Here is a 121,896-nt window from a genome sequence, read left to right on the forward strand (position 1 = left end):
TCACCTCTAATGTTCCTTCATATGTCAACTGAAAAAAAACGGATTTCACTGCGAACATTTTATAAGCACGTTCCCGTGTCGACGCTTCCAGGTGACGTGGGCGGTGATGTGGCCCAGGTGGTGGCGCTGCGTCCGCCTCTCGTTGCAAGAGGTTCACGGTTCGATTTCCAGCGGCCGCCCTGGTTAATACTGCGGGCGTACTGCGTTAACTTTACAAAAACACGCATGCGTCCTCACAGTGGACGTTAAAGATCCCATGTTTACCAAACTTAAACAATTACCAGAAAATAACTAAATTTGGAAAGCAATCATTACGCCTTACTTGTAAAACCCTGGAAGGACCCTCTTTTCTGTATTGTTTGTTGATGCAACTTGCTGACCCGCCCGTACTGGGCATCTGTGAAAAAGAGCTTCATAGCTCATCGGATTCTTCCAGAATAAGTAAAGATTCTGATCTGATTCTGAAAAAGTGTCGTGAGACTCTGTGTGACGTACCTGGGTGAACAAGCGGAATAATAATAAAATAATCATCATAAAGGACGTAATAAGCATAACCAAACTAATACCAGCCAGCCGTAGTGACATGGCGAGAGCTCTGTTCTTATCCACTGTTGAATCCCCCATCCCTTGCGGATCGTGGGCGTTGTATGGACATCCTTCACCACGCCACGTACCCATCACTGGTAATTGGGGCCAGCCATGCCAATAAATGATTTTGCCTGTTGCTTCAAAGCTGTGAATGAATGAACCTCCTGATGAATGAATACACGAATAGACTGCTGAAACGAAGACACGACTCGAGTAATGAATGAACAACACGACAGAAAAGGGAGGAGTGGGATATCATTGAGTGGGATGCAACAATGGCAGTGGAGGAGGACTCGACTTCAAAGTTTGTGATGCAAACGGTTAAGAGAGGGACGACCACGGGGGGATCGTGAATTCCTCGTGCAAGATACGCGGCGCTGTGCCCAGTGTGAATTGGTCACATGCAATGCGGCCGCGCATTTTTGCTCACGCACTTGACTCAATAATTGGTGTGGTGTCACGCTGCGTCGAATCACAAATTGTCACCCCCTTTTATATCATCTTTAATTACCTGAAACTAGCAGGCGATCGCGTGACATGTCACGGACGGCGAGTGCCAGGTTAGTGGTAAGCGACGGAGTGCTTCCGGTGAGCGGAGCAAGGTGAGTGGTGAGTGCCGGTGAGTTGTGCGAGCTGAGCGTGACGTGATTGGTGAGAATTCGATGCGACGCATCATTATCCCCGTTACAAAATACCGAGGCACGCTTTTAATTATCATGCAACTACACACACACATCTTGATCTAAGGGGTTTATAACTCAACATTGCAACGTAGTCATTAAAACAAATAGCAGCGTCGTGTTTTAGATGTGGTGCCATTTGATGTTTGATTGTAATTTATATTGGAGTCTCTTTTGGTCTTTCCGTTTGTTTTCACGTTCGCCTTTGAATCGTTGAAACATCGACACGTGGTGGGTCGCGGTTCCGTGCGTGTCTCCCTGCACTTCGTTACTGCCGAGCGACGACAGCCTCCTCGCGGCAACGAGACGCCTCGGTTCGATTCCAGAGTCGGGCGCCTTTCGGTGCAGATGGCATGCGCTCGCCCGGTACTGCTGAGTGTGAGTGCACAGGTCCTGGGTCTGGGGATAAGGCGCTTTGTACACCTAAGATACGAGATGAAGAAGGGCACCCCCTCCCCCCCCCAACTTCCACAGTGGCTGTGGCTCCTTTGATTCCCGTCCCTCCGCTTGACAACACAGAGCGATCTCTGTGAGGCTCAGAGCTAATGATCAACACGTTCGTCCCTGTCCTTGCTGCTGCTGCTGCTTGAAACGGTTTTACATTTTTATTTTTTCACATTCCCGTGCTGCGCTTTGAATAAATGAGTCTTAGTTGGTTCTCTCTGGCCCTGAAGAAACGCGTGTCATGTGAAACCGAGATAAATACTAGTGGTTCCACCCATGTCATGTGAACCCTAGATAATTACTGGTGCGTGGTTCCACCCATGTCATGTGAAACATATATCATTACAGGTGTGTAGTTCCATCTTCGCCAGAGTAATACTTCAACCAATTTCACCATGATTACAGAATTAAGTAATCACATCCCCGTCGTTCATCAACGGCTGAATGTGGATCGTTTGACCATACTTCACAAGGCTGGCCAGTTTGGTGGGGTGCAGTGGTTCACACAATACTACGTGATGTTAGCCTTGAACGGGAATCCAACTCAAGTTGCGAAATGTCTAAAGCAGTATTGATATCTACGATGTTAATATCAGATGGTTAAAGTGCACATCGATATTAGATCGCTCGTAGCATTACGACTGTAAGCTCCCATCTTCTTACAGCGACTCTATAGTTAAATTCGCAAGCATAATCAGCATATCATTAGAACAGTGCATGCAGAGAAAAATGAATTGCTGATTAAATATACGCCTTAAACAGATGCGTCGATATCAGAAATACATTTGCAATTACATCATGCGATCTACGAAATAAATTGGACCAACACCTTTGCCTCTGAGTGGCCTGGCAGCCACTCACGGCAAAATTAAATCTACCGCCGCGTGCGCAGTCACGCACGGGTGTGCGTCGCCCGACGGCGGCATGTTTTGCAAATCACTGTGCCTAATTGGGGTTAATTACATGGCTAATCACAAATGTCCCAACATTTGATTCGTGTCAATGAGCGTGTAGCCATGCAAGGAAGAGCAGCCCTACCGCGGCTTCAAGTGCGGATGCACGTTTAAGTAAAAGCGACGGCGTTCCTCGGCCCCTAAGAACCATCCCAATTTAAATGTATGCACCGAGCTTTAGCTGCGGAATGAGAATCGAGCCAACTTTGACAGCAACATCTCTCACCAGATCCCCGTAGAAGCCAAACACCACGAGGCACGCGTGAGATCTCCACTAGAACCACAACCCAAACACCACGAGGCACGCGTGAGATCTCCACTAGAACCACAACCCAAACACCACGAGCCACGGGTGAGATCTCCACTAGAACCACAACCCAAACACCACGAGGCACGCGTGAGATCTCCACTAGAACCACAACCCAAACACCACGAGGCACGCGTGAGATCTCCACTAGGAGCTCAACCCAAACACCACGAGGCACGCGTGAGATGTCCACTAGAAGCTCAAACCAAACACCACGAGGCACGCGTTAGATCTCCACTAGGAGCTCAAACCAAACACCACGAGCCACGCGTTAGATGTCCACGAGAAGAGAGACGGTGTCCAAACGGCGCCCTTTGGATTGCAAGTCCAGCGCAGTGACCCTTCCACCGCCGCAGCATGCACTGCATGCCATAATGTTGGCATTTATGAACATCAGATTGGTATGAATAACAGAGTTATGGAACTCTATCAGAATATATGAGTAGAGCAGCATCCAAAAAAACGATCACATGGGGAATCAAAATATTGCTAACAAAATCAATGTTAAATAAAAGCTAACGATTCAATTCCCTGCAGTGCAAATTGGCGCAGACAGATGCACCCAGTGGGGTGGTGGTGGTGATCACGTGATGCTGTGAACTCAGGGAGCCGAGTTCACTTTCTGGGCCACATGGTTAACATCAACGGTGAATCTCATCTCAATCAATGTCTGGGTCCTCACTTCACCAAAGCCTTACTGATCGTTGTCGAGATGTACAGTCAAACAACCCCTATGGCCAACACATGTGGAGAGGCATCCATCCAACAGTAGGTTGGCAAAGGGCTGTAAATTATATATTTATGATTCGATTTGTAATATAAGAGAGGAGATAGAGTTGGTTTGGCTAAACGATGTTGAATAGTATTAATTTTAGAACTTTCGTGACTGCAGGAATTATTATTTGTTTCTTTCGGTTAAGTCACGTCTAAAGATAAAATAATAAATTAAATTAAATAATAGAATACGACGTTTCGATTGCAACACAAGCAATCATCATCAGGTATAATGAAATAGCGACATATTGAATAGCTCTGAGGCCATCCTCATGATGGCACAGGGATCCACACCCAACCCTTACATCATTGAAAACTAATTCCTTTAGAACTGCTCTTTGTGTGTTAGTTTGTTATCCTTCCCCCTCACCTCTGATTAGCACGGTTGGCTATGTACGGTGAGAAAGAAGTTCAACATACATATGCAATGACATGATGACACCTACTGGCTGGGAAAGGGTAGCACGGGTACGGGCACGGTTAAGACAACATCCAATCGGAGAGGCAGAGGTATCTGGGGCAAAGGGAACAGGTGGGGTTGGCCGAAATGCTCCGGGAACCTGCTCGAAGGTTCCACGAGAGGGCGTTGCCGGAGGCGGGGCCTGCCACGCCTGGGGAGATATCAGGGTGGGCGGACCGGGGCTCGGGGCTCGCGTGTGGAGTCTTGGGTCCGGACTGCGTCGCCGCTCGCCATCATCTCTCTCCGTCGTCCGGCCACGTGCAAGATCTCCTGCGGGGTTTTCATCGCCGCCCTCGTCACGCCGCCAGCCAGCAGCGTGGCCGAGTGAGGGCGGTGGGACCACGCCGAGTGATCGGCTGTGTGTAGCCAGTAGAGACGTTGATGTCTAAGTGTTGTACTCAGAGTGAGAAGAATAAGGTTGGCCTGTGTTGTGCCCAGTGTGAGAAATAAAAGAAGAAGTAGCCTCTACACGACGTGTCGCGGAAGTCGCTCTTTACACGTACACACTGGGGTCATTAACCCGGTAAATGATGTCGTCGCGTTCGTGTTGGTTTATAAACGAAAGCACGAATTCAGAATGCCTCGGTGTTGTACAGAACCCATCACGAGACACCAATTTGACGCGTGCGCGAGATCTTTGATGTTTACGTTGACGTGGTTTTTTGTCGCAGACGACGACTCCTCCTCTTAGCGTGGGGGAAAAGCCGTTGGATCTCGGCTGGTTTTGAAGTGTCTCATGTGTGGATCGAGCCCCTTCGCTACCCCACAGCGGACACGTCGGGACCTTGCGTTGAAAGCAGACACTCGGTCCAAAGCCGAGTGACAAATGAAGCCACTTTTTCTAGCTGGATGAGATGCAGACCCATGAACTCACGTTTAATTGGATGGTAATTGAATTCAAGAGACAGTCAAAAAGTGATATATTGCTCAAAGCATCAGAGGCAAGAACTCATCTCGTTTTTGTAGCCACAATAAAGAGATGCCAGACTCGATTTAGTAGTTTACAGATTAACAAGAAAATTTGCCTAATGGCCAAATCACCCGCAATTCGTCGATCCCATTAGAGCTGATAAGCTAAGCAGGTCTGAGCCTGGACGGCGCTTGGGATGGGTGACGGCCACTGTGCGCACAGTAGACCGGTGCAGTAGACGTTGAGGGCAGCAGAGGGGAGCGCAGCGAGACCCATTGCTCTGTACCCCCCTCCCCACCGATGTACAACGGGGTAGAGATACAAATTAGTAATGTGTGCACCACCGCAACGGACGGCGCGATCGATCCGCGTTACCCTGCGGAGCGCAGAGCGGTCTCTGCTGGGCGATGGTTGCCCTTTGCCTGTTAATCAGTTCGCCTTCTCAGTATCGATGATGCAGTCACAAGACCTCAGCTCTGGGACAGATTTGTTCTCTTGGACTAACGATGCCTGCATAGGGCTGGCCTGAAACTGTCAGGATCACCGTGCAGCTGATTTCTCAGCAGCTGGTGCAGCGCACGTGGGTTCCGGGTTATCCTCCCAAGGCCAGCAAACAATATTTGTAGGAACTTTTTGATCTGGTGCTTCAGGGCTATTTCTCCGAGCATAGAAAATTAGACATTTTAAAGTGGCAGGTATTGTAAAACTCGCTTTCGCAAATCTCATCATATTGATATAAAAAAAAATACCACGGCAATTATTTATTTTTCCACAAAACCTTTACGTCTCAATATCTGTTTTCCTGGAGGGTCATGCAAGAGGAGGATATTTGGCTACATCCCAAATATTAGTGTTCAACATCTGGAAGGAAACCAGAATAACCCACCACAGCCCCGTGCCTACAGCACCTGGCCAGCACTGGGGGTCACCCACATACAAGCACAGCACAGCCCTTGCCAGGCTCAAACCTGCCGAGTTTCTGAGATCCATCGAGGTCGGGCGCTTGCTGGGAGATTTGACTGTGAGCGCGGTAATTTAAAGTGAATGTTAAGCCTAGCTACCGCAAGCAATCACGTGGATATTGCAAGGGCTAGCGACCCGCACAGAATTGTAATCATTGGCATACATTCTAAATCCCTAATTAGCATTATTTGCTTCATTGCATTGCAATGATAATCCCTAATTTACCCAAAAACAGCTCATTGTAAAACACATGATGATATTTATATCTGCATCATCTTCACTTGGTCGTGAAACCTTGATTCAAAGCTGCAAAGCTCAACGCTTGAATCAAACCTCAATGCAGACAAATGCAGATACTGACTGTGGGTGCATATCCTGCCATCTATTTACGCGGAATGTGCCAGATCACGTGGGACATCGGAGGCTAAGCAGGTGGGGGCCTGGCTCGTACTTGAATAGGTGGTCGCCAGTCCATGTCAGGTGTTATAGGCATGGGGTGACAGCAGATGGCAGCACAGCTCGATGGATTGCAGGGACCATATTCATATACTGTGGAATTATGTACGTATGTATACATGATTGCCATTCATCGACCAATGGCAGGGTCGATGAATGGCACTGGTGGGAGTGGAGGTGGTGACGAATGGCCTGTGTGTTTGTGCGTGTGCGAGGGCCCACCAACTGGGCCGGCGTCTCCTCGGGGCCGCTGCCTCCGCCTCCTCCAGCCGCTCGCCACGGCGCGCAGCGGTCGGCCCGCCACGCATCGATCGGGCAGGCGTCGTGTGCTTGCACTTTGCGTCTGCGAAGGGGTCAAGGGTTCCTCGGCGGTCGAGTGAGACCGTGTCCAGGATCCATCATGGGGAGGAGACACAGGGAGGGCAGCAGGTGAAAGCCATTTGTGTTGGTACCACGGGGCTGGGCGCAGATGCGGCTCGGGGAACTCGTAGATGCTCGCGAGTTCGAGCAATATTTGCATGCGCAACCGTGTGTGTGTGTTCCCCCCCCCCACTTGTATATTTGTCATTGGCATTCTTGTCACGAAGGGCACTGACGTCCTCCATGGGTCTCTAGAGCGTTGATCTCAACACCGGGTAGCACCTCGCCGCTGGGGCTACACGCTACGTCCAATGCGAGCACCGGAGCAAGGCAGAGGGAAAACAATCACGGCTCCCCCCCCACCACCTCCCCTGGCAGAATACCTGTAGCTTTGTGTTTTTATATATACCGATAACGCTCGTCACGTAGACACAGCGTGGTGTTGCCAACACAGTGACATGCAGCACGCTGCTTCGTCCCCTCCAAGACTCGCCAGGTCCCTTGTTTCTATCTCAGTCCTCCTTGGATCGATTGTCTGTTCACTAAAAAAACCTCTACATTGTGTTACCATGCAACGTAACCAAAATGTCCTTTAATGTCCTTTTTTCAACTTTAAATATCTCAACGTTTACAAATTGTAACGTTCACCCTATGCTTCTCTGCACATGTAAAACAGTCACACGGGAATTTCATCGAGTTATACTGTTCTTTCCAGAAAATTGGATGGTTAATAAGAAATGTCAACATTCCAAATGTTTGATGTCACATACATTTCACTCTTAAGCATTGGTTGCCCTCGAGGTTAGACATTCCTTTCAATCTGTTTGGGTCAAGAGTCAAAAATTACCATCAACATTCCTCCCACACTTTACATCATTGGGTTCCACTCTGTCTCTTCCCTTGGAACTTTGACGTAAAAAGTTGGACCATTAATTTTATCGTGACCCGCTTACTTCAATAAAATAAAAAAAAATAGGTTGTCTTTTGTAAGTACGGTGTTGTACATCTTTCAACGTTGGGTGCCGCAAAACTGTTCTGCATGTTGAAGTTTACTCACTCTTGAAACTCTGCCACCACAGCAGCAGCAGCTGCTATCACCGTCATCTGCTGGCACAACCTCTAAAAGCCCCGGGCTTGGGTCTCTCTACCCATCGAACTCCAGTGCCTGCAGGTTATTATATTGGCCTTGCCATGCCAATCCACCAATAGTTACTTTTCTTTTGCAAATATTCCCTTGCAACTGTTGGGTTTTTTTAGTGTGGTTTTATTCGTCAAGTCGCCTGTCACAAAGGCTTTGGCTGACCAACAGTTGTGGAGGCCTACAATCTCCCGGTACAACGGTGGAATGAAAGGCAGCAACCTTTAGATGGAAGTTGCCGCTGCATAAATTTGTCAGTCACCTGGAGGGAAAGAAGCATGCAGCGGCAAATGTGTTGAAATGTACATTTGTTGACAATGACAGCTAATGCTGGTTTTCTTTAACCAAACATTAGCGCACTCAAATTGAACCGTGCTACTCTGCAGGGGCAAAGTAACCATATTGCCTTTCTTGTTCTTGTAACGTTCACAACAATGAAACGGGAGAAGTATTTCTCTGGGGTGGGTGAATGTGATCACTGCGGCCCTGCACACACACACACACACGGGAGATGAGAGCAGTTTTTAAGCGAATTCGCGTGTGAGATTCCATTAGCCTGCACAAGGCACGCGCCAAAACGCAGTCGCAAATTGGTTTAAAATTCACCGCGTGAGGCGGGGGTGAAGTCGAAGATGTGTTGGATTAATTTCGGGCCTCGATGCCGCACTCGGCATTGTCCCGACGTTCTCTTCCTTTCGGATTTATCCGAAAATGTCATCTCACCGTAAGTCTCGTCACTTCGCACGATGTCACGACCTCGCTCTCACAACAAAACAACTATTTGCCGTCACTTAGCATCGGGTGACATCGCTTTCGTTCATGCGAAGACAACTTCAATTACCACGTCATGTAAAATTACCCGAAAATCCAAAACATTGTCGTTAATGTCATTTTTTTTCTTTCTCCAAAGTCTGAAATTTTAAAATTCGAAACTCATCCCTCGCGTGCAATCACAAGGGAGCTGCTGCCCCACAATGATGTCAGCTTGATCGTCGAGAGAGAAAGAGGTGTTCCCACGTAGGTTGGATGGTTCTGAAAATTGTGACATCGCCATCGAGTTGTCATTTGCAGGAAAGAAAACAGTCAAACGTGAAGCTGTTAGTACTCTGTTACCGAGATCGCGGATTTGTTGTTTGTTATTTTTGACAGGGCGTGGGAAGAACACATAAATTACCGCGAGGTGTCAGGATAATAGGGCTTGAAGGCGGAGCGGGGCACGGAGGCCGCGGCGGTTAATTTGGTCACCGTGGCCAGTGGCCGCACATCGTCAACAGACTCGAGATGTCTTAATGACGCACGCGTGTGCATGTGCACACGTCCACAATGCCCCCCCGTACAAATTGGAACTGAAGTGGCAACACACACACACGCACGCATGCACGCGCCTGTACACGCGCGCGTGTGTGTGCGTGATTTGTCTTCGAAACTAGCGAGTAATTCATTTTATTCGTGAGGACCACTTCAAGTGCAGCTTTTGTGTCTCATCATTGTGGGAAGCGGGATACTAGTGATCAGCGCGCTGCGCTTATAATCCAGCGACCCGAGTTCGATTCCAGCTCATGTATTTGAACCGGTCCTGAAGACAAAGGCGGCCGGGCGTTGTGCTGGCCACCCACCCCTACGTGTGCCGTGCCAGCCTGCAGAGGTGCTCGCTAACAGCGCTTGCTAATAAACAGTCTGAAGTAGTAGTGAGTCATTTATTGTTAAATTCCAGAACCACTTCAGCTGCAGATTGTGTCTGTCATGCACCGCAGGATTTCAAAGCTTGCAGTCGACGTTGTCGATGGGTTGGAACGACAAAAGGAAAATGTGGAAATGTCACATCGACGAAAAGAAAAAGCCAACCGAAATCCTGTTACAATACGGCTGCTCTTTATGGACATTTGCAAAATGCGTAGCGCTGTACCAAACAACACGTGAAGCTCGCCAATTGAAGAACCTGCTGTCACATAGCGAAGGTTTGCAGCATCAGCTTTGTTCATCATCAGCCATGGTTTATCCACTTCTGGATGAAGGCCTATCCACGCTGACACCATCTCGTACAGTTTTGTGATGCCAGCAACCATATCTCTCCTGCACATGAGGTTGTCATCCTCTCAGCAGGTGCACACCCTTCTTTGGCTGCTATTCCATCACCAATCTTGCCCAAATGCCAAATCCATTCCAACCCAGCCCACTCACTTTCATAACAGGCAATGTGATGCCTCTAATGTGCATTTGTTTCCTGATTAATGTGTTCCATTTTCTGTCTCTCAGTGCGACTCCCAGCATGCATCTGTCCAGGTGTGCCTTTTCATTCTTTATTCCATTTTCTTTGTCATTGTTGTCAGTTTATGACCCACGTGTCAAGAAGACAGGCACACACTGGTTCAGTTGGACTATTGTGTGCGCACTCCATACAGACATTCTTTACAGGGTCAGAGACCATAATGCATCATGCACCGGCGAGATGCAACGTATAGACAATTGTATTTATTTTCTTATTCACAAGCGAAAGGTAAAGGCACAGCCCAGCAAATGCTCACTTCTGCCACTGCTGGCAGAAGAGCTTCCACTAGACAGAGCTCTGAAGAGCCCTTCTAGTCGAGAGGTTATTTGGCCTACTCTTCCACGCTGGCCAGATGTTTTTGAAGATGCGTGAGAATCCACACGTGTGCCCCACCACACGTGTGCCCCACCACACGTGTGCCCCACCACACGTGTGCCCCACCACACGTGTGCCCCACCACACGTGTGCCCCACCACACGTGTACCCCACCACACGTGTGCCCCACCACACGTGTGCCCCACCACACGTGTGCCCCACCACACGTGTACCCCACCACACGTGTGCCCCACCACACGTGTGCCCCACCACACGTGTGCCCCACCACACGTGTACCCCACCACACGTGTGCCCCACCACACGTGTGCCCCACCACACGTGTACCCCACCACACGTGTGCCCCACCACACGTGTGCCCCACCACACGTGTGCCCCACCACACGTGTGCCCCACCACACGTGTACCCTACCACACGTGTGCCCCACCACACGTGTACCCCACCACACGTGCACCCCACCACAAGTGTGCCCCACCACACGTGTACCCCACCACACGTGCACCCCACCACACGTGTACCCTACCACACGTGTGCCCCACCACACGTGTGCCCCACCACACGTGTGCCCCACCACACGTGTACCCCACCACAAGTGTGCCCCACCACACGTGTGCCCCACCACACGTGTACCCCACCACAAGTGTGCCCCACCACACGTGTGCCCCACCACAAGTGTGCCCCACCACACGTGTGCCCCACCACAAGTGTGCCCCACCACACGTGTGCCCCACCACACGTGTGCCCCACCACACGTGTGCCCCACCACACGTGTACCCCACCACAAGTGTGCCCCACCACACGTGTACCTCACCACAAGTGTGCCCCACCACAAGTGTGCCCCACCACACGTGGCCTGCCGATTCTCCAGCTACGGTGCACTCCTTTACTGTTGGGTGGACAGACGCGGCGGGAGATGGCGGGGGGTGAAAACGTGCCCAATCGCTTCCAATGCAGCTTCGTGAGATGGAATCGAATCTTGGAAATCCACTGAGAAGGAGGTGAGGTCGGAGTTGGGAGCTTCGATTCTGTGGATCTCGGATTAGGAAGCATCGGTGGCGGCGTTGAGTAGATTAGCCCTTTAGAGTGATTGAGCAGCACTAAATTACAGCACTCGCCACTGTCTCTTTTGCTTGTCGAGTCGGGTATCGATGCTACCGCAGGACACAAAGGGCAGTCTCGGTCTCTCCTAACGGCCGCTCGGCTTGCAACACCGCTCCGAATAAGGTTTATGGAGCAATGATCCTTGGATGGGCAGAATTGCTCTCGCCGGCACGGTCCGCATCACGAGCAGAGACGTTTTGTTACCAAGTAGCTCCTCCCGAGTGACCACAATGCCCTCTCTCTCCTCCCAGACACCTGCTTTTCCGAAATCCGAAAACAGGAAAATTCCCGTGGGAAATTTTCCCACCAAGCCATAGCAAGAGGCATCTAGCAAAGCGGCACACTCGCAGACACAAAATCGATGCCCTTTAAATGAGCACGCTCTGCTAAATTCCTCTATCATGTTTTTTCTTTAATGTAACGATGTTGCCGCAGCGATTACAAAGGGCATTGTGGACTATAGCGGTCAAATTATTGGGGCGTTATACTCAATATTATTGTGATTTTTACGCGGCTTAAAAGGCAATCAATTGCATGAGACGCTCTGGGCGGTCGGACTCACCGCCGCGTGTGCTTGGCAACGCAGCTGCGCCTTAATTCTCTTCCCAGGCCAGATTGTGTGTTTTTTTATCATTGTCTGGACATTGTGCTTTGAGCACGGTGTATAGGCAGGGTTGGTTACATTGGGAACAACGTGAATGTTGAATAATTGTTATGAAAATGCATACGCAGTGCCTCACAAAATTAAAGGGGGGGAAATGTCGTGCAATATATATTTTCGTGAGTGTACAATTCATTGAATAGTTTTATTCTTGCAGCAGAAGCTGGATATAAACTAAACCCTGATATAAGCAATACATTCTTACTTTACACTGGTGGGGGAAGGTAAAGGGCAACTTCTGATGCAAGCACACTCCTTTGGCTATCAGCACACGTGGCCTTTCTCCCAAGGGGTTAGCTATATCTAGCTTTGACTGAATGCACGGCGACATACAAACAGTTATATAATTATTTTACTGACAATGCTGCTTATTAAAGACCACAATGCCACAGATGCACACACATGCACATTCAATTTCTGGCTTTTTAACAGTATTGTTAACAAAAATCCAGTTAAATGAGTCTCGAGGTCCAACTTTCATGTCGTAATTGTGTCTCTTTGGAGCATGCGTTTCGTAAATCAATGCTTGAGGGTGAAACAAAAGTGAACCGCACACACACACACACAGAGAGAACGCGAACACATCCCTGCTGATCACCAGGGCACAGCGAGTGGCGCCAGCGATAGGTCCTCACGCTGTTGAACGATGCCCCTCGTTGGTGGTCACGTGGCTCGGCGGTGGAGCGAGCAGCTCACGATGGGAAGGTTGCGAGTTCAACACCTGGTTGTGGGTGGTTGGGTTGTCAGCCCATCATCCCACCAGGCTTGGTAAAATGAGTACCACGTTGTAGGGAGGTCAGCAGTGGTTGTGTTACGTGGACTCGCCCCCACCAATGCGGATTGTCCTCCACTGGTTCAGGGCTGTCAACGGGAGATGAGCACCGCCTCCTCCAATGCTCATTCGAGCAAGAAGTCACATTTGCACCCCACACCTTGAGAATCATTCCCTTAGCATCGTCAACATCTTCACTCCGGGAACGAACCAACATACATGTTTAGACGCTGATGCCCCAACGCACCCCCAGCGTGTCCCATCATCCGACACCGTCAACCACCAAACCTCAACCTGCCAACGCGATTCACACGACTCCTGTAAACCTCAAATATTTCCCAAAAAGAATGCCAATCGGTCGAAACTCCGACATCTTCCTCTCCTCTCAGTTGCAATAAAATGTATTTTTCTTAAATAAGCCGTTATATCGTGCTAATTGTTATTTTTTTTATCACATCGTCGGGAAAAGGGAAGGCTCGGCGTGACGACTGGGATCAAGCGGATGCAATGAAGAGGAGCAAGGTCAGACAGGATGGAAAGAACTTGACGCAAGAAGCTTGAAGCTTCATCGATGAGTTCCTGTCATCCCACAAATCAATCCCACGTCGGAGACTCAATGTAAAATATAAAATTACTGGAATTATTAATTGGACGGTGGCGACTGTGTTCATTACAGTTCAGTGACCTCAATGTTGTCATCGAATTTTCCGTTCACGACTGTCCAAAAGAAAGGTAATCAATGCCTCGTATTCACTCTGACAGTAATTGCAATTATTGTAAAATTATGATTGGCAACAAGCCATTAAAATTGATACATCCGGCAGTCCATTCCGAGTTGACCTCGGCGCTGGACAAATGCTCGTGTCTGCTCGAGGGCGGCGATTTTCGAAGGGTATTTAACCATCGCAAGCAGCTCTCCGAGACAACTCCCAGCTTGGCAATCGACTCAAACCTCACCTTGACACCCCGCTGACCGCGGGGTTGACCTACTTCCGAATTACGCACCCTTGGTGCATTTCTTGATTTACCGAGGCCGTGGCAGTAAATTGATGTATTTCTTGTATGAAACATGTAAATTATTTGTGCCTTGCAGGATGGCAAACGAAGGTACCGGCAATCACGTGACCATCAACAGTTGCACAACTCTGATTGGCTGTAGTTTCATATGAGTGATATTGGTCTCAATTCGACTGCAGTGCTTTATGGAGGGCTGGTGCATCGTACAAAACCAATAACACATCCATTCACCGCCACGAGCATTGTTTACGTGACCCGCACGTGACCAATGTACTCGGCGCAGGTTTTGTAAATAAAGCCATCTCGCACAGCTAACGCGCACGAGCACACTCCCGTGGGGATGTGTCATGAACTGGCCTCAAGACACGGTCAACAAACAATGTTTTGTTACAGAAGCACTCGGGTGTGAGTCGATGCTCTCCATCAGCCGCCAGTGTTCTGACAAAAAGCTCAAGAGGTTGCTAGTCACTCTAGCCGCCTAGAAATACCAAACCCTCTCAGCCTGGCATGCGCACAACCCCATTCGTGTCCGCTCACTGCTACCAATGTCACGGAAAAGTCAACGGATTTTATAATGTACGGTGTATACCTCGATATTCTACAATGGAGTGGTGTACGTTTGAGAGCGACCGAAAATCGGTTTCGGTTTCGGCGCCGAAAGTTGGCAAATGGTCTCTTTCGGCAAACTTTCGGTTTCGGTCGAAAGTAAATTTTTAACTTTCGGTCTGGTTTCGGTTTCGGCCGAAACTGATGTTAACTTTCGGTCGTCATTCGTCAACCGAAGATCTATTTTTAGAATATAACGCCAGTGTTACGTCTATCACTCTGCCTATCGGCCGGTCAGTTGGCGCTAGGCAATCCTGTGCGATAGGCTGCAAACACACACGTCAGCAGCAGCAGCTTGGGAGCGAGGTTACAGCTGCAACCACGGTCTGCTATTGTAGATACGACCGGTCAACAGACGGCAGCCTGTCTGGCTGAATGCAGAAAAACTGCTGTTTCTTAACTAGAACATTCGTTTGTTTGGATATAATTACTAAATAACACCTAAAGATTTGATATTTAGCGACTCTTACTGCAGGCTCTGAATGATTAGTTCTAGATTTCCTTTTAATTAAAGTAGCATTGCATCATGACATATTTCATAAGTCTTGTGTTCGGTAACTTCGGTTATTTACCTTTCTGTTTCGGTCTCGGTCGAAAGTGAAGTTAAACTTTCGGCTTCGGCCGAAAGTAAATTTTCAACTTTCGTTCTGATTTCGGTTTCGGCCGAAACCAGAAATGCAGTTTCGGTCTGCCTCTCGTGTGCGTCCGTGTGTGTGCCAGCGCCGTGCATGATACGTGTACGAGAATTGCAGTTGCTCAGGAGACACCACACTGTGGAATTATCATCCTGAGGAAGAAAGTAAATGACCTGAACGACGTGTGATGCCGCAACTACGGAGATACCTAGAATAGTAAACTATTTTTTCACTTTTTTTTATTATACCTGGTAAGGCCCACTGAGATATCGATACTGCTCTTTTTCCGAAGCGACCGAACCACAAATGATATAGCTCAACGCAGTGGCTTATCACGTGGTTTTTTTGCAGCCAAATACTAGATTCTAAACGTGGAGGGCCCATCAGAAAAATCCACACAACCACGTGGAGAGGAACGTGCACACTCCAATATTCACCAGGCATCAGGGTCGGGATCGAACCCCACGACCTCCTGCATACCAGGCGAGGTAGTTAACATCTCCTAGCCACCGTGGAGCCCCGAGAGAGGCCTCCATACCACACACACACCATGCAAGAGGCGGTTAGCCACTCAAAAATGTCCCCTCACAATCAATGACCCCTTTAGGTTCTCTTCCCAGGCACCCTGGGCGTCAGCACTTCAGCCAAGGGTTAGGGGCCGTCCATAAATGACGTCACGCACCTAGGGGGGGGAGGGGCAGACATTTGTGACGATGTGTGACGAGGGGGGGGGTTTGAGAAATGTGACGTTACATCAAAATGCGCAACTTTAAATAAATATAGACAACACGTTCTACTTAATTAAATAGACTTTTAAATAAATGTTTTCTCCGTCAACATCAGAGTGCAGCGCCACATAAAATACACACTACAATGACAATAATTTAAAGCGATTTGAAGCATGTTTAATTTTTTTTGGAGGGGGAGGCATAGCTTTGTGACGTCATATTTAAGGGGGGGGTCTGACTTTTTATGACGCCGTGTGACGAGGGCGGGGGGGTCAAAAATAATCCAAAATCGCGTGACGTTATTTATGGACGGCCCCTCATGTATATGTTGAACTTCTTCATCAGAGATGCGGAGGGGAAAACATTGGACCAATGCCTGATGATAAAGATGCGATTCAGTTTGGCGGGAGACCACCTCCAGGAGAGTCCAAATGATCGTAAATCGAGCCCCCCCCCTTCTCGCCCCCCCCCTCCTCGGGCCCCCACGCCCGAGAGGGCATCGCACAGCGGGGGGGATGGGGGGTCGTCGTGAGAGCAGGCGCGGTGCATTCTGGGCAAGGGTTCGCTGCATTGTGGGTAGAGGCGCGGTGCATTCTAGGTAAGTGGCAGTGCCCTGCCTGCTCCGTGTCGCGCTCTGGGAGGCCGGCGTCGTGGCGGCACTGCGACATCGGCGACCGATTATGTAATTATTATATAACGATTATATAACGATTCTATAACGATGTAAAGCTTTCGTGACTGCAGGGATTCATATTCGTGGTTCTTTCGGTAAAGTCACGTAGAAGGGAAATAATAAAATAATAAAAATACAACAATACAATTCTCACGACGTTTCGATTGCAACACAAAACCGCCACTTTTTTCAAATGTTCTTGCTGTGGTTTTCACACCTGATGATGATTGCTTGTGTTGCAATCGAAACATCGTGGAAATGTTATTGTTTTATTTTATTATTACCCTGCTACGTGACTTTACCGAAAGAACCAAGAATATGGTTATATATCGATTATATAATGATTATATAACGATTATATAATAATTATGTAACGATTAAAGAATGATCTCGACCCGGACTAGGCTGATCGGACTCCACGCTCCAGTTACCCGCAACTCGCATCGACTGCCAGTCGAGCGACAGACGCACACAGCAGGAATCTTGCACTTTCGTCTGGCTAGGGACCAGAGCATGGACGAATGTGAAAACACTGTAGTCACAAAGATAACTATTAATTGTTTGCAGTATAATCACATAAATAAGTACAATATAAAAAAAATATATGAATAAACACAAATATACGAGATGCTCGCTGAACGACTTCGATTCAAAGTCTGAACGAAAAAGACGTCGCGTGGCGCGAACGCCGTGGAAGGTTTTGGATGAAATCGGACGAAATAAGGGAGAGCCGCGTGGACGACATTTGAAATGTGGTTAGATATTTAATTTATTATTTTATCTTTATACGTGACTTTACCGAAACAACCAAAGAGTAATTCCTGCAGTCACGAAAGCTCTAATATTAAGATTGTGGTTAGATAGTTGAGAACAGCCGAAAGAGCGAAGCGACGAAAGTGAAGTGGGCGTAAGTCGAGGTGTCGCTAAAGTGCCGTGCCCAGCCTGCACGCGGCCCTTGCTGGGACGCCGCCGCTGTGTTGCGGTGAGACTTTAATCGCGGAAGATTGCTTTGTGTAAAAAAACAAACACCTTTCTGCCCGGTTACAGTATTTGTCTCGTCAACGTCTCAAAATTTGACGGTTGGAGCCCCAGGCAATTCAACAACAATGCATAGCAACATGCATGTCAATGTTATCCCTAGTGGTCAACTAAAGTTATTCCACGATTTCTGTACATTATCAATTCTAACAGCATGTCATTATCCTCTCGTCACATTTTTATTGCACGGAGCCCGCCCCCGCCCGCCCCCCCCCAGTGGTCGTCCATCACAGCCGCCGGGCCAGGTAACGTCAGCTAATGAATTATAGAACAAACACTCGTGTCCAGCAGCCCTGTGTCCATCTGTCATGTCCACTGGTGGACGAAGGCCTCCCTCCCCATAACTGTGTCAGTCACGGGGGCTGTTTGCTACTTTGACCCCACGCGGTCAGTGCGGGGTGGTGATGAGGTGTGGTGTAGCACCGATTCAGATTTCACTCCACACTGATGACGATAGCCATGGCCGGGAATCTAACCCTGGCCACCGGATTCGTAGTGCAGATCACAAACCACTCAACCGCAGCTCTTCCACTGCCTTCAAATAAGTTTCAAATATTGACACGATTTTGCGTATTACACTGAATGAACAATTGATAGAATAATGTATCTTAGTGTACATAAGCACACTAAATTCGTTAATAGTCAATGTTACGTTTACTTTGCAACATAAGTTCACATATCTATTCTCTTTGTAAGGAGACCTGACATACAGTTTTTGAGGAAAGTTACGATTGTTATTTTAAAATGTATTCTCTAATATTTCTAAATTTAACAGTGAAAATTGCTTTCACCAGAGGGCTCTAAATGTCTACTCTGGAGCAAATGGCACGCTTTGGTAATCCTCGGCAGAAATTACTGGGCCGCTGTGAGAATTGGACCATGTGCTTTGCACAAACTGACCCAGTGGTGAACATGGACTCAGAATCCATCCAGCCACTTTAAATGACTGCCTTATCTCCGATTTATGCACACACATCACAGCTCACAAGACACGTTCCACTTACGTCAATCATTCTTATCTACATTTTGATGCAGGGTAGAAGGCAACCATTGTGTAAAAAAAAATGTGTTTACTATAATTCGAAGAAAAAATACTGGTACAATTACATATTCTCACGCAGATGTCAATTCATTGTGTTTAATTAAATAGATGCCACAAGTAAAACTTCACCTCTAATTTACATTCCCCAAGCGTGTGTTTTAGCTAGTCATGTGCCGCTTACATCCATTTTAAGCCAGATGCTGTTCATAAACAAAAAACAAAAATGTTGGCGCACCCCACCGAGAAACACCGGTTTCAATAACTCTGTTGTCGGTTCGCAACAAGGGCTGCTCGCCCACCAATATGCTAAGAATTACGGCGATACTTTCTCACAGAATGCCCTCAATGGTTCTGCACGCCAATTTAAGTGGCACATTGCACGCAGAAGCACTCCTCTGCACTTGTGCCTCGATAAAATTACCGCGTTCACTGTAGGAATTACATGCATCCATTCTTCACTGAAGGAATTGCATGCATCCATTCTTCACTGAAGGAATTGCATGCATCCATTATTCTCTGAAGGAATTACATGCATCCGTTGTTCTCTGAAGGAATTACATGCATCCATTGTTCACTGAAGGAATTACATGCATCCATTGTTCACTGAAGGAATTACATGGATCCATTGTTCACTGAAGGAATTACATGCATCCATTGTTCTCTGAAGGAATTACATGCATCCATTGTTCACTGAAGGAATTACATGCATCCATTGTTCACTGAAGGAATTACATGCATCCATTGTTCTCTGAAGGAATTACATGCATCCATTGTTCTCTGAAGGAATTACATGCATCCATTGTTCACTGAAGGAATTACATGCATCCATTGTTCACTGAAGGAATTACATGCATCCATTGTTCACTGAAGGAATTACATGCATCCATTGTTCACTGAAGGAATTACATGCATCCATTGTTCACTGAAGGAATTGCATGCATCCATTGTTCACTGAAGGAATTACATGCATCCATTGTTCACTGAAGGAATTACATGCATCCATTGTTCACTGAAGGAATTACATGCATCCATTGTTCACTGAAGGAATTACATGCATCCATTGTTCACTGAAGGAATTACATGCATCCATTGTTCACTGAAGGAATTACATGCATCCATTGTTCTCTGAAGGAATTACATGCATCCATTGTTCTCTGAAGGAATTACATGCATCCATTGTTCACTGAAGGAATTGCATGCATCCATTGTTCACTGAAGGAATTGCATGCATCCATTGTTCACTGAAGGAATTGCATGTATCCATTGTTCACTGAAGGAATTGCATGCATCCATTGTTCACTGAAGGAATTACATGCATCCATTGTTCACTGAAGGAATTGCATGCATCCATTGTTCACTGAAGGAATTGCATGCATCCATTGTTCACTGAAGGAATTACATGCATCCATTGTTCACTGAAGGAATTGCATGCATCCATTGTTCACTGAAGGAATTACATGCATCCATTGTTCACTGAAGGAATTGCATGCATCCATTGTTCACTGAAGGAATTGCATGCATCCATTGTTCACTGAAGGAATTGCATGCATCCATTGTTCACTGAAGGAATTACATGCATCCATTGTTCACTGAAGGAATTACATGCATCCATTGTTCACTGAAGGAATTGCATGCATCCATTGTTCACTGAAGGAATTGCATGCATCCATTGTTCACTGAAGGAATTACATGCATCCATTGTTCACTGAAGGAATTGCATGCATCCATTGTTCACTGAAGGAATTACATGCATCCATTGTTCACTGAAGGAATTGCATGCATCCATTGTTCACTGAAGGAATTGCATGCATCCATTGTTCACTGAAGGAATTGCATGCATCCATTGTTCACTGAAGGAATTACATGCATCCATTGTTCACTGAAGGAATTACATGCATCCATTGTTCACTGAAGGAATTGCATGCATTCATTGTTCACTGAAGGAATTGCATGCATCCATTGTTCACTGAAGGAATTGCATGCATCCATTGTTCACTGAAGGAATTGCATGCATTCATTGTTCACTGAAGGAATTGCATGCATTCATTGTTCACTGAAGGAATTGCATGCATCCATTGTTCACTGAAGGAATTGCATGCATCCATTGTTCACTGAAGGAATTACATGCATCCATTGTTCACTGAAGGAATTGCATGCATTCATTGTTCACTGAAGGAATTGCATGCATTCATTGTTCACTGAAGGAATTGCATGCATCCATTGTTCACTGAAGGAATTACATGCATCCATTGTTCACTGAAGGAATTACATGCATCCATTGTTCACTGAAGGAATTGCATGCATTCATTGTTCACTGAAGGAATTGCATGCATCCATTGTTCACTGAAGGAATTACATGCATCCATTGTTCACTGAAGGAATTACATGCATCCATTGTTCACTGAAGGAATTGCATGCATCCATTGTTCACTGAAGGAATTGCATGCATCCATTGTTCACTGAAGGAATTACATGCATCCATTGTTCACTGAAGGAATTGCATGCATCCATTGTTCACTGAAGGAATTACATGCATCCATTGTTCACTGAAGGAATTGCATGCATCCATTGTTCACTGAAGGAATTGCATGCATCCATTGTTCACTGAAGGAATTGCATGCATCCATTGTTCACTGAAGGAATTACATGCATCCATTGTTCACTGAAGGAATTACATGCATCCATTGTTCACTGAAGGAATTGCATGCATTCATTGTTCACTGAAGGAATTGCATGCATCCATTGTTCACTGAAGGAATTGCATGCATCCATTGTTCACTGAAGGAATTGCATGCATTCATTGTTCACTGAAGGAATTGCATGCATTCATTGTTCACTGAAGGAATTGCATGCATTCATTGTTCACTGAAGGAATTGCATGCATCCATTGTTCACTGAAGGAATTGCATGCATCCATTGTTCACTGAAGGAATTGCATGCATCCATTGTTCACTGAAGGAATTGCATGCATCCATTGTTCTCTGAAGGAATTGCATGCATCCATTGTTCACTGAAGGAATTGCATGCATCCATTGTTCACTGAAGGAATTACATGCATCCATTGTTCACTGAAGGAATTACATGCATCCATTGTTCACTGAAGGAATTGCATGCATCCATTGTTCACTGAAGGAATTGCATGCATCCATTGTTCACTGAAGGAATTACATGCATCCATTGTTCACTGAAGGAATTGCATGCATCCATTGTTCACTGAAGGAATTACATGCATCCATTGTTCACTGAAGGAATTGCATGCATCCATTGTTCACTGAAGGAATTGCATGCATCCATTGTTCACTGAAGGAATTGCATGCATCCATTGTTCACTGAAGGAATTACATGCATCCATTGTTCACTGAAGGAATTACATGCATCCATTGTTCACTGAAGGAATTGCATGCATTCATTGTTCACTGAAGGAATTGCATGCATCCATTGTTCACTGAAGGAATTGCATGCATCCATTGTTCACTGAAGGAATTGCATGCATTCATTGTTCACTGAAGGAATTGCATGCATTCATTGTTCACTGAAGGAATTGCATGCATTCATTGTTCACTGAAGGAATTGCATGCATCCATTGTTCACTGAAGGAATTGCATGCATCCATTGTTCACTGAAGGAATTGCATGCATCCATTGTTCACTGAAGGAATTGCATGCATCCATTGTTCTCTGAAGGAATTGCATGCATCCATTGTTCTCTGAAGGAATTGCATGCATCCATTGTTCTCTGAAGGAATTGCATGCATCCATTGTTCTCTGAAGGAATTGCATGCATCCATTGTTCTCTGAAGGAATTGCATGCATCCATTGTTCTCTGAAGGAATTGCATGCATCCATTGTTCTCTGAAGGAATTGCATGCATCCATTGTTCTCTGAAGGAATTGCATGCATCCATTGTTCACTGAAGGAATTACATGCATCCATTGTTCTCTGAAGGAATTGCATGCATCCATTGTTCTCTGAAGGAATTGCATGCATCCATTGTTCACTGAAGGAATTACATGCATCCATTGTTCTCTGAAGGAATTGCATGCATCCATTGTTCTCTGAAGGAATTACATGCATCCATTGTTCTCTGAAGGAATTACATGCATCCATTGTTCACTGAAGGAATTACATGCATCCATTGTTCTCTGAAGGAATTACATGCATCCATTGTTCACTGAAGGAATTACATGCATCCATTGTTCTCTGAAGGAATTACATGCATCCATTGTTCTCTGAAGGAATTGCATGCATCCATTGTTCTCTGAAGGAATTACATGCATCCATTGTTCACTGAAGGAATTGCATGCATCCATTGTTCTCTGAAGGAATTGCATGCATCCATTGTTCTCTGAAGGAATTACATGCATTCATTGTTCTCTGAAGGAATTGCATGCATCCATTGTTCACTGAAGGAATTGCATGCATCCATTGTTCACTGAAGGAATTGCATGCATCCATTGTTCACTGAAGGAATTGCATGCATCCATTGTTCACTGAAGGAATTGCATGCATCCATTGTTCTCTGAAGGAATTGCATGCATCCATTGTTCTCTGAAGGAATTACATGCATCCATTGTTCACTGAAGGAATTGCATGCATCCATTGTTCACTGAAGGAATTGCATGCATCCATTGTTCTCTGAAGGAATTGCATGCATCCATTGTTCTCTGAAGGAATTACATGCATCCATTGTTCACTGAAGGAATTGCATGCATCCATTGTTCTCTGAAGGAATTGCATGCATCCATTGTTCTCTGAAGGAATTGCATGCATCCATTGTTCTCTGAAGGAATTGCATGCATCCATTGTTCACTGAAGGAATTGCATGCATCCATTGTTCTCTGAAGGAATTGCATGCATCCATTGTTCTCTGAAGGAATTACATGCATCCATTGTTCTCTGAAGGAATTACATGCATCCATTGTTCTCTGAAGGAATTACATGCATCCATTGTTCACTGAAGGAATTGCATGCATCCATTGTTCACTGAAGGAATTGCATGCATCCATTCTTCACTGAAGGAATTACATGCATCCATTGTTCACTGAAGGAATTGCATGCATCCATTGTTCTCTGAAGGAATTACATGCATCCATTGTTCTCTGAAGGAATTGCATGCATCCATTGTTCTCTGAAGGAATTGCATGCATCCATTGTTCTCTGAAGGAATTGCATGCATCCATTGTTCACTGAAGGAATTACATGCATCCATTGTTCTCTGAAGGAATTGCATGCATCCATTGTTCTCTGAAGGAATTACATGCATCCATTGTTCTCTGAAGGAATTGCATGCATCCATTGTTCTCTGAAGGAATTGCATGCATCCATTGTTCTCTGAAGGAATTGCATGCATCCATTCTTCACTGAAGGAATTACATGCATCCATTGTTCACTGAAGGAATTGCATGCATCCATTGTTCTCTGAAGGAATTACATGCATCCATTGTTCTCTGAAGGAATTACATGCATCCATTGTTCTCTGAAGGAATTGCATGCATCCATTGTTCTCTGAAGGAATTGCATGCATCCATTGTTCTCTGAAGGAATTGCATGCATCCATTGTTCTCTGAAGGAATTACATGCATCCATTGTTCACTGAAGGAATTGCATGCATCCATTGTTCTCTGAAGGAATTGCATGCATCCATTGTTCTCTGAAGGAATTGCATGCATCCATTGTTCACTGAAGGAATTACATGCATCCATTGTTCTCTGAAGGAATTGCATGCATCCATTGTTCTCTGAAGGAATTACATGCATCCATTGTTCTCTGAAGGAATTGCATGCATCCATTGTTCTCTGAAGGAATTGCATGCATCCATTGTTCTCTGAAGGAATTGCATGCATCCATTGTTCTCTGAAGGAATTACATGCATCCATTGTTCTCTGAAGGAATTGCATGCATCCATTGTTCTCTGAAGGAATTGCATGCATCCATTGTTCTCTGAAGGAATTGCATGCATCCATTCTTCACTGAAGGAATTACATGCATCCATTGTTCACTGAAGGAATTGCATGCATCCATTGTTCTCTGAAGGAATTACATGCATCCATTGTTCTCTGAAGGAATTACATGCATCCATTGTTCTCTGAAGGAATTGCATGCATCCATTGTTCTCTGAAGGAATTGCATGCATCCATTGTTCTCTGAAGGAATTGCATGCATCCATTGTTCTCTGAAGGAATTACATGCATCCATTGTTCTCTGAAGGAATTGCATGCATCCATTGTTCTCTGAAGGAATTGCATGCATCCATTGTTCTCTGAAGGAATTGCATGCATCCATTGTTCACTGAAGGAATTACATGCATCCATTGTTCTCTGAAGGAATTGCATGCATCCATTGTTCTCTGAAGGAATTACATGCATCCATTGTTCTCTGAAGGAATTGCATGCATCCATTGTTCTCTGAAGGAATTGCATGCATCCATTGTTCTCTGAAGGAATTGCATGCATCCATTCTTCACTGAAGGAATTACATGCATCCATTGTTCACTGAAGGAATTGCATGCATCCATTGTTCTCTGAAGGAATTACATGCATCCATTGTTCTCTGAAGGAATTACATGCATCCATTGTTCTCTGAAGGAATTGCATGCATCCATTGTTCTCTGAAGGAATTGCATGCATCCATTGTTCTCTGAAGGAATTGCATGCATCCATTGTTCTCTGAAGGAATTGCATGCATCCATTGTTCTCTGAAGGAATTGCATGCATCCATTGTTCACGCGCAGTTGTATTTGCACTGCTTTATCCAAACGCAGGAATTACAATCATCCCGTGTTCATGTGCAACATATCTCACTGTTTACTGATGACATTATTATTTTTTGCGGCAAAAACGATATATGTGTATATATTTGCTTGGATTGCTTATGTGCCAGGCATAAGCAAACCACACCGATGCTGAAACAACCCCAGTGCTGACAAATGTACCTGCAGATGACTACATTTGGGTTTACACACAGGGGCAGCATCCTCTCGAATATTTCACAGGACCCTCCTGAAAACAGTCCTGAGACTCGGTGAGGCTCTCCTGGGTAAACCGTAATATATAAATAAACATATCTCCGTGAGCCATAAACAACTAAAACTGGCTAATTGCACATTCTACAAGGATAAGAGGTATGGAATGGGCTAGACACACCAAATGGCTTGTTGTAGGCCGCAGGCCGAGTGCAAATGAGGGGTCACCAACAGTGGGATGCACTTTTGTGCTTCATTTTTTTGTAACCCTCAAAAGCTGCAACCATTCCCACAGAATGCAGCGCCTTTGTACGTTTGTACTGCATGCATATGCCAGTTAAGGCCACTTCTTTCATGCACTGTATGATGCGTGCGCATTCATATTTCATGAATTTGTATAATTTAGACGCCAGCTCTGGTGCCATGTATAAATTCGAAGACAGCGCAAATCGTCGATGATGCTGCCACGCATGTCGTATGTATGTTGAACTTCTTTTGCACCGTACGTAACCAACCATGCTAGTTGGAGGTGCATCGCCAACCGTGCTACCACGCTGCATTCCTGATGACGGCTGAGCAGGATGGATTTATTCAGGTGGAACACACCTTGGCCACTCGGCCTCCTCAATGGATCAACCCTTGAAATGTGGGGGGGGGGGGCGGTGATGGAGGTGACGGTGCGGCTCAGGAAGTCGGAGCACTGAGCCGGCACCCGCTGTGTAGGTCCTGGGTCGTCATCCAGGCCGCCATCTACAGCTACAGCAGGGTTGTCCAGCGCAGGAAGTTGATGGTCTCAGCCTGGTCACTAAGGGATGCACGATAAAAGCTGCTATGTTAATTGAGTTTTGAACTTCCTTTTGTCCATAATAGAGGTTTTTTGGGTTGGATCGCGTAAATATAAATGTGTTGTTAAACCCGCCAACACCCGACACAGCCAATAGAGTAAGGTTTGTCACGTAAACAGAACGTGCCAATTCGTCGTTAGTACAGCACACCGGTAGTGTGTTGGAGAGCAAATCCACAACATTCACAATTTGAGTACGACGTTTCGCCAGTAATATCAACTAGCATCATCCAGGCGGACGGCGAGATTTGTGGAGAAATCCTCCTGTTTCGTTCCTTAAATAGAGGGGTAGATGTGATGGCGGGCGTCACTTGTGAGTCCTTCACGTGCGATGGGGGGGGGGGGGGGGGGGTTTAATGAACTTCTTTTTGGTTGGATGCCTGCAGACATCGGATGGTGATGATGACGACGGTGCACCGCTGTGCGGCAGTTCTGAGTACCGCTTCATCTCGTGACGACGATAGCCCATAAGCAGGATTGCATGAGAGGGAGAGATACTTTGTAATGTCTTTATAAAAGCAAGGCCAGAAATATGAAATTAGATGAGAAGAACATTATATTTGCATGTATCCCTTGCATGTCAGTTTGACGAACTGCACCGAATTTTATGAACAAAATAGACAAGCAGATAATGTCTCCTTCACACGTCCACCTCGCCACTTAAAAAATACAATACTAGTGAACTGCCAAATGTTACACGCAAGGAACCTCTTTTTTAAGGATATGCACCCTAGTTCACAAAATAGATCAATATCTGGAAAGGCAAAGAGAGAAAAATAAATAATTCATAATGACAAAGAATTTCTCAACCTATCATGAGCATTACGGATATGTAATCTTTGCTCTAGGGAAGCCTAAAGGAATATTCTGTGCCGATTTCGATAAGCGCTGTGCGTACCGTGTAAATTTGTAATGAATTGAGATACCGCAGAGTACGCTTTCTGCATTTTGTAGGCACTGAAATGGTTAGGCATGGTCATTATGATCTGACAGACAATATTACATGAGCATATTGAACACCTGGACATTGTAGAGTGGATAGCCACATATTTGAGAGTCTCACAGGCAGGATTTTGACCTGCACCATTATTACATTGACAGATTTTTATGATGAGTAGTGAAAGTTCACATTTATGTTTTGGGATTTTTTCAATATCACTGTGAGAGTTGTCCTTGTAAGATGTGTCAGCTGTGTAAGGAGGGGAAGACCTAAAGCCAGAGATGGTGGTAGTGGTGGTGATTATGGCACGGTAAGAGGAGTGGCCCTTCAGGGCCGGGTGTCCACTGCGACAACTGCTGGGCCTAGATGAAGAGAGGAAGCAGTGGTGAGATGATGGAGGGGGATTCAGAGCGATTGTCCATGATGAGCTCTTGATGCATGACTGGGTTTTTTTCCCAGTATAAATGTAAACTTGCAATGCAGGTGGCCAATTATATGTTTGTAAGTGTGAAAACATCCCAGTTCAACACAATGAGCAAACGATTCAAAAGAGTCGCATGCAGTTTAATGAAATTAAAATTATATATCGACAAGTGGCTTCTGTAAAGAAATATAGAAAGCTGCACCTAATGAGTAATGCCATTTTAGCGTAAAATGCCGGCACGAAAGAACACACAGACTGTGGGCTCGCGATCGATACATCATCCTCGCCAAAATGATTTGTTTGAAATTTTAATTTGTTTTTCAAAAAAGAAAACTTTCCATGGTACATTTTAGTTGTGAATATCGCACGGTGCGTTTTATTTCTTTTGCGATCAAATCCCTTCTCGGTTTTCTCAATGTGTGCCGTGCAGCTATTACAGCTTGTATCAGATACACACACACACACTTAACCACTTTCAAAATCACATTGCAGTAGGGAATGTTCCCGATATTTTGATTTATCAAACACATCAAAAAATTGAGTCTAGATACAACATTTTTGTGAGTCTGAAATTGTTTCGGATTGATCCGAAAACGTGACATTGAACTAGCGTCACTTCTGTGGGCATTGCTTCTGTGATTTTCCCACCAGAAGTGATGCCACCCTTGCTTCAATTATTAAAATCTAAAAATATTTACATGAAAATTAAAACATAATTTGACTGATGAACCACCTGTGCAATCTACTGTGCCAATTGCTGGTGTTTCAGCCGCCCGGCGTTCCGCTCATTGCGAGCTTCGCTCCTGCATCCTCCACTGTTGTTAGCGTGCGACTGCTTCCGACTGCCCAGTAGCATGCTTCACGAGCCTCATTCTCAGAGGTGTACCAGTCATCGGCAAGTCCTCTCAGCTTCACATCTTTCTGTGCCGCATCATCAGCACCGCACCATCTCTCAAGCCCATCCTTTCCCCGTTTAGCCTCCTCTGTCCGGCCAAACAAAAGCTTCTTGGGTGGTTCTCTTCGGGACATGTACAGGTGATGTAAGCAGGTGATGTAAGCAGGTGATGTAAGCAGGTGATGTAAGCAGGTGGTGTAAGCAGGTGATGTAAGCAGGTGATTGTAGAACAGTCACGCGGTGTGTCGCGGCGTGAAATATAATGCAGGGAGAAATCCAGGACCGTGTACAGCCTCTCATGCCTACAGCCCCTTGAGACTCCTCTGCACCTTGAGCCAAGACCGTGCACATTGAGCCGAAAGTCTGGAGCCGTCTCAAGCGTGAGTCGCCGCCTCCCCCGGGCTGATGTCTTGGATCCACGTTGAGTACCGCTTTGGAGCCGCGATGTGAATGAATGGGAGAGTAAGGGAGGAGAGTTGTGAGGCTCTGAATTGGGTTTCATCTTGATCCAGGCAGATTTAACCCCGTACGAGCATCAATTAATACCCAATTGATGCACTCTCCGTGTTCAGTGGATGCTCCTTGTGACGCTGAATGTCCAAACTGGCTTGGAGTTTGGCTCGTGTTGAATCAATGCTGCTGAAATGTTGCATTCCCGGAAGGCCGGGGGCCGATAGGCTGTGTAAAAAAAATGCGTGGAGGGACAGATATATGAGGGGGACGTATTGGCTGTTAATCAATTTTGTTAATAAGTATATATGACATTAACGTTGCCCGGTAAATCTGACTTCACAATCCATATTCGTATTGTGTCTGGCTTTGTCATTGCCGATGTTCCGGGGTCTTCAACGTCCACTGGACTGCCACGCAGCCCCACCGCCGCGCTTTGGAGACGGATGAGTTGGACTTGTCGCAAGCGACACGTCTCCAAAACCAGGCCAGAGCGGTGAGCGGATGTCGGGTGACTTTGGTGACCAGCCCCAAAGTTTTGCTTTAAAATTCATGAGCAAAAAGTGTTCGTCTTCCAATCCTGAGACTTGGTTGTGTTTACTACGAAGCCGACGGCCAGCCCAAGCACACACACACACGCGGGCCGCCATCAATCTCTCAGCGCTCGCGAGTCCTGTGAAGTCTGCTGCGAGTCGCGCACCGTTTGTGACACACGCACACACGAGCCCCCCATGCCGTGACTCGAGCATGTTTCCAGCAAATGGTGACATCTGCTGTCATGTTCTGGTTCCTGCATTCACTGTTCGTGGTTCACCGTCGCTCTACAGCATATCGTGTGCACCCAGGGCCCTGTTAATGTGTTCAATTAACTGTTTTGTCTAAATGAGGCGCTTATTCCGCTGACAATTTTGATGGATATTAACGTGACAGAAGCATGTATATGAGCTCTTTATATTTTTAGATGCTTTTGGCACCATATCAGAAAAAGCACTGCTCATGACAGCTTTTTTTTGCGGGCTTGATGTCACAAAGTTGTGCCATCTTGTAACCGTGAGGACAAAATCCAGCCACCAGATCGATCTCCCTGTACAGCAGATGCTCTAATCTGCCCTCCTGCTGCCCTCCCAGCTGTGTACATCGGTACGCGACAGGTTCCTCGATCGGCAGGTTGCGTGTGGCGGTGGGGTAAAAAGTACAGGCTGCTTTGAACAAAAAATGTTAACACTTATGTGGGACTATCGTTTTTAATGGAAATAAACGGATAATACACTGTAACATGATAGCAAATGTATGTTAATAGCTTCAAAAAGTCAAAGAGTCTCTACTTGTTCGCCATCGTTGTCAACACGTGCCTGGAATCTTCTCCAGCTGGTCTCCAGAGCCCGGAGTCAGCACATTTCTCGTGGTCTTGTTGCAAATTCTCAGAAGTGTTCACATTGTTTTGAAGAATCCTGTATGGGTAGCCGTACCCCTTCTGAGACGTCTCCGAGCCATCGTTGAATGTTTGGCCAAATCTCCTGCGGAGGGGCCGGCCATCTTGAACCCCCTTTTACTGGAGGCCCTTCCGCCAGCAGTGACGTGAGCCGGTCCACTTGCGGGGCCGCACTTTTCCCTTCACCCTTCGTCGGGTGAAACGTGTCGCCGTGGCGATTGACCAATTCTCACGTCTGCCTTGTTGCCGATAGTTCATCAGCCCCTGGGTGGCAGAGTTCGCTTTAATATCATCGGCCTCCGGTGTCATCTGGCACACAGCAGGCGCAAACTATGACCCTCATTCCAGTTCGTGTTTTTGAGCTCATCTTTATCCAGGCTGAACTCTTAGACCCCTTTCTGCTCGAATATTACAATGACCTACATCAATACAGCACGGATAGCCAACAGCTTACATTTCTTCGATTTCTTATGGGACGTTAACTCCGCGTGCGTGCAGTTTTTGATCGGCAGGTGCCGTTTGGGGGGGTAAGGTGTGGGTATTCCTCTTCCAAGACGTATGGAAGGGTAGGCCCAGACACCATCTAGAGTGGCTCCACAGCTCTCTTGAGTGGAGGCCCTTCCGCCAGCAGTGGCCTGAGCGAGATATTGCAGGGCTCCACCTTTACCGTTACGTATTTTAAACTACTATTCACAATTTTAGTTTTACGAGGTAAGGCTCGCTGAGCTATTTGTCAGAAGCGACCTGGCCACAAATGATAGCTCAACGAAGTGGCTTATCACGTGGAAATTTATAGCAGCGAAATACGCACGTCGATTCAACATTTGGAGGGAAAACGGAGGACCCGGGGAAAAGCTACGTAACCACGAGGAGAGAGACACGAAGACTCCAAATATACAGCAGCAGGCGTCAGGGTCGGGATCTAACCCACGACCTCCTGTAGACCAGGCGAGGTAGTAAACATGTCGCCACTGCGGCACCCTATTTACTACCCGGAAGGGAGCAGTGGCGCAGTGGTCTCGCCACTGCGCTATAAACCCGGTGGCCAGATTTCAAAAACCAACACACAATCGGTGGTATTGGTCCCCCCCCTCCTTCCTTCACCACCCTGCCGCTGCAACGTGCTGATGTGAAAACAGCCCCCCCCCCCCCATGTTCTCCAACGTGCTGTGGGGGGGGGGTCAAGTTTGACAATGGGTTGAGAAAGGGTTCTGCATTGTCGCTACTGTTAAATGTCCGATGTGTGTGTGTGTAAACTGTTAAATAGCTGTTCCTAGACTATTGAGTGAAAAGAAGAGAATACGCTGAGCTTAACAGGCATGATACGTACAAGCATATACACAAATCCACCAATTATACAAAAACGCTTAATCTTGTAAATATTCGCTACCTTGGCGTCTCTCCCTTTCTATTCCATCAAACCATCAAATGTGGCAGCTGCATTTTACCATTTGCGGTCCGTGGAAATAATGTGGACATGATGGCACGCAGCCAAAGTCAAGGGGCAGCCAAAGTCAAGGGGCACCCTTCGTCTCTCTCGCTCAACGAAACCGGTGGAGCCATCCACCGCATCGTCAGAGCACCAACACACCGTTGCCCACATCTCCGTCATGAATGGATCATGAAAGACAAGCCACTCTTGTACGATTGTGGTCATGCAGCCAAAATTATGGACCATATAGTGAACCCACTAATCTGTGCTGCTTCAACCGAGGAGGAGGGAGAATGGACAACACTCTCTCTCTCTCTCTGCTGAAGCCCTCTCGTCGTGGCTAGCGGCAGCACTTGGCTCCTGAATGCGTTGCCACCGTACGCAAGACTGGGATCTCTCGCGCTGTGTTCGGCCGTGGAAGTTGTTGTGCGTCTGTGTGTGCGGCACGATATAATTAGTCCATGAGACGGGGAGTAATTATGCATGCACAAGACACATCTAGCCGATGGGAAGCAATGCCGTACAACACGACACCCCTTTATTTTGGAATATATCTCTCAACATTTGGTCCATGCGACAGAGAAGACTCGATTTGCCGTGGTCTTCACAATGTCGCTCCACGTGTCTCTGTCGTCGCACAGCTCCGCCTCTTGACAAGTCGCCCCCCTTCGGTTGCCAAATTGTCGGGATGCCTTTAATTACGGCAGCATGCCGCTGTGACCAAGGCTCAGGTGCAGCTTGTCACTGACAATTTACCACCACTGCCACCCATGACGTTAGTTAAATTACGCTACAATTTACATTGTGATGTCATTGATATTTGTCAAGCGGCGTTTATTGGGAGTTGCCCCGCTGTTGTTATAAAGAGAGTTCATATATTGAGCTGTGCAGACTCGGGCAAGCAATCTGATTTACAAAGCCCAGTGTTACTTTAGTGCAAGCTAAAAACAAATGATCCTAATGGTACTGGCCAAAACGTGGCAATGCTGAAAACAACCTTCAAATGACTCGATGGGAATCACGCAGAGCTGGAGCATCACCCCCAACTGCGACAGACGTGGCAGGACCCTCCTGACAGAAGCGTCTAGAGCCTGTGAGGCCTTCCTGGGTAAACATGTTTTTGGTGCCTGATAATCACAGATATCAATTAAAGAACTAAAGCTGCCAACATTTGGCCACTCAAAGGAATTCCCAAATAATGACGCTCGTCGCCCTACCAGCCAGTGTCAGCTACGACCACAAGGGAAGCCCCGTGGAGTGTAACTTTAGCGAAGCAGCAGCTTGCGTTCAAAGGCAGGAGGGGAGGCCTTCATCTCCTGGGTAAACAAGTGTAATAACAACAACAACAACAACGTTAAACGTGACTTTGTTATGTAAAGAAACATGTTGCCTCCCTTCAAATTCCCTGGCACTGGCTCAGCCCTGTGTTTGTAATATTATATACTTCTCATCTCAAGGCCTGCATGTTCACCCTCATTTAAATTATTTCCCCAAAGGCAAATACAAATCTTCTTTGAGTTGAGGATGACGGAGTCTGGCTCGGACTCAAAACGGACGCATGAATACAAACCAGCACGAGACCGCTTGCTGCTATCATACCTAAACTTTAATGAAATCGAGTTGTTTCTAAAATTCCAACCTCCGTTTGGGCTTATTGATTCTTAGGGTTCCATGCTGTACCCCAAGGCTTGCAGAGTCAGATTCTTTAGGTGCCTTTAGGATGAATGACTGTGAAAGTGAAAGCCATGGTGGGGAGGGAGGGCAAAGATATTCATAGGAAAACCACTGTTGCCTTCTTCACAAAGTGGTACCTATGTATCGACCCTGCAGAAATGATGAGCCGAGTCAACTGCCAACCAGGATGTGAACTTGCAACCTCCTGATTGCGTTCCGCTCGCTCTACTGCCGAGTTATGAATGGTGTCTGCCACAGTGAAACCCCCGAATATAAATGTGAGTATTAATAACTTACAACTTGCATCCCTTTTGTGTCCGTCTGCTGCTAGATGAAGGCCTCCTGCCTTTGAACACAAGCTGCTTGCCTAAAGTTACACTCCGCGGATGTTTCTTGTGCTTGTAGGTAACGCCAGCAGGGCTACCAGTGCTGGTATTTGGGAATTCCTTTTGTGCGGCCACATGTTGGCAGGCTTATTTATTTATTTAATGTCTGTAAAACAACAGGTCAAATCGCCTTTGGATCCAAACAGATTTCCCTTGGGGTCCCCCTGCATATTGGACACAAAGTCTCATAGGCTGCACAAACATGGACATAGCTCTTTGTCCTTGCATTTATTTTAATACTCTTCAGTGCCGCCTCCCTCGCTCCATCTCCCTCTCTCTCTCTCATTGCCACCGTGTAAGGTGCATCTGGGGTCTCACTCCACTCGCAAATTGCAAATTGCTCCCCACAACAAGAGTGGCAGAGTTTTTTGTTTTTTTTTAAATTGGTCTGAAGATGGCAAAACCACAACCCTCGACCTTTACCCGACATTAAAACCAAACCTGAATATGCCTGCGTGAATCAAAGGCAGTAATTGACCACTTTGAGACGTTTTGCATGCTCTTTCCCTTCTAAGTAATTACGATCAAATTTACATGACTTAATTTTTAGAGTTGTAATAATTATTATAATGCAATTGTTTAGCCAGGAGAGCTTTTCCACATGTGCTTGACTCGGTTCAATGAAATCAAATTCCTGGACACACTTGCAAATGAGATGTTCCATGTCAAGGGTTTATGCAGGTAAAATATTGTTAACAAACTATAAAATACTCTACATATTCATAATGGTTACCCTCCATGTAGTACCAACAATGCCAGTGTTGATGGGGGATTGGTAATACCAAATACATGCGGGTGAGTGATGATTGTTCTTGTGTCGTTTGGTGTAGATTTAATTTCTGGACCATAAAAATAATTGTTGGTATAAGAAAAGTTAAACTATCATTGCACAATCCGCCCTCCCGTGTCTCTCCCTGGGAGGGAGACGGCTCATTAATTAACCATCACCGCAACGGCAGTCATCATTGCAAATGACTGTCACTATCTGATGAACCTGGGCACCTGAGTTCAAATCCCGGTCACGTCACTGACCAGCGCGGTGAAGTATGGTCCAGCAAGCCCGAGAGTGGCAGGCTTTCATTCAGGGAAATAATACGATTTTAAATACTAGAATGTGTTAAACTTATTTTGAATACGGACCAATATGATTTTAAGAAAACAAATAATGTGGTGATGATGCTGCTACGACGTTGGCAGTGGTGCAAAAGCACAGACAAACTCCACACGTTCGCCATTAAAACCGCCTAGTGTATAATAGCCACTTACTTGTATGTGAAGTATAAAATAGCTGATGTTTGGAGCAATTGCACTTCTTTACAGCACACAGATAGTCCAGTGTGATGCTTTTGATTGTACCGAGTTAAGGGCGACCGTTGGCAGAGTGGTCAAGACCACCGTACTGCGCACCCCGGCAACTGGAGTGCCACAGGCCCCCAAACATCCATATTGGGTGGGCTGGAGGATTGTCCTGGGAAGCCCAGGACAGGTGGCAACCCTAGCCATGAACCCAGTTACCACAGCTGCCTCTTTCTCATCGCCATGAGAGCGGCGGCTAAGGTTTGACCGGTCCTGGCTTAGAGGCCAAGATGACCTCAATATGCGGCTTGATATACTCTGTATCAGCAACAGGGAAATGTAAAAGGTGTGCCGTGTAATCGGTCGTGATGTGCAGCTCGTGCACTCGTCTGCGATACGGGTTTCGACATTTTCTGGGGAGCAATGAGGGCCGCCGTACAGGCAAAGTTTGTTCTCGTTCTTGAGGCCCGGGGCAAGGGGATGCTTTTGAACTCCTGCGGAGGGAAGCTCCACGGATCAACGCCGAGGCCTATCACCGGTTCGTGCACCAGCCGTGGGATTGCACGCAACGGCGATCGCCCCCCCCCCCCCCCACTACTTGGAGATGAATGCCCCCACCGGCAGGCCGGGTGCCGAGTCGGCTTGTGCCGCACAGGGACAGCTGCTACTGGGGGTGCCCTTGAGTTAACGTGTAAAGGAAAGCGCCTATGTCAAACACAACAATAATGTGTTGTTTTGAAGTGTATTTTGATTTCAGTAGTTGCCTCGGTGTCAAAAAGGTACTTTTTTTCTCGTGATTTTTGTGGTTATATCCCTCTCATGATCTCATTCCACCATGCCTGGGTTTTGAGGACGATGAAAATACTTTTTATGCATTGGAAACCGATGCAGTAAAATAAGTGTTCACAAACCAAGGCCTTCTAAGACAATTGTAGAAAAATAATGAACCCATTACTAAATCATGGCGACCGCAGGCATCGGAGTGATGAGATCGGCTCATGATCGGGACCAAAACCCCGGAACAACGTGGGGAGAACCTTTCAGACTCATGATGGTGATGACTCAACAAGTGTTTTACTCAATTCAGCGGTCGTGCACGCAACTGTAACTCGGCGAGGACCGTGGTGATGAAGTGTGGCAGAATTGGCTGGGACAGCGTGCACTTCATTAGAAGCTCCCCCCCCCCTCCATGCTTCAATTTTATTGTTGTGTGGGCACCGGCGGTGCGCTGTAAGCGGCTCTGGGAGCTAACGCTGCCGTTTGTTGATCATCAGTTTGGGAACAAACCACGGCTCCTTACGCAAGCAAAAATCGATGGCGTTGCACACCGGTGTGTTGGAGAGCCAAGTCACAACATTACAACCTGAGTGACGTTTTTCCAGTAATTACAACTAGCTTCATCAGGCGACAGTCAGATTTGTGGAGAAGTCTAACTGTTTCGTTCCTTACACACATTCTGTTGTCGTTTGTGAGTGTACGCATGCAGACGTGCACGCACGTACACACATACAAAAATGTCATGAATTAAAGATGCACCAGAGCGCGATTGTAATTTAGGTCTGCTTGGCATTTCAGCCCGGGGTTCGGGAGCCCTGCCCTGGGAACCTATAAAATATACATGAGAAGGAATTGGTAATTTCTCTCTCTCTCTCTTTCTGGATTATTCCAGCATCACAAATTTCAGGAAAGAGAGAACGGTTTTAAAATGCGACATCGTACCCAGAAACTTTGCTACACGTGGTGGGAAATATGATCCATCTGGGAGCACTTGCTTAGTAAGAGCATCCGTGTTGTACATGCACACGTGGGTCAGTGTGTGCGGGGAGCGGTGGCGCAATGGTAAGCGCACTGCGCTACGAACCCGGTGACCCAAGTTTGGTTACCGCTCGTGGCCAATAACAGTGATGATCATCTGAACCGGTCTTGGGCCTCCCCTCGGTCGACGCAGGCTTAAATGAGTACCTGATGTGTGTAGTAAACCTTCGGCACAAGAGAGACAAAGACGGCCGGGCGTGGTGCTGGCCACCCACCTCGTGTGCCGTCCAGAGCCGCTCTCTCTCTGCAGCACAACAACCGAGATGTTGCTTCGTACAAGCCTCTTGGCATCCGACTCAAGTGCCATCCCAACTTCAAAGCTCACATCGAAAATTGTAATACTAAATGAAGAATGACGAGAGGACGTTTTAGAGAAACAAATCCTGTTTCTCATCTCATCTACACGGAAACATCGGGTAGCCGCTCCCTCTGTACCTCTGATAGACTTTGCTGACAGGTACAAATCAACTTTCAACACCACTTGGGATTTGCTAAATCCCGTTATTCATTCCGCCTTACATTTGATTTCACAAACCAACGTCTCCACTCATCACTGTGATCTTTACACCAAGACCGCTTGTCACCTCCGCTTTCAACTTTGAGGGTGATTCATTGGGCCAAGTTCATCTCTAATGCACACTGAAACACGTAACTACGTCCTTCAACCTATCCAGTGTTTTTTCGGTCAAAACCAAAACTCTCAAACTCCTAGACGTGCCACACGGAGACCCACCGACTCGCACGGACACCCACAAACTCGCACAGAGACCCACCGACTCGCACAGAGACCCACCGACTCGCACAGAGACCCACCGACTCGCACAGAGACCCACCGACTCGCGCAGAGACCCACCGACTCGCACAGAGACCCGCAGTGCTGGAGTGCACTGTACCGAGTGCACGCCTCGCGTGGGTCTCACTCCGTCTGTGTGTGGATCCCCAAACCCCATCGCTTCTCGCGTCCTTGTTTCCTCTCACATCTCAATCGCAGTTCGATGCGAAGCTGTGGATATTTTTTTTATAGCTTCACGTGTCGTTGTATTTGACTCTCGTCGTATATCCTTGCCTGTGTACCCATCCTGGGCTACTCCTCACCAACCTGCCCTGGCCAGCTCGGTGAAGTATGATGCAGCAACACCCACGGCGGGCCTGCATCCAGCAGGGAATAGACACTGGGCTGAATATCAATTGCTGTATAAATCTGCACGTGCGAGATCTGCAACAGCATGCCTGTATATTATGACATTGCAGATTGTAGCGCGCATAAAGTCCAACATTCATTGTCTCGCGTAATGTTGCCATCAGTCTCGGCATTTACAAAGAGGCTTCAGTGCGATTAACTGTTATTCGGGAAGCATTTGTCTACACTGCACACATGTTTAAAGCATTGCCACTCTGCGCTGTTTTGCATAATCGTATTTATTTTGGTCATGTCCAGCTTCTTCGTTGACCAGTTTCTTCTGGACGCCGCGTGTAAACGTTTGATCTGCCAAGATAAAGGCCAGTTTGAAATATGTCTCGCTAAGAACTCTTAACAACAACAGAAAGCGCTCGAACTAACTCCACGACGGACGTGCGATGGTGCCTTGGGGCAAAACAAAGGAGGCTTGACGCGGTTCCTCGCGCGAGCCCCTTTTTGAGGAACTCTCAGGCGGCACACGGCACGATGAGCCTCGCCGACGTCCAGCTTGGCTAAGGTGTGGGCCGTGTCCTCGATTCGTAGCTGGATGTGAACGAAATTGCGATGGGTGCACAGTCTGGGTGGGCGTCGTCCGCGTATGAATTCTGCAAAGATGAAGCAAGTTGTACGTACGTGTGTTGAACTTCTTTCGCACCGTACGTAGCCAGCATGCCTCGATTGCCGACCGTGCAATTGAGGCATCTTGTTACTCCGAACCTTCAGCTCGCACCAGGCCTGGCTGCACGTCCTGGAGAGGGGTGGGGGTTACATCCGTTGTGTGGGGGGGGGCACCGTAAACTGTGATTTTGTTTTATTTTACCAGGCGAGGCCCACTGAGCTTCTTCAGCAGTGACCTGGCCACAAATGATAGCTCAGTAGCAGTGCCGGCTTATCACGTGGACATTTATAGCAGCCAAATACTCTAAATGTTTATAAATGTGGAGGGAAAAACCGGAGGACCCGGAGGAAACTCCACACGACCGCAGGATAGAACCCACATCCTCCTGCATACCAGGCAAGGGAGTTAACATCTCGCCGTACAGCGCTAACGAGCGTGAACCTGGGTGGGGGGCTAAAGTGACATGGTGATGGTGCAGATGCGTAAGCTTCATTAAACCCATATGTTCTACGGTGGCTTTAATAAGATGCGGATCACCCTGCATGCAACAGGCCTCATTGCGCTGTATGTGAGCTGATCAGGGTTCATAGGTTTTTGGGCGAGATCGCCAATTAGTAAGGTTTGTCACGTGAACAGAACATGCCAATTAGTTACTAGTTCAGCACACTTGTGTGTTGGAGAGGAAACCCACGACGTTTACAATTCGTGAATGACGTTTTGCAAGTAATTACAACGAGCATCATCAGGCGACAGCCAGAGTTGTGGAGAAATCCTCTTCCTGTGTCGGTCTGAAATAGACGGGGGATACATGTGATGTCATCACTTGTGAACCAATCTGGTGCGAAGGCCAGAGGGGGGTTAATGTCTGCATGTAAGTCACAATGGATATCCATTACCGGTTGGGTTATTCCTGCACAATTATCAGGGTTGGAGTTCGGATTGATGGACCAAAAGGAGTGGTCTGGTGTGAGAGGAGGCGTGAGGCTCCCAGATGTGTCCAGGAGAGGGCGGTGTTGAGTGTCGACCTGGGGATAAACTTTATCGGAGTCCTCCCCGTGTTCCACCTGATTGGGGCACAATGCTACCTTGGTATTGGTCAAACGTCACCTGAACAAGAAAGAGTTGATGCTCCACGAAGCTTTCCTGGGTAAATTATCAGCATTGTTAATAAGTTGACGATAGTAAAACTAAAAGTTAACGCGTACGCCAATGTATATGCATTTATATAGACTCTGTCCTATATAGATAGATAGTTAGGACAGATTTTTGGTTACAATGTCACTTGAAGACATTTCAGGAGCGGTTCTGTGATGTCTGCTTCCGGGTATTGTTCTGTGCTGCGTGATGACGACGCACCACCGGTGAGAGTGGGGCTGCTGGAAGATTGTTGTCCCGTCACGTGACACCAACAGCACCATTGGCATTCTTCTGGGATTGTGCACCGTAGTGTAAATAAGTTGTACTAAAGTTCACACAAGCGAAAATTAATTGGCTTGAAAATTGCCAAAAATGTTTAGTTGTTTCGCACTCGCACTTACTTTATTTTCTTGACGTGTTTTTTGGCTGTGATTCTGGCTGTCATCCAAATGAAATGAAATTCTGTGCAGTCCCTGACGCTGAAGACAGAACCTTGACATTCGTAGCCGGCTGCTCAGTTTGTCGATTTCGTGAACCCAAGGGGTTTCTATATCTTGACAGTTCAGCTATTTTTGTAAATAGCCGGACCGACTGAGTCATATTGGGTTAAAGCTGAGGCCAGAACCGCCTCTCTCCCCTTGCTTTGCCGACATGCACTCGCAATCTCCACCTCCTCGCTCCCAACTCGCACCTTCAATTCGGTTACCATAATTTACAGCCCTCAATTCACTGCTGTGTAAAGGCAACATCATACCACGTTGGTTTCGTGGCTTGTCTGATCACATTTCACAACACAAAATAATAATGAGCGGCCATTGTGGAGAATACATAACAAACAAGCGAGCGATGGTCTCCTTCGCGTCATCTGTCTCTCCACGTACAACATCCGGGCATTTCCTGCACGCACCTCCTCGCGCTGGCCAGGGCAGGTGGGAGAACGGTGGGGGTGCTTCAAAAAAATGTGAACACTTCCGAGAATTTGCAACAATACCACAATGAATGTGCCTCCGGGCTCTGGAGATTCCTGGCACGTGTTAACAATGACGGCGAACAAGTGGAGACTTCGACATTTTGAAGCTATTAGCATTACATTTGTTATCATTCTACAGTGTATTATCCGTTATTTTTCCTTTCAAAACGATAGTCCCATATGAGTGTTAAAATAAATGGTGAAGCACCCTGTTCTCGTTCACCCGCTGAGAACTCGTTTGCAAGAGTCGCCTTGGCTAGAAATCGAACTCTGGTCGCCGGCCGGGTTCAATCCACTGTCGCATGCTGTGGTGTTGATCGTTTGAGCTAAATAAGCCATCGTAAGCTCAATTAAAAGTTTACACATAGCCGACTTTATCCCCGGGTGGATGCTGGCACAAATATATTGAGCATTGTGCAATGACGTTTTTTAGCGAATTAATATTTCATGCGCATGATTTCTGCAAGCGGAGCAGCTGGCCAAATGCAAACGATTCAAACGGAGTGAGACTCCGAGACTCGGCAACACACTCGGGTCGGTTTTCGTGGGGATTTTATTTTTGTTATGTAGATGAAGGAGTCGAAGGTAAATCAGGTGAAGATACCGCAGCAGAGAAAAACAATCTTAATTGTTTAGACCGAATTGGATTCCACGTGGGTCGAATAGTTTGAGGAGATAATAATTGCTCGTTGTGCATATACTGCGCACGCGGAGTCGTCGTGGCAAATTGTTTGCGAAGCGCGTGTTGAACAGCCTCTAACCTCAGTGGCGAGCCATTTCTGATCCGTCCCCACCCCACATCACTAACCTGCACCATCCAGCAGAGGATTGACAAATATCTCTACATTACATTACTTGCATTTATGTGCGTGTACACAGAGCCAATGGACCACATGGCATTGCCCACAAATTTGCCCGGTCTCGTATGAGAAGCCAAGCAGCTTTGAGCCGATCTTGATTTGAAGCTTTCGTGACTGCAGGACTCCACACACTCTTTGGTTCTTTCGGTAAAGTCACGGAGGAAGAAAATCAGAATAAACAAAAAATAATTACGTGACTTTACCGAAAGAACCAGAGTATAGCTTTGAGCCTGATTCATGCTCTAGTTGAACGATCACCAGCAACAACAGGTGTTATAGGCTGCGGGTTTTGCGGTGCTTTAGCACAGAGCAATGCAGCAAACCCATTGCCGAGTTGTTTATCGATTCTCCCGCAGCTATGCCCCCCCCCACCGTCACCGACGACAATGCCATTACTCACGCGATGTAGCCCCCCAACCACAACTAGCAGACACTGCAGAACGACCTGTCCACGTGACGTCCTTATCGGGCTGCGTCATACAGATTATTCTGCTGCTTGCGCTAATATCATTGCACTGCCCCCCCACCCCCTCGTCTTTGTCAGTTTTTGTTGTGAACTTTTTGGCTGAACTGCCAGAGTAGTGGCGGGGGCGGACTTAGCATGCGGTCAGAGAACACTGTTCCAAAATGGATCGATAGTGTTTGTAGTGGTGAGTAGAGTTGCACTTTGGCTCGTGCACGTGCATGTGCAGCCCTTGGTCAATGCGGGCCTCCCCATGCCATGTCCGCTACAGGGGGTTGTTTGACCATACTTCACCATACTGGTCAGTGCGGGTTGAATGGAAGAGGGGGGGATGTCAGTGGTGAAGTGATTTGTGCCCCGCGCTAAGAATCCGGTGAAGCGAGTTGGTGCTCTTGTCACGGTGAACATGGCTGGCGAGGTGAAATCGAAAGTGGGCCGAGCTCCCTCACCATCCCGCACTGACAGCGTGGTGCAGTCTAAGATAACCATTGCGACTTGTGACGCGCACAGCATTCGCTCACTCTGGAAGAGGGAGACCGACTCGAGGACCACAGACAAGCGGGAAAGGCAGCCACAAGCAGTGAGCTGGTGCCAAATTCACCCTCCCAAGTTCTGCGATCCTCTATATGAAGGTGTTCTCGGCCTATTAATGAGTGTTCACTCGTATGAAAGACATGGGGTGGCCTTAATTCTTGATTGGATTGACATTTTTTTTACACAGGAGGCAGAATAGAGATTTAAAAAAGTCATGTACACCACCACATTAGTTATTTGTTTGTATATTTATCAACTTTGCTAATCTAAAGTGGTGCGGAGTTAAACCTCACTTGCGTGTGATCCACAGCATTTCGGCATTCAGTGCTCCCATCCCTCGGCGAGCCAGCAACCCCTCGTGTCGATTGTCTCAATTCCATTTGTACGCGCGCTCTCACCTGGCGGGAGAGGTCACGTTTAATAGCGTTGCTCACGTTGCTCTAATTCTTCCCCGGTGAATTATTTATGCAGTCAACCTATGCTGCCGCTCTTATAAAATAAATATATGGCGCGTCCACATTTCATAGCACATTCATTTTTTAATCCAAAGGTCTTGGGGTACAACTGCAATATTTTTTGTTGCAAAAATTATACACGGATAATACGGGCCCACTATATATGTGTAGCCCGTCATCCTGACACGGTCGTAGCAATTGGGATGCGGAGCAGCGGAGTAGATACGGGGGTGGCTTTGAGAGCCAGAGGTTGCCACGTGTTGTGTGCAGCTCTGCAATTGCCTCACAAAAAATAAGCGGAGGCGAAATTGCAAAGCGTCGTCTCCCGGCTGGCTGTGTGCGCGTTCACATCGTGCACCGGGCACAGGGAACTGGCCTCGAGGCATCATTCCGAGAATGGACAAAATTAACAAAAAGAAAATCGTGCTGTCGGCAAATGTGGTGGTGGAAAACCTCGACGTGTATCCAGGAGAAGCCGAGCTCGGGTCCCAAGACCCCCTTTCAGGAGGGCCCTGCTAGTCTCATGTGCAAGTGGTCTGGATTCACGAAAATGCATTGCTGGTGCGTGATGCTTAACTAAAGTACTCGCCCTGGACACGTAGTGTGACACACTACCAGGTGTGATGGGAAGGATCTGACGTCGCATGTGACGCTTCCTTTCAGAGGAGTGACGGTAACCCATCGCCAGCATGTAGTTCGGTCTCGATATAGTGCATTGATTACCTGCAATAAGTGGATCAGATTTAAATGGCCATAGGGTGGTTACTAATCTTCGGCATAAACAAATCAACATACTGCTGGTGATACATAAAACAAAATCCACGCATCAATCAGGCTTCGTATAAAAGACTCCATCGTAGGTCTCCATGCTTCATCCCCCGCACCTCCGATTAGCACGGTTGGCTCCGTACGGTGCGAAAGAAGGTCAACATACATACAGGCTGATCTTCGGCTTGATTATCAGCACCAATAACCCGCCTTCAAATTAGCCGAGACAAAACATGAGCAGACCTCCTGTTCAAATGCGAATCCCCGTTCAATTGCTCCTCCTTATCGCCCGCTGCTCAATGAAGCCGAATTAACGCGATCGTTCATGTGCACCCAATAGACCTAATTGAAGAAGTGAAGCATGCCTTTGTAATCAGACCACGAGTCAATTCGAGGACATTGACTCATTAATAAACTGCTCGCGGTGGCCACGCTAGCAATGGATAAATTGCTTTATCCCAAATTCTCCAGTGTTCTAAAGAATGCTTTAAAAAAACACATTTGAGATGTCTTCTTGGTTCTTTCGGTAAAGTCACGTAGAAGGGAATAAAATAATAAAAATAAAACATAATAAAATAATTCTCACGACGTTTCGGCCACAACGCAAGCAGCCGTCCTCAGGTGAAGACCAGGTCTGTCGGGGAGACAGCGACAGACCTGGTCTTCACCTGAGGACAGCTGCTTGCGTTGTGGCCGAAACGTCGTGAGAATTATTTTATTATGTTTTATTTTTATTATTGTATTACTTCCCTTCTACGTGACTTTACCGAAAGAACCAAGACGATGAATCCCTGCAGTCACGAAAGCTTTAAATCGAAACATTTGAGATGTGTTATGTTAAAATAACAATAATAAAGTTGGTCTTGGTCAGTGGTGGAGCCGCACGCGATGAGCAACCAAAATCGCCACGAGCTCCGCAGTCGAGCGGGCCGCGACACGCTCCGAGAACCACCCTCAACGCAGCCAAAGCGACACACCAATGGGTTTGTTGCAACCCATGTAATCCAGCTTGAGCCGTCTCGTTATCTGCTTTTCGATTTCATAACAATTCCCTTGCAGAATAATAAATAAGTGAAAAATAAGTGAAAAATAATCCAACTTTTCTTTCTTAAGAATAAAGGCACTGTTTCAGTCTGCTAATTAAATTGGAATGCGTTGCCTGTTTAAAACACACGAGCGTGTTTTTTTGATCTGTACTTTTATTTTAATTGCGAGCATGCTTAAAAAAAGAACTTGCTTAAATGGCACACAGACATTTGGAAAACTCAAACTTAACCTCATATTACAAAATATTCACAGATTCTATTGTTTTTAGTACCTTAGGTATTTCACAACATTAAGACGTGAGATGCAAAAATGTCCAGCACTCGAGGGACATTTCTACTCAATTTCAGACAGCCGAGCAGTTGCAGCAACGAGCGTTTGCGGTCAATGCGATGGAGAGAGTGGTGAATATCCGAGCACGAGAAATGGACGCTGCTGTGGAGCCTTGAGGCCAGGAGAATTATTCCCAACACCAACCACAAACGAAAAACCAAGAGTCAATACGTGAATGTGAATGCAGGCTGCGCTACCATTTTGTCAGGGCCACATTTTACACCCCCTCACCCTACGGAGACACCGTTATGCCGTGAAACTTACGCACGCGATTACCGAGCTATACATGCCGAGAACTCACCTTTATTTCTACCTTACATCGTAAGCTCTTTGAACGACAGCACTAATTACAATGGCATATGAAGACGGCACTTTCGTATCAGGATAACTTATTTTGTGAGCTTGTTCTCAGAAATGTTTGCCGCACGAATGCGCACGAGTTTCTTCACCCGTTGTGATTTGCAATGGTGGATCCTGCAACATGTCGGCAACCTTGACTCGTGTTCCACATTGTTCATAGTCTCAACAAGCAGTAAACTGGCTACACAGCCTCGTAGATTCACGGGACACATCTGGTAGGGCACTGCGGACATTTCCCACCAACCTCGGGGACGCTGTCATATATTTCCCGACATATGCGAGCTCAACAGATGGCATAACTCTAATTATATTTCTCGTTTTACTTCACCCGAAACCATGGAGCCTTTTGTGAAGACCCATTCAGCCAAATGCATGCTTGTGAAACGATCTGCAGTAGAATTTAGGATATGTTTAGTCATGTTGGCACATTCAATCGGTTTAGAAAAGCCACATCAACAGGCATGCTCGCGCACAACTGCAAGTCTTCTGTACAGCCCCGTGATTTGCTCCTAAGTGAAATCAACCACAGATATTGCCGCGTGTGCACAAACACTGCGATGTGCCCAAGCAAATTAATGCGACAATTGTCTCGGGGAATACTGGGGATTAAAATTAGCAGATAAAAGATGCTGAATTACATTTGGCCAAATGCATCTGCTAAGGAATTGGAAAATGGAATCTGCTCAACCAACTAAATGAACAGACCAAATATAATTAAGTATTTTAATCCTGACATCGTCAAACATTTTATTGATTTGATTGGGGATATTTTTTTCTCCCCATTCATACTCCTTTTAAATACCAAGTGAAAGTCAGAGACCCTCCCTGCTCAGACATTGGGGCGGCACTCATTTCCATTGGCATTCACAGGTGGAAAGTCCACATTACCGTGGCCAGTATATCCATAGAATGACCACAGCCGACTTGCCACAAAATGGTACACATTTCCTTGACCCCAGGATGAATAAGGTGATTGACTTCCGATTGGGATGTGAACTAATAACCTTCCGATTGTGAGTCTAGCACTCGTGAAAAAAAAACTAAATATCCGAAAGTGGTGAGTTTTATTAAACGAGCACTTGATTCATGTACAATTTTCATCCGATTGAACACTCGTATTTCCCGCACCTGATTGGCCTCTTGTCACTTAGATACAACGCAATCGAGATTCAAGTGGAACAAACCGGGAGGCGTCTGCCAAGCATAGCCGGCAAGCGGTTCCACAGCCCCCGAACACAAGATGGATCCATTTATAGATATCCCACTAAAATAGCGAGATATAGAACATTGATTTCACAGTATACACATAAGCAGTCCCCCTCTTTAACCTCCCTTATCCATTCCTCTCTTAAAACTTAACCTCTTCCCCATTCTCTTCCCTCCCCTTTCCCAACCCCCACTACTCCACCCCCTATTGTGGTCACCCATTCCTCATCCTTTGCACACCCCTACCGTCTCAATAAGTTTTGTTTATACCATTTTTCATTATAATCGAATCTATAAATGGATCACCTTGAATTACAAGAATTTCCCCACGGCAACTCATTACCTGACAGCACGCCAGGGGGGGGTGGGGGCAGCTTGATTGACCAAGACATTGAGCGTTCACAATGCGCCCTTCCGTGTTTCTGCACCGGTCTTATATTTCTTGTGGCATTTTGGCCTCACAATAACAACAATTTTATTATTACAGAACTTAATAATTTAAATTATTGCCCAGCTATGTATTATGCTGCAAAACGTTGCGATCGAGTCACAATAACATATGCAGAATGTACACGTTTAATACGTCAAGTGACATAGCAAGCGTAAGACACTACTCTAAATATGTGGTTTACCTTGGAGACCGTGCTCTTGTTTTAAAGAAATAAAAATAGAATCCAAAAACACATTCAAACGGGTTCTCTTGGCTTTAAGTAAAGAAGTGATCATCGTAGAGGTGGTCTGGTATTACACGGATACACCAATATGATTTAGACTGGCTGCCCTCTTGCTGTCAAATCCAAGGAAAGTTGCATTCTTTAAGAATTCATTAATGGGAGAGAGAAACAAAAGTTCAACTGAAAAAGGGATTTCACGTTCTCATTTTGGCCTTCTGCGCACAGACACAAAGACTTTAAAACTAAAATGAGAGAAGCACAAACCCGAGCCTCGTGAAGCACGCCCCACTCTGCACCAACTCTCCTGGATTTCTGCAAGGAAGTGCAGTGGCCGCACAGTACTTCCCAACAGAAATCGGCACGAAGTTCTTATGGCTCCTCCCGTCTTTATAAATACCTGCGCACAATACGGTCACTTCTTACTTCGACGTGTGCGCGCAAAATAACCGATGGCCCCTGGCATGGCACACTGGGGGAGGAACACAGTTGGGAATCTGAGCTCAAAGCAAAGCGCGTGTTTGCACAACACCAACATCGTTTCCGCCAACAGCTGCATATCCTCCGTGCATCATTTCAGTGCCGTTTGGTGCCTTGTGTACAAGTGCTGAACAAAAGTGAACACGTATACAATTACTCTCAAACACAAATTGCATCACAATCAAGATAATGTTTGTTGGACCCAGTAGACGTAATAAAAAAAGAACAAATAAGCAAACAGCGCTAATTTTACAAAAAAATAAACAATGGCCCCAGTTTGCAACTTCAAATTGTCAGGTGAACTGCTTTTGTAAATTTTTCCACTCATCGCAGTAGAAAGTCCATACAATTATTTGCTAAACTGAATTATCGAAAAATTAGGCCATTTTCATGTCACACTGCTCACTCACATTTTGTTTTCACATTGTGAAGATTTCCCTCCAAATTATGTTTTTAAACTTTTTTTTTTATCATTTTTCCTCAAGTTATGAAACGGGAGTTTATTTTTTTCATATATCTCCAGCAGCCCAACACTGTCAAACTCATTTACATATGCTATTGCGTGATAGGCACACACGACCTGGAATGGGGTTTTAGTTTTACAAAACAAAGCGAGAATTAATCAAGTTTTGATACAGGTCTTCATAACACTGGTCTCCCACCATGAACATAAGCGATCACAAGTTCTTGATTCAGCAAACCGTTTATAAACGCAGAAAATAAGGAATGATGATAGCAATTCACTGCCGTATTTTTCTGTAGAACTTCTTTTTATAACGTCGGCATTAGAAGGCTGAATTCCAACGGTGGCGGCTCAGTTGGCATACGCGGTTGTCTGCGGCTTGGTACGGCCCGCAGCACACCGTGATGAGAAAGCGACACGTTCTCAGGGGTTTCGCGTGCAACCTCCTCCTCCTCTTCACTTCCGCAGCGGCAACACACGAGGAAAACGACGCCGAAGAGAGCCGGCAGTCGGCAGCCCTCGCCTCTTCCTCTAACACTGCCAGTTCTTCCTCCACGCTTGGCAGTTCAGACTTGGCAACTTTGCTGCTACCGATTATCAAAGACGGGCCCCACTGTCCATCACAAAACGGCACGTTTCCCCATCACGAGAAAAAACATCTGTCGCCCCAAATATTTCTCTGCCGCTTTCCGTTCTCATTGTTCTCACCATGTTTTCTTTTTTATTCAATTTCAAAATACATTGACAAGTGTCTCACCTGCAGCCACATGCAGGGGAGGGGCATTGAAGAGCTGCACCCTCGTGGGTGTTGCTGGATGACGTTCAGTTAGTCGCAGGACTGCTGCTTGTGGCTTATTCTGCGCTTCAATTCAAACACATTGTTTGGACGATACTTCTAAGTTTTCATCCTCCCCCCTCCCCCCATCGGCATTAAAACTTGACGGTTCCAGCAGGCAGGCTACTGTTGCAGAGCCTGTAGTAGCGAAGGTCGTTGACAAACCTGTGTACGCATTGCGTGAATGATGGCAAATCCTGCAAACGTTAAACACAGGAAAGCGTTAACATTGATTTAAAGCACCTTCCGAACTCCTAATTTACAAATTCCTCCGTGATAATTGGCACTTCTCTGAAAGGTCAATAACAAGACAAACACAACTTGGCAAAAATAGCACAAAAGTGTGATGGAAAATAAACTTTAAAGCCACTTGCTTAAAACTCAAACAATATTTGAAAATTATAAATATATTGTTTTTATAAAAGCAACTAGTATAATTAACACTTAACTTAAAATTACAATTCTTCAACTTTATGACCAACAGAATATTCCTTAATATAAAAGGCTTTGAGGACCAATATGAAAAAAAATTGTTAGATGTTGTGTGTGTGTGTGCAATGTTAATCTTCAGCTCCTACCCAAGCCAGCTGACAAAACCAATCAAATGCAGTCGTCATCACGTGGGCAAATATACCAATTGATGTGGTGTTTCAACAAACCCGAATGGTGAAAGGCAAGCTGCATTCTGACGTTTCACTCGAGATTACACCCAGCATCATCAGCAGGTGTGACCACAAGTTCAGCACTAGAGTAAATAAGCTTCCTCATCAGGGACCTTAAGAAGGTGATATCAGCACACTCATGCACGTGATGCAGTTTAATAATCAGTTCATTACTTGTTGATTGGTTGTTTTGCAGGTTATAATAGTTTAGTAAGCGTAATTAATATACTCGTTTGTGAAAAGAGGCTATCAATTATATTAAGGGATATTGTTGGTCCTGAAGCTGAAGAATTGTAATTCTCAGTTAAGTGTTAATTGTAGGTATGTATTTTGAACTTCTTTGGAAAATACACAACCAACCTTGCTAATCAGAGGTGCAGGGGAAGACAAGGAATTAACACAAAAGCAGTGCTAAAGAAAAGAGTTTTCAATTTACATTTTAAAAGTGCATCCTTCCAGTGGCTTCCTACTTTCAGAAGAGCATTCCAGACGGCCACAGAAGCGCAGTTCGATGGAGCTGTGCTCTGCCAGATAACTCACCCTGTCCATCTTGAAGTTCCCAGCGAGCGTGCCCTTCTGTGCCATGTCCACGCCGTCGCACGTCTCCAGGAAGTGTGGCAAGAAAGAGGCGTAGAAGCCGTCAAAGTCGACCGAGGCCATGTTGTAGAGCGCCACGGCGATCTCGTCCTGCAGCAGGTCGTGCGAGCGGTGCAGCAGCACCTGCAGCAGCACGTGCAGGAACTGGAAGAGCATCGACGTGCGGAATATCGTCTGTGCAGGCAGGCGGTGAGGAGGGGGGGGTGAGACAGAGACCAGAATTTGCAGGGATACAGACAGTCATGTGATAAAACTGGTACCTCCATGATAAAATGGGCCTGTGCCAGACTGAGGAATCACACACAAGCAATAAATAAATAAATCATCATTACTGGTAAATAAACGTGGCTTACACCATTGAACACAGGTCAGAGTAAATGGACAGCGTGCGGCTGGTAAGGGTAGAGAGTGTGCACCTTATGGTATAGTTTATGTTTGGCGTTGAGGCTTTCCAAGGCGGCCAGGTTCTGCTTAAAGATGTGGATGTCAGGCTGTAAGAAGGATTGCCCAAAAGCCTGCAAAACACGACGCACGCAAACAAGTAAATCCAACGACTACACATTCACTACCAGTGCATTACAAATTAGTTTACTTCCAGTCTACTTTCAAAAGGAAATCCGTCTGTTAAACATGTCAATGTTTGTAAGAATTGCAAAAAATGTTATGCACTGCTACTTATAACATTTCGTCAATTGCTTTGCAAATGCCAATCGAACGAGGCTTAAAGTTCCGTAAAGATGGACCCAATCACGACACTGGGAATCTGGTTGTGCTCGAGGTAGTCGGTACCTGCATGATGGCCACAAATTGTCCCTGGTTTTCCATGGATTCCTCGTGGCCACCCCTCTGAATGGTGGCGAGCACGGCCGTCTTGAAGAAGTGGCGCCAGTTGTGGTGCAGCAGCTCGAACAGCAGCTCAAACAGCTCAGCCTTGATGTCCGGCGACGAGCGCTGTCGAGGGGGAGGAGGAGGAGGAACCACACGAGGCTGCGAGTTACACATGCACCCTGGATGGCGCACACGACGCGCTCAACCGGTCGACTCTGCTACACCAATTTAACCCTTTCCCATTCCGAGACGTCTGCAAGTTGCAGGGTGGGTTCCGTTCACCGTTGAATCTCGGAACGTGAAAGAGGTTGAGCATAGCGCCATTTTTTTTTAAGACCGCAGAGAACTGGAGCGACACGACCGCACTATTATAACTGGCGCCCAACTGTGCCACATGCCCTCCCGCATAGCATTGTGGGAGCCTCGGTACCGATTAAGTTATTTTAGTTTTCTTCCCAATCGGAAGAAAACGTCATTGGAATAGGAAAAGGTAAAACAAGGCAAAAATAACAAAATACTTGCATTCGTCAATAACACTGTGGCATTAAGTATATAATGCGACGTTTTGGGCAGTGGCCCTTTTTTATAGCGCATAAACAAATTAAAATGTTTAAATGTACATGGTGTGAAGGACCTGAGTTATTGATTTATGTGTTTTGAGTTTTACATTATTGTGCTTCTGCAAACACTGCCAATGCAGTGTCCATCATATGGTGGTGCAGCCGTGCAGAATGACACGGGACGAACTCTGCAGGCAGCGTGTGAAGCCCTGTCGCGAATGGGCCACAATCATTTGGGCTGGAAAACCAATGCAGGAAATGAATCATTTAGCGGCGGCGGAGGGTGACTCACCGCAGCCACAATGGGGTACAGCTGCTCCATGCAGAGTGAGATAATGCTGGGCAGGAAAGCCTTGAAGGCAGCGCCAGGCTCCTGGGCCACCAGCTGGAGGATCTTGAGGAACTTCTCCACCACACGGCAGCCCGCGCTCCCGTCGTGCAGGATGCTGTCGGCCAGCTGATCCCTGCACACGACGGAATGGAAGACAACAATAGTCACCTATCAACTCCTCATTGGCCTCAGATTATTGGAGCAAAGCATGGGGGGGGGGGAGCAGTGATTGCTTAAACTGGCAACCCTCCCGGCTTTTCAGCCATCAACAACTGTTCCCTCTAAACTAAGCAACAATAATCTGGATACTTGCCAACTTGCGTGCTATTGAAAAACAGACTTAATTGTTCATTGAGCACTCTTTTATGTTTAGTTGTCCTTCCCCCGCACCTCCGATTAGCACGGTGCGAAAGAAGTTCAACATGCATACGTACTCATCTGGTTAGCTGGCTGATTCATCGACACATTCAGTGCTTTCCCAGCACAAGCGTGTCACCATCTCGCTATACAGGATAGCAGCCTAATTATCTAATACAGGTGGCACTCGCCAGTTGGCAAAAGCAAGTATCATCCATGAGTAGGAATGAAATCTCCGTCCCCGTTGAATGCGCTAATCAGTGTGGCAGCTATACAGGCCGATACACACAAGCCACTCTGTACCTGCACGGATTGTGCAAGGGTAGGGTGGGGGATGTGGGATGCTGTACCGTGTAAACATGTTGAGAAAGGTCTGGATGGTTTGTTCTGTGAAGGGCACTCCAATTTGCACCTTGAGCCCTTGGAAGAGGCTCAGGAAAAATGTCAATATATCATCCGTCACATCTGGAGACGAGAGGAGGGTAAAAACACGAGTGAGGTTAATCCCATGGGGGTATAACATCTTTGCTGATATTTTCTTAGCACTGCGAAATGAATGCACAGTAAAAAATATATAAAAGTGAATGATGTCTTTGTGTAATGTTTAACACGCTGGATTTGCAATCCAGCGTTCACAGATACATTTCCCGGCATAGAAGTTGAAACAATGGGCATATTTATCTTAACCCCCCCCCCACCTCCCGGGGGCTCTGTCCACCCAACAGCATCAATGGGTTTAGAGCACAACCAATGCTATAACCGCACGCATCCTACCAACTGGCAGGATGCGTGCGGTTATAGCGTGTGTAATCCCATGTCTTCCTAAGACATCTGCCCAGAATGTAAGAGTAGGCCAACTAGCCTCTAGATGAGGTGAACATCTATTGGTGAACCTAGAGCTGTCTCGAGAGATGTGAACAATAAAATGCAGGGCTGCACTTTCACCATTAAATAAATACCAGGACATCAAAATTAATTGTTTTAAATTCCCAAATGTGTGTACCCTACCACTGTTACAAAAAACCGCACCCTCGGCACTCATCACAGCTGTACCTGGCTGGCTGATGAAGAGCGGGAAAAGCACAAGGGTGACCTGCACCGACTCCTGAATGGCTTGGTGACAAATCTGCCGAGACTTGGTCACCTCCTCCGATATGCTCTCCACCACGTCCCGCAGAATCGCTAGTGTCCGCCGCACAACCGGCTTGGCTGCACACCAGGCCACACCGACGAGACATTTCAACGGCCGATCTGCACTTGTAATTACACATTTAGGTTGTCTTACCCACAATTGTGTCCGTCTTGGGGACTTCCATCCCAGCATCCCTTCCGTTTTACCATTCCTTTTTTTTGTTCCATACATAATCCTTGACTCCCTTTCCCATGGTGTGCCACGGGTCAAAGTTGTTATTATATATATGCAAACATCTAACCTGGCTCCAGCAAAAGTTTGTCCTGTTGCAGGCTGTTCTTGAGTGCGCGGTACTGCTGCGTGAGCGTCTGAATCAGGCCGCAGAAGTTGGAAGAGCGCACAACCCACTGCTGCTCCCCATCGCCAAGGCTGGGCCAAGGCAGCAGCAGTGCACTCACCAGCGCTCGGCACACCAGCACTTGCGCCTGAGACAAACACACGCACACAGAACAGATATTGGAGTCAAGCGCAGAGGCTTGTTGTCAGCTGGGTGACACGGCCCAGCGGGAGTGCGTTCATCTGCTTGTTGCAGAGGGTTTGCGATTCGAATCCAGCAGCCACCCAGGTTAACACTGCCGGTGTTTTAATGGTAAAATACGCGCCATCTGCTCCATAGTGGAAGTTAAAGATCCTGTGATGTCATTTGAAAAGAGTAGGCCATTGTGTCAGTGTGGTGGTTCAAATTTGACAAAGTTGAAAATTCATCCCCAGCTGTGACAAACTATTGCAGACTGTGAAACACAGCGCCTTCCTGCATGGCACCCTTGCACTGTATGACGCAAATATCCAATGCGCTACATTATTAATATTCAAAATGCTTCACGACGGATTCATAACCACCACCATTAACTGCATCCAGTATTTCCAAACAAAGCTGTTTCAAATAGGCATAAATTAAACAGGTGATTTCCTAAACTGCAAAGATAATTATTAAACACTGATATAATAAAGAAAATGACCTTTTGCACAAAGAATTCGTACCTCAGCGTTCAGATGGTACACCGAGCCATCCGACACTTTGGCAAACATTTTCTGAACGGTGGGCAAAGTGGCGAGGAACGGGGGTCGCACGGTCGACGCGATGGACACCAGCAGATGCGCAGACGACAGGAGGATTTTCTCAGGAACCTGTAGCGCACGGTCCACGTCAGCTGTTACAACCACCAACTACAGCAGCACTCGCATTACCATAAAAAATGCACACAGTATTACACTCACGTGTGCAACATGCTATTGTTATTATTGTGATTTTTCTTGTTTTCGCAGGAAAGGCTCACCAAGTGGAGACTCGTTTTAAAGACTGTGGCGCCAGGTTTTCGGTGATGTTGCGTCATCGCAATGTATTATTTTGTAGGCATTTATTTTTAAACGTGTAATCCCAATTGAGTAATTTGTCAGCAAAATATCAGCATTGCGATGTTTGGCCAATAGCGCTTACATTGTTTTTAGCTATGGAGAAAACCTGAGAAGCCAGAGGGGGGCCAGGCAGAACAGGGGGAGAACATACAAACTCCAACACAGAAAGGTGCCCGCCGTGTCGGGAATCGAACCCTGGGCCTTCTTGCTGTGAGGAAAGAGTGTTGCCACTGCACCACCCTGCCGCTCCAAATGTTCAATGTCCAGAGTGGTTGTGCATGTGTTGAAAACAGATGACTATGCATTGGGGAATCCCAACTGTAAAATGTGTACTTGAATTGGGAAAATGTAGCTCTTACATGAAGCACTCAGGGGGAAAAGCTAATTATTTGGTGATACTGCGTTGGCAGTGGCACACAAGCAACACAAAATAACTCTACAAACTCGTCAGAGGGCAAAGTGGATTCCCACGAACGCCGACTAGTTTCCCGAGTGCCACAAGTGAGAACACCAAAAGGGGAAATTCTCGATTTGAAGCTTTCGTGACTGCAGGAATCCACTCTCTTTGGATCTTTCAGTAAAGTCACGTAGGTAGAAAATAAAATAAATCATTTTATAAAAATGATCAAAAAAACATTTTATTTTATACCTACGTGACTTTACCGAATGAACCAAAGAGTATGGGGAAATTCTCTCCGAGTGCGCTGGAACGTGACGCCGCCGCTGTGAGTGTTTTGCACTGCGCAGGTGATGGGCACCCACCTTGTTGTCCAGCAGCGGGGCGACGGCCAGCATGGCGGTGGAGACGAGAGACACAAACTGCTTCTGGTCCTGCCCTTGCCGCCGGAGCTCCGTGCCAAACTGGGCCAGCCAGTGGCTGTAAGCCTGCAGTGCAGCGAGCGACTGAGCATGCCTGCAGTCATCCGACAGTCATCGCAGAGGCACACAAGCCAAAGGACGGGGGGGCAAACATCAGTGAGTTAAGACCATCTCACCGGAACTGGATTCTGACTTTGTAAAAAATCACAACATGCAGGAAATGTATTACAAACTGTGGAAATTACTGTACTTTTGAAGACTGCAGGAAGGGATTTGTAGAGTCACCATTTAACAAGCTTTAGCAATGGTTCCTGCCTGCCAACTCGTATTGCACCGGAGCATGTTATGTGATAGCAGTAACGAAAATAGTTATTCAAAAGGTGCCAACGTATCGTGTGAACTACCACGGCATATTAAGGGAGGTTCCAATACGCTGCGCCATTCACAGGATTCTAGGAGTACTCACACGTCAATGAGGTCTGGTTTCAGGACAGATGGTGCCGCAGTCTCTATGGCAAACAACTTGGTCTGTGTTCCGTACAAAGTCATTTCCACCAGCCTGTGGTACCGACAAGGAGAATAAAATGGCAAGACACACAACCATATTCGAGTTGTTAATAATCAGTAAACCGGTAACTGTTTTGTGAATCAATCGATTCAGAATAGTTGGGAACCGTTAAGACTCCAGCGGAATTGTAATAACGCACGCACGGATTGGCACAAGGCACATGCAACTCTGGCTCGCCGCAGCCATCTTCAAGGCTCCAGTGAGGAGCCCAAGTCACTGGCGCGTGATACATTTCTCGGTGAAAAAACAACTGCATCCTTGCAATTGCTTGCGCATGCCCCTGCTGGTGGACGGACTTCCACTAGAGGGAGCTCGAGAGGACATTTGGTCTTCTCTTATATACTGACCAGGTGTGAAAGGAGAGGCGGGTGTACCCACACTTAACCCCACCACACAGCAGGACCTCGGTGGAAAGAGGCAAGGGGGGGATTTTAGAAATGTTCCCAACTGCCGCACCGAGAAATTAAACCGGTAGCCACTGGACTGCAAGTCCAGCGTGCTAACCATTACACCAATCGCTTCACGCGACTGGCACCACGGTCGCTCGCCAGCGAACGCTCGCCTCTGCGCTGAGAAATCACAAAACGCCTCAGGGGTCAAATGCATCACGGCACTGCATTCGGAGGGTGCCCTACGCCACGCAGCTGTTTCCACCAAATGCCGACCTCGAAAGCTCCGTACCTTTCCACGATAGAAAGCGCGTCGCTGACCCTCTCGTTAAACACGTCCCCGATGAAATGCTCCGCCAGGCGTCCCACGGCCTGCAGCAGCGAGCTGAGGTCGCGCAGTGAGCAGTGCAGCCGCCGGCAGTCGCTCTCCGCCGTGATGTTTAGCCTGCCGCCTGCGGGCACAGTAGCGAAGTCAGGAGCCTGGCCGAGACTGCATCGCCATCATCATCAGCCGTCATCAATCCAGTGCTGGATGATGGCCTTGCCAAGCCACTGCTATCTCTCAATATTATTGTTGCTACGCTTGTTTACCAAGGAAAGTCTCAAATTAGTCTCAAGACTCGTTTAAAATAAAAGCCAAATGAGTCTCAACTCACTTCAGGAGGTAATTTTGCAGGTATTTATTTTTGCATTGAGACGTTTGGCCAATACAAATTACATTGTGTGTTATTTTAGCCATAGAAGGAAAGCGTAGAGCCTGCAGGAAACCCATGGAGAACAAGTGGTGAAGATACAAATTCCAGAGGCACCCTCATCTGGAATCAGACCCAGGTCCTTCTCGCTGTGAGAAACGAGGAGTATTACCACTGCGCCACCCTGCCTCCCAGCAAAACCTCAAGCACTTGAGAATCAAATTAATATAAACTGGAATTGTCTTTTGAAAACAGGTTATACAACCGCAGTGTGACAATGACATCTGATTATTGTAGCATGAAGTGTGATTGTTTACCAGCTCCGGAATGCACGATGAACTGCTGCAGTCCCAGGTATATCTCAAGATCCTCTTGAAGTATAGGTGACTGGAAAATAACAGAGTTGATGAGTTATTTGAAACTATCACCGTGTAATTGCGAAGTGGGATGAAATTTGTTTGATCATACATGACAAGAATCATAAGTATCGTTGTGGAGAAAATAAGTAATGCATATCTGTCCCTCAATATTACAAACAAAAGTATTACATGTCCATCAGCCGCACGGCCCTCTAGGAGGGCAGACTTTCAGCAGCACCAATGCAATACAAACCAACTCTGAACCGGTTTTGACACGAGTGTCTCATCAGAAGTCCGGTTTGCATGCTTGCACCAATGCTGGTGAACTGCTAAACGTTTATAAAACAGGGGCACTCCATTGAATTTCACTTACAAAGCAAATTCAAAAGGCTGATCTGCACATATGCCTACGGCACAAAGTTCCTTTCAACCAGTGTTACGTGACAGTGATTAATTCCGTTGTAGCAGACTGAACTGCAAGTTTAACAGCCACTTCTGAACGGTACCCTCGCTTGGAACACACCTGACCCATGATTCAAGAGGGGCAAGAATGTGTTTCAAGTAATACAACTTTGCCAGCCACCTTTAAACTACACAACATTGCTCAGCGATCTAATAAACACTACTACCAACCACTGGTATTTGTTCATTGTACTTCTGAAAAGAATCCAAAGACATTAGCTTCATCTTGGATGAGGCCCATTTCCCCCCCCCCCCCCCCCGCTGCTGCTGCAGAATGCGTTGGAGCTGTGTTCATACCAAGGTACTGAAGGCGTGAGCTGGTAAGAGTTCTGCCACTTTGGCGACCACTTCCAGACTCTGGTGTAAGAAGTGCTGCCATTCGGTCTTATTCTGGAACACAACAGTGAAAACCAAGCGAGGAGTATGACAATAGATGTCATGATCTGACCAAATTTGTGTCATTAAAAACCCTCCAGCACCCATCAGAGCAAAACAAATCAAGTCCCACGTGTACAAGCATTCATCATTGTTATTATTTCAGCTCACTCTCCAGTGAGTTGAAGATCAATCCTCACAACTGAATTTTAGCAGCAATTAGGTACGCGACGCCTCGTTTGAGACCACGTCAAATATCACCGGCACAAGATCCAGGAGGTCAGAACCCAACTGGCTTGTGAGAGAAAAGCAATGGGGCAAGTCGGTGCGCGGAGGCTGAGGTTATGTAGTACAGGACGATACGGTGTCAACGCGCAAAACAGCGACAACATGCTACCTACCGCAGCTCTAGAAGCTTCACCAAAGCTTTACTTAAAACGAAAATAACAAAACATTGCGTTGAACATCTAAACAATGTCTATAAATACAATCAATTAAACTTCAAACTAAAATGTCTATATTAATATGACCAGATAAATAAATCATTTGGATTAAGTTTATAAAAAAATAATAAAATCACTGATAGTAAAATCTACAGCATAATTATACCATTTCTAAGCTAATGTAATGCTGCTTATATAGATGCAGTAAAGCAAATGTGTTTAGGCATAGGAACTACATGAATATAAAACAGCAACATGTAAATTATGTAAACACAGACTGCTAAAACCCTAAGCAAGACGTATTCACAGCTATTAACACCATGTTGCTTGACACCACTGAAGACAGAGGTCAAATTCAATTTAAGAAAATTCTTATTTGACACCGACGTGTACAATAAAGCCAAAGTCACTTACGTCGTCATCCAAAGTTTCGTCATCGAGTTCCTCCAGCTGTGCCTGGTTGTAACGGAACTGCATTCGACGCAAGACTTCAGCGTTCAGCGCAACCAACGCATCCTTGTACCTGAACAGCAACAAGCCTCGTGAGACTCGTGTACATTTCACAACTCAACACCTCTCTCTCTCTTCACACACACAACAGCAGCAGCAGCCGCAGTACACTTACAGGGTTGATAAGTGTATCTGACGAGAGTAAGCTCCATTAGCGCGCAGTATTTTGGTCAGAATTGATTTGGTTCATTTCTTTTACATTCATTTCAGGTAGCCTTTCCAGCTTACTTTGTGAGGTTTTACTTGATGCTGCTACTCTGACACAGTGTTGCTTTGTCACTGAAAACAATGCCTACATTACATTTTAATAACATTGGTAATTAAGGCAACTAACCAGCGGCAAAGAAAAGGCCCCGACACCGCTGCACGTCTCCATCACTGGAACATGCTACACACAGTGGATAACGTATGCTTCGGGTGAGGTTGATTTGCAGTAATCGTCAACATGATTGCGACATAGGACCCCAGAGCTTGGGCCAGTGCTGGCGCCAGTTCAATCTCCCACTGCTCTGGAGTTTCCCGTTTGCGTGCGCAAGCCTTGCTCGCGCTACACATCCTACAACATTTTGAGATGCAATTTACATGACGCTGAAGAAGAATAATTATTACGCATAGAAATGCAACAAGACTTCCAATTGCTTTATGAGGGCTACATTTTATATGCACGAGACAAAACAACTTACCTTTCTAGAACACCTTTCTTATCGGCCATTCTACTCCGGATCTTTCCACTAAGGTAGTCCAGGAAGACTGACCAAATGTCCAAGCAAGCAAAGTAACCTTCATGCGTGGGCTAAGGAAATAAATAACATTTAAAATTACAAACACGTACAACGAACAACTCCGAAATGTGCGTTTGTAAGGAAATCAAATCACTATGGTAACAATGGAGGCTCATCATGGACAAACTGCCACTCTTTAAGCATCACAGTGGAACCATATTTAAAACTATCCTGTCTCCAAATGTACAGAAACTTTACATTACAAAATAGAATTTTTATAATAATCTTGTATACAGTACTGGTAAAATGCTTTCTCTCCAGTCACTCGCTAAAATCCATGGCACGTGGGGCGAGTGGCACGTGGGGCGAGTGGCACGTGGGGCGAGTGGCACGTGGGGCGAGTGGCACGTGGGGCGAGTGGCACGTGGGGCGAGTGGCACGTGGGGCGAGTGGCACGTGGGGCAAGTGGCACGTGGGGCGAGTGGCACGTGGGGCGAGTGGCACGTGGGGCGAGTGGCACGTGGGGCGAGTGGCACGTGGGGCGAGTGGCACGTGGGGCGAGTGGCACGTGAGGCGAGTGGCACGTGGGGCGAGTGGCACGTGGGGCGAGTGGCACGTGGGGCGAGTGGCACGTGGGGCGAGTGGCACGTGGGGCGAGTGGCACGTGGGGCGAGTGGCGCGAGTGGCACGTGGGGCGAGTGGCACGTGAGGCGAGTGGCACGTGGGGCGAGTGGCACGTGGGGCGAGTGGCACGTGGGGCGAGTGGCACGTGGGGCGAGTGGCGCGAGTGGCACGTGGGGCGAGTGGCACGTGGGGCGAGTGGCACGTGGGGCGAGTGGCACGTGGGGCGAGTGGCACGTGGGGCGAGTGGCACGTGGGGCGAGTGGCACGTGGGGCGAGTGGCACGTGAGGCGAGTGGCACGTGGGGCGAGTGGCACGTGGGGCGAGTGGCACGTGGGGCGAGTGGCACGTGGGGCGAGTGGCACGTGGGGCGAGTGGCACGTGGGGCGAGTGGCGTAAAGTTTGAGCGGCTTGTGGCCTTGTTGGCACAAATATTGAGTGGCACTTTGAGTGGCACGTAAACCGGGTGTAACACTGATTATATGCTGAGCACAATTGTAACTTGCATGTCCTGGTGCCAGGTTTCAGGCCACATGCCAGACTAATGAGACGTATCTCCAACTTTTTCTTTAAAATAACTTAAATAAAAGTGAGTCTTATAATTTGGAGAATATGTTTAGAGCTTGAATATCAATATTTTAACTACGAAATTAATACTCTATTCACACATGCATGCATGCATACATCTATCAAGCCAGAAACCAAATGACTTGCCCATACATCCATTCGCTCTTTTAAAACGGCACACAGCCCACTCACCTGGTTGAATGTATATCTGAAAAGGAGAGACAGGAACTCTACAACTGGGAAGCGGTAGTTGGACTCAATTCTCCGGAGGTGCACACTCACAAAGAGCCTCAAAAAATCTGTAAACTTCTCCAGGTAGCTGCGCGGAGTGGAGAAGGGGAGAGGCAACACAAAAAGCAGACGCTTTACCAACAGGATGCAATCGTAGATCAATCTTGAAATAACAAATGTTGTCTTGCAGCGCACTATTTCCAAGGGGTATTGCACAACTAGAAACGGTTTGTGGTTTGTTTTCGATTGTCTTTGTTTGGACTGCCGAGCAATGCTGTGGGTAAAAAGGTTTTTAGCGGAGTTACCTACAGGGGCTGTATGGGTTCTCTTCAGACTCTGAAACAGCAAGAAACAAGCAGTCATCCAGACCTCACGAGTGTCCCCTTGAAGCTGTGGTCAGGTTACTAAATTAAGCCCCTAAGCATTGCCAATGCAGTGTGTGCCAAGACTTAGAGGGTGATGGAAAGGTTGAGCCACCACCTAAGTGTGATGCGCATTACAGCAATTATTTAAGTTGTGCAAACACACCTACAAAATGGAAAGTTGATTATATCTACTTCTTTTCAACAAACATTGTGTCCGAGTGCTCGGATTACTACTAGAAAATGCAACCAATTCAGCTTCGCTTGGCCCCACAAAGGGCCTTGATGGAAATTTGCAATAAGAGATGAAAATAATTTTAATGAGGCTAAAATCGTCAGTAGAACAAAATCGCTGAGAATTCCTTGTTAATTTTATGAAAAACATCAAAATCATTGTGCAACGGTATACATTTCTTGTATGGGCACGATAATTAAACCAGATGATACGATGTCCCATCTCATTTAAGACGCTTCGCCTAGTGTAAGGCATTTGTGAGGTTCAATGAAAGCTGCAAAGCATCCTAATTTGAATTGAAAGCAGACTTAACATGTAAAATGTCAAGCACCAAAAACTTACCTGTTAATTACACCCCAAACAGATACATAACGTTGCATTGCACAACAGCAATGCATAACAAACGACAACTTGCCATTCGAAGGAATGTATACCACCTCATGAATTTGTGACCAACGGAATTTGTCATTTCTGCAAGAAAATAAACCTACAGCTGTGTATTTTTGTGGGATTACTAACCCCATAGTACAGCCAAAAAGGTCGGGTGCTACTTCAGTGAGCAGATGCATAACAGAGAAACACAAACACAGCTGGGCTAACTGCCAGAAATGCGTCGCCCACTCCCCCCGGCGCCGCGAACGTCTGCAATCGCTACGGAAGATGAGCAAAGTTCTCCGTTGAAGGGGGCGCGCGCACACCTCTCGTCCAAGGCGTCGAGCCGAGCACGCACGCCGCACGCCTTGTTGTCCTTGGTGATCTTCTGCAGCAGGTAGAAGGTGTGCTGGAACATGCGGAAAAGGTACTCCTCGAACTCGGCCGGCACGCAGTTTTTGGACATAAGCTCGTTGATGCAGGACATGGCCAGGACACCCAGGGACTGCGAGGGGGAACACATTCAATGCAACACAAACAGCACAATGCATGAATACATAGTGAGCACAGTCGAGTTTCACACGGAGAAAGTTGGCACGACACAAGTTAGAATAACACATTACAACCTAACACAGCAACAACGTGCTAAAAATACAATGCAGGTGAACACATCAGTATGCAAGTGAATATTAGAAAAAAGCAATAACTTAACAGGGTTATTCCAGTTGGTCTACTTGTGACCATTGAATGCCACATTGTGGCTTGAATGTGCAGCAGTTTGCCAGCGAAAATTTTGATTAACCATTACTATGCAATCGGCTCGCACAATACGGGGAATAAAGAACCTGCGGGCTTTGTTTTGGTAAGTTCTAAATTATTGCCAAACGTGGCCATAATCCACGAGCAACTCAAGGGAGCTGCTCTACACAACACAGGAAACATGAAAACAAAACCAGGGCTATCACCAGCGAGGCTTTTGGCTCGGGCTGGTCTCGGTTGCCCTGCCGGTGCGAGCCGCCGTTGGGCGCGTCTCCGCCCATCACCGTGGGCACGATGGCATCGCAGCCGAAGCGGGCAAAGTGGAAGATGGTGGCGAGGAGGTGCGGCGTGATGCTCGCCGACAGCGGGATCCAGCTGAAGAGATGCGCCAGGCACTCGAGCGCCAGCGAGCACACGTGCTCGCTCTCGCGGTCGAGCCGCGGAATGGGCTGGCTGAAGAAGCGCGCGCCGTCCGCCATGCTGAACAGGCTGCCCAGCAGCTCGCCTGCGGCAAGGTCACAAAAGTAATGATGGCCACGTTGCAAAAATGCCATCGTTAGAATTATGAATTGTCACATCAGGGTTATAAAATAAAGTCTTGTCCTTAATGAACTTCTTTACTAAGCAGTGCATCAAATTACATCTCAGAATTGGCCCCGAGAAGACAAAACTACAAATAGTTCCAGTTTATTCAATAGGCCTGACAGTAATGATGTGTACGACCAATGGCTTTGGTACACTCGCTGGAAGCGATGTATGTTTTTATATGGGTCATAAATTAAAACTAATGGAAACCAAAATAATGCAATCCATTCATCGATGATACAACAGCACCCAATATGGAGTTGGTGGAACTAATTTAATTCAAATTACCAATGCTACCAATCTGTGGATTATAGGACCGGAAGTTCGTCGCAAAAAAAATATTTAACTGCAGCTACAAGAGCAGGTTTGTGGTTTTCGGGCTAACGAATTCAGGAAGCTGATAGGTGCAAAAATGCATTATCAGTAACACATACCCAAAGGCGCACATGCAAAGGGTGTTATACATGCGCAAGGTATTAAATGTGCACATTATACTTCAGTGCGGCCTTATAGACATACACCATGAGTGTGGGTGTAACGGTTGTGCAGCGTTTAGCGCACTGGCCACGGCTAAATGTGGTGGCGAGTGATATCTGGAACAGTCCTGCGGGCGTTCCCCCCTCACCAGCCTGCTCTGACCAGCGTGGTTAAGTCTGGTCAAACAACCCCTCCGCATGGCTGACATGGTAAGGAGAGGCCTTCATCCATCAGTGGATTGACAAAGAGCTGTAAATTATTTTGTACACAAGGATACAAGGTTTCTAAACATGGGCTATAAGATACAGTATATGTGAATATGTACAGTAGGCTCCAAACAGGAAGTACCTGGGGCAGTCACCTCGGAGCCAAATGACTCCCCACTCGACCCTCAAACGCCTACAATTCATTTTTATGTTATACTTTCATTTATTTATCCAGAAAAGCCTCAGTGAGTGTCAAGACCCCTTATCAGGATGGTCCTGCCAATTATTAGCAGGTAAGTTTGCAGCATTGGGATGGTTTACCAACAACCAGTTAAATTGTATTGCCTTTTTTTAGCGATCAGAGGAGACTGGAGAACCCAGAGGGAATTCGTGCAGAACAGAGGGAGAACATACAAACCTCCACACAGAAAAGCCCTCGGGTTGGGAATCGAACCCAGGTATTTCTTGCTGCGAGTCACAAGTGTTAACTGCTGCAATGCCACTCCTGGCATCCCTAAATATAATTCCTCAATGCAAACGTCCACAGAAGCACAACCCTCAATGCACAGGCACTTACCCATGCTCACAGTGAATGGTGATGGGGGAGGGGCAGCATCGTCTGCTGTGTTCTTATCCCAGATGATCTCCAGAATGCCTGTCGTATAACACGCACACATAAACATGCATGCTTAGGGGGGAGAGGCAGGTAGGGGCAAATCTATGGAAAATATTGAAGACGGGTTTAGGACTTACAGCACCATTTGAAATAAGGACAGGATAAAACACTTTATTTTTTACTAAATTATGAAACTAAACAAATGTTTTTTATTTAGGACTCAATTGGGCCTTGCTACGGCTCACAGATAAGACTTGATTTAAATATTTCAAATATGATAGCAGATATCAAGAGTACTTCTATTGTTTCTTGAGTCAATGGCCAACGGTTTTGTTTGATCACGGAGGGCAGCAGCTGTGTATCAGCGAGACAAGGTGGTTCTACAAGAGATATCAACGCAACGCCATTGAACCTTTCAAGTTTGGTCGTGCGTGCTCTTTTGTAGTCTCTCCAACAATACAAAAACAAGTTTTACAAAGCACCGTAGCACAAAAACAAACAAACAAACCAACATCGTTGCAAACTAATATTTTAACACTTGTTTGGATTTAATCAGGACAGGGAGAATGATAACACTGGCTGACTATTGCTTCCTAGCTCTCTACCATACACAACAATATAAAAAGGACAGCATGTTAAACTGTTCCTCTCTTGAAAATAAACTCGACAGAGACCCCGTGTGTTTTGCAGCAAATGAGTTGTTAAATAGACTGTGACAGATTTAAAATTGCAAGCCCTTTAAAACTGTCATGGGACCTTGAGATCACGTCGCACAATCCGTCCACAGTGCACACAAACTGGAAAGCAACTTGGCTTATGTTTTGCATAAAAGCAAAGCACGTAGTGCTTCAGTTAAAATAAAGCAGGACTTTGACGGGTGGGGCAGTGGTCACCAAAATCTAGAGCTCACCACTCCACTCGCCAGCTTTCCCAATTCTCCCCACATTACCCAAATAACAAATTAAAGATACATTGTAGTCTCGTGCTGTTTTGAGAGACATTTAATTGAAAACCACATGAAAAGTGCCACTAATTTAAATAATTCACTCCAATCACTTGTCCGTCGGTGGTCAGTCACCTCCTGATCCACTCTACCATCGGTACGACCACAGATGCTGCTCCCATGAACTTCACTCATCGATTCCTCCACCCACGTTGAGGACTCGGGTCCACCGGCAGTTTCGTCTCATCCACACTGCATTCAGCCACCACACTACGGGCCACAACACCACACTCACTCACCCAGTGACTCAGCTGACCACTCACACACCACACTACGGGCCACAACACCACACTCACTCACCCAGTGACTCAGCTGACCACTCACACACCACACTAAGGGGCCACAACACCACACTCACTCACCCAGTGACTCAGCTGACCACTCACACACCACACTAAGGGGCCACAACACCACACTCACCCAGTGACTCAGCTGACCACTCACACACCACACTAAGGGGCCACAACACCACACTCACTCACCCAGTGACTCAGCTGACCACTCACACACCACACTACGGGGCCACAACACCACACTCACTCACCCAGTGACTCAGCTGACCACTCACACACCACACTAAGGGGCCACAACACCACACTCACTCACCCAGTGACTCAGCTGACCACTCACACACCACACTAAGGGGCCACAACACCACACTCACTCACCCAGTGACTCAGCTGACCACTCACACACCACACTAAGGGGCCACAATGCCACACTCTCTCACCCAGTGACTCAGTTGACCACTCACCACACTACGGGGCCACAACACCACACTCACTCACCCACTCACCACACTGCAGGTCAAAACACTTCTCTCTCCGCTTTTTCCCTCGCATCGATCCACTCTGGAACTGCCACCGTCTATTTCCCACTCTCTTATGACCCCGCTCAATTCGATAAATTAATTCACTATCTAATATAAATCTTGACTTAAAGCTTTCGTGACTGCAGGAATTCATATTCTTTGGGTCTTTCGGTAAAGTCACGTAGATAGGTTCAAAGAAAATAACAAAATAACAAAAAACTACAACGTTTCGATCGCAAAACAAGTGGCTGTCATCAGGAAAAGGCCATTGTTATTTTCTTTGAACCTATCTACGTGACTTTACCTAAAGACCCAAAGAATATCTAATATAACTTTAATTGTGCTGTTTGTTGCCGTCTGCTTGACATTTGGGCCTTTGAGCGTGTGCGCAAGCTACCGTGTGTATTTGTATATACAGTTTAATAATAACGGTCCACTCACCAGACAGCAGATTAAGCACGGTGGGAACTTGGTCGAGCAACATCCTCCTCAGCTCTTCCTTCCGCGCCACGCTGAGGTCTTCCCGCGGACATGCCAGCTCCTCTGACGTGGTTTTCAGCATCATGAGGCCAAGCGACACCATTTCTGGCTGCTGGATCAACTACGAAAACAAAAAGAGGGGCGAGTGAAACTTCATCGCCACCACTGCCATCACCAAGACACTGCTCACGGCAATTTCAGAACACGTGACGGTTTTGGAACAATAACCAAAAACCCAAGCGTGCACGGCACCTGCAAGATGTTGGAAAAGAAGTCGTGGTAGAACATTGGCCAGTCCTGCCGCCCGATATCCACGATCACCTTGGCCAGCTTGTTGCGGATGAAGGTGGGCATGCCTTTGTGCTGCGCAAGCAGCAACTTTGGCAGGGAGCTGCGTATTTCTATCTTTTCTTGCGACGGGATGCCCAACCAGAGCTTGTTAATGAGATTCTGGGACAGGAGAGAATAACAGAGCGGCATGACCCGTGGTGCATTGCTAACTGCAGCTGCATTCCTGTGGCGTGCTCCAACTCGTCAACTCGGGCAGCCGTGGCAAGGTGCGTCACGGTTATGACAAGCAAATTTAAGTGCCTATGTGAAGATTTTTGTCATCAATGTATAATAATATACAGTGGCATTACAATTGCTTATTGTTACGTCTACTCAAACCTTTGTATGGCAAACCATAGCTTAGGTGCAGATTTCTCAGTACTGTTTTCCAGCTATTTATTTCTTTAAGCCCACCAAAATGTTTGGAAAGTGACTTTGTGTATTTATTTTACCCCATTACTAATCGCTGATGCTGCACAGGCCACTTTGCTTCACCATAATAAAATATTAAATAAAGGCGAGGAGTGATGTCATTGCTCGTGTAAACAAAAACGCAATCAGGGAAAATGGAACCATCATCGCTTTAACGAACACACCTGTCACAGGATTAACAACGTGTGTGTGTGACATGCAGCAGTGGATGCACGCAGTTAAGTACAGTACCATGACGCTTTCATATTTTAATAGCCTGTTTTGCTGTAAGCGTGGCACTGTGATATGGAATAACAAATGCATTCAAATAAACGAATAACAGAACAAAATGTACAACTACCAATCAGGAGAAACTCAACTTGGTTCAAACTACAAATATGACGAAGTCATGCCCCTTCCTCCTGCTACTGTAATGATACGTATCAGTATACACGTGACCCGATTACAGAGATAAAATATTACTACCTAACCACGGAAATATTACAAAAATGTTTAGCCCCTCGTCTATCTACAGCTGGATGAAGTTCTCCTCGTGCCCTGATCATGGCGAGTGTTTGAACACGAGTTAGGGTGGGGGTAGGTGAAGTGGGGTGCCAAGGCCCGATTAAGATATCGCCCGCTCACCACCGATCTTAGCCATGGCTAGGAATCAAACTCAAGTCGCGGCTCCCCCCCCCTCCCTCCGTTAAAAAGCTCACTGTACTGGATTCTAGGCACACGTAACCTCATACCCGCAACGCTACATTTGAAAGCTATCCATCGATGTTTTTGTATTTTGTTTACCGACATGGGAATGCATTCAAAATCAGTTGGCTATTAAAACAACCCAACACAACAGGGCATCCAGAGCATGTTTGCCATGCGTGTACAAGTGCAACGCCCCGAGGTGTCGGGAATAGATGTGGCACAAGGCTTGCGGTTTTGACCGAGTGGCACAGCTGTTGTGCCCCCCCCAACTGTAAGTGAGCAGCGTGGCCCCATGGCTCACCTCAAACACGGTGAGACTGTACATCATGACGTACTCGTTCCGAGTGTTGGACAGGAAGTAGAAGCAGTGCCGCCATGCTCCGGTCTGTTGTGCAAAGTTATTGAGCAGCTCCTCTGGAGGAAAGAACGAGACCAGGGGGGTTGGTTTGGGCTTGCAGAAATATGCAGGAACAGACATTCTGTACACAGCGAGTGTGAACATACACGCGAATAGCAGTACTCCATACGGCGCTTGGGTAGGTTGTGACCGTCAAATTTCCACACGATGTTTTATAGTTTTTTTTTATACCCTAAAATATTATATGCTTATTTACTCAGGAAAGCCTCGACGAGTCTCAAGATTAATTATCAGGAGAGTCCTGCCAAGTTTTCGTAGAATGGGCCGATGTTACAACAGTGTGCGTAATCCAAATTGGGTAATCAGCAAGTCATTTTCTGGCCAACACTGTGTACACTGTATAGGGTTTTTTTTGCTATTGGAAGAAACCGAAGAACCCGGAAGAAACCCATGCAGAACAGGGGGGGGAACCATACAAATTATCACACAGAGGTGCCCGAGTCGATAATCGTACCCATGTCCTTTTTGCTACGAGGCACGACAAGCGTTACCGCTGTGCCACCTTGTCACCCGAAATAATTTTGAACCAGAAGTATGACTCCAAGCACACAACAAGGATATGCAACAAACAGGCGCATTAGTCGTGCACTGTTGACTCTGAACGGACACGAATGCCGAGCTGCAGTCAGTGCCGCTTCACGACCCCCAAGCCTCGCCATGCGCCGGTTGAGGCAAACGGGACCCCCGCAGTCGCACACCTCACAGTACACAGATACAAACCAATTTCAATATTACACACTCTGCAAAAAACCCTGTCAATACTTAATTGTATATTCCACACCGTCACTTTACCACGTTCACATTGTTCATTTCGAATACTATTTTTTTATCACTTGATTAAGTCCATTGAGAAATATAACTTATTAAAAATAATCTCAGCAATAGGAACCTTTGATTCTCAATTAGTTTTTAGTTTCACTCGCCCACGTACACTCAGCGAAGTACAGTGTATAAAAAAGAAAAGTTGTTTGGAACTGGGTTGGTAATTTCCCGTAGCAAAAAGCAACTTTTTGTTTATTCAATAAAAAAACACATTCCACAAAATGTAGGCACAGTCCACGAAACAAGCAGCATGACAAAGTATATTTTTATTGACATCTACGTTTAGCGTTCCACTGTTGCCGAGTTGCACTCTCTGGGTCACAATGGTGCCTCGGTGTCTGCCACAAGGCAGGCCGGACACCTGAGCACCATGCAAAATAACTTCCCTGAAGCGACATTCCGGTCATACTTGAAACAAACCCTCCCTCCTGCCCCCCGTGTTTATCGGAGTACAACTGACTTTTTCAGTTTGCAATGGTCACATGCACAGTTCAGAAAAAAACATTTAACATTACAGCAAAAGCAGACGTGACTAATGACCTTAAGTGGGTTAGTATCATGATGTAGAAGTGTTCTGGCCAAAATAATACATTCCATAACGTTTATTTCCTAAGTGTGTCCTTTACACGATGGGGAGCAGGGGTGTAGTGGTTTAACCACCAAGATGGAAGGAGTGAGTGAGAGGTCCTTGTATATCGGGACAAACCAGGTATGAGAACTCAACAACCACGCAAGTGGAAGTCAACCAGTGAGGTCTCAAGTAACTAGCTCTGTCAGCCACGGTAGTTGCGGCAAATGCTAAATGTATACCACAAATGGAAATGGGTAATGCAGAACAAGCTGCCAATTTTGATGGTTCTGATTGTGGAGCAATGTTCTGCGATTGACAAGTCATAAATTTGCATTTGACCATGCATATTTCTCAAAATAAAGATTTAAATCTGACATTATACAGATGGGCATCTCCCAGTGCCAGTACAAAATGTGAGTTTAATACAAAAACGAGGCTGGCTGCAATGCTGGCAACGTCTCGTGTTATTTACACCGAGACACCGAAATACCAATTTCCCATTCCCACATATACACAACAACTCAACCAAAACAATTCAGATTGTGTTCAATTAGGAAGTTCAACTTACAATATTACATTTCAGAACATGTGGAAAAAGGATATAACCCCTAAAAATGCTACTTCAGCACTTAAAGGTCAAAACTCGTGAAAATGCATTATATACTAAAAATGATACTGTCATGGGGAAAATTTTAGATTTTTTTATTCTAGCTTAGCATGGCCCTATACTGCACCAACGACTGTGGACAAAAGCATTTTAGCAGAAAGTTGCTCTGTTAAGGTCAACACCATGTTGTATGGGTCAGACTCTTCTGTGGGCCACTAAAACATGTGGGGAAAAAACATCCCTCCAAAACATAATGAACTCATGTTCATTGGCTCCTCTGAGTCTGCGATATGGTCTGCTTAGACTTAATTTCACTTTAAAAAGTAACGAAACGCAGACGTTTCCATAACACGCCAACAGCACTTTACTCTGCTGTAAACGTTTATCCCCCAGAAGCAAGTACTGTACTGCATTAAGTCATTAAAAACATACACGGTTTCAAAAGAATTGAATACACACTCTTAAAACATAAGTCCTGACCAGTTGCCTTCGTTTAAAGCCACAAACACACAAAAAATGTTTAAAAGTCGTCGTCTGTGCAATGGCCGATTCTGGTTGGCTTATCGATGAAGCCCATCTGACCCACAAGTTGGGTTTCTCAGCAGCTGCTACATCCTGATATTGGCAGTAACACTCCACCCCAAACCAAGTTGGCACCACCACAATCTTATTACGCGCGTTTACATTTAAAAATGAAGTTCAGCATAGCGTACGTGTATATTAGTGCAGCTGATTTTTCCAATACTACGTGATAAACGACACAACATAGGAGGAACATAGAGTAACTTTTATTTAAACCATAAGACAGCGCATAAAAATGTATGATTCTAATCACAGGGTAATCTTCAACATTATCAACATTTGAGTTCGTGAAGCCTCGACAGTATTGGTTAATATAGTTACTGGCAGACATATTAGTTTACTACATAATTGGATTCAACAACAAAACATTTGGAACACACGTATGTTCACGACATGACAGGCCAAGCACATGTAACCTTCAAAATGTTCGTAGGAAAAAAAATCCTTGGTATTGTTTACAGAATAATTCACAAAACAGTGTTCAGGAATTCATCTTCTTGGTTCTTTCGGTAGTCACGTAGAATGGAAATAATAAAAGAATAAAAATAAAACATAATAAAATAAAATAATATAATAAAATAACATAATAATATAATATAATAATATAATAATATTCAGGAAGTGAGTAGTTGTGTAGATTGCCATCAGCTGACCCCACACAGAATTGGAGGTGGACATTGTAATTATTGCAATTGAGTTTGCATCAAGCAAGATAACAGGAGGTGAGCTCTCACAGCCGTACTAGTACATTGCATGAACTCTGATTTGGGAACAAAAATTACACTGTTAGTTCACATGCCCAGAGATGTCAATCAATTCACAGCCTTGACTGATGAAGTTGTATCATGTGACGTGTTTTAATTTTCCTCCAATTGCATCCTGATTGTATAATTTGACATCACGTCATGCGGTGAAGTATCCATTTAAATCTCTGGCAGTGCTGCGCAACTTCCGTGTTCGAGAATGGCCCACGGAGGAAGCTGTCATCACAGGGCTACCTTCAAGCAATCTCCGTTCAACACTCGAAGGGGCAGCACTTTTTCACCCAATTACACCACTCAGTAAAATGGCCATCACACGACAGTCAAACCAGTTGAAACTTAGCCGAATTAGGCACAGAAACGAATTTAATGTTGACGGTTTTATTATGCAATCATTGGCGACCAGGCCGAGACCATCAACTTTCTGGCTTCGAACCCAGAATCTCGAGCGGAGCATTCTGACCTCTCAGCCGCGAAGTCACCTCAAGGGAGGGGATTTTTATTGTACAGTAGGTAAGAACCGCCGATCAATATTGACCCACGTGAATGTCTTTTTTAAGCAGACTATTCAAAAAATGTGTGTGAAAGCAACACAATGCACTGAATATGCCACTTGAAATAACACATACAGTTTGGTGGCATTTAAAAAAAAAACTAGTCGGCAGCAACTCAGCCATGTGCATCTCTTTTATCATAAACGTTTAATTATAAAAATGTTCTACCTTCTTAAATATCCCAGCGAACTGCTTTATAAACCTAGCATGCATCAATGCACGTAACTTACTTTCAGTCAAATCCAACGCGTTACTCAACAAGAGGGGTGGGAAGCGGGAAACGTTACACACACAATAACAAACATTTAACAGCTTTATTTAGATGCCACAATCCATGCAGAGTTGGGGTTTCGGGTGTTATATGCGCTCATATTGGAACCGCTGTGTTCTGCAAGCACCGCCCTGGGACGCATGCACTTTAAGTTGAGACAAACAAAAACGTGCAACAATGACTCACCTATCTCTCTTTTCCTTTCATTCGTGGTAGAATTGTGAAAAAATTCAGTCATGATGTTTTCCAGAGCCCGTAAGGACGACTCGTCGGACGCCTGAAAGAGAGACACGGTAATACACACGATGTCATGTATGCTTGCACTGACATTTGCAACACACGTGCGCAAGCACCAACACCAGCGAACATGAGAACAAGCAAAGGCCATTCAGCCTATAATACATACTCGTGTGACTGGATGATGCTGCTGGACCCACGCACAGCGTTTACTCACAGTCAGCAACCTGCCATTCACCGTGCACAAAGACACGAACGCATGCCTGCAATTCGGTCAGATTCAGTTAATGCCTAATATAAGCACAATGTTATTGCCTTAATCTGCGCTATAGCACCATATCTAGTGAGTCGAATAAGGTGTTATACTGCCTTGCAATCTGTATGTTGAGCTACATAGCCATTATTAGGTAATGTTTTCTGGCAACAGGTCGAGGGATCAGCACGTGTAATCTGCCCGTAAATAATTTCCTTCATTCAAAGCAGTTACGTAAATTATCCTTAGCCAAGCAGAATACGTAAAAGCTTGCAATCACTCGGACAAACAATTCGGTATAACTGAACGTTTCTACATGCGTACATGTGCGTGTACAGCCCTTTTGTGAGTTATTTGACAATACATGACCACGCTGCTTAGAGCGGGCTGGTCTCGTCAGTGCGCATAGACGTATGGAGCATAGTACAGGACAACAATGTGTTCGCCGCATTTCCCTTTGCTGTATGTTGAACTTCTTTCACACTGTACGTAGCCCACCGTGCTAATCGGATGTGCTGACAACATAGCCCCTACAGCTGCCTACAACAACGAACATACAGTATATGCAAAGCCGTCACCCACCAGGGAACTATCTGGGCTCAAACCTGCTTCACTTCCGAGATTGACAAAATCAGGCAAATTCTGGATAATTTGGTCATATGAAATAACACGTTAACAAAATAAATATTTAGCACATGAGTTTCATTACTGGAGCTAATACTTGTTTAAAACACTCATTCTAACGTAAAAGAGACAAACTGCTATACGTTGGATGAGAGCCTGACTGGTATGAACACGTAGGTTCCTACACTTAGTCACAGCTCGGATGAGGCTTGGCTCGTGTGAGCCGGCTCGAAGCGTGGTCCCAGGATTTCCGTGAGCCGAGCCTGGGCCAAGCCGTGAGCGAGCCGCTCAGGCGTCTTGAGAAGCAGGCGAGCAGCGTTAGAGGCCGAACCGTGACTAAGAATACGGCCCTGAAGGGATATCAGTAAAATTAGAGGTCCTGAAATAAGGGCCCTCATTAACGCATTCCTGGCAAATGCGTGCGGTGATTTTTCAACGTTATATGCAACAGCCTGTTACACACACTTCACTGAGAATGTGCAATATGCTTCATTGGATGTACATTATTACTTTAGTTTAAATGACGTTTCTAGTGATGCTACGACCCCATGAAATTTTCAACGTCGTCCAAAAAACTGCATCAGCAACAAAACCCAACCCCCATCCAACAGACAGCACCAAGTCTTTACACAAGCCCAGCCAGGAGGAATGGCACTGTCAGTGTTGCCCCAGGAGTACGAATTAACAAACACCTCCGATTAGCACGCATGGTTACGTACGGTGCGAAAGAAGTTCAACATACAAAACAATACACGGTTAAGGGCGCTCGCTATGCTCTCGACTTCATTAATGAAGTATCCGTGACTACTCTGCCACTGCCTCAAACACGAACCTGCTTCATGTTGCCGTTACTAAGCGTAGCAGATTTGCAAATTATGTACTTACGCCGTCGTTTTAAACGACGATTAACCACGATTACTGTAAATATATTTAGAGAAAATCACCGCTGGATTGCGATTCTTTTACAGGAGGGGGCTGAAGTGGAATGGTTGGCAAATTCCTTTCAAAGGAGTGTTTTCTCAGCTCCTCGTACTGTGTAGTATGTTCGTGCACTCCAGTATCTGTATACCGCTGCACGGAATGCGATGTAGTGTATGCATATAAAACACGGCCGTGTATAGTTTGTGTGCACTATGTGTATCCAATTTAGCATGTCATATAATGAGTCGATGGGTGTGTGTATACGTCGATGTATGTGTGTGTGTGTCCATGTGTGTGTAAGTCGATGTGTGTGTAAGTCGATGTGTGTGTAAGTCCATGTGTGTTAGTCCATGTGTGTGTAAGTCCATGTGTGTGTGTAAGTCCATGTGTGTGTGTGTGAGTCCATGTGTGTGTGTGTGAGTCCATGTGTTTGTGTGTGTGGGTCCATGTCTGTAAGTCGATGTGTTTGTGTGTGTGGGTCCATGTCTGAAAGTCGATGTGTGTGTGAGTCGATGTGTTTGTGTGTGTGAGTCCATGTCTGTAAGTCGGTGTGTGTGTGAGTCGATGTGTTTGTGTGTGAGTCCGTGTCTGTAAGTCGTTGTGTATGTGTGAGTCGATGTGTTTGTGTGTGTTGTACCATGTCTGTAAGTCGGTGTGTGTGTGAGTCGATGTGTTTGTGTGTGGGTCCATGTCTGTAAGTCGATGTGTGTCTTTCGCCCGGGCAACGGGCGAAAGACACTTCCCGCTAGTGTCATATAATGTAACGTGTATACGTAAAATGTAACATTAAAATGAGTGCTAACGTACACGATATAACGGTAGTGAGCCGTGGCTCGCAATCGTAAGGGTTGGGAGCTCAAATCCTGGTCGACTCAACCCATCATTCCTTCGGGGTCGATAAAATTCAAATATGTGGCCAAGTCAACAGTCCATGGACCTGTCCATAGACTCGCCCCCACCGCAATGCTCATTTGAGCAGGAAATCACTTAGACCTTGACCTGACACAGTATAACGCACGACAGTCCAAAGTAAATCAACAACACCACCACCACCACAGCAGCATCATCACACAAATTAGAGACACAGGAGAGGGGCGGACACAACTCGAGGCTGCCGAGGGGCTTGTAGGCCTCGCGGGCGAGCGGGCGGCACTCACCATTCTCAAGCGCCTTCCTCGCTCCCTCTACCGCCGCCTCCAGACCCCGCTGCTCATCCCTGCGCGACAAACACCTCGCGGGAAACCTTTTATTTCGCTTTAAGGGGAAATTAAAAGCGAGAGCTCAATCGGGGCGCCGTGAGGGGCTCAAGGGGGAAGGCGACGGGAGCAGGCAGCCTTAATGGAGGCGGCGGCCGCGCCTGCCGAGAGCACACGCAGCTGGGGCACCGCGATCACAGCGAAACCTTCAGCTTCGCGAGAGACTAAACTTGGCCGGATGTCGCCCCGAATCTCCCCCCCCCCTGCCCCGCAGTGCCGAGGCCGCTACAGAGGCAAGGCCGTTAGCCGCTGCTGCCGCTGTACCCGCGCCGTACGCTCCGAGGGGCGAGCGGGGACCACTCCCACAGCCAGGCTCCTCTCACGCTCGCACAGATGGGAGCGGCCAGGCCCCGGCGTACGCCGTGGCGTCACACAATACGCGGTGACGTCACACAATACGTGGTGGCGTCACGCCCGTGCGTGGCGACGCCAGCGAGTTAACGGAAGCGTGCGCGTTCTGACGTCACGCCCTTGCCGTCGGTGTCGGATAGCGGGGTGCGCGATGACGTCAGAGACAAATGCCCTAAAGCGGAGTTGCGGGGTGGATGACGCAATTAAAGAGAGGGGGGGTGACCTCAGGTGTTGACGTCATCATGTCGCGACTTCTGGACTGCGAGGGGGGTGCCCCATTGGCTGTGGGGGTTTCCCTCCTCCCTGTTGACTGCGTCCACCGTGAAGCCGCGTGACTCGTGTCCCATCCCATGCTCGCTTGTGAGGAGTTAAGCATCGGGCGATGGCCCTAGACAGTAGTTCATGACGAATGTGTTGAGTGTTTTTGTATATTCGTGCTCATGCACTCCTGCCAACTCGCTATAGCCAAACAATGCTGTTACAAAAACACACGCGCGCGAACTTGTCACAGCTGTCCCTATCTGTGTGGGAGGTGCCGTAATTTCACATTAACATAATTTCAGTCGCGGATTCGTCTATCCAGTTAGGCAGTTACAGCGCACTCCCGCCAGCAGGTCATTGCAGGGCTGCGCCTTCACTATCCCCACATAAGATGGCCGCCGTAGCTTCACGTGGGTGACGCGCGGGGGCTCATGGGGCCCACTTAGCGGGGGGCGGGGGTCGGGGGGGAGGAGGCCGCGCTTCCACTTGAAGATGGCGGCAGTGCACAAGGCGGCGAGCGTCGCGGTCAAGGCCGTGAAGCCCATCCTGTCCCGGGACGTGGACGAGGCCAAGCGCAGGGCCCGGGACCTTTACAGGGCGTGGTACAGGCAGGCGCCCGTCGCCGGTGAGTAACAGAGTGCGCTGCTGGGGCCAGCGATGGGAACGACCGGGCCCAGGTCTAAGGTCACCCTGGTCCATAATAAGCAGCTCTCTCTCACCTTGTCCCCGCGTCCCCCGTCTCGTTTATGAAGCAGCTCCTATACCTCGCCTCCCCGCGCCCCTTGTCCCTTTCAGTTCTCATGTCTCCTGCGCCTTTAAGCAAAACCCCCGTATTGTGTATGTCCGTGCCTCTCTTATGTCGGGATTCCCATATCTCATGTCTCTGTTATGGCAAGTGCCTCAATCCCCTGTTTGACGCATGCTTTTGAGGTTTTGCTTATAGCCACTCCGTGATGCATGATACAGGAGCAGCAGTGGCTGGGGTAAGTTGTCCGAGTGGACGGAGGCGCCTAAATAGCCCATGGGCCAGAGCTGAATTTGGTACAGTACCACTCGCTACTAGAGGCTGGCCAATGTTTAATGGTACCGGGTTTTATTTATAGACTAAATGTGATATCTCCACATTTGAAAGAGTTGCCACTTTAATTGAGAACGTACAAAATTGTTACCGTTAACATTTTGCCACATCAAGTGTTGCCAATAGGTGAGATGCGGCGTGGTTCCATGAATCATAAGTTGTAGGTGTCATGGCCTGCGGGTGTCATATCTGGAGGTATTAGGATGGCCACGGTGAATCTGGTGTCGAATTCTATTAATTTCTGGTTCCCGGCGGAATGTTTCGTGCGGTTGGGACTACGCGTAATTCCGCGTCCTCACATGTCCCCCGTGTAGTCCTCAGACTTGGGGCAAGTGTCGTTAGCAAGCAGCACCGATGGAGGCCAGCACGGCACACGAGGCGGTGAGTGGCCAGCTCCACGCCCGGTACTCAATTGAGGCGGAGTCGACTTTGGGGAGGTTTTGCGAACGTTTTCTGTACTCAGGCCCGTGGTGCGATGAGCCAATGTGGGTCTGACAATGCACTCAAATGGTATGCCACTGAGCGTATAGGATAATTTGTGGACATTAGCGGATAGCTCTCAGTATTAATGTTTGCTGCTCTAAACCTGCACATCTCAATTATTTCTTTGCAAATATTTTCATCCACAAATACACCCCAATTTTTTTATCGGATCATCAACAATGCAGAGACATCTTAATTGGTAAATTTCGAAAGCTGGAGCTTGGGCTATATATATATCTGGAGTTGAGAAATGCTGTATTTAAATTAAATGTTACGTACTAAATCTTACATTCATATTCCCCACAGTGCATTGTTTCCAGCTGGACATCACCACAAAGCAAGCAAGAGATAAAGTGCGCGAGATGTTCAACAAAAATGCACTCGTGTCCGACCCACGAGTCATTGACATGCTGGTCATCAAGGTATATGTTCACACCCCTCATTATACTGTTGAACTTATTTCGCACCATTAGAATAGGTGTAATTAGCGATGGGACAATCACTCTCCTTCATCTTGCCTAAAATAAAACCCTTGGTTAACCATTTTTTTCCAACGTGTGCAGTTGTATGAATGCTGAGGATGTTACTCGGCTTGTAATATTCAAACAAGATTGGTTGCACAGGTTAAAACCGGGACATGTTATCATTCTTAGTTTTTTCCCCAACCATTTGTATATGCAGGTAACACTTCGTTTGTCTGCTCTCCTTAAAAACACACATTGAACTTTAACTATTGAAATTGTTTTGCATGTTTCATGGATGTTCAGACCCGACCAGCAGCTCTCTGAATGCTGTGTTTGCGTTCCCCCCCCCCACACCTTAGGGAAAGATGGAGTTGGATGAGACCATCAATGTGTGGAAGCAGAGGACACACATTATGCGATACTTCAAAGAGTCTGAGAAACCTCGACCCACTGACTTTTTGTCCAAGTTCCTTGCGGGACACAACCCTTGACAGCAAGATGCCACCTTTAACGCAAGAGCTAAGAGACCCGTGCACAGTACGGGCCGTGGATATGATTTGAGAAGCAACATTAAACGTTATGTGATTAGCAAGGATGAGCCATCACGAATGTTACAAAGTGCTAATGTATCTGATATGGCCCATACATTCACAAGTTAATTTGTTCATGCAAGACATTCAGTATATGTTATAAGTCTGCCTGTAAGATATAAACACTGTACTTGTTATTTTTGAAATGAAGGTAAAAACACTAGTTTTTTTCCTGAAATAAGCAATACATTATAAATTTAAATTGGTGTTTCTAGGCTGGTAATAAAAAAATACTACACCAACATGCAACATTTTTACTATTTACTCGTTCTAAACTTCAGTTTGAATATCTTGAGCACTTTGTGATAACTGTTATGACTAACACTTGTTACCTGTTAATAGCATGCCATACACTGGGTTAATGTATGTTGCAAAACCTTCCTGCATTGTATCGTTGTGGATATAATGCTAAGCATCAATAAAACTCTGAAAATAATTTATTTTTTTATTGCAGTGTATACCTTAGCCAAGGTGCTATGGTCCTTATTACCGACCATGGTGCCAATGACACCATTAACCATGATTGACTGGGCATTTGCGATCAAAGGCTTGTGAAAAATGTATAATACCCAAGTCCTAAGCAATTAAAATACAGATAAAAGGCAATGAAACTTAAAATTTGATTTATTGCTTTTCCTTTATGTACATCCATTAGGCTTGGTCACATAATAAATATACTTGGGATGCAGTACATTTTTGTAAGTGTAATTGGACACTGAAAGGATTCAATTTATTTTCCATTGCCCATTACAATGATTGTCTGGTTGACAGTAACAATGTTAACATTCCAGAGTGGTAATGCAAAACTATGGCATTTTTAGTTGCAGCCTAAAAACAAGTCAGACGAATGTAGAGTGACAGTGTATGATGCTCCCAATCTCCAGGTTTTAGATTAAGTGGACATCGCAAACATTGGGCTACAGCAAGATGTAAAGTAGATAACAAGATACAACCAGCGGCTCATATCCAGAGGGGAAGAAAACAACACTTCTGTGATATACACTTACCAATTTTTCTATACGATGAATTAGGCATGTATTTTCACCCCGAAGCTTACCAATTTGTGTAATAAAGTTCGGTACATTTTAACAAATCAGCTTCATAGCAAGCAGTACTCGTCATGCACAATGTGGAACGGGAATTTAACCGAGCTGCACATCCTATTGGAATGAAAATCTGTTTGCAATGTATATGTGGACATTTTTATAATTATGTAATTGGTTTGAGCCACAGCTTCTTCAGTCCTATGAAGATTGTTGCCATATAGAATATCTCACTAAGTGTTTCACACCATTTGTGTACGGAGCAAGACCGCAATGTATTTGAGCTCAAGGTGGCAGCATTGCACAAGAGCTTCCCATAGACCAGCCACTGGTGGAGAACATGCAGAAAACACAACACATCGTGAAACCATCCTGTCATTCATGCAGGTACGAGTAAGGCCATCAGGAGGTTCCACTTGTGAAGACATTCGATGCCAACTTTGCACTGCCCTAAAAGAAAAAAACAAGGATTGAGATGTCAGTTGCCAGCTTTGTAATTAGTATTAACAAAAATAAAACCAGAATGTTGATGCAAACTAAATAAGCATGTACACACGGTGTCTAAACAATACTACATATATCAGTGAAACTGCTAAAAGGTGTTGATAATGGGCTAGAGGTTTAAGAGTGTAGTTATTGTGCATACGTTAATCATCGTCGTCGTCATCGTCTGGCACAAATATGTCGTGTTCTTCCAGCAGCTCGGCTCCTTTCTTGCTCGCGATGGCTCCGAGGATAAGAAATGGGATAACCACCGTGAACACCTTTGTCAGTCCCAGTGAGATCTGGCAGCCAACCACAGGAGAGACAAAGCACACACAAACGTCACCTTGTGCGAATCGATAAAGTTTGATTATTATCGTTAATACAGTAATGATGATTGTGATCCTGCTGATGTAAGAATATTTGTTGCTGCTGAAGATGCCGATGATGTGGCCGAATCGACCGTGGTAGCATTTGCAGCATTCACAAAGTCGCATTTGTAGGAATCTCCTGTATTGCACACTTAGCTATTTAGCAATAGGTTTTACCCTTTCTGGCATAAAACAGGCGTTGAGATGTTAAAACACCAAACAGAATCATTCTTCAAGGAATCCTGTCTGCAATAACCACACGTACTTGTGGTGAACATGCAAACAGACAGCTTTCAAAGACAATGCATATATTTATCAGAGCATGTTTTTTGTTTGCATGTTCACCACAAGTTGGTGTAGTTAATGCAGACAGGATTCCTTAAAAAGGGGTTCTGTTTGGTGTTTTAACATCTTAACACCCGTTTTATTACGTTTTATTGCCAGCAAGGGTAACACCTATTGTAGTTTGACACTGCCAAGAAAGGTGTCCCACGTTGTAGCTGCACCGAGCCATCACCGCAGCTGTGAATACAGAATTCTGGTGCAGTGCTGCGACCCACCGGAGGCGGCCCCCACTGCGCTCAAAGCGGAGCTAATTGTCTCTTTCTCCCGACCAGTCCTGCACAGCGTTGAATGCAATAAATACAAATGTGAATGCACTACCGTTTGCTCGTGTTGTGTACATATATCCTAAACAACGATTAGATTACAATAATGTGATAATCATGTCACCCCTACCTCTTTACTTCGCATTGATTAATAATAAACAAAACACGACCAATGCCCTGGATAATGTATTCTATAAAATGGACACCACACACCCTTCTGGTTAATCACCGTAAGTACACCAACACGACACCCTCGTCACCGTGAAACAATGTATTGATGTCACATCTCTTTGACCGCATCTCGGCGAAGACATTGTTCTTGAGAATTTGACTCCGCACTTTGATGTGAATTGCCCTTAATCAAACATTAATAGTGGGGTTAGGCAACATAATAAAAATGTGAATTATTAATCGCGACCTTACGCGTCAAGTTTGACAGCCATATTATACCTAACCCCATCGCGTCGCTATCCGGTGTCACTTTAACGCCTCGTAAACAAACCACGTCGATTGCAATGCTTTTGGAAATCCTCTACTCCGTTTACTCGCCGTAAACAAAGCAACCGGAGAGCACAAAACAAAATCAACAGTAGGAAGAGGACCCCACGACTACCAACTCCCCTCCCTCCCACACCGCCGCCACCTTCTCCGGCTTGGGCAGAATGGCTCCCGTGGTCGTCTCCGCGAGGCCCCTGGCCGTGATCGCCGCGCCGCCGGCGCAGCGTGGCGAGGCGGAAACCACCCGCTTGAGGAAGCCGGAGCGACTGGTCGCGAAGGCGCCCGCTGTCGCCCCGGCCCGGGCCGTCACACGGAGCCCGAGCGCCGCGCTCAGAGACGCTGCTGCCGCTGCCGCCGCCATCGCCTCCTCCTGCTGCTGCTGCTCCTCCACACGAAACCTAAGAATCGCGCACCCTCCACTTTACATTTCCCAATGCGCATCGGCGCGCGGCCGCCCCCGATTGGTCTTCGACGCGACTCGCCGCCAGTGACCGGCGACCAATCGGAGCCCGCGACACGGACGCCGGGCGGCTTATGCGGTGTGGGAAATCCAATACGGGGAATCCCGGAAGTTGAGATGTATCGCCGTTCGCTGCGTGCGAAAGCGCCGATTATAAGACGCAGCTACGCAGCTCTCTCGCGTTACACCATGAGGGCGAGCAGCCCCGTGTTCCCCGAACAATGCCAGCTATCCGAATGATACGACGCACTCCCCCCCCGTCTAATTTCAAGTGAAAGTAGGGGCTGCGTCTTATAATCCGATCTGTGTTCTTGTATTAGTCCGGATTATAAGACGCACCGCCCCCACCCCCTACAATTTAAATCAAAGGCTGCGAGGGGCTGCGTCTTATAATCCGGTGGGTACGCAGCCAGATTTGTCGAACCAGCAGCGTTGACACTGGCACACGTCGGGGGGGGTGCCGTCACCCGAGGGTTGCGGCCCCCCGGGGTGCGCCGAGTCGGCGGGCTGCGTCACCCCCGTCCGCCCGTGGCGCGGCAGCTGCATTGGCAGCGGCGTGCACCCACTAATACACGAATAGCAGCAAACTTACATATATAACAGGTGACGTTTCGGGCAATGGCCCTTCACAGCACAGGCGCGCTTTCAGACGCGCTTCTGCGGCCGTCTGGAACGCTCTTCCGATATTAGGAAGCCGCTGGAGCTATGCACTTTTAAATCTAGAGTGAAAACGAATTTCTTTAGAACTTTCATTAATTTTAATGTTTTTACCTACGTGACTTTACCGAAAAAACCTGAGAATATGAATCATTGCAGTCACGAAAGCTTCAAATCTAGAATTCTTTAGAACTGCTTGTCGTGTTTAGGTTATCATTTTCCCTTCACCTCCTATTAGCGCGGTTGGCTACGTACGGTGCTAAAGAAATGTACGCTTTAACAAGTGCCAGGCCAGGATGGTAGAGACTACCTCTGGCTTCTTTGCGCCATTATTGACGATTATGCCGAGTTTGTAACACGAAGTGTTGCACTGCTCTGGACAAGATCCCGATGCATTCCTCACCTCGTGTCATGCGTCAAACGCCAATAGCGCAATCGCGCTGAGACATCTTGGGAAGCCAAAGGTGAAAGCTTTAAAAAACATACAAAGATCCCCCATATAGCCTTAATAGACTATTGGGGCAAGTGCTGTTAGCGAGCACCTATTAAGGCGTGGGTGCAGAATATCAACACTTTCACTCAATTCCACCAACAGGGATTTGTGCAGTGAAGTGTGTAACGTGGGGTCGATTGGTGTGCATCTGGTCATTAGTACAAATGCACGAATGTTGCTCAGAACACTTTCAAATAAAGAGTTGCGGCTTCACACCTCTCTGTGGAGTCACTCGACCCTCAAGAGGAGGGCAGAACACCACGCAGAGAGTAGCCCCACGCGTCGCCTCCAAACTCGACTATTATTAACCCGTCTGTCCCCTCGTTACGATCACGGGAGGAGATGGGTAGGGCGAGCCGGTTACACGTGAATCTTACAGTATATATTTTTTTAAGATTTCACCTTTGCAGGCCTATTAAAATCCAAAATGCGTCACATCCCAAATTGATCTGGGTGGTCAACCAAGTTGAAATGCGTACAAGCTACAATGTCACCATGGCTCAATGTACACACTTGTCCAGACCAATAAAGTGAGTGGTGTGTTCAAAGTTACACCAGAGCCTTCACGTACCTGAGCGATACTGCAGAGGTCACGTCCAGGGGAGTATTTGCACAGATGCTACTTGGCCATGTGGCACGTGTTGTTTTTTCCAGCACTTTTGCAAATAAGCTGCATTACACCCCCCAAACTCGGAACCGTATCCTTAACCCCAAACTTCAGCTTTGCCCTTATCCGGGTACACACAACACATTTAACATACTACTTATGGCATGACCATGGTCAAGGAGTTAAACATAATAGTTTATATCCTAAGCTATTGACAGTGCACCAGTGTTGGTATATCCAAGATTGACTGCCTTCAAATGCACTTTTCCACACAACGCTTTCGAATATACAAATAGAACATTTGTATTTGCTTGAATACATTTGCACTGAATGGGAAAGTGGACGCTCACATCCTCTGATGTTGCCGCTGTAGTGTGGAACTCGCCCCCCCACCCACCCGCAATTAGTGACGTTAATTCCCTGCTGCTGAACAAGCCCAGGCACCAAGACGTCTTTTTCCCACACCAAAAAAAACTCTAAACTGTTGTATGAGCTTAGGTGCTGTCACTTATATAATACTCGCCATCGCTTGTGTTGTAATCGAAGCGTCGTAGTTTGTATTTTATTTACTTTTTTTCTATCTACGTGCCTTTACCGAAAGAGCCAAAGAATACTGTTGGCCTGTTACTGTTAACATTTGTATGGGTAACTTTTACCATCTTGGTGATCCCTTCGCCCCTTTCCTCCCCTGGGAGTGTTTTTTTATTCTTCTTCAACCCCTCCTCCTCCCCTGCACGACGACACTGTGCCGCACTCATGGGCAATGCACGGCACACAACACGCCTCATGGCGGATCGCCTCACTTTATGGCTGTCACTGGAGGACATAGAGATCCCCCCTAAACTCCCTGAGTCAGGACTCGCTACGCAGTCCACCATAGAAACTGCAGGTCAAGCACGAAAGCCATTGCACTCGACGGGGAGAAGGCTTTAGATTTGGTACAGTGGGGGTTTTACTGTTAGAACCTCCTGGTTACACCAGCCCACAGGGGATTATTGTATCCGTCCGTCCGTCGTGAATCCAAAAATTGGAGGGGTGGGGCTGGGTGGAGAGGGGAGGGTGGGGAGGGGCTGGGTGGGGAGGGGAGGGTGGGGAGGGGGTGGGAGGGGTGGGGCTGGTTGGGGAGGGTCTGGTCACCCCGTGGTGCCCTTATAAAACTCAACGTTTAACCTACTCACGCCGACTTGTGCCCGCCCTCACAGTCGGCCATATTTGCGGAATACACCACGCCGCCGTTGACCCTGGCCATTGACCGAGCAACCTAACGTTCCTACCAGCTCCCTCCGCAGGAATGTGTATTTTTGGCACCATGCAGAGTCTAGCCTCCCCCCCTCCCCGGTTCATCTACATGTGCAGACTCCTTTATGATCATCTGACTGCGATAGGTACTACTAATGGGTTTGTCTCAGAAGTTCCCCCTCACTAGAGGGACCAGACAGAGATGCCCCCTATCCTGCCCCCCCCCCCCCCCCCCCCCCCTCTTTGCAATTGAGCCTCTGGCAGCCAGGATACGAAGTAGCCAGGAGGTATTAGGTATTCATATTAGGTATATGCTACGGGCAAGTCGAAAAATAAAGTCAATTTATACACCGATCTGCTTACTATCACAAAATGGACACCTCAATACCTGCCCTCCCGAAGCTTATTGTGGAGTACGGTGCAATCTCAGGCTATAGACTCAACATTCCAAAGTCAGAAATCACGCCTCTGTACCCGATTTCGGGAACACCTCTGCCCAACGTCTCCCACTTCAGGTTGTGCCCCTCCCAAATCAGGTATCTGGGGGTGAATATTACTTCCAACCTAGCGGACCTTTTCAAACAGAACTCCCCCCCCCCCCCTTCTTCTGGAGATTGAGGCCTCTCTAGCCGTTTCGGACAATATCCCACTATCACTCCCCAATCGGGTCCACTTGGTCAAAATGATGACCCTTCCGAAGGCCCTCTACCATCTCAGGATGATTCTGACAGATACCTCAGACATTCTTAAGTAAGCTCCACTCCCTCGTATCCTGCTTTGTCTGGGGACACAAGGTGGCCAAGATCGACAACCATACATTAACTCAGGGGAATAAATGCGGCGGGCTGGCGCTACCTGATTTTGCGAAGTACTACTTATCGGGAGGCCTCCTTATGGTCAAGCATTGGCTCAACAAGAAGAGACGGCTCCTGAAAGAAGTGGGAAGAGGCATCATTATCCCCCTGGAGCCTTGAGGCAATAGTCCACTTGCACCCTAGAGATAAGCCCTCGGATTTCAAACCACTATCCTCAGTCAACACAACCCGTTGGACCCTGAGAAATAAACTGATCCATATCACCTTTGGCCTCCAGCGACTCTCCCCTATGTGGGATTATTGGGGGCAAGGGTGTCAGCTGGCCGGCTTGGAAAAGAGTGGGAATCAGGAGGGTGGGTGATCTCTCGTCTGACTAAAGGGGGATGGGCACTCTCCAAAAACATTAGAAAGCGATGACATCCCTAACAGCGATTTTTTTTTCAAATTTCTCCAGATCAGGGATTCGATTAACAAGGCAAGGGGTGTTGACCTCCAAAAGATCCCCTCCCCGATATGGGTATGGCTGACGGAGGAGAGGACATACCAACTCCTACTCCTGGGCCATACCGAGGTGAGACCAAAGACCAGGGCACTTTGGGAGGGGATGCTGGGCCACCCAATCCCATCATAGTCTTGGAAACGAATTTGGCACAACCCCCGGCAAGGTCTAAGATCCCTCCCTCTCAGGACGATTCAATTTCAGTTCCTTCATGGCACATATCTCACTAACCAACGGAGGGCTAAATTCTTCCAGACCATATCCCCAAACAGGTCGAGGTGCCCCCCTGGGCACCATCCAAACATACATTCACGCCTTCTGGGACCGTCCCGCCATCAGGACATTCTTTGATATAAAATAACTGATCTGTACAACGTGATGTCTGGCACTGAGATTACGATCTAGCATTGAATCATCCCTCCTGGTCCTTCAACCCCAAAGTATCACCAGGCACCACCACACCCTTCTCCAAGCATTTTACATTTCGGTTAGAAAGACCACCCTGAGCTCCTGGAAGAATCATGGGGCCACCTCATTCACCCTCTTGCATAACGCCCTATTGGCTCTAGCAGCTTTAGAACACCCGAGTCTGAAACCGAGGAATAGGGGAAGGGGAGTTCACCCAGATTTGGGGCCCCCTAGTGAATGCCACTCCAGAAACCAGGAGTTTACTTAATTGAACTTGAAATGAGACTGACTCCACCCCCCTTTCCCCCTTCCCCGAAGAAAAGGGATTTGACGCATGTACCACATACCGCGATGGTCCTACACGTCTGCGTTGGTTGTCTGTCCGGGCTGCTTATCCCGCTATGCACCGCTTACCTGTCGAGGAAGATATACCCCCCCCCTCCCCGTGGTTGGATCAATTAAAATAATTTACAAAAAAAATAACCAAGTTGCCCATCAATATAGCTAGTATGCATCTGTTTCGTGGACCCTATTGACATTACATGAATGAGAGTGCAAATGTCAAGGGTAAGACACACCTGAACATCGTCATGTTGTATCTAAGGGAAATATGGACACCAGCTGCCAAGGAGCACAATTTACAAGCTGCCTGTCAACGCTTACATTTTACTCATAGTGCTGAAGTATCATTTACTTTATTGTGGCTGCCACTGCCCTGAGGCGCCAGTGGGTAACGCGTCGAGCCCCTGCGAGGCCACGGCCCATGCACACACTGCGAAGGAGCGGCTCCACCCCTATTGTCCAGGCCACCAACCACCAAACTATGTCAATGACAAAAGAAAACACTCCCTAAGCCGACTCAAATGTCATCCGGAAAAACGAGGTTTGCGCAATCCCCTCGGCCACCGTGGTGGCTGTGAATAGTCAGCTGGCGAGCCCAGCCACCCCAGCTACAGAATCAGTGTTGGGTGGCAGCACGGCTACTGCAGCATAATATGGAAAAACAAGAGGAAAGGAAATCCGGGAGCTTAGTGGCAAAAAAAGACTGATGGGATACTGCAATACACTGTATTAGAACATTACACCAATCATGGAAGCCAGAAATGTATGTATGAATAACTTTCGCACCGTTACGTAGCCAACCGTGCTAATCGGAGGTGCGGGGAAGGGCAAATTAAACACAAAAGGCTGTTCTAAAGAAATTAGTTTTCAATTAGAGAAGCTGCTACATTAGAGTCAAGCCAAAGTGAGTTCCTGTCGGCCCTGATGTGGGATGTCACGGTCAGGAGGAGGCGGTAGCCTTCTCGCAGTGGCCCGGCTGCTACAGTGTTTTCGTGTTACCTTTAAAACACACAATAGCGTCATCTTTAAAAAAATGGACGTCGTTAATCCGGATCGAGGGATGCACTGCTAGGACAGCAGCCGGAGGCTATCGAGCAGCAGCCGTGGTGTCGGGAGGAGGTAAATCGTTACCAAGGTGTGGGAGTGGCGTCCAACCGCCTTGGTCACCGGTGACATCTGGACCCTGACGCTTCCCAATGATGGACGTGGAGAAAATTCAAGCCTCGACAATTCTTTATATACAAGTAAAATAAACTTTATTTTTTTTGTTAAATTTAGCCCATTAATAATTGTACAATATTTACACATGATAACTACTTAAATCATTTTATCTAAAATGTTTACGTACGATTCAGTTTAAGACGACACATTTTCTATTCGTGGGATTCTCCGGAAACTGTCAGCATTTGCGACAGACTTGACTTTCCACGTGAAAAACCCACACCGGACATTTTCCCACAGGAAGTAAATTTTTCCAGGTGTAAAATGCGCAGCATCACCACCGCCGCCGCCAAATCGCCATGGCCTTCATCAAACACCACCATCGTGTGATACAAACACGACCTCGGATTTGCTCCATCTACCCAGCGTATACATCAGTTTGCATACAAATGAGCGCCATGACTTGGTGAAGTGCTATCAGAATCAGGGTTGGTGTCGCACCGTCCTGCATTCCTCATTAGTGTACCACACAATTAGGCAACTGCGTTTCACAAGCCCAGGCAAGTGAGGAAAATGAAGGCTGAAAAATAGTCTAGAGGCGGCTCACACTCCACACTACTGCAACGAGTGCTGGTGCATAAAGAGGTGAACGACTCGTCAATCCACTACTAGATGAAGCCCCCCCCTCCACATCGTATGTTTGAGCTGCATGAAAAGCAGAAGGAATTGCACAACGAGCCGTTTGTTGGAATTCCTGTGGCAATGAAAATTAAGTGGGGGGGGGGGCTTAGAACATCACTGGTTCAGTATTTACAAACTTGTCCTTATCGCTTACCAGTTTCCAACTGTTATCTACTACAATACACCATAAAAGAGAACATGTACATAACCACTTTCACAATATTGATACGCCGTCGATAAGCAATTCAAACGTACAGTACTTACAAATGCCAAACAATGACTGGCACTGCAAGCTCGTGAACCACGATGCAACGGCAATCCAGAAATCTTTCAGTGTCATGCCATTTTCAATTCGTATTTTATTTATATTCTTTGGGTCTTTCGGTAAAGTCACGTAGATAGGTTCAAAGAAAAGAACAAAATGACGAAAACAGATTTTATTTGTACTATAATTTTCTAACCACAATTCATGTACACCTTAATGAGCATGTAACAATTCACCACTTCCCTCAAGTTCATGATTCAATCCAAAGTTTCTCATTTACAAAACTCCTCGTATGCGTTGCCATGCTACCCACAACTCCGAATGTCCGTGGAGACTCTGGGACGTGCAATCTTCTAAATCGGCAGCGCTATTCTCCCACGTATCCACGATTTACACCCCAAGGCTCACTGTGGAACCCCTTCCCATTATGCACGCATTTTATGTTTGTGCACTTGAGTCGTGTGGAAAATTCCGCAAATATCCACAAATCATTTTCCTCCGGGATTGTTTTTTGTAAATTCGTGGATAACAGGATCTGCAATATTATTCCCTAATTACTGTGAGATTTGCTCATAATGCACACACAACACTACTGTGCAGGACAATTGATACGTTCACACTTGTACGTGTGATAAACTTATGTTTCACCATACGTAGCCAACCGTGCTAATCGGAGGTGCGTGGATGAATCATTACACGTCGAGTAATTACCCAAGACAGCGGCAGAGTAAATCGATTGTTTGCTTCTCCGAAAGTCATAACGGGTTGTACGAGAACGGTGTAAAAGCCCATGAGACACAGTGGGTTTAGTGCACCCTTGCTTATGCAATATACAGCACTGACATATTAAAACATTTGAAATTCGAGGACCATCAACAGAAAACGGTCTTTTGGTTTTCTGGAAAGGCTCATGAACGCATGCATTAAAATACAGCATTCTGTAAACATCATTCCTTTTGGAATAACACCAGTAACAAAGCAAAAACATCTGACATTAAGATTGTCTACAGCTGTGGTTCATTTGAACGACTCTACTCTGTTGGACAATGTTAATATCAATTCACCAATTGCCTTCTATCCTTAACAAAACGGTAGATTCTGACGTTAAAAAAAGCACCGAAAAAGCTCGACATCAGTCTCGATACACGCGGTGTTGTACCCCACTGCGAGCCATTTTAACGATCAGGACAAACACCTCGTCAATGTTTCATTGTCATGCCTTATTTCACCCACCTCTGCACCAATGCCATTCATTTATCATTTAAACTCACTCGGAGGCTTCTATAACAAAGTACTATGGGTGTGCCCTACCCCACCCAGTCATTCAATTGCCTCGTCACAGTGCAGGGTGCCGAAGCAAGAATCAACGCTTCGTCCAAGTTGACTGGTTTGTGCAATTCTGTTTGCTCCATTACCCGAAATGTAACATTCGCTTGGATGCAATTTCCACAAATCTTACACGTGTAATAATTCTTATAATCGATTAATGCACGGTGAACTTAACAAACGACTTTCATTGGTTAATCGACGCTTCCATCGTCGCGCTCCTAAAAGGCCTTGCGGAATTCCAGCCAATGGCAGCTCAGCAACAAACGAACCAACATTGTTGAAGTACCTCAATTTGGCATGCGCCGCGCAACAACGCCCAGTCCCTCTAAATACATTCAGATCACAACAACACAGAACCTCGCTTCAAAATTCAACATTTTAAAGGAGCACGAAGAGACCAAAACAATTTTTTTTAAAACACTTTTGCATTCAGCAGGTACACACACATCAAGTCACTGCTTTGACCAGGCAAGAACCCGACACATTACTGGAATTTCACCCCATGTCTTAACAGTACACGATGTCACATTTATACAACCACTCGCACACATCTTATACCCTTTAGAACCAACAATACAAGCACGCGCAACATAACTTGAATAACATAACTCCTTATCCGTTAACCTATTACCCATTATCCGCTGCCATCCCGCAAATATTCCCAACGTTCTTAGATGCTTCCAATTACCCGCGATGTGTTCTAAAATGCGTGGAGTCACGTGCGAATGTACTCTTATTCTCCACGACATTTTCTCCGCAGACGGAGAGTGGCGGTACCGTTGTTTGTGGAGAGCCCCACAGGGGGATGAGGAGAGCACCCGCGACACTGGACCGCTGCGTTGCCATGCACACCGGTTTAATAATCATGTCAACATTACAAAAGTGTATTTATACAGTCCTTTGAACGAGCATAGGCTGTACTAGATTTTCCACTCATTGTACCTGGTTAAAGAAGGTGGTGGTGGTGTTCAGTGGTTGGTGTGACACATATATGGCTCTCAGTGCTCCAAATAGCCGCAAAGCTGGCAGCGATTTCAATGTATACAAAATTAGATATTTGATTTATAGAACAGTGAGTTTATAGTACAGTAGTATCAAAAACCAAACCCTTGTCCGGCCATGTCTCTCCTAATCAGAACATTATACAAATTCTGCGAAGTATGGTACAATGCCTTGGCGATTGGTGCGACAAACACCTCGATCCACTCAACTCACTCCAAATTTTAAACGGCAAATGTCATTTTCACTGCATACAAAATCTGCTCGCCATAATGACTACAGCCGGATATAAGGGCACTTAAGATAATTATTTCCTCAAACGGGAACTGGTGAATAATGAATGGGTAAAATATTATTCAGCATCAATGCCACTTGGTATCAGATGGGTCACCAATGCTAGACTTTCACAGTGACAAGTTACTGGGGGTATACACTCGACATTTAATTTATCTGTTACATTTTTACTTGCTTTACTACATCATAACCAGAAGCTCGTAAGAGCGCATTAGAGGCATACGTTACGGTATGACCTCTATCATAAAACCGTATTGTTACAAGTCGTCTGGAAGGCCGATATATACACAAATAAAAAATATGTTGTGTGTTCAGATAGAGAACAGAAGCTGACCTATTTAATGTACCGTTTACCCACAATGCTCCACTACAGCACTGCGTGAGGTTTCACACAACATTGTGATGGATCGTGTCAAGTGGATACTGTGGGACACCGCCGCTTTGCAACTCACCACATGTATGTGTGATGGGTGGGTGCTTTGTACTTTTTTTATTTTCTCCACAGTAAATAAAAAACAATATATGAAGTGAGGTATTCCACAGGATCAAGTGTGGCCATTGCTTTGGATAGAGAATGGGGATCTACAGTTCTTGGCACAGCGGCAGCATGCCAAACCAACACCAATCCATCGCTGAACCTAGACCATTTTCCGCCGGTAAAGCTTCATGATGTCCAGGTCATTTAGCTTTTTCCATAATTTCTTCTCGAGGGATAGATCGTGGTTGACGTAAAAGACAAGCTTTTGCTTTTTGTCAAAATAATGGTCTGGAAATTTCCTGAAGTTGCTGGTAATGAAGCCATATGCAGAGACCTGCAACAAACAGAAAGTAATCAGTTAATGCCCTCTGTCAATCCCCTGCTTGGATGAAGGCCTCCCCATGCCGTGTCGCTCTTGGGAATTGTATCACCATACTTCACCAATACTGGTCAGTGCGGATTGCTCCTTTGGGGTGCTACGCAGGACTAGTTCAGATAGCACTCATCACTGATGTTAGCCGTGTTCCATAATCAAACACAGGCTGTTAGGTTTACAAGAGTGCCCTAACCACCACCACTCACCCCAGTCATTAATACTGTTAATTCATATTGTTTAATTAATGTTGGTGGAGGGTCTTAAAGAAAAACATTTGGCCAGATCTTTTTGTGGCCGAGGCCAATAAACATTTGTGCATCTCCATACAGTTTAACAGAAAATACGGACATTTAAAAAATCATATTTACAAATTTGCAAGTGCTCCTGTTGTGATGGGATCCATGCCCGTGGCCTTGTCAGGGTATAACTCACAGCCCACATCACAATCCTTCCTCACATCAGCACTCCTCTAGTTGCTTAAGGCACAGAATTTTGCACCTGGAACTAATGCCATCTTTTGGCTTATTAACGTTCAAAAAAGTTTCACGCAGGTTCAACGAATCCCGGGATAACCAGTTGCCAAGGGTGAAGTCTCGGACACACACAGTCCGGTAGCTCACCACTAGCACCCCTGCGGGACAACCGCATCTGTAAGTGGCGTTGGGCAGGACACAGTACGAACAGGGATGATGAACGGTAGTCAACTCATCGCATCACCCACAGGCTATCCACAGGTTATGGGCATCATACCTGGACTCCCCTCATGTGTAACTTTCTCTCGAGCAATGGTCATCCTATTATCCGCCGTTATCACGATTTTACCCCCGTGGATAAGTGGAGTGAAAATGGCAGATAATAGGATCCATCATACGGGTCCACCATATGGGTCCACCAAATGGGTCCTCCATGTCGCTGTGCATAAGAAAAGTGCTGCTGAAGTTCTGTGACATCACTATTCCGGCTGTTCCCCGACACATGGTGATGTACTGCGTGATGCAGGGTTCTCCAAGGACATTCGGATATGATTACGATTGCGCACTTGGAACATAGTTGGGATAAAGCAACGAGATTTTAAAAAATACCACAAAGACTCAACATGCTGGAATCCTCAACTCCTTCTCGTTCATAAATAAAGCCGCTGTCATCCATCCATGGCTTGTATCCAGGATTACCTCGTCACACGTGTGCAGAGCGGTTAGCAGAGCTATGGCGCCTGTGCTGGGCCTGTAGAAGTTTCTGAAGTCCGTTTGAAGGATCCCCGAAGGCAGGAAACTGAAAGAAATAAAACAAGGAGATGAATTCGTGTTGAACAAACTATTCTTGTGCCTCGTGCTAGATGAGACAAATTAAATGCAAAACCAATTTAATTACGTGATGGTGTTTTTGAGCAGACATTGTTGACCAGGCTGGAGCCAGCATCTGACTGCACTTGAGATTTTTTTTTTAATCAAAGGCAACCGTCTGGATTCGAATCCAGGCCCCTCAGCGTTGCCAGCTCGGCACACAGACCTCCGAGATCTCCGGCCACCTCTCGGTGCTCGAGTGGCCTGGCTCCTTTTGTTTTTGTTACCGATCTGCTCTTTTTGTCAGCTCAGCTGTACACAGCGAGGGCTCACACCCTTGACACGGAGAACGTGGAGAGATTCACTTCAATGGCCAACAAGGGCACTCTGCGGCCCCAACGCCGGAGTTGAGAGCCAATTATCCGTCTGGATTACGCACGGGTGACGTACGCTGGGCACTAGACAGAGACCATGTTTTCACTCCGTACCACGCTTGGAATTCCTGGCTCATGGTTTCTAGAGATAGTTTTAACCTCTCATTCTTCCAAATATGTCCCTTTGTGTGTGATGCTTTACATATGACCATTTTTTACTCGAATTTTTTTTTCCCATTTCAAACATTGGAAGGGAATCAAGTTTAGTGTTTGTACGCGCACATGGAACAATAATGCAGTGCAGTGGTTAGCAGCGCACTGCTCTTTGAACCCAGCAACCCAAGATCCCCCACAGCTAACATCGGCGGAGGAATATTATTATGCAAATCTCCACAGTGAAGAAATCCAATTCCACGAGTAAACGATGATTTCTCAGGAGGAGGATGACGACGTTCAGGACATGACACCTAAGGAAGGAACCATTGCCCCCTTCACAGTAGGAGAAAAGGAAAGCTCCTGGATCAGGCGAAATAACTGTGGGCATCATCAATGTAGAGGGATCAGAAATAAAATGTGCGGACCTATTTACTAAGCATTTAGACAGAAGTGAATGACCTCAATCACATGCAAAAATCACGCCTAAAATTGCAATTAATTTCAAAAACAGAGAAACTGATTTGAGGAGTCGGACTCCTCAGACTAGAATCACACATGGGTGAATCGCTGACAAAGGTCTTGGGGAACAACATTATGGACGTTTGAGAACCCAAACAACCGCATGAGTAAGTGCGAGCTCGGGGCAAGCCTCTTCCATCATTGGCCACACAGCCCTCAACCAACACCTTTAAGAGGCTAATGGACATCATTTGGCCTGACTGTCTTGCCACGTATCAAACTAAGAAGAGCTATCGTTCTGATGCTCGTGTCGGCTGCTCGACTGCTCTGCCTGCAGGTTGCTCTTTTGAGGTCTCCAGGCTGCTGCCTCGACCTCGTTCCGTGTGCCAGCAGAGTGAACTTACTTGTTTTTCAGATACCGTAGAAAATCCGGATGAAGCATTTTAATCTTCTTTGCAACGTTCTCTTTTCCAAAGTATTTCCAAGGCCTGAAAGCAAAAAACAAGATGCATTTGCTGACAAAAGTCACATTTTTCCAAACGTTGTTTAGGATATACAGCACTCGATACGCACACAAGGTATGCAGTTCTGTTAATGTTATCATCAGTAATGGTCTGCATCAGCGCATATATATACATACTTGAGAGGAGTTTGGGATTTTCATATTTAGGATTTTTGGGGACAAATACAGATAAATCATGGGACCTCCTTTGCCAGGACCAAAATATGAGAATCGGTAAAAAAAAAAACCTCTTCTCAAATACAGAAAAGTTATTAGATGTTCAGGTCGTTTATTTTAGAGTAATTTGACGTGTCTTTGTGCTAACAAAGGTGGTGTCACACAGCACCACGCGACTCCACTGTTGGCAATGTGCAGTCAGCCCCCACTCTAAACCTCCCTCGGTCACGCGTGTGCATTTGGGCATATAGACATGGACACACAAACACACGCGGAGACACACACAGAGATGCAGAGATAGAGAGCCGCACACACAGAGACACAGGCACTAAAACACAAAGACACAAACACACACAGGAACATTGAGACAGACACAGAATATTTATTCTGGAGGAATCCGATGAGCTATGAAGGTAGTTTTCCCAGATGTCCATAAGGGACGGGTCAGAACGTTAAAACAACAAACAATACAAAAACACAGGAGCACAACGTATAGGAAAGGAAAACAAAGCACCTTAAAAAATATATACAAATAAAAAACACTATTTTTATCTTACCATATAAAGCCCACGGAGTTATTAACTTATTTTTCAGAAGTGACCTGGCCACAAATGAAAGCTCAACAAAGTGACTTACCATGTGGAAATTTATAGCAGCACACACAAACACGGAAACACACACGCAGAGCGACACGGAGACACGGACAGAGACAAGTAAACACCCACAAACATACTCAGGTAGTTGCGTAAATCCTTGTCACAGATTTTGGCACCACTCGATATCCTTGCACTCAGTAAGTACCTTGAATTTTTCCCGCACTGTACGTACGTTAAGAAAGAAGTTCAACATATGTACATACAGCCGTGCTAATCGAAGGTATGATTATCACGGCGAGGTTAGCATAAACAGGTTTGTAAATGCATTCTCAGCTACAATGCATTCCCACTCAACCCACCCACTGTGATTAGTCATGAGCAGAAATCGAACTCGGGTCACCGGGTTCAGAGCAGTGCAGCACTGCGCCACCACTCCCCACCACACACACACATCCCAGCCATTGCTTACCGGTCATTCTTGTCTTCCCCTTTGTGGACGAGGCTTCCCCTCGCTGCAGCAGTCACCATGTAGTAGTCCTGGTAGCCGCAAGGGATGAAGATGTAGCGCGTCTCCTGCGAGGCACAGCGTAAGGAAGGACATGAACACTCGTGCCATACAGCGACAAACCGCCCGGGTTCCATCCCCGACCCAGGAACCTTTCTACGTGGACTTTGTACGGTCAACCCCTGTTCTGCATGGGTTTCCCCCCATAGCTTGAAACACAGACGGTGCAACTGCTGTTGTCCCAATCATCCCAATGCTGAAAATATTACCTGCAAATTATGCAACTGGAATCGCACACACCAGAAACATCGCAACCTACTGCGGAAATTTGACAGGACCCTCCTGCAATAATCTTGAGGCTTTCCTGGGTAAAATGTAACATTTTTTTTGTTTAATATCGTTTGCTTCCTCTTGGACCCCCCCCCGCCCCACTCCGCTCGCATTCCTCCTTGTACACCCACAAGCCACATTTTGAGAAAATAAATTTTTTAAATATTTTTACTACAACTTAAAAGTTCTTACTTTATCTAAGCCACGTAAAGGTAAAGGTGCAGCCCTGCAATAACTCGTTCACTCCACTGCTGGCAGATGGGTCTCGATGAAGGAGAGCGACAAGAGAACCCTTCTCCAGGGTATTTGGCCTACTCTTCCATGCTGGCCAGACGTTATGGAAGAGGCGGGAATACCCCCACTGTACCTCACCACACGCGACCTGTCCCACGGACTAACTGTGGTGAACCCATTCGAACTGCTGGGTGGACAGGGTGGGAGGTTGTTCCAACTACGCCACCAGGAGATCGAACTGGCGACCTCTGGATTATAATGTTCCGAGTTACGCATGCAAACCTGTCCACGACATCCATAAATGAAACCAGACGATACGACCAAAGCGACGAAAACATTCACTCCGTAGCGGGGAAGTGACAATAAGCAGGGCACGCTGCTTATCGTTTCAGGCTTTAAGCAACTTAATTTGTCTACTGGATCCAAGTGGAGCATGTTGTCGTGGATGATTGTGTGGTCACTTTTCCGTTTACAAAATGCCGGTTTGCGCACAGAAGAAGATACAACAGCCACGTAAGATTCACAATGCTGCAGGTGTGTTTGTTTTTTTCTCCACAGATTTGACAAACGCACAGGTATCACAGGTATGTGATATCTGGGAGCAGTCACAGTCATACCTGCGTATGTTTCCAAGTTGCGACGCTGACGGTCGTCACTCGGCACATTGTTTATGTTATCAGTGTATAAATGGTTTTCATTTATTGATCTTGATCCTAATAAGTTATCTTGAGCACCACTTTGCAGCCTTCATTACAAAATCCTCTCATTTCCATTTGTTATGAATCCTACATCATCAATCGATGTTCGATGGTCAATCTATCCCCCTTTGTTTCACAAATCCCATTTTGGGAAAACACCTGCTAACGCCGTGGAGAAAAGCTCTGGCGAAAGCGCGTCTCTTCTTCCGATCCGCTAATGCCTTGACGGACTCCCAGCAGCCTTTTCTCATGATGCACCACTGGAAGCTGAGCAGGGTCACAGATGGAATGCATGGGAAAAGAGGAATGTGAGAGGGAAGGAGAAGATAAAGAATTGAGAAGAAGAGAAAAAGGTTGTTAAAGGGAGGGGTAATCGGGAACAAGGGGTCAGGAGAGGTGAGGGAGGAGGAGGAGGCTACATCAGGCCCTTGAGGTCGCTGCTGCTGCTGCATGGAGAGGCAGCGTCTGTCCTCGCAGGGGGCGGTGGGGAGGGGCTCAGAGTGGCGGTGGCCACACCAGTCACGATTTAGAGATAGAGACGTGAAGGCATTTTGACGGCGAAAACAGATACAGTCGTCCAAATGCTCAAAACCGAGGACCAAAATAAAACATTGACAATTAAAAAAAGTTAGATAAATAAAATAGCTACATTGATGGGGGAAAATATATATGGCTGTCGATGAAATACTTTATATTTGGCGTTGGTTGTGATTCACGCCAGAATTGGGCGGGTCACATGTTGCTCCTATAGATTACACAACGCACCAACCCCCTTAGTGTTCATCTGAGCAGGAAGTGACCTTGACTTGAACAGTAAATACGAGTAGCCGCTGAAAAGTGTAGTAGCAAATTAAATGTTCTCTAAGAATATTAGAAAAATCCCATTATCTGTATGCAGTTATCTATAGAATCATCTGTACTTTACACAATTATGTATATACATGAACATACAAATATACAAATTCTGAAGCCCCAATGTTATAATTAGCATAAGGCCTAGGTTTTTACAGTGCCAACATGAAACACACATACAATACGTGACACGTATAAATGAAATAGTAATAATAATTCTAAAAATGCAATTGTTTCTTCATGCCGGGACGGCATTTCAGAGTGCTTTCCACACAATCAGCGACTTACACGGCATCTCATCTTAATACATTTAAAAGGGCACCCTGAGTGGCAGCCGCCCCTGTGTGGCACAAGGCGACTCGGAAACCTGGCCTGCAAGGAGCGAGCGACAATTGCCGCTACGTGCGATCGCAAATCGAGTAGTTTAGACGCATAGAATGCATAGGCACTGTGGTGCATTCGCTGTTACAATTCAATGTCACCGATCGCAACACTGACAATGGGTTTGTTACCGGGGACCACGAAGGATGCTCAAAGCCAAACTCCTGGTACGCGAGCCTCGAGTTCTTCATCGTGTTTGTGGAGAACAAGTAGAACGAAGTTCTTGTGCCAACGTCACTTTCAAATCCGTCGGTGATGGCTCCGTTCATCCTGCAACGAGGAAGAAAAATAATCATGCACACGCATGGATTGTGTAACACTGCCATCAAGCAGGGTGGCAGCAAAGTGGTCTTAACAGCCATGTGCCTCACGGCAAGAAGAGCCTGGGTTCAATTCCTGACTCGGGCACCTTTCTGTGCGGGGTTTGTACGATTCTCCCCCTGTTCTGCACGGGATTCCTCTGTATGCTCTGGTTTCCTCCCAAAGCTAAACACACACGAGGAATGAGGACTCAAATAAAGGGTCCAAATTGACACATGCATCCTCCTCAACAAGAGGGTCTGAAATGACAACATGTACAATACCGGAATGCAGCGATAAAGATTATTGTGAACGGGCACTTAGTTTTAAAGTTCATGAAAAGAGGCACTTTGTCATAAATAGTTAAGAAACCTGAAAGCCTTTTGGCGCACACTTCCAAACAAGAGCCCAGAGCAATGACATACCAGGGTGACAACGCCACGTGTTGCACAAGATTTATAATGCCAACTATTTTCAGCAATAAAGTCATATCAATACTTCTGACAAATACTGATGAGAAGCTATATGTCATCTTTTCAATCCAAGTAGCTGAAACAACTCTGTAGTTTTAGACATTCCTGAACATAAATGACCACGAATTTCATTGTGCCTGGCCTGTGAAGATGATTCAAAAGCATTCGAATCGGTAGAAATGGATGCAGTTTACAGAGCTCTCACAAAAGCCGCATTGGTTTTCTTTTCGATGAAAACCATTCAGAGATATGGGACGGCCAGACTGAGATTGCAAGAAAAGAGTTCAAAAAGACACTGTTTGACAAGGTGCTGGCATCAGAGTTACGGCGAAGGAGGAGCGACTTCACTCAGCGCGCGTTGCCGGCTTTGAGATGGGTACGGAAAGATGGACACTGCCGTATGTAAGTGCATATGTAGAACTTCTTTCGCACCATACATAGCCAATCGTGCGATTTGGAGGTGCGGGGGAAGGACAAGAAAGTAAACACAAAAAGCAGTTCTAAAGAAATGAGCTTTCAAAATACATTTTAAAGTGCAAAGCTACAATGCCTTCCTAATATAGGAAGGAAGAGCATTCCAGATGGCCGCAGAAGCACATCTGAAAGCGCGCGATGCAGCGACCGTCGATGATTGGCGAAAAGCCGCTGTGATGATGAGCAGAGTCCGCGCGATGATTTATGCTTCTTGACGAGATCAGTGAGGTATTGCGGTTCATTCGTAGCAAGCACTTTGTGTGTGTAATGAGAGCGGCCTGATAACGCATTTGTTCGGCAACCAGAAGCCAATGCAGCCCGGCGAGCACCGGACGAACACGGTCCGCGGCCCTTACCTGAACACGTAGTCGTGAGCGTCGATTTCCTTCCCCATGCCGGCCCCGCTGAGGATTCCTCCGTTCCCCACCACAGCGCAGCGCACGCACCTCCCGCCCCCCTTCCCCATGCGGTCGTCGAAGAGCTCTCGGTTTTCCGGTGCGCCGAGGGACTCCATAGCATCCACCATGTCTGCACACACCAGGAAATGAGTCCAGTTTGAGTTGTATTCACCCCGGCTCTCTTACAAAGGGAAGGGCATGGAGCGCGAGCAAGGCGGTGACAACGAAACGAAGACAAAAACTGTCGATAATGGAGATATTAGGTTCGGGGAACGAAGTTGTGCGTGGCATTTGCGTGCGTTTAATTATAATCTTGATACACAAAGATAAACAAAGAACGAAACTGTTTTTGCAGCAGACATTTGCATTGCAAATTCTGTGTTACGATGTCAGAAATTCGACAAGCCTAGGGTGGAACCACGAAAACACAACATCGTACATCACAACTCACTGGCCACAGAGATATCGAAAGATATGGGAAAAGGTCACATTTGTGACCATCTGTAGAAAATGATACAAATTATTCGGTGAAATAATGTTTAATAGACGACGTTTCAAGCAACGGCCATTCTGATGAGCGTATACATAGAGAGGCCGCAGAGAGTTGGTGGATAATAAGAGTTGCAGGCGTGTCTCGCCGCCTATTCGATAATATTCGTTTAAGGCCACAGCGTTTATTGACGAGCGAGTGCCGTGCCAGGTGGGTGGGCACATGGCAGAGCCGCGGGGGTTGGTCGGGGGCGGCCTTCATCCAGCAGTGGATTGATCCCAGCTCACGACAGTGAGTAACAATGTCAAAAAGCAGTTCGTGGTGATGATGCAGCTGAAAGTAAAATGTGAACAGGGTAAGCTACACCCTAGCTGCAGGGTAGAGTGCCTGTCCCAGCCATGCGAGTGTAATTGCGACTTGTATGTATGCGTAATGACAACACTAAACACACAGCCACACACACTGGTGACGCCCCCCCTCCCCCCCATTGCTGAAATGTCTCCACAAGGGTCAGAATAATGATGCAGTGAATCTCGATTCCAAACCCAGATAATTTCAAGCAAATGATATGCAAATATTTATTTTCTTTTTTAAACACAGCTTTTGAAGACAAGCTGAAAGCATCGAGTGACCCGAAGTAAACAACACTGTCAACGTTGTAGCAAACTGCAGCCAATTCCCACATTGACTTTATAGTAGTTTGTATGAACCATTGTTGCGATTAATGAGATCACAAAATCGTTACTAACAAATGTAACTCCCCATTTTACAGTGAGAAAAAAACATCACTTCTATAAAAAATAAAATGTCAATTCATTGCCGTGCTCTCCGTGCGTCTCGCATGAGTGAGCGTCGGGCATTTTCTCGGCGTGTCTCCAAACCACCTTCAACTCCCGTGGGCGGAGATCGGACGGTGCTTTCGCCACCGCAAAGATAATGTTCCAGACCCACACTCCCAGGCCCAAATGTGCAAGCACTTGCCATAAACGGCGCCCACAGCTCTTAAATAATCTACTGCAGGCTGCTACAATGAAAAACACCCCCCTCCCCCCTCGTTCCCCCTCCCCCCCTCTCCCACCACCCCACCCCTCAGAGATGGCCGTAGCTTGACCGTCGCGCCGGTTCGGCAGACAACGCAGGTTGGCATCTCCTGATTTGTCATCAAGTTCTTGGCCTCGCGAGTTCTTGCTCCCTCCTTTTGGGGCCAAAGGGTCTCTACTGACAAGAACTCCCGAGAGCCCCTCTGCTCTTAAACACTGGCCACAGGTCTTGGGAGAGGTGGGAGCACCGACACTACACCCCACCGCACGCGGACCTGCAATTTGGTTGTCCTTCACAAGGTGCAAGTTTATTCCAAACCGTGCGCGGCCCTCGACAAATCCTACGCGTAAGCCGGACGGGCGGACATACCGGTCCAGTTCATGCCTCTCCAGCCGTAGGGGAGGCGGTACTTGGTGAGTCTCTGCCACTCGTTGAAGTTGAGGTGGCTCTTCCACAGCAGCACAGGCAGGTCAAACTGGAACAGTCCGCGCAACTCCGCGGTCGCCATCACCCTTTTGCGCAGGCTTTGTGGGCAGCTCTAAATCGCATCACCAGAGCATCGAATCGTTAGTCAAGTCGGCATCGGTTACTTCCCCAACAGTTTGCCAGGCACAGGGACCCAAAAAGGCCCAAAGCGTAATGTATCCAGCAACAAACAGCACCATCAAAGTTGTAATGGACAGGGTCAAACAATGTTTGTGGAGTTGAACAAAGTCGTAGGAGCCTGCGAAATGAGACAATGCGAGGAGAGAATTCCCAAGTGGAGCGGGGTGCGAGAGAAGAAGCACATCAAGAGAAGCGAGGCGCCCTGCGGTGTGAGTGAGTGGGTGGGCAAGTGTGTTGTGTCCTGCGGTGTGAGTGAGTGGGTGGGCAAGTGTGTTGTGTCCTGCGGTGTGAGTGAGTGGGTGGGCAAGTGTGTTGTGTCCTGCGGTGTGAGTGAGTGGGTGGGCAAGTGTGTTGTGTCCTGCGGTGTGAGTGAGTGGGTGGGCAAGTGTGTTGTGTCCTGCGGTGTGAGTGAGTGGGTGGGCAAGTGTGTTGTGTCCTGCGGTGTGAGTGAGTGGGTGGGCAAGTGTGTTGTGTCCTGCGGTGTGAGTGAGTGGGTGGGCAAGTGTGTTGTGTCCTGCGGTGTGAGTGAGTGGGTGGGCAAGTGTGTTGTGTCCTGCGGTGTGAGTGGGTGGGTGGGCAAGTGTGTTGTGTCCTGCGGTGTGAGTGAGTGGGTGGGCAAGTGTGTTGTGTCCTGCGGTGTGAGTGGGTGGGTGGGCAAGTGTGTTGTGTCCTGCGGTGTGAGTGAGTGGGTGGGCAAGTGTGTTGTGTCCTGCGGTGTGAGTGAGTGGGTGGGCAAGTGTGTTGTGTCCTGCGGTGTGAGTGAGTGGGTGGGCAAGTGTGTTGTGTCCTGCGGTGTGAGTGGGTGGGTGGGCAAGTGTGTTGTGTCCTGCGGTGTGAGTGAGTGGGTGGGCAAGTGTGTTGTGTCCTGCGGTGTGAGTGAGTGGGTGGGCAAGTGTGTTGTGTCCTGCGGTGTGAGTGAGTGGGTGGGCAAGTGTGTTGTGTCCTGCGGTGTGAGTGGGTGGGTGGGCAAGTGTGTTGTGTCCTGCGGTGTGAGTGAGTGGGTGGGCAAGTGTGTTGTGTCCTGCGGTGTGAGTGAGTGGGTGGGCAAGTGTGTTGTGTCCTGCGGTGTGAGTGAGTGGGTGGGCAAGTGTGTTGTGTCCTGCGGTGTGAGTGAGTGGGTGGGCAAGTGTGTTGTGTCCTGCGGTGTGAGTGGGTGGGTGGGCAAGTGTGTTGTGTCCTGCGGTGTGAGTGAGTGGGTGGGCAAGTGTGTTGTGTCCTGCGGTGTGAGTGAGTGGGTGGGCAAGTGTGTTGTGTCCTGCGGTGTGAGTGAGTGGGTGGGCAAGTGTGTTGTGTCCTGCGGTGTGAGTGGGTGGGTGGGCAAGTGTGTTGTGTCCTGCGGTGTGAGTGAGTGGGTGGGCAAGTGTGTTGTGTCCTGCGGTGTGAGTGAGTGGGTGGGCAAGTGTGTTGTGTCCTGCGGTGTGAGTGAGTGGGTGGGCAAGTGTGTTGTGTCCTGCGGTGTGAGTGAGTGGGTGGGCAAGTGTGTTGTGTCCTGCAGTGTGAGTGAGTGGGTGGGCAAGTGTGTTGTGTCCTGCGGTGTGAGTGAGTGGGTGGGCAAGTGTGTTGTGTCCTGCGGTGTGAGTGAGTGGGTGGGCAAGTGTGTTGTGTCCTGCGGTGTGAGTGAGTGGGTGGGCAAGTGTGTTGTGTCCTGCGGTGTGAGTGGGTGGGTGGGCAAGTGTGTTGTGTCCTGCGGTGTGAGTGAGTGGGTGGGCAAGTGTGTTGTGTCCTGCGGTGTGAGTGGGTGGGTGGGCAAGTGTGTTGTGTCCTGCGGTGTGAGTGAGTGGGTGGGCAAGTGTGTTGTGTCCTGCGGTGTGAGTGAGTGGGTGGGCAAGTGTGTTGTGTCCTGCGGTGTGAGTGAGTGGGTGGGCAAGTGTGTTGTGTCCTGCGGTGTGAGTGGGTGGGTGGGCAAGTGTGTTGTGTCCTGCGGTGTGAGTGAGTGGGTGGGCAAGTGTGTTGTGTCCTGCGGTGTGAGTGAGTGGGTGGGCAAGTGTGTTGTGTCCTGCGGTGTGAGTGAGTGGGTGGGCAAGTGTGTTGTGTCCTGCGGTGTGAGTGGGTGGGTGGGCAAGTGTGTTGTGTCCTGCGGTGTGAGTGAGTGGGTGGGCAAGTGTGTTGTGTCCTGCGGTGTGAGTGAGTGGGTGGGCAAGTGTGTTGTGTCCTGCGGTGTGAGTGAGTGGGTGGGCAAGTGTGTTGTGTCCTGCGGTGTGAGTGAGTGGGTGGGCAAGTGTGTTGTGTCCTGCGGTGTGAGTGGGTGGGTGGGCAAGTGTGTTGTGTCCTGCGGTGTGAGTGAGTGGGTGGGCAAGTGTGTTGTGTCCTGCGGTGTGAGTGAGTGGGTGGGCAAGTGTGTTGTGTCCTGCGGTGTGAGTGAGTGGGTGGGCAAGTGTGTTGTGTCCTGCGGTGTGAGTGGGTGGGTGGGCAAGTGTGTTGTGTCCTGCGGTGTGAGTGAGTGGGTGGGCAAGTGTGTTGTGTCCTGCGGTGTGAGTGAGTGGGTGGGCAAGTGTGTTGTGTCCTGCGGTGTGAGTGAGTGGGTGGGCAAGTGTGTTGTGTCCTGCGGTGTGAGTGGGTGGGTGGGCAAGTGTGTTGTGTCCTGCGGTGTGAGTGAGTGGGTGGGCAAGTGTGTTGTGTCCTGCGGTGTGAGTGAGTGGGTGGGCAAGTGTGTTGTGTCCTGCGGTGTGAGTGAGTGGGTGGGCAAGTGTGTTGTGTCCTGCGGTGTGAGTGAGTGGGTGGGCAAGTGTGTTGTGTCCTGCGGTGTGAGTGAGTGGGTGGGCAAGTGTGTTGTGTCCTGCGGTGTGAGTGAGTGGGTGGGCAAGTGTGTTGTGTCCTGCGGTGTGAGTGAGTGGGTGGGCAAGTGTGTTGTGTCCTGCGGTGTGAGTGAGTGGGTGGGCAAGTGTGTTGTGTCCTGCGGTGTGAGTGGGTGGGTGAGCGAGTGTGTTGTGTCTTGCGGTGTGAGTGAGTGGGTGGGCAAGTGTGTTGTGTCCTGCGGTGTGAGTGGGTGGGTGAGCGAGTGTGTTGTGTCTTGCGGTGTGAGTGAGTGGGTGGGCAAGTGTGTTGTGTCCTGCGGTGTGAGTGGGTGGGTGAGCGAGTGTGTTGTGTCTTGCGGTGTGAGTGAGTGGGTGGGCAAGTGTGTTGTGTCCTGCGGTGTGAGTGGGTGGGTGAGTGTGTTGTGTCCTGCGGTGTGAGTGGGTGGGTAAGCGAGTGTGTTGTGTCTTGTGGTGTGAGTGAGTGGGTGGGTGAGTGTGTTGTGTCCTGCGGTGTGAGTGAGTGGGTGAGCGAGTATGTTGTGTCCTGCGGTGTGGCGAGTGAGTGAGTGGGTGGGTGAGCGAGTGTGTTGTGTCTTGCGGTGTGAGTGAGTGGGTGGGCAAGTGTGTTGTGTCCTGCGGTGTGAGTGGGTGGGTGGGTGAGTGTGTTGTGTCCTGCGGTGTGAGTGGGTGGGTAAGCGAGTGTGTTGTGTCTTGGTGTGAGTGAGTGGGTGGGTGAGTGTGTTGTGTCCTGCGGTGTGAGTGAGTGGGTGAGCGCGTGTGTTGTGTCCTGCGGTGTGGCGAGTGAGTGAGTGGGTGGGTGGGCGAGTGTGTTGTGTCCTACGGTGTGAGTGGGTGGGTAAGCGAGTGTGTTGTGTCTTGCGGTGTGAGTGAGTGGGTGGGTGAGTGTGTTGTGTCCTGCGGTGTGAGTGAGTGGGTGAGCGAGTATGTTGTGTCCTGCGGTGTGGCGAGTGAGTGAGTGGGTGGGTGAGCGAGTGTGTTGTGTCCTGCGGTGTGGCGAGTGAGTGAGTGGGTGGGTGAGTGTGTTGTGTAATGAGCGAGTGGGTAGGTGAGTGAGTGAGTGGGTGGGTGAGTGTGTTGTGTCCTGCAGTGTGGCGAGTGAGTGAGTGGATGAGTGAGTGTGTTGTGTCCTGCGGTGTGGCGAGTGAGTGAGTGGTTGGGCGAGTGTGTTGTGTCCTGCGGTGTGAGTGAGTGGGTGGGCGAGTGTGTTGTGTCCTGCGTTGTGGAGAGTGAGTGAGATGGTGGGTGAGTGAGTGAGATGGTGGGTGAGTGAGTGTGTTGTGTAATGATTGAGTGGGTAGGTGAGTGAGTGGGTAGGTGAGCGAGTGTGTTGTGTCCTGCGGTGTGGCGAGTGAGTGAGTGGGTGAGTGAGTGTGTTGTGCTCTGCGGTGTGGTGAGTGAGTGAGTGGGTGGGTGAGTGTGTTGTGTCCTGCGGTGTGGCGAGTGAGTGAGTGGGTGGGTGAGTGTGTTGTGTCCTGCGGTGTGAGTGAGTGGGTGGGCGAGTGTGTTGTGTCCTGCGGTGTGGAGAGTGAGTGAGATGGTGGGTGAGTGAGTGTGTTGTGTAATGAGTGAGTGGGTAGGTGAGTGAGTGGGTAGGTGAGCGAGTGTGTTGTGTCCTGCAGTGTGGCGAGTGAGTGAGTGGGTGAGTGAGTGTGTTGTGCTCTGCGGTGTGGTGAGTTGAACACAGCATGGACAAGAGACAAAACGCAGTCTGGTCCTATCTTTGACTCTTCGTTTTCACGTTCGAACGTAATGCAAATGTGGTCAGGAGAAAAAATTTTTACCTTGGCTTTCTCTACCAAAATAAGCATCGTCTCCCAAACCGTAAACATATCGTTTATGCTCCCATATTGGCTGTTCAATTACTGTGATGTGGCTACAAAAACGATTATGCGACCGTGCTTTCTAAGACAACTCCAGTGTCTCACTCTGGATTGATGTTGGTCTTAGATGGACAATTTACAAAACCCATCCCTGGTAGACTGCATCACCCGGCCACACTTGAATATCCCCAGCGACAATCATTGTGCTATGTTCAAATAGATATCAATCACAAACAGGTATGGTTGTCATCTACCCGAGTCATTAATTTTGCTGCCAAAACCATAAGACCTACGTGCCCCAACCCATTTACTGCCTCGAGGCAGAACTCAACGTCGGCGCAACAATTTATCGAATATTTTCACAACGAATGCAACTGCTCAAACTCGTGCCACAACCATTATCGCCATCTGATTACTCATTCGTGGATTTGCATCGCTCCGTATCGATTTGTTTCGCAGGGCTACGCGGCTACGCCCTCACCTGCACAGTGAACAGAAATGGATTCTCCACGCGTGCGGACGTGGCAAGGATGGGCGTGCGTGCACCGTAGCTCGGTTGCTCAACCGTACACAGTGCGTGACGACGTCTCAATACAGAAACTGCAAACTCAATTCGACTTTAAAATCCTACAAAAACAAACGCAATGAGTGACTGTAAAATGACGGTGAAGGATTTCACTGTGGAAGCGACCATGTGCGACTGGATTTACGTTAACAATCGCAAAATAAAACACCATTAAGTAATACAGTGCCAGGAGACTTTTAGTCACAGCCCTATTGTCCGTGACTTCCATCATCCAAAACTAAAGCTCCAGTGACTTCCATCATCCAAAACTAAAGCTCCAGTGACTTCCATCATCCAAAACTAAAGCTCCAGTGACTTCCATCATCCAAAACTAAAGCTCCAGTGACTTCCTAACAATCGGAAGGAAGAGCGATCCAGACAGCCGCAAAAACGCATCTGATAGCGCGCGATGCGGTGACCATCTTTGTTCGATGGCTAGCCAAAAGCCGCTGCTGCGAGGGTGAGCGGTGATGGCGTGACGGCAACTTGTACAATACTCAAGAGAAACAATCCGACGAGCTGGAAGGGGGTCAGTTTAACGTCACCAGCCACGCAATTAAATTAGCCGTCAGTGTCCGAGGTGTTACGTTTCGCACCGACTCAAATGAGGGCAAGCCCCATGGAAACTAGAGGAGGCGTCAAAAGGTTGTCAAACGACACCCATTCTGGAAAAAGAGATGCTTGCAAATAGCCATTATTGTTTAACATTGCCAAAGAGCGAGAACGATGACGAAGCTGTAACGTGTGTAACCATACGGTACGTACAATATATGTATGTTGCCTTCCCCCTACCATGCTGCGGCAACAGCATTGAGCGGAGCTCATTTCCTTTGGCAGCCAAAGCGACGCTGCGCTGATGCTGCCGACAACGACAACGCAAATAAAACGGTCCTCGCCGGACGGTGCGTGGCTGGCCGACCCCGTGAGCTGGCGAGCCGGGTTGCCTCCGGGTGCTATGTGGGCGGCCAAGGTCAGGCGTCGCCCGCTCGCTATTTGACCGAGAGCCGGGCGACGTTGACCGGGATCGTTTACAACGACATTGACGTCGCCTCGCGAGCTCTCGATGTTCAAACGACGCCGACCTCGACCGCCCCATCGGCCGATGCCAGGCCCGTTCTTTTTTTAGCTAAGGTCATCGTAGCCGGAAATCTAATTTCAAAACTAATTTCTTGAGAACTGCTTTTTGTTGTCCTTCCTCCACGCCTCCGATTAGCACGGTTGGCTATGTACGGTGCGAAAGAAGTTCCACGTACGTACAGACAACGTGCGCCCTCCTACGAATGGGAGTCCTGCTTCTGTGCCGGTTAACAGTGTTGAACGTGAATATCGCAGAGGGCCAAGTCAAACAGCCTCGTTAACAATGAGCACGCAGGGCGAGTGCGTCCCGGTCCCGTCGGAGAGCAGCCGTTTCCGGATGCTTTACGCATATCATATTGCATTACCCGAGGTACCGCGCTAGCGTGTTAATAAACAAAATACTCCGTTGTAAGTTGTTGGGGGTTTTTTTTTTTTTTAAACAGTCACTGAGCACAGATCTAAAGGCCCAAAACGTCAAGCGCCAGCAATATAGATCTATGAAAGTTGCAATGTATAATTGTTAAACATGTTAATTGAACCGAGAATTCAAAAAGCAAAAATTATCAAATTATCATTTTATAAAACAATCATTTAAAAAATGTTCTATGTCTTTGCAAGGGGGTCACAATGTGCGTAGGAACCGACACGGGGCTCGCCGCTGTAGCCCCCCCGGCAGCGAATTGGCGAGTCGCCGCTTGCACGCAGAGCCCCTTAAACCAACAACACCGCAGCAAACAGCAGCAAATGAACATTTGCTTGAGGGGACAGAGCCCGGGTTACGTTTACATTTTGAGGCAAGTGATTTATGGCCATCGTAAGATGTTGGGCGTTGCTTGTTTCCCGAAATATCCACCCCCGCACCATCTACGTTGAAGTCAATGCGCGTGCAATGATCAGTGCGATGTATGCCAAGTCAAACATAGCGTACGAGCCTACGGATCTCTGTGCGAGTTGTGAGTCCTCGGTGCGAGTTGTGAGTCCTCGGTGCAGTGCACGCCAGCGCTGTGGGGCATCTCAGAGTTTTGCCAATTTTGGTCTTGAACAAACACTGTGGGTAGGCAAGAAAGTGTGTGCGCGTGCATTGAAGGTGAACTTGGCTCAATAAACCTCACTTCGACTTGAAGGGGAAGGTGAAACTGGTCTTGCGACAAAGGTCACCGATGAGTGGAGCAGTTTGGAAGATAGAGCCCAAAGGTGGAATGACAAATACGGAGCGAGTATTCTCCCCCCCTCCTCTGTCTCTGATCCATAACAGTTCCATCAACTCATGCAGAGTGGCAGCCGAAAAAAATGTTCTGCTTATACAATAAAACACGCAACGTTGACCCAACGTTCCAACTTGCTTGGCAACGTTGACCCAACGTTCCAACGTTGGGTCAACGTTGCCAAGGAAGTTGGAACCGTTGGCCCCAGGGCGCAACGTTCCACGTTTGCTGGTCAGGGCCGCCAGTGGGCCCGGCACCGCGTCCACTGGGCCCACTCACCGAGGGCGCCGCCTTGGCCTCGCGGTAGTAGTCGTTGTCGTTTCCGATTTTGATGCTTTCGTTGATGTTCTGCTGCAGCCATTCGTGCACGCCTTCCTCCTCGTCGTCTCTGTAGTCGGTCTCCGTCGTCGTGACGATGTCCCCCGCTGCCGGGGCTGCGGTGCTGCCCACCTTGAGTTTTTGAAAGAGCATCTGAGCCCTTTTCCACAAAATGTCCTGGCAGCTGGTGGGGGGGGGGGGGGTGTCACAGTGACAGGGGGCAGGGTTATATGACAGCCGCACGTCCATCGACATTATTTGTCCGAGGTATGTCCGAGGCATAAGAATCATGATACTAATTTACAGCCCTTGCAGTCAATCCACTGCTGATTGAGGGTTCTTGAGCAAATCTAATTGGCGTAAAAACTAACATTCATCAATAACACTGCCTATATAATAAGTGACATTTCATGCAATGGCCGTTCTTTACAGCATGGGTCTCCCTCTCTGGCCTCTAGCTCTGTCACACTCCCTCTCTGGCCTACGTGTTATGAAGAAGAGTCATTGTATTAAATGTTGCTTCTTGTAAGAAAATATATATTTTAAGGTAGTGCTTTTTTGTGAATTGTGCACCACTGACTGCCAACAAAGCAGCATCGCCAAATCATTTGTATAATTAATCATCAGATTACATTCAGTGTGAATTACATAAAGTCCTTGACTGTATATCACAAACGGGCAGTTGGAGCTTTGCTTTATGTGACCAAAATTACTCATTTTGTAGATGGAAATCCCAATTCTGTGTGTCTGTGCATGTCCAAGCATTTGTGAATGTACACGCGAGAAGTATGGACAGACAAAGCACATCCATGCAAATGTAGTGTCATAGCGCTGGCAGGCGGGCAGCAGCGGCAACTGTGATGGACAGATAGCAGCACACGCGCCGGTGAGGGCGTGAGCACGGCGTGTGGGCAGAGGGGAGGAACTGGGGCAAGGATCACGGAGGACCCCGTCTGGAGGCCCCTGGAACCTGCTGGCGGGTTCGAGAAGGGAGGCGCGGTCAGGGCGGAGCCAGGCCGCGCTGCTGGGAGCATCCAAGGAGCCGAGAGCAGCGGGGGGGGGGGGCTCGAGGCGGCCGGTTCTGGGAGTGGACTCGTCTCGTCGTCGCTGTCGTCTCGTCGTCGCCAAACGTCTCCGCTAGATATTGCGCTACGAAGGAGAGGAGTTGGCTATCTCAGTCAGCGCCCCGTCAGTGTTAGACAGCGAGTGTAATTTGCAGGCTAGGCTGAGCTACTGTGGAGTGTGCGGACGAGACCATGAAAGTTGTTTATAAAGAAAGTGCCTCCTGGAAACTCTGTCTCTGAATCATTGACACTACACATGGATGGTCCAAACTCCTCTCACAGCTAGTGACGGATCCCGGGGGGGCGATGGGGTGGATGGAAAAGACAGGGTGGATTAGATGGCCCTGCCCCTTGGGGCCCAAAGTAACCGCTTAACATTTCGAGAGCAGCCCCCACCCCACACACCTTGGGAAGTTTCTCAACCCGCCTATGCACACACACACCTGTTCTTTCTAATGTTATCAAAGTGACATTTCAACGGCTCTCAGACCATTCAATTAAGTTCACTCAATTCTCTCAGATTTCTCCGACCAGTATGGTGAGCGTGGCCAAACAACCCCCCGCGTCTCCACGCGGCGAGGGTAGGCCCTCATCCACCGGTGGGTTGACAAATAGGGCTGGTACAGTACAAGTACCATAGTGGTACAGTGCAAGCACACCAATGCCTGCCCCTTGACCATGGAAAGAGGTTTGTTCATCGACTTGTTGTTAATTTCAACTCGTTTGCCCGTACGCAGTACCATACTGCATACACACGGAACGTTGACCCAACGTTGGCATGGACAGTTGACCCAACGATGGCATGTTTAGTGGGAAGAGCACAATGAGATCAGAAATCCAGGTTTAAAAAAGAAACCTAAATTAAAAAAATACAATCGGAGCAGCAGAGGTGTGGTGACTATTACACAGAATTAAATATCACAAATAGCAAACAATGTCTTCTCAGTTTTGATACCAACAGTTTTATGAAACGTCAAGTCTGTAAATGACAGGAAAACCCCCACCATAACAGAGCAAGTGCAGGCTGGAAAACGACCAGTTTCAAACAACGGCCCACCAAGACGTGTATGAAGCACTCTACCTCTGAGCATTATGCAAACACCATCAGTTTTTCTTGCAGTGCTCTTTCACAATTTGAGCAAATGTGACCGGCTGACAGGGAGCAGTGATGCAGTGATAGACAACCGAGGACCGCTTTCATCACAATTAGGTGTCATCAGCAGTGAGCATTGGTGACCATCCTGTGCCGATGAGTCCTAAGTATGACAAAACCAATCCAGCTGTGTCTTGTTTGAGACATTGTGTAATTTCTTACACGCAAGGGTATACTGCCCTGTGTGTCCAATGGAAGTTGTTGGATTTTGTTCTGCCAAAGATGCTCAGATAGATTGTGACAATTGCCATCAAGTGATGTTGCAGATCTGGACCAGTCCTGTGACCCTATAAACCCTCCCCTTCACCAATTTGCACTGAGCAGCATGGTTAAGTATGACCAAACAACATAAATGATCGATGGGATGGGAGGGCAAAGGATTCTTTAATTACTACTGAATTCCCAATATTTTTGGCAATATTGAAGATGTAGGTACAGGAAATAAAGTATGCTCTTTGTACAGTATCCTGTATATAAGGCTGTGACGATTCAATGGCCAAGTAAATACATTAAATTGTTATTATCAATTACATTTTTGTAGTAGATTACTCAGGCCTCTTAAACATGGTGACCACCCTGTAGTGTCGCTGCCTGAAGGCAGGAAACCCCCACAAGCCACGCCCAGCGTGTCGCATCCGACGATGGAGAAGGCGTCACACGGTGAGCAGCTGTCATCCCCGCGTCAAACTGCCTGGTTACGCTGCGAGAAGTTCAATGTTGATGCCTTCATTTGTTTGCTCTCCGCGGTTGTAATCATTCACAATGGCAAAAGGTTTGGCCTGGAATAACGAAGCTTGGTGGAGGGGGGGGGTCACTGCTGGAGATCCAAGCCTGAGTCTTGTCACAACTGCACTCAACTTGCCTCGCGTCATTTACATATTTGGATTTTATTGAACCATAACGAGAACTCGTTTGTTTAGTTTTTCCTTGAAGTTTCTTATTCCAGAACGTACGTTTGAAAAAAGAAACAGCACTGTCCAAAACGTGAGGTCAGCTGCCAGTACACTGTAGGTGTGTTTGGTTTTTGTTGCAAAGAAGAACATCAGGCACAATAAAGACAGGAAGGTCGAGGATCTGGATGGTGGAGGAGTTTCGATTTAAAGCTTTCGTGACTGCAGGGATTCATCTTCTTGGTTCTTTCGGTAAAGTCACGTAGAAGGGAAACGTCGTGAGAATTGTTTTTTAATATGTTTTTTTATTATTTTATTACTTCCCTTCTACGTGACTTTACCGAAATAACCAAGAAGATGGTGGAGGAGCTGAAGGAAGGGGCATTTGTGGGAATGAAGAGGGCAGAGAACAGATACGGATGGAGATTGCAGCCAACCCAGTAAACATGGAACGTTGAGCCAATGGTTCTCGCCATATGCGAACATTGGTGCAACGTTGGGAGGTTTACTTGGCCAGGAGGTAATGGTGCACTGCGTATGTTCACAATACACCAAACTAAAGCAGCTTCTACCGTGCTTTAATGCTACAGTGCAGGACAATTTGTTCACCTCTCGTGCACGAGGATGACCAAAAGGCTGGTTTGAGCAAGGCGCCACGCATGGAGGATTTTAAGATGGCTACATCCGCTCGGCCAGATTTCCGGATTTTATTTACACAAAATCTAAAGGGTGCTCATGGCACAGTCATGGTAATACATAGCTATTGCTCAACCAAAGTCAATTTCACAACGATACATTATCACACGTTATGAAGGCGAGTTATTTCAGGCCTGAGCAGAGGTGACGTCAGAGATCTCTCAAGACAATGTGAAGGAAAGGAATATTTCAGCGAGATAATCTCCACGAGAAACATTTCAAAATATTGCGCAACGTGTCACATGGATCAGACAGATAACCCAAATGTTCGGTGTCGCAATGTGCATAGTCGTGGCTTTTGAACGACCACTGCACACGAAGGCCTCTTAGCATGGAAGTATGAAGAGTCGTCAGCGGAGTGCTGGACTACAAGTAGGTTACTGACAACAGTCAACGCTACATCAGCAACCTGCAATGCCCCACAAAGCGTTGCCTCTGTGCTCGTTCTCACCCTCGACGGAACCTGCCCACTGCTGCCACGTGGCTTATGGCTCAAGTTCACACCCAGAAGGGATTGGATTCCCTGTAGGACTCACGCCACAGTGGCATTCGCAAAACAGGTGATCACCAACTTGTCCGAGAGCGATCACCTTCCCTCTTACAGCGGTGGGTTCTCAAGCCTCTCGGTATGGTGCCCCCCCCCCCCCCCAATCAAGACACCTGGTCATCGTGGCCCCCCACCCCCACACCTCAGATCCACTCATGGCAACTAAAATGGGTACAGAGCCCTTTATTAGTAATATCTCCTGCACAGTATCCATGCCGCAGCCCTCCAAACCACCTTCCTCATTCATGGCCCTTGGACTCTCCGATTATAGAAGTAATAATCTACTCTACCGATTACCGATTTCATTACTTAATTGCTCAAGAAATAAAATCAAATGGTTACCACCGTCGTCGCCCCACGGCAGTTGACGATCGTGACGTACATTGTCCACGCAAGCACCAAATCTACCGACGCATCTTATTGTTAATACGACGATGGCGACGGTGGAAAGCAACACGCCTCTCGCATACCAGCCGAGTTATTAAAATGCTGACTGAGAATCCACCCACGTCCAAAACTCGAAGCGACGGAATTTCTTTGGCAAGGGGTTTTACGACGAATTGACAAATTCAACAAATCACGCTTCTACAATCGTATATATCCTCTCGTGTTTGGTTTGTCCCGCAAACATTTGTAGTGTTTGCTAATTAAGTGCTCCAAGTACAATTACATTGTGATTATAATTTATTCTTGTCTTTCCAGTAGCATTGTTAATTTGATTGAACGATATTTGTTGCTAAACTGCAAACACGATCATAAGAATGCAAGTCTTTTTCCCATGTGTAATCGGTGGCAAAGCGAACTGAGCGAAATGCAGGTTGCTTGAAAGCAGTACCAACCGTCTGTGTTTTAAATACGCAAACGATACCCGATAGCAGGCATTACGTATATGGACATGCGTATGTGGTTTGCAAAATGCGTACATGACAAATATCAAAGTATCAACAAAGAATATGTTGAATGATTAAAAAAAACTGGTCTAACCTTCTCTGGTATAAATATAGATGTGTTGATGTTCAAACACCAAATAGACACCTATTATTATACAAGGTATTAAGTCTGCATTAACCACACTCACCTGTGGTAAATATAATGTTTAACACGTAGGCTTTCACGACCAGGATACTTTTCTTCAAACCAAAAATTGGAGAAGCTCTAAAACAAGCGATTGAAGCGGACATCTTCGCTCGCATTCGCAAGTGACGACGTCACATTTATCCCTCCATTTAAGACCAAAACAGGTTTTTTTTCACAACTCTGGCTGTCGCCTGATGATGCAAGTTGTAATTACTGGTGAAAAGTCCTACTTGAATTATAAATGTTGTGAGTTTACTCTTCAACACACAGGTGTGCTGTACTAGTAACGAATTGGCAGGTTTTGTTTATGTGACAAACCTTACTAATTGGCTGTGTCAGATGGTGGCGGATTTAACAAACAAATATGCTTTGATAATTATATATTCACTCTTCGAAAATGATTGGCCTACACCAGAGAAAGCCTCACCATTGACAAATTTGTCTCACCAGTGCTGGACCAAAGGCAGCCAAAAAGCGACCAGTACAGGGACAATGCAATGGCAGCCTTTGGTCTCGCATTGGTGACACAAAGCCATGACGACAGAGGATGCCTTCCTGTTTCAGACGTCGGCCGCTGCCCTGGCACACTCAAACACAGAGCACTGCACCCCCAGTCGAGGCAACAATCTGTCACCATTGACTTGTCAATACTGAACCGTACATTGCAATTCGAACTATTGCAGGAACTTTAAACTCTACACCCTCGGATTCCTGAGCTGTTAAATATCGCACCACTGGATATTCGTCACGGTGCTGCCACACGCCATGAACTAAACCGATTGGAAACCGACACAAACCTCCTGCCCATCGACGTCCATCCGACTAATATCCCACAGTCACGCCCAGAACCGTCGCGAGGGTTATGGCGAATCGGGGCGACAGCCCTTGGCCCCGCGCTTTGGGGGGGGGGACGGCGCGTTTCGACGTCACGGCGTCAGGTGTAGTTTGAAGGCGTCAGTTGTGGCTTGTCCCGGGCCCCGCACCCCCCGAGTGACGGCCCTGTGACCACGGCTGAGATACAGAACACGGAAACACGCGGCGCAAACTCCCTGTGACTGGAATTTTAACATGGAAGTTGTGTTCGTGGCCATCCACCACCACCACACTGCCCCGGTTCCACCTTGAACGGAAACAACCGGCAGCACGGGAATAGAATCCGCACCAACCACGGAAGATGCAGAGGAGAAAGTTAAACTCCCAGTGCAGGAGCAGTGTGACAGGAGTATGACAAATGGCAGCCGTTAATTATTTTCTGTTGCAGATAAACTGGCTCGCTACTGGCAGCCAAATGAAATTCTGTTTACAAAAAAAAACAGGAAATAGCAATGACCCAATCTCTCAAAATCCAAGGTCTTAATCGTATTAATACTCAATAGCATCGATATATCAAGACCGACAAAAAATAGGAACAGCCACATTGAGACAGCGTGCAGGTCGTGGCAACTTCCCCAAATAGATATTCTTTGGGTCTTTCGGTAAAGTCACGTAGATAGGTTTAAAGAAAATAACCAAAAACGAAGACGTTTCGATCGTAACACAAGCGGTCGTCATTATGTGTTGCGAGCGAAATGTCTTCGTTTTTTGTTATTTTCTTTGAACCTATCTACGTGACTTTACCGAAGACCCAAATAATATGAATTCCTGCAGTCACGAAAGCTTTAAGTCAAGATTTCCCCATATAGAACCTGGCAATCAGATTCGCTGTCGCCAATATTATTCGCGTAAAATACAGCCCAATTTTTCAAGCCACTGCTTGATGAAGGTCACCCCCCACGCCGTATCGGTGTGAAGGTTGTATGACCATACTTCACCACTCTGGTCAGTGCGGGTTGGTAAAGGGGTGCGGGGGCCAGCCCCGTCAGTCGTGACCGGTAATCGACTCCATATCGCCGGGCTCAGGAGTGCTCCCGAGTCGAGGACACTGGGGCACACAAGTAGGAGCGCACGCGAGTCGCACGCGCCACGCAGCGCCACGCGCAGCAGCGCCAGGCAGCAGGAGCAGCAGCAGGAGCAGCAGGAGGAGGGTGCCCCCCCCCCCCCCGCGTGCCGTCCAAGGCGGTGAGCGCGCTGCGCTGCGAGCCCGACCACCCGACTTGGATTCCCGCTCGCGGCCAACACCGGTGAAAGCGATTCTATTATCTGATGAAGCCGTCCTGGGCCTCCCCTAGGTTGACTCGGCGTCAACAGAGTACCTGGCGCGGTGTGTAAACATCGCCACTAGGGAGACAAAGGCGGCAGAGCGTGGTGCTGGTCACTCACAGCCTCGTGTGCTGTGCCGGCCTTCATAGGTGCTCGCTAACAGCACTTGCCCCAACAGTCTGTTAAGGCTATAGGGGGGGCTTCTTAAAACACACAAATATTACACAGGAAGCGGCTTCATGTACACACTACTGCACGCACACACAAACCCGCACGGACCCACGAACGACACCCCGCAAACCACTCTCCCTCCCCCCAGCCGCCCCCATACCCCCGGTAGCTGTGGAAGTAACCACCACCCAAGGCGCGGGCTGGGGCAAGTGTAGCAGCGAAGTTAGTAGTAGTGATGGTGGTGGTGATGCAGCACATGGACACACGCGTGGAACTGTGGGGAGAGAGCACGGCATCCTCACCTCGCATCGTTGCGCGCACACGAGCTCTTGTGCACGGTGACGTGAAACCCGAAGAGGATCCCGGCTCCCAGCACACACAGCACCACGAAGCCTTTAATGGCCAGGGTCTTGGGCAACACCGCACGGAGGATGCCGCTCACCAACAGCGCCATGGCGCTCGCACGCGGGTCGCTTGGTTCGCCGAACTCTGCGAGTCGCCTCGTACTTTTGACACGACCGTAGCCCTTTGTTGTTGGGGGGGGGGGTAAGACTTGTAGGGAATGTGCGGCTTTGTGATTGTTGAGGCCAGCAGGTCTCGTGGCGAGCGTCTCGAGGAGGAGCGCCTTGCAGAGGGGCTTTTATTCGCGGCCAATGCCTGGCGGGCGGGCGGGCTCTTCCGTCCGCGTGTGCGCCGATTGGCTCCGGGCTGGTGGCAGCGCTCATTGTGCTCAGGTGTCCACTCGCTCTCAACCTGCCCCCGACGTGCCCTGGCTCGGAGGGTTTCATTGTTCCCCCGCCTCTCTCTCTCTCCCTCTCGAAAGTCGCTCACACAGAGCGGACAGAATGTGAAGTTCAGTGAAGAGCAACGCTGAGCTGGCATTACTCATGGCGAGTGGCGGTGTGTTTTTATAAGGCGCTCCGGATAGTAAGACGCACATGTGTGCCCGGTGTCAATAACGTTATACAACAACAACACTCACAATAAAGTTATTTAAAAAACGCATTCGTCAATAACAGTGGCCTGAAAATGCAAACATAATAGGCGA

At 47.2% G+C, this 121,896-nt stretch overlaps 4 protein-coding genes across 4 annotated transcripts; 1 reads left to right on the forward strand and 3 right to left on the reverse strand.

The window, feature by feature from the left end:
* Positions 1-45,633: 45,633 nt before the first annotated feature.
* On the reverse strand, positions 45,634-78,047 carry XPO6 (exportin 6). The gene is made up of 25 exons (XM_078867291.1): positions 77,610-78,047; positions 74,604-74,694; positions 70,133-70,245; positions 68,635-68,832; positions 68,344-68,503; positions 66,050-66,127; positions 64,411-64,709; positions 63,772-63,950; positions 62,438-62,564; positions 61,019-61,128; positions 60,240-60,348; positions 59,305-59,397; positions 58,504-58,573; positions 57,787-57,946; positions 57,004-57,096; positions 56,481-56,631; positions 55,344-55,490; positions 54,604-54,787; positions 54,224-54,379; positions 53,521-53,635; positions 52,775-52,946; positions 51,884-52,045; positions 51,511-51,609; positions 51,038-51,268; positions 45,634-50,032 (listed from the first exon to the last, which is right to left on the reverse strand). Exons 1-25 carry the CDS (start codon positions 77,610-77,612, stop codon positions 49,931-49,933), a joined length of 3,402 nt encoding a protein of 1,133 aa, XP_078723417.1. The 5' UTR covers positions 77,613-78,047; the 3' UTR covers positions 45,634-49,930.
* Positions 78,048-78,788: 741 nt separating this feature from the next.
* Positions 78,789-81,369, forward strand: NDUFA6 (NADH:ubiquinone oxidoreductase subunit A6). Its single transcript, XM_078867292.1, has 3 exons — positions 78,789-78,945; positions 80,188-80,303; positions 80,705-81,369. Exons 1-3 carry the CDS (start codon positions 78,813-78,815, stop codon positions 80,834-80,836), a joined length of 381 nt encoding a protein of 126 aa, XP_078723418.1. The 5' UTR covers positions 78,789-78,812; the 3' UTR covers positions 80,837-81,369.
* A 174-nt stretch (positions 81,370-81,543) lies between these two features.
* On the reverse strand, positions 81,544-84,340 carry SMDT1 (single-pass membrane protein with aspartate rich tail 1). The gene is made up of 3 exons (XM_078867293.1): positions 84,084-84,340; positions 82,625-82,763; positions 81,544-82,428 (listed from the first exon to the last, which is right to left on the reverse strand). Exons 1-2 carry the CDS (start codon positions 84,297-84,299, stop codon positions 82,626-82,628), a joined length of 354 nt encoding a protein of 117 aa, XP_078723419.1. The 5' UTR covers positions 84,300-84,340; the 3' UTR covers positions 81,544-82,428; position 82,625.
* A 10,088-nt stretch (positions 84,341-94,428) lies between these two features.
* LOC144940940 (alpha-N-acetylgalactosaminide alpha-2,6-sialyltransferase 2-like) lies at positions 94,429-121,548 on the reverse strand. The gene is made up of 9 exons (XM_078867450.1): positions 121,151-121,548; positions 113,073-113,295; positions 105,134-105,302; positions 103,192-103,363; positions 101,720-101,858; positions 99,058-99,161; positions 97,718-97,801; positions 96,214-96,313; positions 94,429-94,999 (listed from the first exon to the last, which is right to left on the reverse strand). The coding sequence occupies exons 1-9, from the start codon at positions 121,300-121,302 to the stop codon at positions 94,826-94,828; spliced, it is 1,317 nt and encodes a 438-aa protein (XP_078723576.1). The 5' UTR covers positions 121,303-121,548; the 3' UTR covers positions 94,429-94,825.
* Positions 121,549-121,896: the final 348 nt, after the last annotated feature.

Source organism: Lampetra fluviatilis, chromosome 23 (genome assembly GCF_964198595.1).
Source record: "Lampetra fluviatilis chromosome 23, kcLamFluv1.1, whole genome shotgun sequence".
Classification (NCBI taxonomy): domain Eukaryota; kingdom Metazoa; phylum Chordata; class Hyperoartia; order Petromyzontiformes; family Petromyzontidae; genus Lampetra; species Lampetra fluviatilis.

What these genes read in the sequence shown, in the direction of transcription:
- XPO6 (XM_078867291.1), bottom strand. An exon ending in ACCATTCACTGTGAGCATGG is followed by an intron (nt 64,710 to 66,049) that starts GTAAGTGCCTGT and finishes ACCTTGCCGCAG; the next exon opens with GCGAGCTGCTGGGCAGCCTG. An exon ending in CTCGACGCCTTGGACGAGAG is followed by an intron (nt 62,565 to 63,771) that starts GTGTGCGCGCGC and finishes CACTCCGCGCAG; the next exon opens with CTACCTGGAGAAGTTTACAG.
- LOC144940940 (XM_078867450.1), bottom strand. Translation starts at nt 121,302, where the DNA reads ATGGCGCTGTTGGTGAGCGGCATCCTCCGTGCGGTGTTGCCCAAGACC. An exon ending in TGTGCGCGCAACGATGCGAG is followed by an intron (nt 113,296 to 121,150) that starts GTGAGGATGCCG and finishes CCCCCCCACCAG; the next exon opens with CTGCCAGGACATTTTGTGGA. An exon ending in CTACGGTATCTGAAAAACAA is followed by an intron (nt 96,314 to 97,717) that starts GTAAGTTCACTC and finishes TATTTCTTTCAG; the next exon opens with TTTCCTGCCTTCGGGGATCC.
- SMDT1 (XM_078867293.1), bottom strand. Translation starts at nt 84,299, where the DNA reads ATGGCGGCGGCAGCGGCAGCAGCGTCTCTGAGCGCGGCGCTCGGGCTC. An exon ending in TTCTGCCCAAGCCGGAGAAG is followed by an intron (nt 82,764 to 84,083) that starts GTGGCGGCGGTG and finishes GTTGGCTGCCAG; the next exon opens with ATCTCACTGGGACTGACAAA.
- NDUFA6 (XM_078867292.1), top strand. Translation starts at nt 78,813, where the DNA reads ATGGCGGCAGTGCACAAGGCGGCGAGCGTCGCGGTCAAGGCCGTGAAG. An exon ending in CAGGCAGGCGCCCGTCGCCG is followed by an intron (nt 78,946 to 80,187) that starts GTGAGTAACAGA and finishes TATTCCCCACAG; the next exon opens with TGCATTGTTTCCAGCTGGAC. An exon ending in TTGACATGCTGGTCATCAAG is followed by an intron (nt 80,304 to 80,704) that starts GTATATGTTCAC and finishes CCCACACCTTAG; the next exon opens with GGAAAGATGGAGTTGGATGA.